Source organism: Amblyomma mixtum, chromosome 1, assembly GCF_055824585.1.
Source record: "Amblyomma mixtum isolate Tamu chromosome 1, ASM5582458v1, whole genome shotgun sequence".
Taxonomy (NCBI): Eukaryota; Metazoa; Arthropoda; class Arachnida; order Ixodida; family Ixodidae; genus Amblyomma; species Amblyomma mixtum.
The window spans coordinates 233,995,710-234,139,888 of NC_143012.1; the positions used below are offsets into that span (position 1 = coordinate 233,995,710).

The 144,179-nt window shown below is 48.0% G+C and overlaps 3 protein-coding genes and 1 long non-coding RNA gene across 7 annotated transcripts in view; 2 read left to right on the forward strand and 2 right to left on the reverse strand.

Annotated features, from left to right (window-relative positions):
- Positions 1 to 3,578: 3,578 nt before the first annotated feature.
- On the reverse strand, positions 3,579 to 30,701 carry LOC149371147 (uncharacterized). Of its 4 annotated transcripts, none has more exons than XR_016286538.1 (3): positions 29,445 to 30,701; positions 26,491 to 26,709; positions 3,579 to 3,782 (listed from the first exon to the last, which is right to left on the reverse strand). XR_016286538.1 is itself a non-coding variant. In XM_089564638.1 (3 exons), the coding sequence occupies exons 1-2, from the start codon at positions 14,652 to 14,654 to the stop codon at positions 4,564 to 4,566; spliced, it is 636 nt and encodes a 211-aa protein (XP_089420764.1). In that variant the 5' UTR covers positions 14,655 to 14,726; the 3' UTR covers positions 3,579 to 3,782; positions 4,492 to 4,563. The 4 variants fall into 4 exon arrangements, 1 of the variants encoding a protein (XP_089420764.1); XR_016286535.1 differs by lacking the exons at positions 26,491 to 26,709; positions 29,445 to 30,701 and adding exons at positions 4,492 to 4,797; positions 14,249 to 14,726; XM_089564638.1 differs by lacking the exons at positions 26,491 to 26,709; positions 29,445 to 30,701 and adding exons at positions 4,492 to 4,797; positions 14,253 to 14,726.
- Positions 30,702 to 39,025: 8,324 nt separating this feature from the next.
- On the forward strand, positions 39,026 to 71,848 carry LOC149371148 (solute carrier organic anion transporter family member 4A1-like). The gene is made up of 15 exons (XM_089564651.1): positions 39,026 to 39,077; positions 41,767 to 41,970; positions 43,654 to 43,861; positions 45,534 to 46,457; positions 49,329 to 49,453; positions 50,028 to 50,127; positions 50,946 to 51,067; positions 53,064 to 53,234; positions 55,577 to 55,666; positions 57,400 to 57,595; positions 58,085 to 58,232; positions 61,442 to 61,647; positions 63,950 to 64,014; positions 65,598 to 65,880; positions 71,647 to 71,848. The coding sequence occupies exons 2-15, from the start codon at positions 41,892 to 41,894 to the stop codon at positions 71,672 to 71,674; spliced, it is 2,745 nt and encodes a 914-aa protein (XP_089420777.1). The 5' UTR covers positions 39,026 to 39,077; positions 41,767 to 41,891; the 3' UTR covers positions 71,675 to 71,848.
- LOC149371149 (kelch repeat and BTB domain-containing protein 8-like) lies at positions 71,695 to 96,358 on the reverse strand. The gene is made up of 13 exons (XM_089579529.1): positions 96,308 to 96,358; positions 93,626 to 93,814; positions 92,660 to 92,812; positions 91,569 to 91,774; positions 90,212 to 90,412; positions 87,501 to 87,597; positions 85,077 to 85,277; positions 82,710 to 82,932; positions 80,811 to 80,927; positions 76,213 to 76,396; positions 74,793 to 74,990; positions 73,794 to 74,110; positions 71,695 to 71,900 (listed from the first exon to the last, which is right to left on the reverse strand). Exons 1-13 carry the CDS (start codon positions 96,356 to 96,358, stop codon positions 71,695 to 71,697), a joined length of 2,343 nt encoding a protein of 780 aa, XP_089435655.1.
- Positions 96,359 to 143,675: 47,317 nt separating this feature from the next.
- LOC149371150 (uncharacterized) overlaps positions 143,676 to 144,179 on the forward strand; it is a 1,685-nt gene continuing 1,181 nt past the window's right edge. The window contains exon 1 of the long non-coding RNA XR_016290372.1: positions 143,676 to 143,825. This is a non-coding gene — a long non-coding RNA (uncharacterized LOC149371150). The remainder of the gene's footprint in view (positions 143,826 to 144,179) is intronic.

Here is a 144,179-nt window from a genome sequence, read left to right on the forward strand (position 1 = left end):
AAACTCAGCACTGAGAATCTACGCCCAATTTCATTAACATCATGCCTAGGCAAACTCATGGAGCATGTCATCCTCAATAGGCTCCAAAACTATGCGGAGGACATGAACCTCCTACCTGAAACAATGTTAGGATTCAGGGCCCAACTATCTACCCAGGACATACTCTTGCAGCTTAACAAGGACATAATTGAAGCTGACGAGGGAACAGGAACGAAAGCAATATTGGGTTTAGACCTTGTTAAAGCTTTCGACAACGTCACCCACAAAGCCATTTTGACAAACTTGTCAGAAATCAACCCCGGAGAAAGGACGTACAACTACATCCGATCCTTCCTCACTAACAGAACAGCAGTGATAACGGTCGGAACAATAGAGTCTGCCCCAATCACACTAGGAAGTAAAGGAACGCCACAGGGCTCCGTCCTGTCCCCTTTCCTTTTTAACCTCTCCCTCATCAAAATTCCCCCCAAACTGGCACAAATACCAGACCTACATCACACGTTCTATGCAGATGACATCACACTTTGGGTAACCAAAGGATGCGAAGGCTACATAGAAGACACACTCCAAGCAGCAGTGGACATCATTGAGGCATGCGCATGGGAATCCGGCCTCACTTGTTCTGAGCAAAAATCTGAACTCTTCGTGATCCGTCGTAAACAAAGAGGTAGGCGTACCACGACATCCCCCCCGCAAATAAACGTCTATGTTAATGGACGATCTGTCAAAGAGGTACAGACCATGAGGATACTGGGGTTGTATTTACAAACAAATGGAAAGAATACTGACACACTCACATAAGCTAAAACGCACGGTAGAAGCGACGGCGCGATTAATCCGCCGCATAGCTAACCGCAGACAAGGGGTGAGGGAAAGAGATTTATGCCGACTAGTGCAGGCCTTTGCGCTAAGCAGGATACTCTATGCCACCCCTTATCTCAAATTTTCGAAAGCAGAAAAGGACAAATTGGATAGTATGATACGGCAGGCCTATAAGGCTGCGTTAGGACTCCCACTAAATGCCTCAACTGAAAGGCTTATGAGGTTAGGAATACATAACACCTATAATGAACTGAAAGAAGCCCATTTAATGGCTCAAACAGCGCGATTAGCCAATTCCAGAACTGGCAGGAGTATTCTTACCAGGCTCGGAATTAACTTTCAACCTACGAATAACGATGCTAAAGTAGATTTACCCCGCGACTATAGGACGGCCCTACTAATCAAACCACTCCCCAAAAACATGCACCCCTTACACCATGAGGGTAGAAGACAGGCAAGAGCCAAAGCCTTACATAACAAATACAGACAGTGCGCTGGAACACTTTATGTAGATGCGGCAGAATACAAAAATACCAATGCCTTTGCAATTGTGGTTGTGAACGAGAATGGTGACCACATCGTCTCGGCGACAATCAAAACGAAATCCTCTGAAACGGCAGAAGAGGCGGCTATAGCCCTCGCCCTAGCGCATACCCAAGGGAGCATCATCTTCAGCGATTCCAAAATGGGTATCAATAATTTCGCTAAAGGGCGAATTACAAACACCTCCCTTAGAATCCTTAACGCAACCAAATTCTCACCAAATTATTCCGAATTGATATGGGTCCCAGCCCATTCGGGGAATCCGGGGAACGAGGCAGCCCACAATAAAGCCCGAGGTTTCGTCGACCGGGCAGTGGATGAGTCTGGCTCCCTGAATTTCACGAAGGACTCCATGATCACATATCATGATCTCACCAATCATTTTAAACTAGAGAGAATTTTCCCCCCTCCAGACAAAAGACTTACTAAAGAACAAGAGGTTACGTGGCGTCGTCTACAGACGAGATCGATACGCACCCCATCACTCCTCGCGCACATTTATCCAGATCTTTACAACCCAAACTGCAAACACTGTGGCCAACGTGCTACCTACGATCACATCCTGTGGGACTGCAAAATAGAGCCACCTCCGGGTGATCTAGTTACAGCTCCTTCTCTCGAGCGGTGGGAGACCGTGCTGGCTAGCTCTGACCCCAGAACGCAAGTTTTGGCGGTGGAGTGGGCTGACAAAGTCGTCGAGGGCTATGTACTCTCGACCACTTAACGCGACCTCTTGCCAAGCTCTTCCCGGCGAATAAAATGTTTTACAATCAATCAATCTACTAACCATGCAACCAATTAAAGGGATCGTTTAGTGATGCTCCAAGTAAGTTTGACTGAGTTTAATTCCCTACTTAACCAATTAGTCAAACCTTTCTAGTCAGACCAGATAAATAAATAAAACACAGTAAGAAATTTGCCGAGCTTGGGAATCAAACCCCGGTCTCCGGAATGCGAGTCGAGCACGCTACCACTCCGCCATGCCAGCTCGATGGTTTGGAATGAACAAAGGTGCGTCTAGTGAATACGGTGTCTTCGTTCACTCCCATCTTCCTCCCTTCCCGTTACGGCGAGGTTTAGGTGTCCACCGAGATATGAGAGACAGATACATTTCCTTTCCTCAAAAACCAATTCACCGACGAGCAAGGCGTATTTGTCCGCGTTTCAGATTGACCCAAGTTGTCGTGACGTCACCGCGCGCAAAATTTGACGGGTGTCCACCGAAATATGTGAGACAGTTACTGCGCAACTTCCTTTCCTCAAATACAATTTTCGACTAGTGTCTACTGAGATATGTGAGACAGTTAATGAGTAATTTCCTTTCCTCAAATACAGTTTTCATTTTGTTCATTACGGCCCCCCCTTTCTTTCACTCACACTTCCTCCCTTCCTGTACGGTTCGGCTCAGGTGTCCACCAAGATGACAAACTACAGACCATTTCCTTTCCTCAAAAATCGTTGCGTTCGAAGGGCAACGCACCGCGCCGAACAGGTTGTGGCGTTCTTTGGACTCCGTGGCAGCGATGTATTGCTTTCGCCATTTCCCCGCTTAACCAAGTTGAGCCACAGCCATTGAGAAATTCTACAAAAAAAATCCTTCCTTACGACGAAACGTCAAAATATCTCGCAAATTGCACACGATCCGAACGTTTTTTTTTTTTTTTCGATTGAACTTCAAGCATCTCAGACAAAGCACGCAGGCTTTTGAGTCCAGCGTTGAGTAGAACGCTTGATCTCTCATGGAGAGAGCAGCAGACAGTCAATAGCGAGTACAATGTGATCAATGAAAATAGGAAGTTGGTTGGTTGGTTTATGGGGTTTAACGTCCTAAAACGACTAAGGCTATGAGAGACGCCGTAGTGGAGGGCTCCGGAAATTTCGACCACCTGGGAAGGTTCGGGAACCGTCAATAGAGCTGTACCACATTATTTCCCAATTTGTCTATCAGTCTTTATTTAGCATTCTTCCGCATAAAACAAAAGAAATCCGAGGACAATAAACTCTGCTAAGAGCAGCTTGACGAGGTTGCTGCCACTTATTTTGGCAGTGAAGAATTTTATGCCAGTGCTAAATACAGAGTGTTAGATATTTTAACACATATAATGTTCGTAACACAGTAGAGCAAGAGAAAATACGCGCATGCATGAAGATCCCGCATATAGGTTCGTGTGTTTAAAACCGTACTCAGCAGAAGCAAAGGAAAAAATTCAGAATTATAGTCCAACATTCATATTTATCTTTGAATACGTACAGGCATATACAATATTGCTAAACGGTAGCTCGCCAAATGATGACGCGCTGCGAGAAAAACTTTAATGCCAGTAGAGGTCGTTGTCGAAGCCGTAGAGTGTATACGTGGCCGCAGTCTTCTCTGCCGCCTCTTCCATACGATGAAACTTATCCGTCGCCGATTCAACCTGAAAGAAGGATCAGGAGAGCGCGATCATGTCTGGCACACCATGCAAGCAGCGCCAACTGCGAAAAGCCACTGATAACTTTTGCACGCTCATAGGGCAGTCACCTTTCTCCGGAGGAAAGCGTCTGCGCGGTCAAAAATACGACAAATGCGAAGGCATCCAAGCCATTTTGCGCGAGAAATATGGCAGTGCAATCTAAAACAATATGTCACAGAAATAATGGCTTTCCAAACAATGCGCAAGACTGATGCATCCAGCTGAACGCGCAACTGTCACAGCAAACAGATGCCGACAAATTGGCCTCAAGTAAGGAGTTATGCCTTCAGTTGCAACAGATCTGTAGCAGGAAGTTTCATGTATCAGATCTAGAGCTGGATGAGTGCCCGTTTCTGCAGATGCTGCAGCCTTATGATCTAGGTGATAGAAATTAACGCCGTTGCTGTGTCGTCCGGCTGCGAAGTTCGGAACGGCATTTAGTTTTTAGCTAGTAATCGCGAGAGAATAGGAAGGAACACAGCATGAGTGCCATTTCTTCTTTAGCCTGACCCCAAGGAAAACTGTGTGCTCTTCATATTCGATAGTTATCAGAGAACCAGCCAACACAAAACAAAGTGGACATTTCTGCTGACGTTTTTCTAATTAAGTGCTTCGCGACGCGATGTTTGCGCTGTTCGGATCTAGCGAAGCACTTTGGTTGGTCATAACTTACGTGTAGTGAAACCTGGCTATTTTAAGTCATCACGGCAACGTCGTTCTCGCAGAGACGCTGCGCGTCCATGAATCAGACGTTGTTCAATGCGACGCTCTTGGCGTAGCAGCCGGCACATATCTCGTGGCAGTAGAGGTGCCTCATCTGCGAGCAGTTCAAGCTGACAAGCCTGCACTGAAGCAGCGGTTGCTGGAAGTAGGCCTGCCGCCAGCCCAGGTCGTCGCCGAAATCGCAATGGGCGCAAGTAGCGCCCGTTCTCTCCGTTGCCAGCGCCATGGGATTCATCTGATCCGCCGTCAATTCCGCCTGAAAGACAAACGTGTAGAGAGAACCATGAGAACCAGTGAGCGTATTAACACATAATGCACGCTTAGCAAAGCACAGTAACCAAAACCATTTCTAGCGGGCTTCATTACTCAGTCACTGCCCAGCTTGTCTGTGGTAGCACCGAAAGACGCTAAAGATATCCAGCATATACCGGGTGTCCCAGCTAAATGTAACCAAACATTTAAAAAAGCCGAAGTGTCCTAGTCCAGTGAAACCAGCTGAGGGTTGTTCATAGTCGCGTGGCCTAGTCGAGTATTTTTTTCGCTCTTGAAAGTTAATTCATTAGTTAAGTTTAATTAGCTAACTTTTTAACTATTGACTTCAGGAAGAAAGTGTAAATGCAAAAGTTTTAGATCACCTCGAAAAACCGCTAGTGGTGCTATTTCCGTCAAGTTACGATTTATGTAGCTTCATTTATTGGCCTTAAAAGAAAGTTGTCACGTAACCAGCTGCTCGCTCACTTGTCTGCCCCAATGTGCACCCAAAGTCTCATCGAGGAGAGGACCAGAAAAAATGGATTTTATTCTTTAAGGCGCGTCTTGGGACGTTAAAGTGGCACAGTTGTCATGTGCAAGCTTTTGCTTATTGTGCGGCTTATGGTTAAAGGCCGGTAAAAAAAACTACTTTACGTAAATATTATTTTGCTGCAAATGTCTCCGTAAGCTGTTTCTCAAAGTGATCTACAACTTTTCTACTGACACTTTGTTCCTCAAGTCAATAATTAAAAAGTTAGTTAATTAAGCTTAACTAATTAGTCAACCTTGAAGAACGAAAAAAATACTGCAGACTAAGTCACGCGACTCTAAACAACCCTCATTTGGTTCCAGGCAGCTAGGACACCCCGTGTTTTTTAAAAGCTTGGTTACATTTAGCTGAGACACCTGGTATAACAAAGATTGCACGCCACAGCCCGAACAGTGTCAGTAAGCTTACTTAGGCTTGGTACCCGATGCGTAGAAGTTATGACGAGTTGAATGCGTGATCACCCGTGTAAGCAGCAGCAGACAGACCGGCTGGTAGCTACAGCGACAAGTTTAGCATTTAGTTTAGAAAACATATCACTCCAAGCGCCACCATATCCTCCCCTACGGGGTATGAAAACCTGCGGGTGGAGGATCTCAATCACTTAACAGAAACTTAATAGAATTTGATCTTGCCACAGCGAAGTTAAAAATTCGCCAGACACACCTAAGACTGCTTAAGTGTGGAAATGCGAGAGCATCACTGTTCCTGGGGGTGAATGACACCATCCGGAACGCTGTACGACGAACGGTTGCATCAGTTTTGATACGCAAGTCTGGCAAAGCCTACGATTGAAGCTGCATATGTCGTAGGTTCGAATCCCTGTTGCAAGCTACCCTCCAGTTTTACTACCACATGTCAGCTATATGTAACAGGAAATCGTGTGCCACCAACCGGAACGCTGTACGACGAACGTTTGCGTCGCAATTTTAGCAGAATGTCCGGTAAACTGGAGCCACATGGAGGTCGGTCAGCGGCAAGTAAATAGAGACGAACGATATACACGATTGACTGATGTGGCGGTGCTCGGCTTGCTGTGTGTGGTTATAAGGCCACTCGATGACGTCACCCTATTTTTATTGCGAAAGCAATACTAGTTGCACTTTCAGCCCGTCGCGTAGCGAGGCCGGTAGCTACCAAGCGCGGCCTAACTTCTGCTCCTGGCACGCGCGGCGCGCTTAGCGGTCTGACGTCACAGCTACAAGAGCGGGGCTCCAACTTGCGCCGTAGCGAGGCCGCAGCTTCCAAGCGCGGCCTAACTCCCGCTCCTGCCGTGCGCGGCGCACTTAGCGGTCGGTTCGGGTGTCCACCGAGTTGACAGAATTACTGCGCCATTTTCTTTCCTCAAAAAGCGGTGCGTTCAAAGGGCAAGGCATGGCGCAGTAATTGTCTGTCATCTCGGTGGGCACCCGAACCACAGGAAGGGAGAAACGCCACCACCCGTTCAGCGCGATGCCTTGCCCTTTGAACGCAACGCTTTTTGATGAAAGGAAATTCTCTGTCATCTCGGTGGACCCCCGAACCGCACCGTACAGGAAGGGAAGAAGTGGGAGTGAAAGAAGAGGGAAGCTTCCAGACAATCATCCGTTAGCGTCAGCCGCTCGTTTTGGCGACCGAGGCACGCATAAATCTCCCAGCACGTGGGGGCCCTCGTGTGGTGAGTTTAATGCCATGTAAAACAAATGGGCAAAACTTTCATAAACATAAGCTTTACTAAGAAAACTACCAAGACACCACCAGCCAAACCAGGCGCAGCCAGGGCTATTGCTTTCGCAATTTCATCAAGACATGTATGTATGTACAATTACAGACAACTTCTTATTTTTCACACATATTCCTCCTTCAGGAAACACATCGTCCTGAAGGAAGCTATGTAGTCGGACAAATAGATGGATATATCCTCGACTTGCTGCACCAATGCCTGGTTCTCAAAGACGAGGTCAATGCAAGTATTTCGCAGGGTTGTCAGAGCCGTGGGAGGCGTTACGAGCGAGAGGAATGAAATGTTCTCCCGCATAAGTGGTAATTCCTTTGGTTTTATATCTAAAGTCTCCACTCACCCTGCCACCACGACAATTGGCAGTTAATGGTTGATCGCAAGAGTTTGCTCACCGTTATCAGCGCTAACGCATACAGCCCTCATCCGTCATCACCGCATGTATACTTTTAAGCGCGATCTAGGCGTCCACTGACACAGGAAGCCAGTTATGCACACTTCCTTTCATTAAAATGATCGGAGTGTAAAACGTTGTCGACGCCAACGCCAATGAACACATGAACGCCGACGGCCTATGGCTTGAAGGCCGCGTTTCACTGACACAGGAAGCCAGTTATGCACCCTTCCTTTCCTTAAAATGATCGGAGTGTAAAACTTTGTAGACGCCAACGCCAATGAACACATGAACGCCGACGGCCTATGGCTTGAAGGCCGCGTTTCACTGACACAGGAAGCCAGTTATGCACACTTCCTTTCCTTAAAATGATCGGAGTGTAAAACTTTGTAGACGCCAACGCCAATGAACACATGAACGCCGACGGCCTATGCCTTGAAGGCCGCGTTTCACTGACACAGGAAGCCAGTTATGCACACTTCCTTTCCTTAAAATGATCGGAGTGTAAAACTTTGTAGACGCCAACGCCAATGAACACATGAACGCCGACGGCCTATGGCTTGAAGGCCGCGTTTCACTGACACAGGAAGCCAGTTATGCACACTTCCTTTCCTTAAAATGATCGGAGTGTAAAACTTTGTAGACGCCAACGCCAATGAACACATGAACGCCGACGGCCTATGGCTTGAAGGCCGCGTTTCACTGACACAGGAAGCCAGTTATGCACACTTCCTTTCCTTAAAATGATCGGAGTGTAAAACTTTGTAGACGCCAACGCCAATGAACACATGAACGCCGACGGCCTATGCCTTGAAGGCCGCGTTTCACTGACACAGGAAGCCAGTTATGCACCCTTCCTTTCCTTAAAATGATCGGAGTGTAAAACTTTGTAGACGCCAACGCCAATGAACACATGAACGCCGACGGCCTATGGCTTGAAGGCCGCGTTTCACTGACACAGGAAGCCAGTTATGCACACTTCCTTTCCTTAAAATGATCGGAGTGTAAAACTTTGTAGACGCCAACGCCAATGAACACATGAACGCCGACGGCCTATGGCTTGAAGGCCGCGTTTCACTGACACAGGAAGCCAGTTATGCACACTTCCTTTCCTTAAAATGATCGGAGTGTAAAACTTTGTAGACGCCAACGCCAATGAACACATGAACGCCGACGGCCTATGGCTTGAAGGCCGCGTTTCACTGACACAGGAAGCCAGTTATGCACACTTCCTTTCCTTAAAATGATCGGAGTGTAAAACTTTGTAGACGCCAACGCCAATGAACACATGAACGCCGACGGCCTATGGCTTGAAGGCCGCGTTTCACTGACACAGGAAGCCAGTTATGCACACTTCCTTTCCTTAAAATGATCGGAGTGTAAAACTTTGTAGACGCCAACGCCAATGAACACATGAACGCCGACGGCCTATGCCTTGAAGGCCGCGTTTCACTGACACAGGAAGCCAGTTATGCACACTTCCTTTCCTTAAAATGATCGGAGTGTAAAACTTTGTAGACGCCAACGCCAATGAACACATGAACGCCGACGGCCTATGGCTTGAAGGCCGCGTTTCACTGACACAGGAAGCCAGTTATGCACACTTCCTTTCCTTAAAATGATCGGAGTGTAAAACTTTGTAGACGCCAACGCCAATGAACACATGAACGCCGACGGCCTATGGCTTGAAGGCCGCGTTTCACTGACACAGGAAGCCAGTTATGCACACTTCCTTTCCTTAAAATGATCGGAGTGTAAAACTTTGTAGACGCCAACGCCAATGAACACATGAACGCCGACGGCCTATGCCTTGAAGGCCGCGTTTCACTGACACAGGAAGCCAGTTATGCACCCTTCCTTTCCTTAAAATGATCGGAGTGTAAAACTTTGTAGACGCCAACGCCAATGAACACATGAACGCCGACGGCCTATGGCTTGAAGGCCGCGTTTCACTGACACAGGAAGCCAGTTATGCACACTTCCTTTCCTTAAAATGATCGGAGTGTAAAACTTTGTAGACGCCAACGCCAATGAACACATGAACGCCGACGGCCTATGCCTTGAAGGCCGCGTTTCACTGACACAGGAAGCCAGTTATGCACACTTCCTTTCCTTAAAATGATCGGAGTGTAAAACTTTGTAGACGCCAACGCCAATGAACACATGAACGCCGACGGCCTATGGCTTGAAGGCCGCGTTTCATTGACACAGGAAGCCAGTTATGCACACTTCCTTTCCTTAAAATGATCGGAGTGTAAAACTTTGTAGACGCCAACGCCAATGAACACATGAACGCCGACGGCCTATGCCTTGAAGGCCGCGTTTCACTGACACAGGAAGCCAGTTATGCACACTTCCTTTCCTTAAAATGATCGGAGTGTAAAACTTTGTAGACGCCAACGCCAATGAACACATGAACGCCGATGGCCTATGGCTTGAAGGCCGCGTTTCACTGACACAGGAAGCCAGTTATGCACACTTCCTTTCCTTAAAATGATCGGAGTGTAAAACTTTGTAGACGCCAACGCCAATGAACACATGAACGCCGACGGCCTATGGCTTGAAGGCCGCGTTTCACTGACACAGGAAGCCAGTTATGCACACTTCCTTTCCTTAAAATGATCGGAGTGTAAAACTTTGTAGACGCCAACGCCAATGAACACATGAACGCCGACGGCCTATGGCTTGAAGGCCGCGTTTCACTGACACAGGAAGCCAGTTATGCACACTTCCTTTCCTTAAAATGATCGGAGTGTAAAACTTTGTAGACGCCAACGCCAATGAACACATGAACGCCGACGGCCTATGCCTTGAAGGCCGCGTTTCACTGACACAGGAAGCCAGTTATGCACACTTCCTTTCCTTAAAATGATCGGAGTGTAAAACTTTGTAGACGCCAACGCCAATGAACACATGAACGCCGACGGCCTATGGCTTGAAGGCCGCGTTTCACTGACACAGGAAGCCAGTTATGCACACTTCCTTTCCTTAAAATGATCGGAGTGTAAAACTTTGTAGACGCCAACGCCAATGAACACATGAACGCCGACGGCCTATGCCTTGAAGGCCGCGTTTCACTGACACAGGAAGCCAGTTATGCACCCTTCCTTTCCTTAAAATGATCGGAGTGTAAAACTTTGTAGACGCCAACGCCAATGAACACATGAACGCCGACGGCCTATGGCTTGAAGGCCGCGTTTCACTGACACAGGAAGCCAGTTATGCACACTTCCTTTCCTTAAAATGATCGGAGTGTAAAACTTTGTAGACGCCAACGCCAATGAACACATGAACGCCGACGGCCTATGCCTTGAAGGCCGCGTTTCACTGACACAGGAAGCCAGTTATGCACACTTCCTTTCCTTAAAATGATCGGAGTGTAAAACTTTGTAGACGCCAACGCCAATGAACACATGAACGCCGACGGCCTATGGCTTGAAGGCCGCGTTTCACTGACACAGGAAGCCAGTTATGCACACTTCCTTTCCTTAAAATGATCGGAGTGTAAAACTTTGTAGACGCCAACGCCAATGAACACATGAACGCCGACGGCCTATGCCTTGAAGGCCGCGTTTCACTGACACAGGAAGCCAGTTATGCACACTTCCTTTCCTTAAAATGATCGGAGTGTAAAACTTTGTAGACGCCAACGCCAATGAACACATGAACGCCGATGGCCTATGGCTTGAAGGCCGCGTTTCACTGACACAGGAAGCCAGTTATGCACACTTCCTTTCCTTAAAATGATCGGAGTGTAAAACTTTGTAGACGCCAACGCCAATGAACACATGAACGCCGACGGCCTATGCCTTGAAGGCCGCGTTTCACTGACACAGGAAGCCAGTTATGCACACTTCCTTTCCTTAAAATGATCGGAGTGTAAAACTTTGTAGACGCCAACGCCAATGAACACATGAACGCCGACGGCCTATGGCTTGAAGGCCGCGTTTCACTGACACAGGAAGCCAGTTATGCACACTTCCTTTCCTTAAAATGATCGGAGTGTAAAACTTTGTAGACGCCAACGCCAATGAACACATGAACGCCGACGGCCTATGCCTTGAAGGCCGCGTTTCACTGACACAGGAAGCCAGTTATGCACCCTTCCTTTCCTTAAAATGATCGGAGTGTAAAACTTTGTAGACGCCAACGCCAATGAACACATGAACGCCGACGGCCTATGGCTTGAAGGCCGCGTTTCACTGACACAGGAAGCCAGTTATGCACCCTTCCTTTCCTTAAAATGATCGGAGTGTAAAACTTTGTAGACGCCAACGCCAATGAACACATGAACGCCGACGGCCTATGGCTTGAAGGCCGCGTTTCACTGACACAGGAAGCCAGTTATGCACACTTCCTTTCCTTAAAATGATCGGAGTGTAAAACTTTGTAGACGCCAACGCCAATGAACACATGAACGCCGACGGCCTATGGCTTGAAGGCCGCGTTTCACTGACACAGGAAGCCAGTTATGCACCCTTCCTTTCCTTAAAATGATCGGAGTGTAAAACTTTGTAGACGCCAACGCCAATGAACACATGAACGCCGACGGCCTATGCCTTGAAGGCCGCGTTTCACTGACACAGGAAGCCAGTTATGCACACTTCCTTTCCTTAAAATGATCGGAGTGTAAAACTTTGCAGACGCCAACGCCAATGAACACATGAACGCCGACGACCTATGGCTTGAAGGCCGCGTTTCACTGACACAGGAAGCCAGTTATGCACACATCCTTTCCTCAAAATGATCGGAGTGTAAAACGTTGACGCCAACGCCAATGAACACATGAACGCCGACGACCTATGGCTTGAAGGCCGCGTTTCACTGACACAGGAAGCCAGTTATGCACACTTCCTTTCCTTAAAATGATCGGAGTGTAAAACTTTGTAGACGCCAACGCCAATGAACACATGAACGCCGACGGCCTATGGCTTGAAGGCCGCGTTTCACTGACACAGGAAGCCAGTTATGCACCCTTCCTTTCCTTAAAATGATCGGAGTGTAAAACTTTGTAGACGCCAACGCCAATGAACACATGAACGCCGACGGCCTATGGCTTGAAGGCCGCGTTTCACTGACACAGGAAGCCAGTTATGCACACTTCCTTTCCTTAAAATGATCGGAGTGTAAAACTTTGTAGACGCCAACGCCAATGAACACATGAACGCCGACGGCCTATGGCTTGAAGGCCGCGTTTCACTGACACAGGAAGCCAGTTATGCACACATCCTTTCCTCAAAATGATCGGAGTGTAAAACGTTGACGCCAACGCCAATGAACACATGAACGCCGACGACCTATGGCTTGAAGGCCGCGTTTCACTGACACAGAAAGCCAGTTATGCAGACTTCCTTTCCTGAGTGTAAAACGTTGTCGACGCCAACGCCAATGAACACATGAACGCCGACGGCCTATGGCTTGAAGGCCGCGTTTCACTGACACAGGAAGCCAGTTATACACACTTCCTTTCCTTAAAATGATCGGAGTGTAAAACGTTGTCGACGCCAACGCCAATGAACACATGAACGCCGACGACCTATGGCTTGAAGGCCGCGTTTCACTGACACAGAAAGCCAGTTATGCAGACTTCCTTTCCTTAAGTGGACGCCAACGCCAATCAACGCCGACGGCCTATGGCTTTAAGGCCGCGTTTCTGGCACAACGTTGTCAATACCTGCAGCCCACATCACTCTCGCTCATTACTCTACGTGCCTATAAGCGCGATTCGGGCGTCCACTGACCAAGCGAGCCAGTTATGCGCACTTCCTTAAAAATGATCGGAGTGCAAAAGGTTGTCAACGCCAATGAACACAATAAACGCCGATGGCCTATAGCTTCAGCGCCGCGTTTCTGACACAACATTGTCAAAGCCAACGCATGCAGCGCACATATGTCACTACTGCCATGTAGCTTGAAGCACAACTGAGTTGCCCACTGTTCCAAGAGGGCAGTTATGCGCCTTCCCTCTGCTTTCCAAGCTCTCACCCCATTGCCTTTGGAGCTCAAACCGCGACTAAGTTGTCCACTGCTGGTTACAACGGACAACGGCGACGCCGCGAGACGCAGAAACAGGCGCCAGAGCTGCGCTCTAAAAGAGCACGCCGTTTGGTTCTCACGAAAGAATAGGAATTAGTGACGCTGTAATTCTGAATCCGGCCGCGCCGCGATGGCTCAGCGGTGACGGCGCTCGGCTGCTGACCCTACAGACGCAGGTGCGATCGCGGCCGCGGCGCCCGAATTTCGATGGAGGCAAACTTCTAGAGGCCCGTGTAGTGTGCGATGTCAGTGCACGTTAAAAGAACCCCAGGTGGTCGAAATTTCCGGAGCCCTTCACTATACGGCGTTTCGCATAGCCTGAGTCGCTTTGGGAAGTTAAACCCCAATAAACCAATGAACCAATTCTGATTCCTTCAAAAAACGAAGAACAATTGTGTGCATGGATCGTGCTCAGAAAGCATCAGACAGCTACTACAAATGCATGCCATTGTACTCTTCATTTCTGTTATGACCCTGAATTTGAACTTCGCTGTTTACCGCTGTCAAGTAAGGTCAGGGCCGGCTTGCACGAACCAAATAAGACCGGCTTATTTCCAGTCTAATCTTATTCGCGGTCTAAAAGCTCTCTCGGTTTTGAAGAAAGGAAAGGCGCATAGCTGGTTCATTTTGTCAGTGGACACCTCATATGCGCTCGAACGCCGACTAAAAGATTGAGTTACCGAACTTTCAGTCGGAGTTCGTGGTGCATTTGAGGTGTCTTATTTGTTTCGTGCAAGCCGACCCAGATGACCATCGCTTACCTACAGTGAACGCAGGTACTGGATGGAATAGGAAACTGCGGTAGCGTCGCGTTGCCGGAAGCCCAGGAAGCGCAGCCCTCAGGTGTAGCTCGTTGTGACGCATTGGGAGGCGCAGCCGATGCAGATGACGTGGCAGCAGGGAAGAATCCTCATGTTCGGGCACACCCCGTCGCAGTACTCGCCCGCGTACAGGAGCTCCAGAAAGCGACTCTGCCGGGTGTTCAGGGCATCGCCGAACGCGTATAATGCGGCCTCCAATCTCCTCGCCGCAGATGCCAAAGACGCTGTCCTCCATGCGGCACCGCCCGAGTGCACCTGATTGTTGACGTAACTTGTTGTGCACAAACCTAACAGCGTTGCAAACTAAACGGGTTGGCAGCCGCTGCTCAGCGATGAGGTGTTCCATTGGAAGCACAACCGAGAGCAGCTCTGATTACGTGTCCAAACTCAGCCAACGCACGCTGGAATGATGGCACAAGCTGATCGCCACGTGCGAAAAGGAGAAAGAGGTAGCGATGATGATGATGATGTCCTCAGACTTAATGGCACATAAAGCGGCTGGGGCTCTAAAAATTTTCAAACTGTTTTTAAAGCACTCCGAGCAAGCTGTGATGGTAGTTCTTATTTTGGCCGAGAAAAAATTATATAGCTTTCTACTGTGAACTCAGTGTAGTATTCCCAACAAATACTGAAGCGCTGCGAACCAAAAAGGATGAGACATTCACCGGCGCGAGAAAGAAATTTATGCAAACAATGTTTTAGACCATTTTTATTACGCACTTGATTACACTTCATAAGCATTTTATACTATGAAAATGAGCACTGAAATCGCATTTGATAAATTTGTAATTTATTGCATTTCCTCTCTAACCGTGAGGGGACGCTACGGTCGCGTCAACAGCTGTTGTGGCTTTCATTTCACACACCACCCCCCTTGACACTTCGTAGCTGGTTTCTCACTGAGCTTGCCACGCTGAGTCTAGAGCTCCTTAGAGACAGAGAACGCTATCGCCACATGCTCTGAAGGCGTCTGGGAGTGCATGCATAAATGCGCGAAAAGGTGACACGTGTGTAAAATAAGGTGGATGAGCGCCTACGGTAGATGAGGACCGGCGAAAAGTCTCTGTCCACCTCAATGCAGCTTCTTTCGTTTTAAAAATAGCTATACTCAAGTTCAGTACTTCTTCAACGGTCACTTCTTTTGCCCCTCGAATTAGAGAGAGAGAATTATACCAATGAAAATGGACATTCGAACACTGTGAAGTATGTATGCATGTAGGGATTTCACTGTTCCAATTCCAAATATCATACTGCTTCCGTTAGACTGTGATCATCCGGCTATTTCGCCGTCTCTTTGCAATTCTAGGGTAAAATCCGGGGTGTAGCTCTCGCGAATTCGAAGTTTTTAGACCACGTCAACTGAAATACGATTACTAAAGATTATTACAGCGTCACTAAAGCCCAGTTTGTAAAGTGGATTTGAAGGTAATTATAGCTGAGGGCTAGCTCACTTCTGAACATTTTTGACACATTTCATCTGTAGTTCTGCCCAATGTTTCAATATTACGCAAAACAGCCACACCTAGAAAAGCTTGCATTTCAGCAATTCATCTGTCAAACAAACACGGTCGCTCCTCTCGTAGTTTTCCGTACTTATACAAGGTAATCTCGTTGATTCCTAGATCACCTCTGGGTGATACTTTGTAAGAGCCTGTATTGTAGTGTACGTGCCCTTAGTTGACCCCATTCCCAACCCCTCGTAGGAGCAGTGGGAGGCTATTCTGCTCAGCGATGATCCTGACCGTCAGCACTGGCTGGTGGGCATGACTTCTGCACCGCGCGTCACAGACGTCACTTATACAGTGACTCACAGTGGTATGGTGACGTCTAATGTACCGGTCACAGCCGACGCATACCTGTTAATTTCTAGTCCTGTAATACCGGAGGGCACACAGGACGAGCGAACAAGCCCGCCGCGGTCTCCGCAGGCATGGGTTATCGCCTAGCTCGTAAGGCAGCCAGTGAACCGACGTTTTCAACAGGCGCGTCATAGCCTTAAGGGTGGATCTTAAATGTACCCAAAATTGCTACTGAGTGTTGGTATTCGTTTTCGTTCTCTGCGAGGGAACTGAAAACAAAATTAAGCTAGGTTAATCTCCGCTTCGTGGCGCTTCATGGCATTCGTGGTGTGCTTAAGGTGTTCACCGACGAAGTGAACTAGCTATGCGCCTTTCCTTTTCTCAACAATTGAGAGAGGTGCAAGTCCATCGCGGCAAAATTTGTGATTCCAGCTAGAATTATCTGCAAAATAAAATGAGCGGTAACTGTCTCACTGATTGCTCGACACCTCAACTCCGCCGTGACGGATGAGAGGAAGGTGGGGGTGAAAGAAGAGAGAGAAGGGGCCATGCTGTAGGGCTGCGAAATAATTTCGACCACAACACCAACTACAAGAAATCCAAGAACTCGATCAGGAGATGGTGAGAGCAACTTTGCTAGCAATAATGAAACACCATGTCAAAGTCAGTGAAGACCTGGAGAAAATGGACGGAAAATACAACTACATTAAAGGGAAAGTAGCGACTACAACGAAGGAAGCACACAGCAAACGCATGAGAGAACACATGAGCAATAGGCCCATCCATTCCGACGAGCAGGAAGCAAGAATACAAAATGTCTAACGGCAAACACACAAGGCTAAACACGAAAGGAAGCTTGAAAATTTGGCAATCGAACTGTAGAGGAATAAAAGGAAAACTCAGTTAATCCACCTCATAAAGAACCAAGAAAAACCGCCGGACATCATTGCCATCCAAGAATACGGGGCAGGGCTAAAACAAGCATAACAGAATACGAGATGTATGACGGAGACGGTTCCGGCAAGGCCGTCACCTTAGTACATAAGTCAATTACGGCAATCTGCAAAATCAACATACCGGATACGGACGTACACCACACTGTACTAGAAATTGTACCAGAAAAACCAGCGGATGACAGCGCTTTCATCATAAACGTATACAGCCCCCCAAAACAAAAGAACCTCAGAATACACGAACTGTTCAAACAAGCCAGCGATATGGCAGGCCAGAACCCACTGTTGATCCTAGGAGACTTTAATGCGGCAAACCCCATTTGGGGGTACCAAAAACTCAATGCCAAAGGTAAAAGCATAGCAGAAAGCGCAGAAAAATACTGCATGGAGCTAGCTAACGAACCCATAACTACGACGAGGATAAGAAACAGCGTCTGCAAAGACACCACGCCTGACCTAGCCTTCTCAAAAAACAACGAGAATATCCAATGGGAAAATACAATGGAAACCTTAGGGAGCGACCACTTCATCCTTAACTTAGAAATAGCCGCAGGAGAAATGAAGAGATGCCTAGGGACTGCCAAAATCACAGACTGGGAAGCCTTCAGAAACCACAGCGACGAAATAATAAAACCGATAACCAACATAGAAGAGTGGTGCACGGAGCTTATGAAGGTCAGACAAAAATACACGAAGATGATCGTTCGCACGGAACAACACCCAGACGTAGACAGCCACCTTCTTCACCTATGGGAAGCACGAAGAAGCCTTATCAGGAGATGGAGGCAGCAAAAACACAACAGGAAACTCAAGCTGAAGATCGCAGAACTGACTAAGAAGGCATCAGAACACGCAGACAACATCGCCACGCAAAACTGGCAACAGTTCACGGAAACACTTAGAGGAACACTAGGCACGTCCCGAACTTGGAATATACTAAGAGCTTTGATAGACCCCTCAAAAACCAAGACGGAAAGCGGCAAGTCCATGAAAAGACTACTCCACACCTTCCCTGGAACGGAAGACCAACTAACACAAGCACTGAGGGAAAAATGCTACGGCACAATCATGCACCCAAAGCAAGACCAAGCATACACCGGCGAAAACAACCCCGCGATGGATAGGCCAATCACCGAGGAGGAAGTAAGGGCAACCATAGGGGAAGCAAAAAAGAATACGGCAGCTGGAAAGGACAAAATAAATAACGCTACCATTAGAAACATGGGAGACACGGCCATCGCCGAGCTTACGAAGTACCTAAACGCTATCTGGGAAAAAGGAATCGTGCCGGCGGAATGGAAACATGAAGAGGTAATTATGATACCCAAGCCGGGTAAAAGACTTCAAATTGAAAACCTAAGACCAATCTCCCTAACCTCCTGTCTAGGGAAGATATACAAGAGGGTGATTAATGAAAGGATCACAAACTACAGGGAGGACAAGAGATATTACCCTGATGCCATGTTTGGCTTCAGAAGGGGACTGTCCACGCAAGACGTACTCCTACAATTAAAGGAGGATGTCCTCACTGAAATACCAAGAAGCGGCGAACACATAGTGCTAGCACTCGACATAAAGGGAGCCTTCGATAACGTGGGACATGCGGCCATCATGGAAGGTCTCAATAACATAAACTGTGGAAGCAGAGCCTTCCGTTATGTCAAAGCCTTCCTCACGGAACGAACAGCTACGATAGGCATCGGAGATACAAGATCGGAGAGCTTCACGGTGCCAAACAAGGGTACCCCGCAAGGCTCAGTAATATCACCGCTACTATTCAACATAGCGATGATAGGACTCACGAAAGTACTGGACGAAATAGAAAACATCAGCTACGCAATGTATGCAGATGACATAACAATATGGACAACCACAGGCTCCCTAGCAGCTAAACATGAGCGGCTACAAAAAGCGATCGACCATACTGAACAATACGCCAGGGCCAGAGGATTATCGTGCTCAGCAGAAAAATCAGAATACGTAAGAATCAAAAAAGGTACACGAAAATAAGACTCCCAAATCATCCTGAAACTCGGAAACGAGACAATACCTGAGAAAACGGAAGTCAGGGTACTTGGAATGTGGCTGCAAAACACAGGCCGATGTAGCAAAACCATTGCCTCTATTAAGAATACAACAGAGCAAGTCGCCAGAATCGTTCGAAGAATCAGCAGTAGAAAGAAGGGTATGAGAGAACACGACACCCTAAGACTCATTGACAGCCTCGTCACGAGCAGGGTTACGTACAGCCTCCCCTACCACGAACTAAACAAGCAAGAGACTCTACAAATCGACACCATACTACGCAAAGCGTACAAAACGGCGCTCAAACTTCCAATGTCCACACCAACCGAAAAACTAATGGCCCTGGGAGTACCAAACACCTTCGACGAACTACGAGAAGCGCAACGTAGTGCGCAAGTAGATAGACTCACTCAAACCAGAACGGGAAGACACCTACTGGAGAAATTACGGCTACCTCAAGGCACACAAAGAGACAAGGAACAGATTAATAATGAAGACAGAAACAACATCCGGGTAAGACCAATACCACGACATATGGATCCGAATTTAAATCATGAAAGACGACAAGCCAGAGTCCGAGCACTCACCAGGGAACTAAGCGACAATCCCAACGTAGTCTACACGGACGCAGCAAAGTACCGATACCAACGAAAAACAATCGCCGTTGTAACAGACGAAGGAGGGCAAGAAATAACGAGCGCAACGATAAACAACCCAAACATAGAAGCAGCTGAAGAAGCCGCCATTGCTCTGGCAATATCGCACTGCAACGCAACAGGACACAACCTCACTATAGTGACGGACTCCAAACAAGCATGTAGAAACTACACAAGAGGCAGGATCGACAGCATCGCCAATCATATTCTACACACGACGAGAAGACACAAAAACACTAAACATAGTATAGCGTGGGTTCCGGGACATGAGGGGATGAGGGGCAACGTGGCAGCAGACGAGTTAGCTCGAGGATACGTCAACCGAGCAGACTCAGCACTTTGCACCACAGGCACCTTTGACCCAGTTACCCCCACGTACTCAGATATACTCGATCATTACAGGGGTCAGCGGAAACGCTACCCAGCCCCACACAAAAGGCTCACCAAAGAGGAGGCGGTAGACTGGCGCAGACTACAAACCGGTACCTACCCACACCTTCACAAACTACACAAGATTTTCCCTACACAATATGCAGACGAATGTCCGTGGTGTCAGGGTAAACCTACACTAGAACATATCACATGGACCTGCCCTAAGGCAGACTTAGAGCCAAGAATAAACCCGGGTGTGATGCAGTGGGAGCACTTGCTGGCCAGCGAGGACGAGGAAGCGCAACGATTCCTTGTGCGCCGAGCCAAAATGGCAGCAGTCAAGTGCGGCATCCTGGACCAAGGATCGACCACGGCGCCCAGTGACCCGTAAGGGTCACGAACACCAATTTATTGACAATAAAGTTTTTTCCATCCATCCACCCGGGGGCATTTCACATGCACTGACATCGCATAGCACATGGGAGGCTCTCCCGTTTCGCCTCCCTCGAAATGAGGCCGCCGAACCTGCCACGGTGGCTCAAATGGCATACTTATGAGCACTCATCAGCCTGCTCGAACTTAAAAACCTGATTGAAATCGGGTTCCTGATCCGGTGTGTGCGGGGGGGGGGGGGGGGGGGGGGGGGGGGGGGAAGAGAGAACACAGCCCGGTGAGAGAGCGCGCGGGCGGCTGCGTCTGCGTCGTCGTTTCCTGCCAATCCCTGATGAGCAGGGCCCATAGGTGGTAACGGTGTGCGGGGTCCATATCGCGTTGGCAATTTTGGTAGATTCGATAGGTTAGGAAGGGAGTGCAGCCTTGTTCGACGTTTGTGACATGTTGGCTGGAAGAGGTCGCACATGAAGGGCTTGTCTCCTCAGTTCTGGGATGCGAAACCTGTCTTTTATGGGAGTGGTGTGTTAGATATGGAGTCGAGTAAGAAGGCGGCGACCCGTTTCCGTTTGCAACAAGCACCTACTAGCAATATAGTCAGCGCCTTTACCCTCGCCCATGTAAAGGCCTCAAGAAAGCGAATGAGCGTCTCCTTCTCTGCCTTCTTTAGCCCTGCGCACTTTTTAGCCCTTTTAGCCCTGCGCCCGGCAGGGCTAAAACATTTTGCCCCTCCTTTCGTGGCAGCTGTCCGCACTGTAGAGCGGTGTCTTCGGACGCCTATCATATAGTGCGGGCGCGCCCCTCCAAACCGTCTATTCCACCCATCCACAACCGAACCCGGGAGGACTAGGAGCCGATCCTGCTCGGCTGCCACGACTTATACCCCTGTCACACGGGCACTTTCGATCCTCATTGAGTCAATGCTCATCGAACTCAATGCAGATCGACGGTTGTCACACGGCCACTTTCAAGCGCAATCGAGCTCGATCCTGCTTGACTCGATGCCGGCCCCTCAAGAGTGCTTGAGGTTCCAAGCACAATCGAAAGCACTCTCGCTCTCACGAAGCTATAGAAATAAACACTAGTTAACAAAACAAAACTACAACTGTTGTTGTTGTAATTGATTAAAATGCAAGACAGAACATTTTCAGGCACTATGCCTGCTTATATGCAAACATATTTATATATAATCTCGGCACCACGCTCCAAGCTTCGCCGTCAGTGTAAAAACAAAGATGGCGTCGTCCTGCTCGTCGACGCGCACACGGTGGAGCGAGCGCGAGACAGCCGCTGTCATCGACTGCTGGCTAGACCGCCTAGATAATTTGCGGCACCAGAAGAGAAACGCCGTAGTCTACGCAGAAATCGCGGAGGCGTTGCGGACCCTCGGGTTCCATCGCACAACAGCAGAGGCACAGAGGTACAGTCTGGCTACGGATTTGACTGCCGCTGCCCCCGACTGCACAGTGTTGCCGGACATACCTTGTTATGGCTGTTGGAGAAACATTTGGCGCCACCTAACACACATGAGCGAAACTTCTCAAGGAGCATTGAAAATGCCCGTGTAGCACCGGATGTTTCGAGTGTGCTCGAAAATCTCGATGCAGATCGAGTTCAATGAGCATCGAAAGTGTCCGTGTGACAGGGGTATTACAGGCCAAACAAGACTTAGCTGGGTGTGCCCTGGCGGTGGGCAGCGCTACTGGGGTCCTAAACTAGGAACCTTCACCTAGTGCTTGTAAGGATCGGCCCATTACGGGCTGATCCAAGCATAACTTCACGAAGTGGCATCCTCACTTGATAGGGGCGAGCAAATTGACATGGTATTTCTTGACTTCAGTAAAGCGTTTGACCGCGTCTCACACAGCAAACTAATCTTAAAGCTCCAGAACACTGGTCTTCCTCTACCGATTGTGAAATGGATTCAAGCCTACCTTAATAACCGAAAACAGTTCGTCCACGTCAATGGCTGCTCATCTGGAATTCTACCGGTTGGCTCTGGGGTCCCCCAGGGAAGTGTCCTTGGCCCCATTTTATTCCTCATATACATTAATGACATCGTTGCCTCAGTTGACACCGCATCCGTTAGTATAAGGCTGTTTGCAGATGACTGTGTCCTATTCAAAACTATCCGTTGTACCAATGACAAAATCGTTTGAACAATAACCTTAATGCTGTGAACCAGTGGTGTAATCTTTGGTCTATGGAACTAAACAGAGAAAAATCTGTCCTTCTTCGGGTAACCAACAAGAAATCTCCGGCTCAGTTTTTGTACAAAATCAAAGAATATCCATTAGTTCAGGTCAACGAGTGTAAATACTTAGGTGTTACGATAACTAACAACTTGAACTGGACCAGCCACATTAATAAAATCTGTACATCAGCCCTTAGGAAACTAGGGTTTCTTCGTTTCAAATTAAGGTCGGCCCCTTCCAATGTTAAGCTGCTTGCATACAATACCCTTATCAGATCTCAACTGGAATATGGCTGTACAGTATGGGACCCTCACTTGAAAAAAGACGTAAAATAAACTAGAAATGGTACAGAGAAAGGCAGTTCGTTTCATATTCAATTCATACCGCAGATTAGATTATCCATCGTCTCTAATGAGTGCTAACAACATTTTGACCTTAGAAAGCAGAAGAAAGATTTCCAGGCTGCGGTTTCTGTATCGGCTCTGCAATCACCAACTTGGTATCAACGCGCAATTGTTCATTCATCCACGTGAGGGTCGTCAAACTCGGCACACCCATCTTTACAACCTGGAACCAATCTTTGCGCGTACTAACAGGTTTAAGAACTCATTTTTTCCGCGCACTGTCTCACAATGGAATGCACTCCCAATAGAAGTTTTTTCCGCGCATGATGCAAATGTTTTCGAAGAACGAGTACGAAAAGCTCTGGGTTGATGTTACTCTTCGCTTTTTACTGATTCATTTCTTTTTCTTTCTTTTTCTGTGTTTGCACTGCATGCTGCGCGTTTGATTGCTTTGACTGCTTTGACCTGTTGATTGCTTATGATTGCTTGTGTTTTTTTTTTGTGATTGCTTGCTAATGGTGGCGCTGAATTGCGTTTACTTATGACCTGTATTGCCCTCCTGCTTGGTCTTCAATGACTGCAGTATGTTTTAAATAAATAAATAAAAAATAAATAACTCCTGTTCCTTCGTAGTAAATGTTTTCACCACCACCACCATTGCCTCTGCCTATTCCCAGTCGCCATACAAACCCCTCAACTTCTATACCTACCCCCACCCTTATGGAGTGCCTCGTTGGCCTCGGAGAAGTTGGAGGATCAACTGGCACTAGTGGAACATGCTTGTTCCATTCTCTGACACTCAAATTATGTCGCCAAATAAAGTGCAGTCTTTTCTCTCACGTGCTATATGCCGTTCTCGGGCTTGTGCTAGCGTTCGGTAAAGATTTACATCAACAGACACACAATTCCGAAACCCGGAGAAGGCAGTGCCATGACGTGAAAATAATTGACTAGCCAGCTTGAATTTTACACGTAGCGCTTCCCGTAGCTATGTAATAGATTACCATGGAATTAACTTATTTCGTTACAAAGCGACCTTTTACTCTGGAACTCGTTTTAACGCAGTACCTTTCAGGGTCCCTCTCAGCAGAGAAATCGCCGTAGTTCTTGGCGTTACCTTATCTGGCCTTGTCAGGCCAGGTAATTTTACCGACAGAGATCCGCGAACGCATTAGGATTAAACCTATCCCCAAGAACATGCAAGCGGACCGTCATTACAACAGGAAGAGGGCCAGGGCGAAGACGTTAAGTAAAAAGTATCTAGTGGACGATTGTGCCGTGTATGTTGACGCGGCACATTATATATTACAAGCAAACACGCGTTCGCTGTGAGCACGGTGAACATCTCACGCAGGGTAGCGGCTACGGTGGTCACGGACCGGGTGGAAGACGCCGAAGAGGCTGCAAAGGCACTAGGGATCGTTCAGGAAGGCACTAGCACAATTCTCAGTGATTCCAAAACGGCACTTCGCAACTTTGCGATGGGACGTATCTCCGCCACTGCATACAGAGTTCTTCGTGCGATGCCAAACTGTTGGAAGGAAGTGGATCCGGTGTGGGTCCCAGCCCACGCGGGTGTTCCAGGGAACGAGGCCGCTCACCAGTATACTCGAGGATTTGTCAGCCGAGCCGGTGAGGGGGTCTCCAACCCTGATGTTCCAAGAGGTGAGACGTTAATTACAAATCAGGGCATAACAAATTACATAGAGGTTAGACCTAGCCTGCCCCCTCCACACTTTTCGCTCATCTGCGAACAGGTTACCACGTGGAGGCGGCTGCAAACGCGGTCGCAGCAAAACCCGTGGACATATTCCAATAACTATCCCGATTTGGTAAATCCTATTGTCAGCGCTGCGGCGAGCCTGCCACCTTAGACCACATAACCTGGGACTGCATGGAGGAACCGCCTCAGGCAGATCTGGTCACATCTCCCACGCTTGAAAAATGGGAAGCTGTTCTCGCTAGCCCGGACCTGGACGTTAAGTCCAGGGCCCCGGCAAGAGCGCAGGAGGTCACCGACAGACTCAAACTGGCCTCCACCTGGAGCGTCTTAAGTACGCAAGAACATCACCAGCGTATATTGCTGAAAAATAGTTTTCTCTCTCTTCTCAATCAATCGATCCATCTTGATCCTGCATTCTTCCGCATAGAACAAAAGGAATGCGAGGACAAGAAAAAAAAAGCTGCTCTAAGAAGCCTGACGAGGTTGTTGCACCTTATTTTGGCAGTGGAGAGTTTTATTCACATGCTAAACATAGAGTGTTAGATATTTTAACATATCAAATGCTCTCAACACAGTAGAGGAAGAGAAAATGCGTGCATGCAGCAGCATCCCACGTATAGGTTCATGTGCTTAAAATCGTACTCGGCAGAAGCAAAGGAAAAAAATCCGAATTATGATCCAACATTGACCTTTTGTTTTAATACGTACAGGCATATACAGTAACGCTAAACACAAATATTTGATACATCGCTGCTGGGCTCAAAGAAAAAATGATCTATATTTCAGTTACCGAAGCCCGCCAAGAAAGATGCGCGGCGAGAAAAACTACTGCCAGTCGAGATCGTTGTCGAATCCGTAGAGATTATACGTGGTCCCAGTCTTCTCTGCCGCGTCTTCCATACGATGCAATAGATCGCCGATTCAACCTGAAAAAAGGACCAGTAGACCACGATCAAGCCTGGCACACCATGCAAGCAGCGCCAACTGCGAAAAGCCACTGATAGCTTTTTGCACGCTCATAGAACAGTCCCCTGTCTCCAGAAGAAAGGGTCTGCGCGGTCAGAAAATGCGACAAACACGAATGCATATCAGCCATTTTGCGCGAGAAATATGACAGTGCAATATAAAACAGTATGTCACAGGAAAGAAATAATGTCTTTCCAACCGACGCGCGAGACTGATGCATCCAGTTGAACGCGTAATTGTCACAGCAAACAGGTGCAAACAAATTGGCCTCAAATATGGAGTTATGCCTTCAGTTGCAACAAATTTGTAGCAGCATGTTTCATGCATCATATCTAGAGCTGCATGGGTGCCAGTGTCTACGGAAGCTGCAACCTTATGATCTAGCTGGTAGAAATTGACGCCGGCGCTGTTTCCACTGCGAAGTTAACACAGCATTTCAGGTGCGGAACGGCATTTAGTTTTTAGCTAGTATTTGCGAGAGAATGGGATCCTATCCCAAGGAACCTGATCCTAAGGAAAACAGTGTGCGCTTCATATTCGGTAGTTATCAGAGAAAGAGCCAACAGAAAACAAAGTGGACATTTCTGCTAACGCTTTTCTAATTAAGGGCTTCGAAGCGAGATGTTTCCGCTGTTCGGATCTAGCGAAGCACTTTGCTCATAGCTTAGGTATCATGAAGCCAGGTCCTGGCTTCTGTAAGTCATCAAAGCAGCGTCGTTCTGTCAAACGCTGCGCGTTCATGACTCGGACGTTGCTCACCGCGACGCTCTAGGCGTAGCAGCCGGCACAGATCCCGTGGCAGTAGAGGTGCCCCATCTGCGAGCAGTTCAAGCTGACAAGCCTGCACTGAAGCAGCGGTTGCTGGAAGTAGACCTGCCGCCAGCCCAGATAGTCTCCGAAATCGTACTGGGCGCAAGAAGCGCCCGTGCTGTCCGTTGCCAGCGCCATGAAAGTCATGCGATCCGCCGTCAATTCCTCCTGAAAGACCAACGTGTAGAGAGCACAGTGGTCATGTAGTGGCACATAATGCACGCTAAGCCAATTCACAGCAACTACAACCACTTCTAGAGGGCTTTATTGTTTATTCGATCCCCAGGTTGTCCGTGGTAGCACAGAAAGACGCTGAAGATATCCAGCTCAACGCTTCAGCCGAAGTGCGTAACGGAAAGGTTGCCCGCCACAGCCCAAACTGTCTCAGTAAACATACCCAGGCTTGGCACCCGGTGCGTAAAAATTATGACGAGTTGAATGCGTGAACACCGGTGTAACCAGCAGCAGACAGACGGGCTGCGAGCTATAGCGATTTGCTTAGCATTTAGTTCAGAAAGCCTATGACTAGAAGCACCGCCCAGTCCTCCCCTACGGGTGTGAAAACCGTCAGGCGCAGCATCTTAATCACTTACTCTATAGAAACTAGTGCAATCAGTTGATCTTGCCACAGCAAAATTAAAAATTCGGCAGATACACTTAAGATTACATACGTGTAGCAATGCGAAAGCATCACTCTTGGTGGACGCGAATGACACCACCCGGAACGCTGTACGACGAACGGTTGCATCACAAGTTTTGATACGGAAGTCTGGCGAAGCCTACAATTCAAGTTGCATATGTCTACGGTTCGAATTCTTGTCACAGGCTAGCCTCCAAATATACTAGCACATGTAAAATAAATGCAACGAGAAATCACACGACCCCAACCGGAACGCTTTACGACAAACGGTTGCGTCACAGTTTTGATATGAATGTCTGAGAACACATACTATTGAACGTTCATACGTCGTTGATTCGAACCCATGTGGCAAGCTAGCCTCCAGTTTTACTAGCACATGTAAGCTATATGCAACGGGAAATCCTGTGCCACCACGCGGAACGCTGTACGAAAAACGTTTGCGTCACAATTTTAGCAGAAAGTCGGGAACACTGGAGCCACATGGAGGTCGGCCACCGGCAAGTAAATATTGACGACCGACATACACGATTGACTGATGTGGCGATGCTCGGCTTGTTGTGTGGTTATACTGCCGCTGGATGACATCACCTCATCTTTCTTGCCATCGCTGGGATTTTCTGTACCATCTTAGACTACACACAAGCACACACACACAAACGTCGCCTGTTTTCTCATAGCGGGACAAGTCTAGGAAGGCTACCGAATTAAAAGAGAAGATAAATTTTAGTGCGGATCAAAAAAAATTGCAGACGATAACGTCAATTCCACATGCGGAATTTGACCGCAGCTCATCAGCTGTTTCAGCGTTTTGATAGACTGAGGCAAAGCATTCGAGCAAGACATGTATGCACAATTACAGGCAACTTATTTTTCCCACTTTTTACTTCTTCAAGAAACGCTCCACTAACAGTTCTTGACTCTCGAGAAGGAAGCTTTGTGGCCGGAGAAATAGATGGATATATGCTCGGCTTGCTGCACGAAAGCCTGGTTCTCAAAGATGAGGTCTATGCAAGTATTCCGCGAGGTAGTCACAGCCGTGGAAGGGGTTACGAGCGAGAAGAACGGGATGTTCTCCGATATAAACGCTAATTCCTCTTTGTCTCTATATCTGAAGTCCCCACCCACCCAGACAACCTGGCAGGTGGCAGTTAAAGGTTGATTGCAATAGTTCGCTCACCGTTGTCAGCGCTAACTCATGCATCCCACATATCTCTCATCACCCTACGTACCTATAAGCCCACTTCAGGCGTCCACTGCGCACATCCTTTCCCTAAAATGATCGGAGTGTAAAACGTTCTCAACGCCAACGCCAATGAACACAATGAACGCTCACGGCCTATGGCTTGAGCGCCGCGTTTCTGGCACAACGTTGTCAGTGCCTGCAAACCACATCTCCCTCCCATTACCCTATGCAGTACCTATAAGCGCGATACAAGCGTCCACTGACCAAAGGAGCCAGTTATGCGAACTTCCTTTCCTTAAAATGATCGGAGCGTAAAACGCTGTCAGCGCCAACGCATTTGAACACAATAAAAGCCAAAGCCAATGACTTCAGCGCCCCGTTTCTGGCACAACGTTGTCAATGCCAACGTATCCAGCGCAAATGTGTCCCTAGCGCCACGTAGCTTAAAGCACAATTGAGGCGTCCACTGTTCTAAGAGGGCAGTGATGCGCCTTTCCTCTGATTTCAAAGCTCCAGCTCGATTGATTTCGCAGCTTAAAGCGCGACTAAGGGGTCCAGTGCTGGTTACAACCGACAACGGCGACGCCGTGAAACATAGAAACGGGCGCCTCAGAGCTGCGCTCTAAAGAGGCATGCATAGTTTGCTTGATGCTCACGAAAGAATGTAATTCTGATTTTTTCAAAAAACGAAGACCAATTTTGTGTGTTTGGTTGGTTGATATTGGGGTTTAACGTCCCAAAGCGACTGAGGCTATGAGAGACGCTGTAGTGAAGGGCTCCGGAAATTTCTGCCACCTGGGGTTCTTTAACGTGCACTGACATCGCACAGCACTCGGGCCATTCAGAATTTTGCCTTCAAGAAATTCAGCCGCCGCAGCCGGGATGGCACCCGCGTCTTTCGGGTCAGCAGCCGAGCGCCGTAACCACTTAGCCACCGTGGCGGGGGATTTGGATCGTGTTCAGAAAGCACCAGGCACCTACTTCAAATACATGCCATTGTACTGCCTATTTCAGTTATGACCCTGAATTTGAACTTCACTGTTGACCATTGTCAACTTAGGTCAGATGACCATCGCTTACCTATAGTGAACGCAGGTACTGGATGGAGTAGGAAACTGCGGTAGCGTTGCGTTGCCGGGAACCCACCACGTGCAGCCCTCAAGAGTAGCTCGTTCGGACGCATTGGGCGTCGCAACCGATGCAGATGACGTGGCAGCAGGGAAGAATCCTCATGTTCGGGTACACCCCTATGCAGTAGCCCGCCTGCAGGAGCTCCAGAAAGTGACTCTGCCGGGTCTTCAGGGAGTCGCCGAACGAATATAGGGCGGCGTTCGTTCTCTTGGCCGCCGTTGCCAAAGACGCTGGCCTCCATACGGCAGCGCCCAAGTACACCGGATTGTTGATGTCGCCTGCTGTGCACAAAGCTCACACCGTCGCAGACTAAACGGGCTGACGCTGCTCAGCGATGAGGAGTTCCAAAGGAATCACGACCGAGAGCAGCTGTGATTACGTGTCCAAACTCGGCTCGCGCACGCTGGAATGATGGCGCGAGCTGATCGCCACGTGTGAACAACAACAACAACATAAAAGCACTGGCATCAGGCTGCGATGTCCCCCGCCGTGGGCATGTGCCATTAAGCCTGAGAAGATCATCATCATCATCATCAGTTTTAGAGCGCAGCTCTTTGGCGCCCGTTTCTGAGCTTCGTGGCGTCGCCGTCGCCGTCCACGTTGCCCACTGTAACCAGCAGTAAACACCCTTTAAGCTGCGAAACCAATGGAGGGGGAGCTTGGAAAGCAGAGGGTAAAATTGGTAAATTGGTTTTTGAGGAAAGGAAATGTGCAGTGCCTGTCTCACACATCTCGCTGGACAGCTGAACCAGAGGGAAGGTGCATAACTGCCCTCTTGGAACAGTGGACACCTCAATCGTACCTTAAGCTACGTGGTGGTAGTGACAGATGTGGGCTGCATGCATTGGCATTGACAACGTTGGGCCATTTTAAGGAAAGGCAGTGCGCATAACTGGCTCCCTCAGTCAGTGGACGCCTGAATCGCGCTTATTGGTACATACGTGGGATGATGAGAGAGATGTGGGCTGCATGCGTTAGCGCTGACGACGGTGAGCAAACTCTCGCGATCAACCATTAACTGTGACCTGCCAGGGTGGCAGTGTAGGGGGAGACTTTAATGTAGATATAAAGACAAGCAGGAATTTCTTACCGCTTATGCGGGAGAACATCCCGTTCCTCTCGTTCGTAACGCCTCCCATGGATGTGAAAACCTCGCGAAATACTTGCCCAGACTTCGTATTTGACAACCAGGCATTGTGGTGAAGCAAGTCGAGCATATATGCATCGGAGGTGGTGACGAAGCGCGGTAACGGCCGCTTATCTGTTTTTTCAGCCAACGTCCGCTTCGGCGGACGCGGTTGTTGCTGAGACGCGCGTCTTTTCTTTCCTTTTGCTGTTTCCTCAGATCTTTTAACTCTCCTCTATCTGCACGAGGCAGCGGCGGTGGCTCGGCTGGAGCCAGTTGGCAGGCCCGTGCACTTTCCTTTTCATTCTTCTCTCAGTCGCAACAACAACAACATATGTACATCTATTTCTCCAGCCACAAAGCTTCCTTCATAACAGTCACGAACTGCTAGTGGAGTGTTTCTTGAAGAAAGAAAATGTGTGAAAAATAAGTTCTGTAATTGTACATACATCTCTTGCTCGAATTCTTTGCCCCAATTTATCGAAAGGCTGAAACAGCTGATGAGCTGCGCTTAAATTTCGCATTAGGAGGTAACGTAATCGTCAGCAATTTTAATGGTTCGCTCCTTTCCCCGGAACATGGACCCCAACTTGCATGCGGCCCGTAGGGCAGCCCGGGCGAGGTATGTACAACAAAATCTAGCTACAAAATCCACAACGGTATACACAGACGCGGCTTCATATACAGGAAGCTCACATAACGGCACAGTGGCGATAGTTATTGATTCCAACCTAAAGGAATTAGCTACCGCCTCAGTCAGGGATTGCACGGTAACCGAAGGGGAGTAACTGGCCGCTGCTCTAGCGGCGGTAGCCGGTTATCGAAGCAACACGTCCCTTACCATCCTTACAGATTCGAGAGAAGCGTGCCGTAACTGCATGAACGGCCGCATAGGTCGCGCCGCGCTCCGGCTCCTCCAGAGAGCGACACCACCAAAAGTCACACATAGCATTTACTGGGTGCCAGGACACACCGACATAGCGGGGAACGAACGCGCCGACGAGGTAGCTAGAGGGTATACGAGCCATGCTTCCCCCCATCGGACGATCTACCCGACCGAGTCGGCCCTATCAAAAAAAAAACGTACTCAGACATTCTCAACTAGTACGGATCCGCTATCCGCCGCCTCATCCTGATCTAAATCAACTAGAGGCAGTGTATTGGCGAATATTGCAGACAGAACATTCCCAAACCTGCATATCCTTAGCAAGATTTACCCGACGCAATATCGGGACACTTGCCCGTGGTGTGGCAGCAAACCATCGTTGTACCACATCACGTGGGAATGCAGTAAGAACGACAGCTTTCGTAAAGAACCGAGTCCAGAACAGTAGGAGAGCCGGTTCCCCAGCGGCGATCTGGCTTGCCAACAAGGTCTGATCCAGCACGCCCAACGAGTAGCGAAGCTCAGCGGAGCCCTGGAATAGGGACACCGACCCTGTGAGAAGAAGCTAGATGGACCTCTTCTTTCTGGTCTGCTACTAGCGCAAGACCTTACTATATAGAGCAATAAAAGTATTTCCTACCTACCTTAAGGTGAAAGCCTTTAATGGCTCCCGCTCGCGGTGTGCGCCCATGCTCACGGTGTCCGTCCGGGCTAGAGATGTAAAATTTCAAGAAATTTTGAATGACATGAAAAAAAACATTCTTTTCAGGGTTTTTTTCATGAAAAATTGGAAATTTTGCAAAACGTGTCAAAAACAGATTTATTTGCAACAGCAGAACGATCAATAATAATGCTCCGAAGTTCAGTCGAATATGCAGTTATAGATGGCATATTGTGAAACGAACTTGTTCTATTGCACCGAGAAGATAAATAATGATTTGCACTTCAGGTGATATTTCTGGAAAGAACTTCTTGTTCTATTGCACCGAGAAAGAAAACATGAAAACTGATCTATAAGTCACTCCACATCGGACTCATAGTCACTGTCGCCGGATGCGGCACTACGCGCAGCAGCATGGACTGAAGCTGTGTCCACAGATAGGTTCGACTGCACATACACGAGCTTTCGTACGCGTTCCCCTGAAAGCCTGTTGCGAGTCCTTGTTCGCACGTTTCCGAAACGTGACCAGTTTCGTTCGCAGCTGGCGGTTGATGGTGGCATCTGCAGCAGTCGGCAAGCCAGAGGAGTTAGCGGCATGGTTGGTGCAAAGGCCTTGCCACCAGGTAGATGGGGCCACGTGCTTCGCTTAGTCCCATACCCCTGTCCTGGATCAAATTCCTGCGGATGTCCTGTACTCTGCTACGTTGTAAATCAAGAAGCTAGGCTTGTATTTGGCTAAAACCGCTTACGTGCACAGCAGCCTATGTTATTTATGCTGTGTGTGTCGCGCTGTAAAATTTTCAGCCATTTTGTTCTACTTCAGTCGTGAGTTCAAGTATTAGTGTGTTTTTAAATCAAGCCTGGATCTTACATGTGACCTGGCCTTCAACCCGCGTACTCGCAGCACGAACATTTTAAAAGCACTACCTGGCACCGGCGATGACGACTGCTCTCCAATCGTTCAACGGTGCACACTGTAATGGTTATCAAAGGAAAAACAAAAACCTAAACTGAATGCAAGCAATCATAAGACCTTGAAATTGCATTGTGAAATTTTCGATGTTTCTTTCCATTTTTGCTCGTCTGAAAAAAACGAAAAAACCGGTTTTTTTCCAAAATTGCAGTGTTTTTTTCAGGCCTTCACATCTCTAGTCCGGGCTCGCCGCGTCCGTTCATGATCGCGGCGTCCGTTCAGCGCGCGGTGTCCGTCCTTGCGCTGGAATCGTGCCAACTGTGGCCTCTCCTGCGCGCAACGGCACAACCTCCTGCGTAATTTCCTTTCCTCAAATTCATTTTCTTCACTACGGGCTCTCTTTCTGTTCCTTCTTTCACTCCCACTTCCTCCCTTCGTCTGCAAACGGATGACAGGTGTCCACCGAGAGATGCGAGACAGTTACTGCGTATTTTCCTTTCCTCAAATAGAATTTTCATTTTCTTCCCTACGGCCACTCTTTTGTCTTTCTTCTTTCACTCCCACTGCCTCCCTTCCTGTACTGTGTGGTTCGGGTGTGCACCGCGACGGTTGCTAGGCAACGGCTCTTGCAGACGCAACAACAACACAAAAGTGCGATTCAGGCGTCCACTGACCCAGGGATCCAGTTATGAGCGCTTCCTTTCCTTAAAATGATCGGAGCGTAAAACGTCAACGCCAACGCCAATGAACAAATGAACGCCGAACGGACAACTGTGCCGGTGACGCCAGGAAACGGGCGCCAAAAAGCTCGCTATAAAACACTGCAATCAAAATAGAGACCGCAGTCACTCATACACCGGGCTCCTCATCCTAGCTCTCCTGGCTCAGAAGCTCATAAACTGCTTCTGCAGTTCCGCGAAATCCTAATTCATTATTGCGACAGCCACCGTCTCTACCCAGTGCCTGCCAAGGGGCTGAGTAAGGCGGAGGAGCGAACTCTGCGGCGCCTGTAGACAGGAACTCTTCTCTGTCCTGCCATAGCAAAACACTTCGATCCGAACACAGATGGGCGCTGCCCGCACTGTGGAGAGATCTGCGATATCTTTCACATGGTGTGGGCATGTGCTCAGAATCCTCACCTTCCCCCTTCCCCCACCGCCACCCGAGAGGCATGGGAGACTGCCCTCCTCAACTGCTCCACACTGGAGTCTCAAAGGCCTCTAGTGAAGCGGGCGCGAGACGGGGCCTCGTCGTGCGGTGTCCCGGACTAAGGATACCGACTATGCAGCAGGGTTTTTTGACCCTCAAACTCTCTTTGAATATTAAAGTTTTTCACCACCACCAGTCGCCAAAGACAATAAAAACCGCACATGCGGAAAGCCCGCCACGCGCCAAGCGGTTCGGGAAAGTGGCGGTGGGTTGACCACAAGGCTTTCGCCAAGCGCATTCACTTTAGCATTTCCAAAGTGTCCTCGGTAATTTTTCTTTTATTTTGGCTGAGAAAAAAATATTCAGTCGCAGTAGTAGTCTTCTACTGTGAACGTGGTGCAGTATTCGCAACAAATAATGAAGCATTCCGAATCAAGAAAGGATGAGATATTCACTGGAGCGTGATCTTCTGTACTGCACATAGACAGAAATAGGACAATATTTGTAAGAATGATTGGTTTGGTTTATTGCTGTTTAACGTCCCAAAGCCACCTAGGCTATGAGGGACGCCGTAGTGAAGGGCTCCGGAAATTTCATCACCTCGGGTTCTTTAATACACAGGCCTCTAGAATTTCGCCTCCATCGAAATTCGGCCCGCCGCGACCGGATTTGTAAGAATGAGTAACAGCACAATTAAAAGCGGAAATTCCAGTGTCTTCTCAAGCGCAATCGGTTTTGGTTTGTTTCTAGATGTGTAGTGCAGCGTTTGGGATCCTGTTTCTCCTGGAAGGAGTTTTCTCGTTAATTTTAATAAACTCAGCATTGGCAGCACGCATATCTTTTATTATTATCCTCTGGGGCACTGTGCAGGATACACGAAGTTTGGCGAAACTAGGGACTTCTCCTATGTCTACTGAGTACCTCAGGTGAAACAACTTATGGCATCAAGAAATAAAATTCATCCGTCTGCACGCTTCCAGTTTCATCCGCTTATCAAGTCGGGTGTGTTGTGGGGCAAGTTGATTTGACATTCGGAGCATTGTAGCGCTGGCACACAAGGAACAGTACCCATGAAGCCAGTGATTGTAGGGCACATGCGAAATCAAGGCAAAAAGCAATAAAACCAGAAAAGACAGGGGATCGCGCAGGCACATATTGAACCCACACTACACAGAAGCAAAAAAACACATGAGTGACTGACCCATTCTGGTCGGCCAGGTATCAGGCACATTCTTGAGTGCACAAAAACCAAAGAGCGGCAGTGAAGGGGAGAGAGGGAAATACATGATAGCAATACTTGGTAAAAAAGAAATTTACGCGCGCCGGCAGTCCTCTGTGGATTGGTGATGACAGAGGTGACGATAAAAACAATAAAACGCCACTGTGGCTCAATGGTTATGGTGCTCGGCTGCTGACCTGAAAGACGCGGGTTCGATCTCGGTCGTGGTGGTTGAATTTCGATGAAGGCGAAATTCTAGAGGCCCGTGTACTGTGCGATGTCAGTGCGCGTTAAAGAACCCCAGGTGGTCGAAATTTCCGGAGCCCTTCACTACGGCGTCTCTCATAGCCTGAGTCGCTTTGGGACGTTAAACCCCGTAAACCAAACCAAAAACAATAAAACGCAAAAGGCAATGACGCGAAAGACATTAAAATCGCGGAAGGTGGTGCGAAGACGTACATCAAAAGAATGAAGTGAAAGGGTGGTTGGAATGGGGATAAAAATGACAAGCCAAAAGTAAACGATGAAAGCCAACCGAAAAAAAAAAAGCCTAAAAAGATACGATGCAAGCCGACAATGAACACGGCCAAAAACGGGGGATGATGGGCTCACCCTAAAGCAGGCCTAAAAGAACAATGATGGCTAAAACTAAGAGGGGGAAGAAAACTAGAATATAAGTATGGAAGTAGCGTTCTCAGAATTTCTAAAGAGAAGTGGCGAATGGGATGGGATGTGAAAAGGCGCCGCGTAAGGAACCAAGGCTCCAAGAAATTACAGTGACTGCGAAAGAAACGCAAACTCCTTTTCCAACAATGCTACTGATGGCGTACTGACGCATACGTTGTGTTGCTTGTTGATGCAACCTGCCTCAATTATTTCCCGAGTGATTTGGTTGCTGCTCTTTGTGATAATTTTTTTTTCCTTATACATGGAGGGTTCCGGCGACAAGGACTACCGTCAAGAACGTGGACGGCTAAGTTGCTAGAACTAGAGTTGCGGTCGAGTAGTCTCTTATTAATACGTCGACCAGTCTGGCCGATGTATTCTCCGCCTCAAGACAGAGGGATTGAGTACACAACTCCTGCGCTGCAACTTACGAAAGGATCACGATGCCTAACAGAGCATTCGCGAACTTTTTCACCGCAACCGTTCACTCTGCTGCAGAGTCTAGAGAGGTCGTGAGGGGCTGGAAGAAACAACGTCCACTCTAGTTTTCGCATATCAGAATGGTGGGCCTGTTGGTATGGCATGTAAAAGTAGAAAAACCAGGCAAAAAAGACACACACACAAGGAGAGAGCAACAAGGGACAACCAGCCTTCGTCCTGTATTGTTCTCTCTTTGTGTGTTCGTCTTTTTTGGCTGGTTTTGCCTGCTTTGGCTGCAGACGTACTAAAACATTCTCCCCATAGTCATCTTGTTCGCACGGTGATCGCTACTGACATCAAATAGGCATATGACAACGTCCTACACTCTTCTATTCTTGGCACCCTTCAAGATCTCGGTCTCCCGCATCGCTTTCTCCTTTCAATTCGCTCATTTTTAACAAACAGAACCTTCAGTGTACGTGTCCATGGGAAGCCTTTTGGTCACTTTACCTCCAACCGCGGTGTACCCCAGGACTCCGTCCTCGCCCCCACATTATTTAATGTAACTTTTATACCTCTTGTCCGAGCCCTAGAGAAAATTACTTCTGTACGCGTCCTTGCGTATGCCGACGACATAACCTTGTGGTCTTGTCATCCAGATGCGTCTGTGCAACAGTAGGCACTCCAGCAAGCGCTGGATGCCTTAACGTCACCACTACCCCCTTTGGGTCTGACTCTGTCGTGTAATAAATCTTGTTTCATTCGCATTGGAAACAGAAGTGGCTTACGGAACGCAGCACCTTTTACCTTCACGGTAGATAATTCTCCAATTCCTCAAGTAGACAGTGTGCGTGTTCTAAGTCTTCTTCTTCATACATCTGGGACTGGGACTCCGTGGCTAAACGTGACCCGTAAATCGGCTCACGCTACTCTCGGTCTGGTTCGAGGCATAGCTATGCGCTCTGGCGGAGCGCGTTTTGATACTGCCCGTCAGCTCATGCGCTCCATCCTTCAGCCGCGGATAGTGTACCAGGCGCAATTTCATCGCCTCACCCGCCGACAGTGGGACTCCCTTGAATCAATCAATCGGGAGGCTATGCGCGCCATAACTTATCTTCCTCGTATCACACCCATACCCATTCTGCAAGAGTACGCTCAACTTAATACATTGAGTGAACTTATCGACCAGCATGAGGCAAACAGAGCACGCAAGATGTCGCTTCAGCTTCATCGTTTACAGAGTCTTCCTCCATGGTCATACTGTCAACTAACAGACAATCTCCCCTCTGTTTCGACGCCGATATCAGCCGCCCATCTTCCTTCAGGGTGCATAATATACACCAATGCATCACACACAGCACTGCAGGGAGTTACTGCAGTTTACAGTCCCTCCCATCCTCATCTTAACTCCCGAGCTACATATAGCTCGGATACTTGCTCCCCCTTGCCTTGGAGCTTCAGGCGATACACAATGCCAATGCTTCCCTTTCACTCGTACCCCCTTTCGATATTGTTCACATTTACACCGACTCCCTTGCCGCCCTTAAGCAGCTTAAGGCTGTACAGCGCACATTCCAAGTTACACAATCCATTCACCAACTTTGCACAAAATACCCCTGTCCTGTGCGTATACACTGGATTCGCGGGCAAGCCCAGGATCCGCATAATATTCATGTGGATGCAATGACACACCTTGACACATCCGATATCCCGCCACCTTCACCTCTTCCCTCAGATCCGTTCCTGTCCCATGTTTCCGAGAAACAGGCTTTGCGTCAGCGAACACGCGCTCTAATTCCTCCGTGTTCGTACCCTCTCCCCCGGAGTCTCACTCGGGAGGAGGAGGTATCTGTGCGCCGGAGTCGGGCAGGAGCGGCTCTGACTCCTTCTGTGCGTCATCGGTGGCGTGACAAACGTTACGAAGTGACTGACAAGTGTCCCCATTGTGGTGCTGCGCCCGACCAGTGTGACGAAAAAGACTTGCTGTGGACTTGCCCGGCTACAGCTTCCGTGAGACGACGCTTCCTAAGAAAGGTTGGCCTGCGATGGGACGTTGCAGACGACTATCGCAAGTGGACTCAAGATAATCGCTTTATCGCGAACTTTTGCCGCTTTTTAAGCGAGGCTTGTTTGCACTCCTTTTTATAACTTTATTTCCCTTTTTCAATATGCCTAATGGCAAACAGCTCGAATAAAAAAAAAGACTATTTCTGCCGCCTCGGAGATGTAGAGGTGCTTGATGATCTCCCTAGACTGCTCCTGCACTTTCGACTACCGTGGCAACTGCATATTCCTTCCTCGGATCGTTTAAACGGTTGCTAAGAATAAAATATAACTTATTACACTATTGTATTCAGTAAACAAAGGCTTGCTAGTAAATAATCCTTTCTTCATCTTCTTGCACACAAAGCCGCAGTGCTGCCGCAGTGCGCCGCATGGAAACACGCGGCGCGCTCGCACAGCTCGTGCGAAGAAGAAGGCGAGCTTGCACCCGATCCGGACGCATTTTTGTTCTCTCCCCTCTTCAACAGCTGTTCACAAGGTAGGCATATGCCAAGTTCCTGGCACAACTGCGCTTACATATGAATGCACAACTAGGAGGCCTCAGGAACGCGTGTCGCGGCAAAACGCGCTCAGAACCTGTGCCGTAGAACCCGTGAGGTAGTCAATGTGGTAGGCAGCGTTCCCGTCGTTTTCGCCTGTCGGGGCGGCTTTACTGAGCAGCGACTCTCTTCCGCTGCTGAATAGCCTGCGCTAATATTTACAGAGGAAATTTAGGTCTCCACATTATCACGAACTTTCTCCCTCCGCTCCCTTTTTCTCTGCGCATTTTAGGCTTGTCTCTTAAAAACGCCCTCTCTTTTGCAGCGCTAAAGACGCTGCAGCTCTATTAGCGTGAGAGCGTTAAGAAGTGCGTTTCGCAGAAAATCCGGCATCGCCGTCAGTGTCACTGAACGGTGCGAAAAATCCACAATAATCCTCAGAGAAGCGGCCTATAGAAAACAGGTGTGCCACCTAGGTTAGGTGACCTTGCGGTGTCATCGGAACCTGCCCACCGGATTGTGAGCAGTGACCAATTTTGCATATATGGACATTAACCCGTGTACTGTGCGATGTCAGTGCACGTTAAAGAACCCCAGGTGGTCGAAATTTCCGGAGCCCTCCACTACGGCGTCTCTCATAGCCTTAGTCGCTTTGGGACGTTAAACCCCATAAACCAAACCAAACCAAACCATTAACACTATCACGTCATACCCTTAAGGTGGAGCTTAACTGTCCCCTTGAGTTTTTTTTTTTTTTTTTGCACTATGGCAGAGCCCACGTCTGGGCATAGCTGTGCTCCTGCCTTAGAAGAAAACACACATAGGCCACGTTACCATATAACCTAATGCAAAGTGGATCTCAAGGGGATTCCAAGGAGGCTTATTTTCGCGAGTTTTTCCTATTGCGTTCGAGCAGTCGCTATCGTCAGGAATGTATTCCCCGCACTTTAACGAAAGTGACTTGTCTACCTTCAGGAAGGTACAGCCATCATCAACACCAAGCGTTTATTAAGTAAGGAGCCTAGTGGCACCCTGGAACTCCAATTTTTTTTTCATTTCTCGTACGTTGTTCAAGGTGAGCTGTTTGTTTGAACGTCCCAGATGGCTCCTACGTCAGTAAACCTCCGAACCTGGGCCTAGTCAGAGGCTCAAATGTTAGTACATGGGCTGTATAGGGGAGTCTGCCAACAGCTGTAATCAAGGAGCTCTCCTGCTGAACGACGATGTTTACTGGATATGCCGACAAAAGGGCGCTGACGTTTAATTTAATGTGCCCGTGCAGTCACGTGGTCCAGGTAGAACTGTTAACACAAGACATCGTTAGCAATCGCGTACGAGGCAAGCCACTGAATGGTGTGCATTTACATGGCGCACATCACGGGGCCATCTACCGAAAAGGCGTCGTAACGGGAGCCGCTTGTGCAGGCTAGACACCGACTTTGTTTATCCAGGCAACAGTAAAGGCTGCTTTTGTTGCTGCACGTAAGACCCCTCAAAATATTAAATTCATGTGTGTACCCTCTGCCCGACCCACATGGTACTTTTGGCTCAGGACCTCCATTACATTCGCTTTGTGTGGAGGTGAATACTGGAGTTCTCGCTTACGACTCTCTACGAACGCAACAACTCTGAAGCATGTTTCCTATTAATCTGTCTTCATCACAACTCTCGCTGTATAAGTCGAAAGGAGGACGCTATCGGAGATATCGGAGAGGTTACAGGCTGGCCTACCTCCCATGGACGAACGCCTTTAAACCGAGAGAAGGTGATGACCCCGTTCGCAAAAGTGTGCCTCTATGCCGTACCTGCGAGAGATACACAGCCTCCCAAATAACTGTCTGTCCAAAAATGAGCCTTACGCGAGTTCAGGAAGAGCAGCCTGAGATTCACAAACCGAACCGGTGTCTGTATTTGTAACAGCCAACGGAACAAAGGCGCATCGCTTAATCGCTGCCCCGCTTCATTAATAGGGGTGTTGAGATTCTCCGCGATCTATGAATCTGAAAAAGCAGTACTTGCGCTGGATGGGACCACAGATGCTATCGCACTGTACTCGTAAGCGTAAGTTAAGCGTCGCCCAAGTTTTAACGCGACTGTGTTAAACGCCCCGTTACGCAGAAAATCCTGTGTCGGCGCTGTGAGCGATAAATAAGGTGCCATAGGGTGGCTTCGGCAGTCACCCGCGGAGACCTAAGTGGGCAAGCTACAACCCGTGACCTTATGCGGTCTTCACAACCTACCCACCGGATTTCGAGCAAACTAACCCCCCTGGAAAGTGGCAGCTAAATTCATGTTTGATCGCCAATGGTCGTTCGGGAAGAGCAAATTTGGTCGCACAGGACCCACAGGTGTGCAGCACCTGCCATCGCAAGGCAGTGGCACATCGCTTAGCTGCTGCACCACTGCGAAACGAGTGGTATGAGAACTCCCAGGTAAATATGACTGTAAATTTGAGAATCGCCAATTCCACATATATAGGCATTAACTCATTAATGCTGTCACTTCATATCCTTAATTAGGGAGGAGCTTAAGTGTCACATCCCAATTTTTTCTCCTCCATAAATTCACTTTACTCCGCAAAGCCGCCGCTTCACTTGACTGTTGAGGTGTCATTTCCAACAATAAGCGCTCACCGATAAAACCGCACTTGATATAAATGACCCAAATGCTCGCGACATGACTGCGCAGAGGACCCGGATCAAGGAGGCGGAGCCTGCGCAGAGGACCCGGATCAAGGAGGTGTAGTCTGTGCAGAGGACGCGGATCAAGGAGGCGGAGCCTGTGCAGAGGACGCAGATCAAGGAGGCGGAGCCATGCACAGCCATGACGACGAGCCTGCGGGGGCGGTGGCCGAAAAGTCCCGCAAAAAAAGCAAGAAACATCGGCACAAAGGTGCGCGTGCCATCTGTTTCAACGCTGCGTATTGTGTCATATGCGTGATACGACAATACTTTTTGAAATGGGTAGTGAGGGATGGCCGCTACCTCACCCTTTTAACTTTTTCTGCTATAGGTCCCACCACATCCTTGCTCTACAAATCAGTGGTTCCAAAAGACTTCAAACGGAACGGTCGCTCATTCATAAAACAATGGTAAAACACCTGCGTGTCTGTCACACTCATGAGTGCGTTTGGACACTGATGTAGCCCCGATGCGGCTGTTGATTTCTGATTAATACCAGTAAGATGGCTTTTTCACACAAATACATGGCGTCATTAACCGTCACTGTTGGGATGGGCATGTCGACACGTACGCGAGCAGTGTGTGGCGAGTTACTCAGCCAGGAATAAAAGTCAGTATATGTGGACCAGAATAGCATTCCCAGACATGGCGACTGTAAGTGTAATAAGGGCGCAGTTAAACGGGAACGGATGTGAAGTTACAATTTGCAAGTGTCAATACACTAGTGCTTTATAATATATTCTGCTTTAAAAGGCAACATAGCTTATTCGAGCTAAATATGACCAGAAAACGAAGTACAATTACTGCCATCACAGGTCGTTTTCCTAAGTGAACTGCTGCGCCCTGAAACAGATTTAGCGCGAACCACAAAGTCAATGGTACTTTGCATTCACCTCCTTACGGTGGTCACCGAGTTTTTTTTTTTTTTCAATCTGTATATTTCGTGAGGCATGCTTTAAATTTTTAAATCCATTCTTCTCACCAATAACTGCATTTTCGTTACCAGGCAATTACCAGCTTAACAAGAAAAATCTATACGATTGATATTGATCACAAGAAAAACTGGATGGCTTTCTCCTCAAAGACCGTTTATACTCATCAGTCTCAGACGACACGATTAATTTGTTGAGGCCGGCACTGAGCAGCGCCGTCAGCAACAGCACCTCGTGGGGCCGAGCCCGAGGTGCGCAAAAGTCCACCTGGGCTTGATCTCACACCTTGAGGGCGTCAGCCGATTCTTCTCAAATCTAAGTGAACGTGCTACCCACATTAAGCGCATGGAGGTGAATCAGAACTGTACTTAGGAAAACCGCGCAGTTAACTTCACATCCCGCTAATTCCAAGCACATAATTTGAGACAGCAGCAGCGTTAAGTGTCACTACAGTGACACTTAAGCTTCGTATAGTGGTGTAAGGCTCGTTCTCACGAAAATAATTTCGTTATCAACTTATGCAGGCCACTATAAGGTTCATGCCGGAGGTAGATATAAATGAAGACGGGCATTACACAATGGGAATAAAAGTAAAGCTTAAGATTTAGGTTTATGGGGGTTTAACGTCCCAAAGTGACTCGGGCTATGAGGGACGCCGTAGTGGAGGGTTCCGGAAATTTCGACCACCTGCCCTGACATCGCACAGAACACGGGCCTCTGGAATTTCGCCTCCATCAAAATTCGAGTAAAGTGCAAAGCAATGGTGGTGCGTAGCAGAAGCCCAAAACAACACAATAATTTCAAGCAAATGAAATATGTTTAAAATACCGCATCACTCACACTCCTCAAAAGAGTTGGTCTAAGCCACAAGAAAGAACAAACGAAGAAATAACTGAAGTGATAGAACAACCGCGTGGACTTTTAGAGTGATCACGAGTTGATTCTCTCTTCCTTGCGAACAGGGTCACACCAGGCGCCACCATCCCCTAAGCAGCAGCGCCCGCAGCATGGCCAGTCCGGGACCTCGTCACCAGCCAGAGTCGCGTCGCCACTGTCGTCCAGCGAAGAACCTGGCGGCGCGGCCTGTGCCGGCTGCGGCGAGCTGTCGCCATCGTCGCCATTGTTACCGCTTACGGAGGAAGTCGTCGTGCCCACCAAACCACTCGACAGGTGGGGGCTGAACAGACCAGCAGAGTTGCTGACGCCTATAGCGCCGTCCTTTTTAGGCGTTGCACCAAGATGTTATATCCAGATAGACGTTATTCAAGGATTTACTGCGGCGACACTCTGCTCTCTTCATATTGTTTGGCTTGGCGTCTGGGCTCTCGTGCATGACATCATTATTTTCCATGATTTGTGGATGTGATGGCCACCATCACCATGACAGTCGTTATTACCCAGTCATTATTCACGTAGGCGTAACGCTTCGCCGCCGCTTCTGTCCAGTGCATGGTTTGGTTTCGTTTAAGGGGTTTAACGTCCCAAAGCGACTCAGGCTACGAGAGACGCCGTAGTGAAGGGCTGCGGATATTTCGACCACCTAGGGTTCTTTAAGGTGCACTGACATCGCACAGTACACGGCCCTCCAGAATTTCGCCTCCATATAAATTCAACCGCCGTGGTCGGGATCGAACCTGCGGTTATGTCCAATGCTAAAAAAAACTATCTATGACCTAGCAGAGCCCGCAGAAATTGGCGTGCATTTCGAGGGGAAATATTACGACAGTGCAGCAAGGTGGCGCCCAGAAACAAGTTCTCTGAAACTCAGTGGTCGACGTTGAATAAGGCACAAACCGCGTCACTCTAGCGACATAGGTAACTGTGTTGTGTCAAGTTTGAGAAAGCAACGAATCCTTCTGAGACCGCACCAAAACACTGACAAGACATCAAGTCGATTAATCATCAGGAACGCGATGTCCAACCATTCTTTCAAAAAGCACTGTGAGCGCTATATCAAACTTCTATTGACAACACTGTCATCCTCGAAATGCACTCCCTTTGACAACACTCAAAGCAAACGCCTTTCTGGTACACAGATGCATTCAACAACCCTATTGAGAGATTTGCATAGCTCATTACTGCGCATTGGGCGCACCTTTGTAAGGTTCTGGTTAACATTGTTGAAGAAACCTTCGAAAAAACCGCTTAATGGTGACGGAACTGAAGTCCTAGCTAGCCAAAATAAAAATGTTTTTAATTGCGGCATCCCTCTTAGTGCATGTGTCGCTCTGGGAGGCTCAACAACAAATTTTAGCGTTATTAGTAACGTGTAAGTTTTTCCTAGGGCCCATTCCGCCACCGATCGCCAATAGTCCCGACGAACACGCGTAGATCTTCATGATGAGATGGGCAGTACATCCATATCGGCCGAGGAACGTAACGTCCCTGATGCAACGTTCGTCCTCATCGGGTCTAAGAAAGGCGTGGTATCATATGCGTGCACCCCTGGACCGCAAAATAGTAATATGGATTAAGTGAAAAGGACAGAGATTGAGCAAAAGCACCCAATGTTCTCACTTGCTATCGGTGATTTTCGCGACCTCCACAGTGTAGCGTAAGCGTGTTCAACTTTTCCATGACTCGAAGCTTCTGCAAAAGTCATCCCTCACGGTTGTAGGGAAACACGGTTGGTTCTTAACGGAGAAGCTGGGGTCAGTGCTGTGTCAACCTCTTGCGCACATTCATTTCAGCTGCTCGGCCGAATCAATATCGACGCGAATGGTTCACACGCAGAATCGCTGTAGTGAACACTTGGGAGGGTAAACTTTTCTGAGAGGATCTTAACAAGTTTGGCTTCTCTTCCTACAACGCATGACACACTACATCGTCCTGCTATTCACAGGGCCGACGAGGTGGTGATCGACGGCGGACAGCCCGCGCCTGCGGACAACGTGGGACGGGAGGCGGTGAACCAAGCGATCGAAACCAAGAGCGTCGCTTCTTCCGCTGATCCCGGGACTTCGGCGAAGAAGAAGCACAGCAAGAAGAAGCATCGAGAAGCCAAGGAGGGCTCCAAGGTGAAGGCGGCAGAGCCGCCTGATGAAAAGCTATCGCCGGATCAGGAGCCGACAGCGCCCTCGGTAGAGGAACGGGCGAAAACTACCCCGCCCGACCCTTCCGTTCCAGCCGCTGACGAAGGGCAGATAGAACGTGCGCCTCTGCCGGAAGAGACTGCTCCGAAGGACGCCCAGCCTGCGGGCCAGCCGCAACCACCGCCGAAGGCGCCTGATGACACCGCTGCCAAAGAAGATCAGCAGCACGGTGCCCTCAAGCCGGGCGAGGTGACGATCCCAGCAGACCGCCAGAGCATCCGGGGAATGAAGGACGAACACGACGACGAGCGCGACCAGCGGTGCGGTCTCCTGGGCGTGTACCCGCGGTTCCTGCAGAAGTACCGCACGCCCCGCACCGCCCTGACCGCGCTCTGCCTCGTGTCGTTCACCCGGAGCTTCTCCATGAACGGCGTGATGATGGTGGTGCTGCCGTCTCTCGAGCGGCGCTACCAGATCAAGAGCTACGAGAGCGGCATGATCCTGAGCAGCAACGACGTGGCCAGCTGCCTTGCCATGCTGCCCGTGGCCTTCCTGGCCACGCAGCGCCACAAGCCGCGCTTCGTCGGCTCCGGCATCGCCATCATGGGGCTGGGCAACATGGTCGTGGCGATGGTGCATTTCCTGTCTCCGCCGTACAGCCTGGCGGGCGCCGGCTCCGACACATGTCCGGAGATGGGCGCCAGCGATTCGTGCACGGAGTCTGGAAGCATCAGGTGAGTAATCGCGGGCGGCGCCACTTCTCGATATAAATAAGGCGTCTCACATAACAGTACTGATACTTTTAAAGAAACCTGAAAAAGACGAAATTGTTACTTGATGCCAGAATGAGTTCGAACGTTGCTTCCTGTTAGAGAAAGCAGTGGTATTCCTTCTTGTATTATCTCAAGCTTTTAAACGCCGCTCTATGAAGAAATCATTCAAAGTAAAAAATTTCAACTGAGTATTGACATTTTAGCAAAACTTGTATATGGAATAGATGGTGCATATTTCACTCGAAAAGAATTGAAAATTGACAAATGCTTTCTGAAGTACTGGTTGAAAAAAATGTAGCCACATTTAAAATGAGCAAGCACGTTTTTGGTGCGAAAGCACTAGTGGCTTCGCCACCTGGAAAATTCCGGTGAATAGTGAAGCGTGTGAAGGTAATCACAGGGGGAGGAAAGCGCGAGCAATTTCCGTCCGGTCCCGGATAATTGATGAAACCTCCGCTGAAGCTGTAACTGGTCCGCCTATCTCTACCAACGTAATTGAAGGAGGATTTGGTGCTAGCGTCTGTAGTAGAGATCTTACCTAGGGAAGGTTCTAAGAGAAAGATCTGTGACGATTCGTGAACGTGCACCAGTGCCAGCACGAACCCGGTCAGTGACTTTCCCTGAAAGCGGCTGACCGCGCCATCCTGGCGTCGTGTCGCCACGGAGAGTCGTGACCATATAACCAAGGACAAGGGTGCCGCTAGTGGAACACTCTCAAGGTTCTGTTATACTACACATAAATACCTTCGAAGGCCGAAGATTGGATAGCCGTCGCCATAGCTCAGTTGGTAGACCACCCGAAGCGAACTTCAGAGGTCGTGGGCTTGGATTCCACCTGCGGCATGAGGTAGTTTTTCTTCTGCTTTCTAATCAATCATTAATTAATTGATCCAGTAATCTTCCATTGATAAACACATTTTTAAAATTCCCTGTGCTCCTTGAATTCGGTGACTTTTTGCAACCATCTTGTACACACCAATAAATGTTACACACTCTGCACACAGTAACATCGTTTGCCTTGAGATTGGGCACATTCGTAGCATAGTTAATACATGCTTAAACTGAAAAATTTTGCACGCAGAAACGCAAGCTCCGTTTTGATTCGCCAGTTTCAAGAACCTCTGCGTCGGGTTACCCTTTGTCGGTGGTGACAGCTGTACAGTCTAAACCCACCTAAAGAAAGTGGTTTTGTTCAAGACGCGTGAAGACGAGGGAACCTCAAAGAGCCTTATGATCAAAAGTTCTCACTTATCTGCAGAAAGTATTGCACAACAAATGTCTCGAGCAGGTATAAGGCACCGGTGTTTTTTCTCAATTTCGTTGAAGCTTGCCAAACTACGCCCTAGTATCTCTTGCAAAAAAAATAAATAAAAAACGAGCGAGGAACAGCATGAGATAAGTTTAATTCTATGCCGGAACCAAAAGTTCCCTAAATTAGAACCAAAATTCTTTGCCTCCGGCACTTAATGCCAGCAGCAGCTTGAAAACTCCGTCAGTTTGGAAAAAGCGAGAGTTTCGGTTAATGTTCGCTGAAGCCCGATAAAAATTCCCTTCTCGCTAAAGCATGGCACTCACACTCCCTAAAGAATAAAAGATTACCTGCATAGAAAATTCATTTGCTAGGCCCCAAGTGAAGTGTGAATCAGGAGTTGTATATGAGCTAAAATTCAGGGTGGACTCCATATTAGTTGAGACCACCTAAGGTTCTTCATCGTGACGCAAAATCTCATTACACGGCTGTTAGCATTCTGCCTGATCTTATTAAACGTCGTAGGGTAAAGGCTCGGGATATATTTGGCATTGGCTCCATAAATCAACAGTAAACCATTATTTGTTACTAGGGCTAGTTTAGTAGTTTTTTTTTTTTCGCCCGCCGCGGTGGCTCAGTGGTTACGGCGCTCGACTGCTGGCCTCATAGCCTGAGTCGCTTGGGGACGTTAAACCCCAATAAACTAAATCAAACCAAATATTTTAGTTTATTTCCAGGATAATTAGAGAGTATTCATTGGCTTCTTGTCTGTGTGCTTGCTATCTGCCTGTTCAGAGGATTCTGCCGTGAATGAGGACACACACACGTTAAGGATAGCACAACGAGGGAGCTTCAGCCTGGCCTTCACCTTCTGCTATTCTTATTGGATACGTGCTCTCCATCAGTGGCAGAATAACAAATCGACTTTGTTTTAGCAGTCATGACATTTCTATTCTGGATTCCCGGTGATTACGAAGCACTGTGTTCTGACGCGGGTTTAATCCAGCCCGCGCCGTCGAATTTTGATGGAGGCGAAATTCCAGATGCCCGTGTACTGTGCGATGTGAGTGAACGTTAAACTCCAGGTGGTCGAAATTATCCAGAGCCTTTCACTACGAACCCGCCGCGGTGGCTCAGTGGTAAGGCGCTCGTCTACCGAGCTGGAGTACCTGAGTTCGAACCCGGCCGCGGCGGCCGCGTTTCGATGGAGGCGAAACGCAAGAGGCGCCCGTGTGCTGTGCGATGTCAGTGCACATTAAAGATCCCCAGGTGGTCGAAATTATTCCGGAGACCTCCACTACGGCACCTCTTTCTCTCTTTCTTCTTTCACTCCTACCTTCCTCCCTACCCTTACGGCGCGGTTCAGGTGTCCGCCGATATGTGAGACAGTTACTGTGCCATCTACTTTCCTCGAAAACCAAAACCAAACCAAACCCTTCACTACGACGCTCCTCATAGCCTGGACGTTGAACCCTTATAGGCCAAACTAAACCAAACAAGTGTTGAGTAAAGAGGAATCAGTGACTTCTTAAGTTCACATGAGTGTATATTTTCGGGATTTATGTATATTTCCACGATTACAGAAACTTCCGGTTCATGATGATGGCGGGCCAGCTGCTGAGTGGACTCGGTGCCACGCCCATCAACACGGTCACTATCGCCTACCTGGACGAGAACCTGCCCAAGAAGAAGTCCAGCCTGTACATTGGTGAGCACCTGCAACACAACTTTCTCCGGCGTCCTGCAGAAAATCCTGCAAGTACCCAGGGTAGAATGTTATCTCTGTCGCTTTTTTACTTGGAAAAAAATAAAGGTAAATAACCGTCTTTCGTCAAGAATACTGAAACAGGTGTGCTTGAAACATCGTTAGCAATGCATGCCTCCTCGTGCAGTCAGTTGCAAGCCTTCGGAAAAAGCGAAAGAGCAGCATGAGCAATTCCGATTACTTTCCACGCAGTAGGTCTTATGTGGGCAGTGCGTTATAATTTTGTAATAAAATTCCGGCTGGCTTTGGCTAGACATCTATGGCCTCTCTCTACAGCTATGACCCATGTCGTTTAAAGGGGAATGCAAATTCTGTTGTATAAAAAAAGTTTAACGCAAATTTTTCGAGGCCTGTAAGTTTGACGTCGGAAGGGTACTCCGGTCGGAGTACCCACTCAGAGGTCGGAAGGGGTACACCGACTGGAGAAGTTTGCCCGGCAACGTGGCGAGCGCTTCATGAAAGTAGCTGTCTCATAATGCGAGCGTTCCTTTACCGTGTGTATGGTCCTTTTGTGCAGGAATATTCAACAGCATGGCCATTGTGGGACCCTCGATCGGCTTCATTGTGGCCGGCTACACGCTCACCTATTACGTGGACATCGCCACTGACGTCTCTGCGTATGTATTTTCACTTGATGCCTCAACTTGTTCAGTATCGCTACTGTGCCCTCCATTGCGACAGTCTCCGGCTTTGACACTACGGCTGCGCATTCAGATCTGCTGTTGTGTAGATACATTGCTCTAGCACACATTATGCGCACAGCCTTCCCAATAATAGTTGTCGCTTGCACGTAGCCAGGTTGTTTGGCATCTCTAGTGAAATAACTGTGGCTGTTTTATTTTTCTTTCCTGAAAAGATTATGACTGGTTATCTCTATTAGGTAGAAAGAACACCATTTTGTCAGTAGGGGTTTCCTCAACGGCAATTTTTCTTTGACGCATAAAGAGAGACTTGTAGCTGATTAAAGATAATGACCGTAACATGGTGGATGTCACATATGTCAGCGTCGTTGCTTAAACGTTCAAAACCGATTGTGCGCAATGGCGCTGTGCCCCTCTCGTATTCTTGGTCGCCTATTTATAGAAAACACCTCGGTATGTCAACTAGAGAGTTGCAAATCCCCATACGGTAACCGAACAGCTTTAACTGAATGAGGGCCAGCGGCTTAGCCAGAAACTTTTAATGGTTCGGGTTGAGTGCTGCTCCTGACTCTCGAAAGGAAGGGACGGCAGACCGAAGAAGAATTTTAGGTAGTTTGTTAGACGCATGGCGAGCCAACTCTAAGCCGCTAATTATGTGAATTGCTTTGTTAAGTTCCCACTTGGTGAGACAGCATATTGTCAGGTCCAGCCTGAGCACCAGTCCTGGATTACTTTCCGAAACTGCAGTAGGATGACATAACATTCCTGAATGCTTATCTTTCCCTCCATTGCAGCCTCGGCTTGAGTTCCAAGAGCCCCGCGTGGATAGGTGCCTGGTGGATGGGCTTCCTGGTGTCAGCCATCATGGGACTCACACTGGGCCTACTCACCGCCTGCTTCCCGAAGCACCTGCCCGGTACGCGCGCCAGCCATAGATGTCGCCATTTTCACGAAGTACTGAGAAAGGGAACGTGAGACCCTGCAGGGGATTTCACTCAAGTGCGCAGTGCAGTACTAATGGCAATTTTTTATAGTTAAGCGCTTCCTGGAGGCATTAAAATGAAACATGTTGCTTGGCAGTCTCTCCTGATTCATTCCCGTACTGCTGCAGTTCACTAGTTTGGTTCGGATAGTGTCGCCTGTTTATTCTAGAAGTAAAATGATCGCCGATGTGAGGACGACCTGCCATTCGAGTAATGGGATAGCTACGCTGCTCGTTCAATAATGGTCCGTCCCTACCTCGCTTGTTCGCACAATCATATTTTACACCAAGGGAGACGCCTTTCAACAGTACGTATAGCCCGTAATGGATCTGACCTGACGTCCGCTTTTGTGTTGCAAGGATAAAGACACTGCAGTTTGTAATACCTTATAAAATGAAACACGGAACTCTTGCAAGTTTCTTTTAATAAGGGAAACTCACTAAAATAAAAATATATTTCGTTGGCGTGACGTTCGTGTATGGGTCAGATAACCTCTACTACCATAAAATGATTTAATGGGCAGTTCCCATATGAACGGGCGTCATGAAGTGAACCCTGTTCTCAGATACTTAGTGTAACATTGTTACATACGTATTTATATAATAAAAAGCCTTCACATTAGAAAATCTTGAAATACCCGTTGAGGAACTAGCTTAGTGTGTGAAGATGAGGTTTTTGATTGTCAGTAAAATTACTGAAAAACATCTGCGCAGGGGTGCGTTGAATTCCTCCGTCATTTCCTCTTTTTAGAAAGAGGACAGAGTGCCTGGCTATTGCAAACTTTTCGCCATGTGCCACAAAAGCCAAAGACAGCTTTTAGTGCGAAAGTACTGCTCCAGATGTACCAAGCCCGAGCAAGATTCTTCTCATCTTGTCTTGTCTTGCACTCAGAACTAACCTGAGCTTACCCGCGTTACTCGGGTAAGCTGAGACTCACGTTCCTCAAGTTACCCGGGTAAGCTCTAAGTTCGGAGAGTCGCGCAAGCTGCAGCCAATGGGAGGAAGCTCGGGTAACTTCGGAGGAGCGTCATGCCAGCGGTACCCAATGGGAGGAGGGTGCCTCGCCACCTAGGTCACGTAACCTTGTGGCATCATCAAAACTTGCCCTGGCAGGTGGTAGTTAAATTATTGGTCGCGAGAAATTGCCCAGGAAGAGCAACAGTGGTCGCACAGTCCTCTGGTGGTTGTGATAGAAAAGGCCACCTGCCACGTTAATCGCATAATCGCTGCGCCATTGCGCTGGTAGTTGTATAAGGAGTCGCCGCATTCTAGCAATGTTAAGTACAGAATGACCAACTCCTCATATATTGGCATTAATCCACTAAAGCTATCGCGTCATACCCAAGGCGGAGCATAAGTGTCGCCGCCAAATGAACAATTAGCGCCTGTTTTCGCACGTCTACTCGGTTTAACTACGCCAAACCAACTCCTTCTTTTTCGTCAAGGTGATGCCCTAGGGTTACGCATGGATCATATTCATGAAAAAAACTGACCCAGATTTCAGCTCTACTGCACATGGTTTCATTATATCATTTTCTAGAAACTGAAAAAGATGTTGCTCACTGCTCCAAAAGAAACCGCGTTTTTTATGGAGGCAAAATTCAAACATGCTAGTCTACCTTAATCTGCAGGGCTCGTCGAACGCCACCAAGCGTTTAATATCAATCCGCCAAACCTTCACTGCACTCCTACATGGGTGCGATGTCAGTGCACGTTAAAGAACCCCAGGTGGTCGAAATTTCCGGAGCCCTTCACTACGGCGTCCCTCATAGCCTCAGTCGCTTTGGGACGTTAAACCCCAATAAACAAACAAACAAACAAACAAACATTCCTTGTCATTAACGTAGCTACACTAACGCGAATGTCTTAGACAATGCGACGCGGAGGGAATGGTACCGCGGTAGACTTTACGTGCCCAATAACGCGCAGGCTATGCGGAGCTGTGCGCGGAGAAGAAAGCGGACGCGTCCATGTTTTCGGTGGTGAGCATGGTGGCCACGAGCGACTTCGGTCGCCGCCTCACCGACCTCCCCAAGGCCATCCGGCGGCTGCTATCCAACGTGCCATTCATGCTGCTCTGCTTCGCCATGTCCTTCAACCGTGAGTGCTGCTTTCCTCGGGAAACCCGACCGTCAGCCAGCAATGTGATAGTGCAGCTGCGTATGTGCGTGAAACAGGGCCCTGTCAAGCGCCCATCTAGTCTTGTCGTCGAACGGACTTCACGCAGCTCGCGTAATTGTCAAAAATGCGGTGCATGTTAAAGGTGCACTGAAGAGGAATCTGACTTGTCTTTTTGCCGCGGGAACTCGATCTACACGTTCCGAGCTTTCTTAGAAACTGTGATTTATTGCCCTGTGTGGCCGATTTCCCTAATTAAATCGAATTAACGTCCGGCTCCCGCCTTTTTTTTTTTTAATTCTTCCTCGTACGGTGGGCGGAGTCGACCAACGCGTGGAGTGCCTTTCACCCAGTCCCGTGGCGGCTTGCCGCTCTGCCATCGGCGGAGTAATATGTAGTAGTCCGTAGTAGCAAATAGTCCGCGCGTATTTTTATTTCTGCGGGCTTGTGTTGCGGCTATATTATCTGCGAATGGAACTATTTATTGATGGAAACCGCCACGGGACTGGGTGAAAGGCACTCCACGCGTTGGTCGACTCCGCCCACCGTACCAGGGAGAATTAAAAAAAAAGGCGGGAGCCGGACGTTAATTCGTTTTATTTAGGGAAATCGGCCACACGGGGCAATAAGTCGCTGTTTCTAAGAATGCTAGGAACGTGTAGATCGAGTTCCCGCGGAAAAAAGACAAGTTCAGAATCCTCTTCAGTGCACCTTTAACGGGGTAGCGTTAAAGGACGCGTTGGATGGAAAACCCCGCGTCGTCGTCGTTGTGAATGGAAAATCCTGATTGGTCGAGAGGGTAGTGACGTATAAAAGTTTCGCTGAAAAGAGAAACAATTGGAGCAGACTCTTAAGCTCCGCCTTAAAGGTATGACGCGATAGCGTAATGGGTTAAATCCCATATCCAGAAGGTCATTTTCTACAATCATAGATCCGTGGGAATCTTCATACCCCTACTGGCACAGTGATCCGGCGGTTAAGCGATACGCCACTTCCCTGCGGTGGCAGGGATACCCGGCGGTGGGCTTTGTGCGGCCCAGGTTGCTCTTCCCGAGCGACCATTCATTAATTTGTCACCTGCCACTGTAGGCAGCTTGCTCACTATCCGGTGTCCAGGTTGTTATCCAATGTCACGTGACCTATGTTGCCCGCCTGTCTTGTAGGTTGCTCTCTGGGGGCCACCTGTCATGCCATGCCCGTGATTTTTCACTCACAACGCCGACACCGACATCGCCGACACCGGATTTTCTGGTGCACGGGGCCTTTAACGCTATCGCCTTAGAAAGGTGGCCAAGCGAAATCGAATCGCTGGCCATTGGGTAGGGAGTGAGGCATGCTTGCTCTATACCGCTGAGGAATGTTCGATCAGTAGAATAAATGAGGGCCTTGGGCGAACACCTCACACTTCACAGTAGGCGACTTACATAACAGGGACACTTAGTTGATTAAGGGCACTAAATATTGTCACCAATTAATATGGACAATGGTGTGTTTAAACCAATATGGTATGGCAGCAACCATACTGACCTCTGCTAAAAGGTGTTCCAGGAGACCACCAAGAGACCGTGGGAACCACTGAAATTTCGAGTCATACTAAGGTGTCCACCAAGCTTTCTTTCGGATGAAATTCCTAAAGTTATGGTCACATGTCTATTTCCTGCGACACATTTTGAGGCTCAAAGGACAGGAATCGAATAATAGACTCTTAAGAGTGTCATCCGCTCCCGCTTCGAGATTACAGCAGCCCCATTAGACCACAAAATCGAGCGCACTAGACATAGCTGGCTTAAAAAAGGCAGTGTAGACTGATACTACATACGCGAAAGGAGTTCAAGCTGCTCGTTATTTTTTATAAAACATAAGTATCACTTCATCATTTGTGCCAGTATGCATGACTATAACTTCAGAAGAAAAGAAAAATGACGCCTGCTATTCATGAAGCTAGAAGCACGGCCTTTTCCTTCAGATGGTAGAATATTCAAACGCCATTGCAACACCATTTCAACTCCCCGAAAAATTAGAGTTTGGCGAAAGGTTGCTTAATCAGTGATTTCTATTTGTCTTATTGTTCGTTAAATGGTGCTATTAATTCTACTTTGAACATATTTCGTGCTGACCTACTCCTGGTATTTTAATAAAAGCGCTGCGATGCGTACAAGCGATTCCATACAACGAACGAATAAACACATAAATGCGCACCTTCTTGAATGCACTATTGAGTATACTGGGGTGAACTTTTTTCTGGCCTTGGTGTATGAATAAATGAGGCGTTTATGGCCCGAATATCTTTTAATTTCTACATGACCTTGATGGCGCGAATGCAGAGATGTTCGCCATCGGCATCACGTCAATGCTGACAAAGTTCTTCGAGTCGCAGTTCGGGCTGCCCTCAGCTAAGGTCGCCTACCTCACCGGTAAGCTCCTTAAAGTTGGTCATTTTCGTCTTACTAGCGTCGGCGCAGCTTTGAACTGCGCTGTATACTGCAGTTGTATCTTTCTGGGATCCCCTAATACATTTATGTACCAGTCATCTAAACCTCTGCTTGCATATGCTTACGCAGCCAAACATATTCCCGTCAATCTTCACATGCCGTCTATCGTACGGAATGGCAGATTTAACTCAAAATAAATATTAGTCAGAAGTTCCCCTGTCACACGTGAAGCCAGCAGCGACTGCGTCTTATAGCCGATACAAAAAAAAATGGTAGGGTTTTAACGCACTTAAACTCAGTAGACTTTCCAAAGAACGTGTTTAGCCTGGTTGGCCCATGGTTTTGGTTTGCTGGGTGTGTAGTATTAGTTTACGAGGATGACGATATGCAATGAACAGTGCTATAGTGTGTTGCAGTTTAACTATGTGGTACGATCGGCTGCGGTGGTAGGATAGTGCCCTCGTGCAGTGTTCAGTGAAGCTGATGTGTTCGCGCCACGGTGATTTCAAATCCAGTGGCGGAAATGTTCTTTGTTTATTTTTTATTATGATTTGGTCAAGGTCACCTTCGAAGTCAAGCTTTACACAAACTCGGTGAGCCGTTTTGACCTCGTGAAGTAGGGTCTCCGTACTAAAACTATGTCCACCACCCAACCCAGCGCCAACGTCGAGATTGGCGCGTGGGGCCGCCAAAAAACTAAAGGCGCCTTAAAGAACAGATAGTTTAATTTCTGCAAAAGAGCGCCCAATAAAGTTACTGCTGCGAACGCCCTACTGGTCTAGGGTTTCACTGTTCTTTTTCTCTTCATGTAATCCTCTGCATACGACAATACGACAGCTCCATAAAGTTACAGGCCAGCGTCGCTTTCCGCGTAGTAGTGAAAGTTGGTTGCAGAAGGTTGAGCATTAGTTGCATATTATGACAGGGGAATGTACAATGTTCCATCCAAGATATCCAAGCACTGATATTAAATCTAAGAAATTGGGAACTTTCATGTACTCACACCTGCTGAAGAATGATCAAACCTTACATAACTATTTTGTGAATAATTTAAAAAGTAGCGCTTCCGCCAGGTCACCCTCAACACGACCACTTCTTTTTGATTCTCATAAAATTTGCTCGCTTTGAATTGTGTACTGCGCCAGAAAGGCTGAAACTCAGTTCGCTCGTACGCCACTTTCTCCGGCGCCACCAGGGACTTCAAAAATGCTGCTTGACCTGTGGGCCTGCGGGTCAACGTGGGGTTAGAGGCTCATTATACAAGCGTTTCACCCCTAAGAAGTTCAGTACCAAGCCACAGGAAAGCTTGTACCCATTGTGTCAACAGTGGGTACCCGGGACACTTGAGTTCAACCCACGCACCTTCCTTGTGCTAGGCGGATACTCAAACCACTAGGCCGTATCTACGGGCCTCACCGTCTTCTCGGACGCTGTCCGTATATTATATCTACTGCCCAGAAAAGCGAATTGAGGTTCTTTTAAAGTAAGATGGCAAGTAAATAGTCATAGGAAGGCGAAGCGAAAGAGTGGGGACAGCAACTGTTTCTTTGTTCGTGTCTGCTTCTGCACTGTAAGATAAGACTGAGCAATATGGGACGCACAGGGCGAGACACCCGGGGCATAATATGACAAAAGATGACCTGCATAATATGACCTGCGGCGGTTTCCGAATATAACAAGCATCGTAAGATTCACTGAAGGCGTTCGATGTGCAGGACCCATCGTGCTCGTGGGCGGTGGCTTCGGGGCCATTATAGGAGGCGCCCTGGTGAGCCGCTGGAACCTGGACTATGCGGGCATCATGCGACTGTGCATGTACAACTGCTGCTTCTCCTGGTTCGGAGTGCTCACTTTCCTGATGAACTGCCACGAGAACACCTATGCCACCCCGCAAGGATTCATCGGTGCTCCGTGAGTGCTGGTATTTCGCTTGTTTAGGCAGGATGTCCAATACCGCTGATGATTACAGCGATCTATGTTGCATTCAAAAAATTACGCAGCAAGTGATGTGCTAAGAACTGGCCTCAGGTACTTCGCATATTTCGCAATATGAATCAAATTATTTTCGGGCAACCTGGTAAATATTCGCAAGATCGTTGTCTGAGATACGGATGAATGTTCTTCTTTGTCTTGAAGCAGCGAAAGGGTGAGCAGGATGTCTGTTTCTAGCAGAAACCACACGCACACAAGATTGCTAAATGCTTAACTCTATTCATATGGACTTCCCATGCTTATTGATTGAAATTAGGTGAATAGCATGAAGTAGTGGCGCAGTACGGACCGATAGGTATTTCATGACCAACCGAATGCTGCGGATATAGCTTTGACTATTCAATTTGCCTTGATTATCTTCGCTAAATACAGTCAAAAACGCAGAGTTCTTTTGTATTTTTCCTTTAGGAGGCCCACAGCGTTCGACTTCCGTTGCAATAGCGACTGCAACTGCACATCGTCCGTCCTGAACCCTATTTGTGGTGCTGACGGCGTGGTTTACCTATCTCCGTGCCTGGCGGGCTGCCGAAGAGAGCTCCAAGTCAAGGACCTCAAGGTGAAAGCACAAAAACTTCGCTGTTTTCCTCGAACTGAGGCACATCATTTCTTTTAAATCAGATTAGAGATATCAGTGTTAAGGATACAAAGTGTTTTCCAAAGTCTTTCTGCGTATACCATGCAGGCATACAGGCATGTACGCGTACCAAATGCAAAAAGTCATAGACGTACTTTATCTTGATTTTCAGCCTAGCATGACTCAACCCCATTGACTTTCACAACTTGTAGCAAGCGGAATCGTCATGACGAATGATGAGTCCTTATTCTCATGCCAGTAGACATGTCGTCTGCATAGAAATGAAACCAAGAGACTGCTAACAGCGTGGTGCACCTCGTGCAGTACGTAAGGAGGCACGTTTTTGAACAATTGAGCCATTCTTGTTTCCCTAGTTGTGGCGTGTTACCAAGCCCTCTACTAGCAGAAATGGAAACCGCTTGTGCAGCTGCGCGACAACAAGATTTTAGATTACTTAAGCCGTAAGCTAACTTAAGAGTGAAAAATAAATGTGACTGAACTGTGGCGTGTCTCCTTATCTAAACTGTGAGCCCTAGCAATGGCTTCGCCTTAGCTGGTCCAGTTTAGCTCGGGAATAGCAAAAAAGGTGAGCTGGCAAGGTATTTGCGGAGATATAGCCACTTCGCAGAGGCAACTCGGGAATAGCAAAAAAGGTGAGCTGGCAAGGTATTTGCGGAGATATAGCCACTTCGCAGAGGCAACAGGCAAATGAAGAACACTAAAGAGACTTTTTTACTAGGCGAAGTTGCTCCCATAAACCAAGAAAAAAATTTGTGTCAGACTTTTCATTTTTCTTTACACCGAGGTACTGATTGAGGAGCCCCGAGCATGTTTCTGCTGCCGATTACCTTCAGTGACCCGCGCTCGAGCTGCCACCAAAAGAGGGAGCACTCCTGCAAAAATTATTTCTCAGTCGGGTGTTACGATGCTGTAATTCTGCTGTCTGTATTAGTACGACATCGCAGACGAGTACTATGATAGCTCCTCTACTGTCAGCCAGGGCGGTCTGGTATTCGGCTCGATGACCAGCAAGCCCGTCTCCTACGATGTGTGGGAAGCGTGCTCCCAAAAAATGTCCTTGGACACACTAATTATGGCAGGCACTTACAAATGTCGACATTATATGCAATCTAAAGATTCAAGGATGGTAACATAAGTTACTTTGTCAAAGAGGTCTACTGGCTAAGTCCCCGCATTAACACACTGCGCTGACATAGACGTTCTCTAATATTCAGTTTACATTGCTGACCAAGCAGGAGAGTAGGTCACAAAACAAGCTCTGGAGCCTAAACTGCAAGCAAACGAGCTTAAAGCTGAGTGAGTTGTGTGCAGGGTTTGTGAAAATTTCCTAGGTCATAATATTGTTACGTGACGGCAAGCCGAACAACTAAACGTGATGACAGATGGCGATGATATGGTTTCAAAGCTGCGGGCCTAGCGCTAGCGCTCAGTTCCGTGCCACTACCCATTTTGTCGTCCTCTAGCCCGTGACACTACCCGGGGCCACCGAGCGATCGTCCCGATCGCGCGAACTAGAAGAACGGCAGTTCCGATAAAATACACGACTTGACAATGGGCGTGAGGGGAGGTATGAACACAGAACAGAAAATGCAGGACTTGCCGTCACGATGAAAAAGATGGGCAGATGATCGTATGAGCACTGATCCTGGAAGCTACAAAACACATGAGACAAAACAGGACGACGACACGTACTGGAAGCTTCCGGACCACAGGTCACCTTGAGCCGACGGCCGAGGTCCATGGGCGCACCAAACTACATGGTCAGGAGGCTGTGTGCGCACGTGTCTCGGATCAGTCTGATCAGTCTGGTTGCCTATGGCCTGGTCGGTAGTACCAGTTCGTCGTGTCTTGTGGTCGGGGCGGAGAATGAGACTAGGGGGAACGGTGGAGTCGGTTCTGGTCAGGCGGGCTGGGGCACAGCCGGGTGGTGCTGACCAGGAACACAAGGCCAACGACCATGGCAGACGCAGCACGCCGAAGCTCCAAGATTAACATGGCGATGAATACCCCGCACCTCCACCAAATGTTACGTGAGGGCAAGCCGGAGAACTAGACGTGATGGTAGATGGCGATGGAAGGATCCAATGGCGGCAGGACTAGCGCGAGCAGTCCGCGCGGCGCCGCTGCCCAGTATGTCTTCTACTCAGTGACAATATTGTTTTTGTTGTGAAGTGGGGCATATTCACAACACTTCCCAAGCTCAAGACATCTGAAGAGTGACAAGTAGTTTTTCCTCGCCTCTGAGGACCCTGGTAGTTTCTAGGCGCTGCAGGAGCCCGACCGTATACTGCTCAAAAGAAGACCCTTTGGCCTGAAAAGTTAGACTAACCCAGTACCTAATACCTATTCAATAAATGTGTTAGAGAATGTTGGCTCTGTTAAAAACAGTGGAGCGAAGCTGTTTTTATCTGAAGCTAAGGAGATCAAGAACACACTTGAAAAACTTTCGTGGCACCGCACCAAATATCATAGGAAGGAGACCGATAAAAGCGAGGTTTTCTGCCTCTTCTCTCTATGGTCAGACGGAAGCATACTGAACCAAAATTAAGTTTGTGCAATGAGTGGCTTATACATTATAAAAAGCAAGCACACCGAAAATATCTTTAAATCTAGTGCTCACAAAACCCAAGAAACATTTTAAGGCACTATCTCTGTCGACCGCCGCGGTGGCTTAGCGGTTATGACGCTCTCCTGCTGACCCGAAAGACGCGGTAGCGATCCCGGCCGCGGTGGTCACATTTCGAAGGATGCGAAATGCTAAAGGGCCGCGTACTGTGCGATGTGAGTGCACTTCAAAGAAACCCAGGTGGTTGAAATTCCCGAAGCCCTCCACTACGGCATCCCGCATACACTGAGTGACTTTGGACGTTAAACCCCATAAAACCATCAAACCAAACTGTCTCTGTTTGTTGCTGAAAAAGTGTTCTAGAACATGCCGCGAAAATAGGAAGTATATAGCGCAGCCTGTCCCCTTCAGAGACGGTGCCAACGACACTGCTGCAGCAGACTTCCCTTGGCGGTGCGCCATTTTGGCGCAGCTAGCCTGGGCATAGGTAGTGTGTTTCTAGCGCATAATTCGGCGTGGCGACCCAACGGCCTGCAGGCTGCACCATAACCGTTGCTCATGCCTACTAAAGACGTCAGCAGCTTTGCCACTCTCGCTATCGCAGATGTACAGCGACTGCTCGTGCGTGAATGGCACGCTGAGCGAGGTGGCGGGCGTGAGCAGCGAGCAGGTCCTACTGGAGGCCGTGCAGGCGACAAGGTCACGCTGTAGCGTCGACTGCGCACTGCTCTTCCCGTACTTGGTCGGCGTCTTTCTCTCCCTCAGCTCGGCCTTCCTCAACGCGGCACCCGCCACCGCTGCCTCCATCAGGTGGGCACTTTCTCCGGTGGCAACCGCGAAATTTTCGAAGCACATTTGTGCCCTCTAACGACGTGACCACCACCTACGACGTTTCAAGCGAAGTCTCCCTAATCAAGGAAAAGGGGTAGCCGAAGAAAAATGCGATTAATGAACAGAGACTTCACTAACACGAGCGTAATGATCTTCTAGCTGGAGGAATTCGGGGACTATACCTTAACCTGGCCCTTAGAGAAAGCGGGAAAAAAATCAAGGCAGCGTGTGCATCCGCAAACTTTTACAATGAGGATGAAGGATTATGTGAAGACATGTTTATTTTTATCCCCATTCAGCGAGTTCAGTAACTGCTATCGCGTTTTTAAAGAAAAGCCTCACGTACACCATTTGTTTCCTTTTGTTTCTCATGTTGAGCATTCAAGGACAAAAATTTTGGGAATTGTAAAATTATAAGATACTCTTATGGAAACAATGAAGGTGATGTGTCATTCTTTCATACGCATCAGTCATTCTTTTAAAGTGTTTCCATCGATCGCATCGAACTGTTAAGACTGCCATAGAAAACCAATCCGGAACGCTTTTGGCTCTAGTCCCGCCGCGGTGGCTTAGTGGTTATGGCGCTCGGCTGCTGATCCGAAAGACGCGGGTTCGATCCCGGCCGCGTCGATCGAATTTCTATGGAGGCGAAATTCAAGAGGCCCGTGTACTGTGCGACGTCAGTGCACGTTAAAGAACCCCAGGTGGTCGAAATTTCCCGCAGCCCTTCACTCCGGCATCCCTCATAGTCTAAGTCGCTTTGGGACGTTGAACCCCAGTAAACTAAACTATCTTTTGGCTATAGCAAAAACATTACTAGAAAGAAATAGAAGACTGCCATCTGGTGACCTGCGGATGTATTGAATGTTATAAGGAAACCTTATATTATATGAAAGAGTGGCGTTCATAGAAGGTTTCCCTCTCATAAATGCTTTTGTCTAGAACTGTTGGGTATGACTCGGCTGGATATTACCAGTTCACAGAAACTCTTGTTGGATTGAAATCTGTAGTTAACCAATCGGCCTAAATACTTTTGTTACCGTTATGCTGTGGCACATTACCATGCAAGTCACTTGGGAGTCTTGTGAGCTACCCTCAGTAAGAGGGTCAAATAAGCATGGCCAGGAGTGTCGTGTAGCGCTGCAAACGAAAGCTGAACTATCTTGGGGAGCCCAACCTTAACCTTTACCGCGGTTAACGTTTGCTTCTCGTCGCTCCCCACATTCACTCTAGGTTTTAGTTATCCTCATGGCTGCCTACCAAGCGTGGGCGTATTGCTTACTTTTCCTCTTGACCTGACGTTCAGCTTTATTGCTACAACTTTAAATTTGTTTCAATCTGATTACTGTTATTTAGCTGTGCGAAAGACACTACAACTTTTATCTAAGACAGTAGATTTTGTTCAGGATTTCCAGATTACAACTAACATGCCTTCACAAAAAGACGTCTGTGCATGCTAGAAACAACCAGGAACATAACATGCAGCTTCCACGACCACCTGTGGAAAGTGGGTTTATGTAGGCAAAAGGCGCACCTCTATAGTTAAATGCAATGGCGAAATGGTTTATACATACTTAAAATGGTTGATACATACATACATACATGCATACATACATACATACATACATACATACATACATACATACATACATACATACATACATACATACATACATACATACATACATACATACATACATACATACATACATACATACATACATACATACATACATACATACAAGCATGCATGCATGCATGCATGCATGTATGCATGCATGCATACATACATACATACATACATACATACATACATACATACATACATACATACATACATACATACATACATACATACATACATACATACATACATACATACATACATACATACATACACAAATACTTACATACATACATACATACATACATACATACATACATACATACATACATACATACATACATACATACATACATACATACATACATACATACATACATACATACATACATACATACATACATACATACATACATACATACATACATACTTAGTTGGTGATACATACTTAAGATTAATAGCGCAAAAAACGAGGACGTAAAGAGAGGAAACAACAGGGCCAGCGCTACTTTCCTTAAACTCCTGTAGTGGCCGGTAAACTAGCAGGTAAGTTTTAACTGCGCCGTTTACTTTTATTATGAACCGCAAGTTTGTGTGTGTGTCTTCATGCACTTCCGGTGAGAGCTTTGTCGTAAGGTGCGCATTCGCTCACCGCAGATGCGTCAAGCCAGCGGAGCGCTCCCTTGCGCTTGGAATCAAGACGGTCATCGCCCGCTTGGTGGGTAAGTGCCCTCCGCTGCACGAGCACTTTCACAACGGCAGCTGTCTGAGTGACATTCCCCCGGGAAAAAGCGGCGTCCGTCATTCGTCTCTTTAAAATTGACAGAAACTTCCTTTACTTGTGCGAAGAGGAAGACGTTGCGAGAAGAGAAGGAATACGAGGCGTAACTCCCTCTCCATCAACGTTGCTGCCTCGTCTCGTTTTCCGCCTGGAACAACTTCTGCCTAAAACATTGTGTTTTTTTGTCCTGAATGGGCGGGTTTTCCATTTTCATACGCAGCGTCCTTCGCAAGTTCCTGAACCGCGAAGTTTCACGGTCAGGCACCTGCAGTTTGCATAGTATGTATCCTAAGTACTCCGCACTTCCTGAGCCCGAGACAAATTTTTCTCGAATTCTGAAGTCTGTACTTAATCATTACTATACTAGTCTAGCAGCGCACAGTTTGCCAGACGTTTCCAAAGAAGACGATAACTAGGTACTGCCTGGAATGGGCACCTAGATGAAAGGTGAATATTTCGCACACAAAGCGTTACAACAGTGGCGGAAATGGTAGGAAGGAATTACTACTCCCGCGTGCACCGTACTAGGGTGGGGCGAATAAAATCTAGCTCGGAGGGACTGTGTCAGAAGGTACTATTACCGGCATAATAGATATATCAGCCACATCGCCAAGCCGCACTTGTTCCCGCTTTTTGGAAGCGACTCCCGTTCATATGTGGCGAAGCGAATTGGGAGCTGTCAGCTGAACTGTCAGCTTCGGTTGCATCGCAGATGAGAAGCAATAAAAGAATGCTTGCCGGACAGCGTCCCAGCAGTCGCACCGCGAGAATCGTAGGGAGGGTATGACGGAAAAAGAACTTACGAACAGCTAGTATTAGGGACTCGGTAAAGGAAGGCTTGCCTCGCGACAGCCTTTCGTACATCAACCAATTCCGGAAGATGCCAAAAACGTCACGGGGAAGGAGAAGAGTATGGGAAATTCAGAAAGGTGTTGGCAGTGTTACAGGTGTGCAGTACGCTCTCTTCATCTGCCCTATCTCCGGACAGCTGAGACGAACCGGCAGAGCAATAGTGGACTAAGCATTGGGGCTGCTGCGATTATTCCGAATGTAGGCTTATACCATGCTGAGTCTCTTGGTGGAAGATGGGACGCAAAAGAGTCATAAAATGTAGCGTAAGCCGGGTTCTCTACAACCAAAGCACTTTTCGACCATTGTGCCATGTTTTATAACTTGTCACTGACTAGCACATGCCAATGGCCTAAGCGTTTGCTGGGGAGTAAACTTCGCAGAAAAAATAAACGGGATACATTTCTCGTGGCATGAAAAGTTATACCTTGATCTCACTGCACAATCGCCTACTGCTACTAGAAGAGGATGGAACGTGCAGGTCCTTTGATACGTGCAGAACATCCTGCAAATCTGACCTATGTGATGTAGGCTACCGTAGGCTATTTTAGCCAACTGCTTATATTTCGTTGCGAATCCCCATGGTAGGCGTTGTAGTGGGGGAAACTGTAGTAGAACTGGCATATTGGACACGCGAGTGGAGCATGTTTCAAATGTATGCCTCGTCCGCAACAGGATCCATTCCGGCACCGGTGATCCTCGGAGGCATCGTGGACGAGACGTGTCTGATGTGGCACCGGGCCTGCGGCTCCAGTGGCAACTGCATCGTGTACCAGAACGAGGGCATGGCGCGAGGAATGTTCTACGCACTGGTCGTCATGCTTTCCGCGAGCATGGTCCTCTTCTACTTCTCGCTTATCGTGTACCGCCGCAACGCCCGCAAGCGCGCCGAAAGGAAGAGAAATGCCGCACTAGCTGGCAACGCGGGGCGCTCCGCAAAGGGCGCTTCTCCCAAGAGGTGACTCGACCCCCGTCGTCGGCAGAGCCCTGTTGTCGACGTCACCCACAAAACTTTTCAGCGCACATGCTTACGGCGTTTCTATGCTGTGGGACGCCTGTGTGAGGTGGCACGACCGAAAGGTCGTCGAGCGGGAGCTGCCGCGATCAGATTTAGCGCGTGCACTGATCTGGGGGTGCATTGCGCACCCCGCAATGCACCCCGCAATCTGGGGGTTCATTGCGCGTAAGCGCGACTTCGAGCGAGTAAATATTCAATGCTTCTGCTAAAGCCTCCAACGCCTCACGATTTATTGTTTGTTTTGAGGACACTAATAGAAATTCAAGATGCTGCTATACAGCCTAGTGGTGGCAGCATCTCTCTGGGTGGCGTGTCAGTCTTCTACTGCTGATGCGAAAACGAAGGCGCCGAGGTGAAGCAGTCTGCTCCAGCACCTGAGCCATTGCATAGGCGCGACAGGATTCGCCAATGTCAGCTGTGTGAAATCTCCAAAGTAAATAATAACTATAGCACAATGCAACTATCGGCATAATTAGTGTGTTCCGTAAGTGTCATTTGCTTCAAAGGTTTGAAGTGATAAGGCACCTCATGTAGCTACGGCCTTATCTCTTTGCTGCTCTGGATGAAACAGTTGTATTTCTCTTCTAGGCTTGAGCTGGACAATGCGGCTTCACGAATTCATTACCTATATCTACACGCAAGCCAAGTATTCAAGTTACCGCAGATGGCCAAAGCACGAGCTAATCTTAGTCCACATTATCACACGTAATAACTGCTCGAAATGTTAATTTCTTTCTCGCACTATAGTTGAATCAACTAAAATGTAGTTTGATGCCGTGATTAAGTGTTGTCATGTATTTAAATTTATGCGAACATTGCAACGCACCGCCTGAACAGCCTTTACTCGTGCATGTGAACCAGAATTGCATCCAGTGTATTTATAGCTACTGCTACTGCTTTAACTCCTTTTTCATCACATTTGGTTAAATTTGCATTGTAATGATTGCAGTATTGATAAATTCGTGCGCGATGCTTCTGGTACGCTATTTTATTTTAGTTCAGACAAGAGCGCTTGACGGGCTTGGGCGCGGCAAGCTTCTGCACATAGGGCTGACGAGAGACGCAAGAAACACAGACACTGTCTTGTGCTCCGGAGCACTTGTTTAATTAGGCATCGTCCATAACATGCCGAGATAGTTACTACGTTTCTCCTCAAGCCCCAACAGTGTTTTACATGCCCCTTGTAGTACCTGAATGCTATATGAAAGGTGCCCAGAAGTTGCAAGCACCCTGAAAGAAGTGGAAATAAAAGATGCATGAACGTGTCGCAAGTACTGATAAACTGGTGCCGTTATTACGTGATTATGTTGCCTGTCACCGTGTGATTACGAAAGCTGCAAAACCGCCATGCAGACTGGTGTGGGCGACAAAAAAAGTGTTGTCCAATCAAGGACGTTGGCGAGAAATGCGTTTTTGGTAATTAATCGTACTCTGGGATTATTAATAGGGTTTCTACCCCCACTGCAACAAAATCAACCACCATTGTCATCTTCATTATGGGCAAGCTTATCTCAACCCGAAAAAAATAATAAAAACGTCTTATCACACTCGTGGAAATGCACTTCAGTGGTATATGAGTTTGGTGCCTTTGTATTAGCTTGTGCGCTGTGTTGGTGTTCTTGTGACGAATGTGGCGCGTTGGCAGTGTTTAGGTCATGTGACACACGGAAAAAACTGCAATATAACCTCTGATACGCAGTTTTTATTGTAGTGCTTCAAAAGATGGCATGATAATGAGGTTTCAGGGGTTGTCAAGTTTTTTGGTTCTTTTTTTTTCTGTTTACAGGACCTGAACACACCAAACGCGTCACATAGTTTGGTTGATGAAACCAAAGCAGCATGAGGGAATATACTCAATAATACATTGCTTAGCGGTCATAGGCGAATACCACGTAGTGTGCCTAGTACGTAATGTTAAACGCATCATGAGTGTCTGATCATTTAATTTCAATAGAAACTAAGGGTAAGTCATCAAGCTACGGAAGGCGGAGCCGTTCACTGTCTCATGTCGGTTTTTGTTAATAATTTATTAGGTATCTTAAGAAAAACGGCTTGCGTCTCCAAAAAAATACCTGCATTCAAACAATGTATGTTTCCAGGCTATCTGGAGCAAATTCATTTCGGTGACCCACCTTGAAGTTTAATGCCTTTTCGAGCCCACCCAACTTCGTAAACTTCGTAATGAACAGCATCTTCCTAAAAGATGTACTTTCTTGAAATATTTACTTACCGACAACAGAACGTAACAGAACACACCACTAACCTCTTCACAGTGTGCTTGAATCCCTGCATTTTCGCTTGATCCATCGTTTGAGTTAGCACCGGCGACAAGCATCAAAGCACCGGTTATGATATACCTACGCATCAAGTGCAAAATACGTTCAAGCACATCTCAGAAATGCCTGAAGTAAGCAGGAACGTTAAATTTTAAAAAAACATCTCACAGGGTTCAGGAAACGGAGCCGCGACCATAGGTACATCCTGTTTCATTCTTTTTTTACTGTTTTCAAGAACTGCTTTCATTACCGTTAGTTTCACAGTACGATATGTACTAGCGACGATATATTATATATATTACCAAATGAGTTCAGAATTTCATTCTTTAAATCGGAGGACCTGAGTGACACTCCGTACAACACCTACATTAAAACACCCTTCGCTGATACAGAGAGGAGGGGGCATCTAGTGATATTCACCGCGACGTCACACCTAAAAGAATTTAGGTTAGTAGAGTTATAACAGCATCAACAATTCCTTGAGACGCGCTCTCAAACTCTAAGCTCACTGTGTCCATCAGTAAATATGTTGATTTAGTACTCCGTCCTTACAGCGCTCACAGTTTTTCGACTTTAATACCTATTTTACAATAACACATTGGACATCGAGAGTGGAACGGAACTTGGGGCCAGTTAGTTTCTAGTGAATTAATCTATTCTAATTAAAAGTTTTCTCCCTTTCTCTTGGTGGTAAATGCCGGAAATAATAACTGCGGGAGAAAGACACGACACACACACGCAGCGCTCTCTCTCTCTGATCGACAACGTCATTCGTGCGCTGTTATTTTTCCAGTCAAGAAGTCAGAGTGGTAACAGATTTCTGCTACCGACATCTTACTTCATGCCAATCTTACTTCATACACCTTCTCATTGGACGAGAGAGATTTCGAAACGTCTATTCTGTGAACTGCTGCAAACTAGTTCTGAGTACAGTTCTGCTCGGCTTGTGTCGAGTGCATACAATAATAGAACGATCAATATGGCGCTCATTGGAAAGACGCTGTGTGGAAGCCGTCGAATTGGGAGTTTGTGGGGCAAATTGAGGCGCCGTCCACTAGTACGGGCGGTCCCTACAGAAAAATCACGCTATATTTGGCGGAAAGCGCTTCTTTATAAAACTGAAATTCAGCGGATGCCGCCCTCTAGAAAGCCGGTTGTGGTTGGAACAAGAAACTGGAGAGGCTATGGCGATGGCTGAGTGGCCTAAGGCATCAATATACAGCTGCTCTGATTGAGCCCGTGCTAGTTAGAATGTTGCTTGGGGCTGAAGTTTTTTCCTGCTCGATACTATCTGGACAAAAAAATTCTGAATTCTACTCTTCGGAAATCAGTCTGCGGCTCCTGTTCGTCCACTAGTTCGACTTTATGTTATGCCTCAGGTTTGGCCGAAGGTTGGGTGCGTTTTCCGGTCGATACACACGTGAATTTCCAGAAAGTGAAATATTCCCGAATACGCGCAAAACTCTTCGAAACTTGAGAAGCAGAACTGCACCAACGTTCAAGGCCTACAGACTGTGTGATAACCTGGACTACTACAACGATCGCAAAGAGCGTGCTATCACGTGTCTGGTGCTGGTCATGTGATGACAGGTGCTAACACGTTAGCGGTCTCGTGCCCACGAATTCATGACCACTTCTATCCAGTCATGTAACCACAAGACAGGATGTTGACGGTCTATTCTGTGCCTATGAGTCATTCGAGAAGTGATCTATACATCAGCTTTCGCTGTAAAAACCCAATACTTTATCGCCAAGCTCCGAATCCTCATTGATGAATACGCCCAACCTATCTGCCAAAGCAGCGCACGAGGGCTGGTGCAAGAACGCAAAGTCAGCCGGGACCAAGCCGACGAAACACATCCAGCGTGGAAGAGCACCTGGACATCACGATTACTCACGACATCAAGAACTAAGGCTGCATACTTCAATTGTTGCGATTGCCACGCACTGAATAGCATATCGGCAAAAGATGCGTACATCCACGCACGGGTCGACGATACAGTGAACCGATTTTGCGACTATGAGCAATCCGATCTGGACTACCAGAATGAAATAAAAAATCAGTAAGAGGAGAAGCAGTTTAGGATGTACTCTGTTTATGAACAGCAGCTTACTAGTACCCCTGAAGAGCAAAGAATATAACAGCTTTATCTTGCCAGTGCACACTATAAGAGAAAAACACGGAGACGAAAACTGGAGACGAATGAAATTAAGTGAGGACAACGCAGCTAGCTATGGAAAGGAAACTGGCAGAAGAACCGTGAAGACATGGTAAGACAGTGGGGCGGCTCAAAGAACGAACGCATTAATGGCACCCTAGTTTACATCAAGAATAAATAACTACGGGCAAAACATGTAGTAAGAAGGCAAGTAAACCGATGGCTGTTAAAAGTAACGGAGTGGATTTCAAAAAGAGGCAAGTGTAGCAGGGGCCGGCATAGGAGAGTCAGCGAGGGGGCGTGTATAGAGAGTCTGCTAGGATGAGGAGCCGCAGATGGCACATAACAGAGTTAAGTGCACGGATATGGGAGAGGTCCTCGCCCTGCAGTGGACGTTTGTTTGAATTCTTAAAAATTCACTTCGATTGCATGACTCACACTTCGTGAGTAGCGTGAAACTAGAAGAGGGCATAAAAGATACTGGGGACATCGCACTCAATCTCTGCGAATAAGCGCAAATTATGCGAGGGTATTTCTCAAATTTTAACTATCAAAAACATAAGATTTACAATGCGGGCACCCAGTTCTGTCATCCTGCGAAACGGTCATGTGTGCCTTGAAATGAGGCTGAAAAATCCAAGACATTCTATTTCGGGTGTTCGATATTTAAAGCACTCTCTTTTCGGGCTTGCCCATTTTGATTTCCTTGGCGCCAGCGATATTTTTCGTTGCAAAGAAGAACAACTTCTATAAAAGCGATCTTAAGCGATCAGCGCCGTCAGTCTGTTTCACCTTGTCCTCTGTCCGTGTTCGTAAGCGCTGGTTTTTGTACGATGGATCACCACCAACTCGCCCAATCCTCAGTTCTTCTGCGATCTTATTGTTTAGAGCACATGGCTGGTCATATTTTAACGGGTCAAATTAAACAATAACACTTTTTGGCGTCATGTCTATTTTATTAGCACTATAATCGTCAGTGTATGTCCCAATAGCTTAGCGGATATGTAAATTGCTGCAGAAGTCGTAGTGCTCTTTTCGATTTGAATGAGCAAATATTAAACGTGCTCAATATTCCCATTTGTAACGCGTGGTGCACAGCCATCATCCAATACGTTGACCCAATCGCGAGATACAGACAGTAAATGGCAACGAGCACAAGCCTACCCACTGTGTTTTACGGCGCCTCAAAACCCTGCAGGCCTAGCCTTGGAAACCCTGAATGCACGCGGAAGCGAATGCCGCGTTTTTTCTTTATTCCTTTTTTTTTCTAGAGAACGCGCCGACCGAGCGGCCGGATGACATGAAGATGAATGAACGCATCAGGATGAGGATGATCGCCGGCGGCTGACTGGAATGCTGGCGACATCTGGCAGCGGCAGTGCCAGGGACCCAGCCAGGGGTCCGGGCAGCTGGCAAGCCCGGTAGAAGGACCGGTCAGTAGAATCCGCTGTGGACGCGGTCAGGACTTCCAGCGGGGCCCACTCCATGGACGTAGAGAGACCGCCCAGGACGTACAGGGTCTCCTCTGAGCGTGAGGAATGTTTTTATGAAACTGCTTTCGCTCCATCTGAACAAAACACTGCCCCGGAAGTGAACGCTACGGCCTGAAAGATACCATACTCTTGTTTCCATATGACGACTGAAACTTAAACGAGAATAGGTGAATAGCGAGAGGGAAACAAAGAATTGGCATACCATGAAGAAAGGCTAAATGCTGTTTGAGTGAACGCTTTTACACCGCTTATTTCATGTGACGATTTTCGCAAAGCATCACTCCTAGTAAGGTGAATCTGTTTTCTGCTCGAAAAGACATTGTTCTTTGACTTCTTCCAACCCTAATACCTCTCAAGTTTCGTAAGTACATCTTTAAGAACAACATCATTTGCATTAGCATGGGTGGCTACGACGGAATCGTGTTACTAGCATTGGCCTTCCTTTGTACCTTCTCGAGGATATTAACTATAAGCCGCTAGCAGCAAACCATCTCCACCGCTAATAAAAGTGTCGCTGCTGAATAAAAACCAAAGAATTTAAACCGTTAGGGAAGCACATACACAAGACACGAACAAAACTTTATCCTGGGGCCCTGGGGCCGTAATTAGTAACATTTTGTTTCTTTTTCAGTTCATGTGATCCTCTGCAATTGGTCGCTGCTCCCGGTGACGTAGGCAGTTGGGGATAATGGAATGACTAGATGACATCATTCCGGACGACATACGAATGCACTCATGATGTCACTGGTGGACCAATGTCGACAAATAACGCAGCACGACGACACGTCTCACATGTCTGAAGAGCTTTATGAGCTACTTTCGTCTCTAAAAGAAAACTGCGTGGTGGTTCCGTGACACATATGTGGCTCGTGATGCCTGTCAAAAAACCGGGCTGAATCCAGCGGCCTACTTACTTACTTAACTCTATCGTCTTCGTAACTATGCTGACGCCGAAGTCACGCGAGAATATGCCTCATGAGCTAAAAAATTAGCAACGTTTATACGTAGTTATGCTAAGTAAGCTGAGCGTTGACTCCATTTTCTTTTCTAACATGATCTCAAAAGTACAATAAAATCGCGAGCAAAGCAGACGACCTGTGTTTTCATCCGATGGTTTGGGACCCCCGTACAGAGGTTAAATGTGCACTGGCTTCAATTATCCACAACGCACAAAACGTTGAAGTAGATGACAGCTGTTATCCAAGTACTCGTTTCGCGCGCCCCTCAGGCTACTTTCTGCAACAGTATGTTGTCCCTTCTGTACTGTTACACGCTTTTCTATTTTATTCTTTCCAAATTGTTCATAGCTCCTATTTTGCGTTCACATCTAACGAACCACCATTTTAAACGTAAAGAGCATTGCAATATAGCAGATGACGGCACAACACACAAAAGGGCAAAAATGGGACCCGAAAGACATCTCCAGTACTGCACTTGCCAGAAGTAATGGGCTACAATGCTTGTTGCTTGTCCAAGCTGCGTAACACTAATGGCACCCTGCAAACTATAACATTACCAGGCATCCAAGACAAGCGCTTCTGACACCACATGGCGCATGGCTTCGAATATTCAAAAATAGCGTGTTGATGTCATCTGTGAGAATGGCCGAGTAGCTACAAAACTGAACGTGATATGCCGCTAGGCCTAGCGTACTGGCTGGCCGATGCCCCGAATTCCTCGTAATTAATCTGTATAATGGAAACACTTATCTTCCCCTTTCGTTTAGGGACTTCTTAGTCTTCGGGGTACCGTAAGGGCTCCACTATGCGAATGAGGAGTAAGCCACGTTGACGAATTACTCGTGGCAAAGACGGTAGATGGGTTTGACGTTCAGTTTCATCGGGATACTACCATGGAATGAGCTCTTATACGCTTCGGCGACTAAGCTGCGAGTGTTTCTAAGGCAGCCGTCAACGCAGTCTCACCTTCGGCACAGACGGCTGCTGCGAGGCCGTGTCTCGGCGCAGGGAGCGGGCACAACGACTTCCAGCGGCCGTCCGCCGAAGCCGGGTCCCAGAAGACCACGTCCGACCGGCTGCGGAAAGCGCGGACCTCCGACGGCGCTGCCTCGTCATGCTGGAGGGAGCCATTATCCGCAGCCGGCACTGCCTCGGCGATGGTGCCTCCTGCGGGGGCCGACGCACACTGAGAAAGGCCGCCCAAGTGCACCAACATCCCCGATCCGGTGGACACCAGGGAGCCCAGGCAGACGGGCCAAGGGAGCCGAGGGCCGCGGAACCATCTGGGAAAAGCACGTTGCGCGCTTACTCACTGGCACTGCTGCTTCCTTGCTTTTGACAGACTGCTTCCTATTTTCCAGGGCCTAATGAGCGCACTAGCCACGTGCAAAGGCAGCGAACCTTCACCTGCTGACTGCCTTAATGGTAAGTCTTGTATTACTATATTGTAAATTTAATGAACCTTGAAGATTTCAAATAACATTTTTTTCTTCCCACTGACATGCAAAATTTCTTTCTTGACAGCAGCACTTAGCCTGAAAGAAATGATACAGCGAAAACTGCCAACCAGGTACTGAACAAAACTTGATTCATGCATACGCTGGGTCACACACAGTTTTAACTTTACCGCATGTAGATAAACCACTGGTCTGCGTCGGCGAATAGGACGGTGTCGAGAACGAGGGAGGATTCCGTGAGGAGAAACAAAGGAAGACTATGCTAGAATTGTAGTCATCACTGAACAAATTAAATTGCGAGCAATGTAGATCCTTGGATCTTTATATCATAGATGTCCTGTGTTGTTCAGCAGCCATGTTTTAAGTTTTTCTCAGGTGGACCACTCCAAAATGAGTAATATCCAATAGATGAACCCTATCTTAAGCATGCTTATTGCCTACTTTCAAGTGTTCTCGTGCTCTCAAGCACTGGCAGCAGGGCGGACCGGCGGACTCTGAACACTCCCACCTGCGGGCGCGCACGTCGTAGCAGTCGACGTCACGGAGCAGCCACAGGCGGCCGTCGGTGCGCGCCACGCCGCCCGCCACGCAGAGCATCCTGTCCGAGGCGGCGACGGCAGCAGCCATGCGGCCGGGCCTCAGCGGCTCCCCGATCTCGCGCCAGCGGTCGGAGCCGGGCGCCCACCACTCCACGCTGTCCAGCACCCTGCGACATCGAACGGACAATTTTGTGTGTGCAAGCTTTCATCGCACTTAGTTGCAGGCTGCTCCGTACGAGGTTTCCAAGCCTGTATAGCGCGCCGCAGATCATTAACCTCAAGGGTAACCTCCTCCAGTACGTCACAGGATCGGCACTGGACCATGCAAATCACTCGGTATGAGCACGTGGCTTTTAATTTACAAAATATAGGCAAGGAGAGGCAAGTCAAGGAAATATAGGCGTCAGTTTATCCATTTATTCGTTTCACTAAGAAAATGCTCGGAAAAAACTTTTTAACGTTACGTAGTGCACAATAAACGCGTTAGCCACTGCTGTTTTTTAGCTAAGCTACCCTTCCGCCTGTAAAAAGAAAATTGTCATCATTAACGCCATCATCATTTCTTTTTTAAGGTGATCGTGAGTTCCTATTACTGACAGCGCTCTATTCCAGTGTTGAAAAACTACAAAACCTTTGTAGTGCCTTGCCTGTATGTCTTCGCCACTATTGCTGGTAGATACCTGAATGTCAATTGGGAAGGTCTTGACGAAAAGCGAATACATCACCCATGCTCCACCTATAATGAAGTTGATTCTTAGGCGCTAATCAGCCATCAGGCAGTGCAATTTGCGTTCAGGTAAAACAGACATTGGTCGTACACTACAAGTTTGGAAACACGAAAAAAGGGGGTAACATATGTGCATGCTCAATACACACCGTATGTGGCCAAGTTTTGCACTGCAGCCAACGCACGAGCGGAGTCGACAACATGGAAGGGGGCCTGCTGGTATGCATCAAACCGAACATAGTGTCGCAGCAGCATTCCCCAGCACGAAGCAGTTCCAGAGCTTCATTTCAGCGTTTTTCTGTTTGCCTAACTTCAATCCCCTTTTATGCTAGCCTGTTCCAGAAAAAAGGAATAACAGCGAGTAAGCGAACAGTAATTATATTTCCTTTTCTCTACGCCCCTCGTTACCCCAAGAGTAGTTTGATGTCGCAGCAACCGTTAGGTCGCTGAACCCGAGACCGAAACTGATGCATAAAAATTTTGAGTTAAAAACTCTTTAGTAGGCGCGAGATAAGAATCGCATGTGGCGATTCATGTTCATTAATGTTGTACAGATCATGCCAAAGGAAACAAAACAAGCAAAGATACATCTGATGTCTCCGCCGGATTAAAAACTGCAGAGGAGGGGCAAATAGCGCGAGAAAAGGCAGGGTCTGCTTCACCTTCCGCGCTTGTCGCGCCCTCCGACAGCGAAGAGTGTCCCGTCGATGGCGGCGCACCCGTGGTATGCCCTGGGCAGCTGCAGGTCCGGCAGCTGCGCCCACTGGCGCTGCCCCAGCTGGTAGCAGAGGCACGAAGCCAGGGGCCGGAGTCGGCCTCTCAGGGTGCGTCGGCTGTTCAGGCCGCCTGCGGAACGCCGACGGGGAGAATGCACCTGGCCCTCACGGCTGTTTCCCACACCCTTCTTGTGTAACAGCTAAACTACAAGCACTCATACTATAATCAAATTCTGTACCTGAATTACTAAAAAATAATATTGTACACCAGAACTGCGATTCCAATTATTTTTTTCATGGCAGAAGAGCAGCTAGCATCAACAGAACGACGATGGAAGTAATTTTCTTCATATACTCTGTTTGAAAAACTTGTGTCCCAGTCCACCTCAACATAGAGAATAAGGAATAACTACGAATTTTACCTCGTACCCTCTGAACCACGCGCAAAATTCAACACAACCAACCAGAAGCAGATAGCCCGAAGCCAGGGCTCCATATCTCAAATATACATGGTGTATCATGTAACTTCAAACTGGGAACCGCAACTGGGGGAAAGCAACCAGATATGTTCTGCCTTAATTTGTTAACTGACTAAGATTAATTATACAATTTTTTTAATTTTTCTTTTAGAGCGAAGTGCTCAACACAACAAATCAATCAATCTGCATTCGTCTGTTTGAAACTTCCCAGACGTCGATCGCACTCGGGAAAACATACCGAAAGGCAGCATTTCCTAGAGATATTTTGTTGATCCATTCCTTCCATTGTTTATCTGTGGCGCAGCTGCAGCCTATGACGTAAGAAAGCAAGCCACGCCCTTTCCTGCACATGGCATGAAACGTGGTCCTGGCCAAAATAAAAGCGGCAAAAGAATCAGTCGGAATAAGGACCGATACAAAATGCCACCTCAAAGGCTTTGTAGCGGCGACCGTATTCTGACTGCGCTGCGTCGTGTGGCACCTAAATGTCACCGTGAAGCTAGTTCCCTGGCATGAAGTACGTAGTATCACGCGAACGTCGCAGGCATGTTTCTAGCAGGGATGGCCTTATGGTATAGTGGCTCGTACCTTGCGTTGCGGAACATATAACCCAGGTTCGAATCCTGGTCATGGTAATGTATTTTCATTTTATGTGATGGCATTATAAGCCACATGGGACTATAATGCGTCGTCGATCATAAGATTTTCACATTTGCTAGAAAGAAGTGACGTCACCAGACCGGTGCACTTCCATTGGCCGGAGGGAAGTGAGGTCATCAGACCTAAAGTGATGTTACTTCCAGTATAGGCATCAGCAGCTGGTAATACTATCACATTGCCAACACTTTATGGAATTAAGTTTCCCTCTGATTTTTCACTTATTTTTTTTCCTGTCAAGCTCTTCAATTTGCCATGGTCCTGAAAACAATAAGCTAGATCACCTCATTACCGAAGACAAGGTATATGTGGCAGTTCGAGTGGTCAACAACACTGGCGATTCAATCCTGCGTAACCTGGGATCCCTCCGGATCAAACAGTTGACCACCGACATGAATGAGCTGCTGCAAGCTGGAACGCTGTCTCAGGAGCGGAAACAAGCAGAGAGAGTGGTCATCCCAAAGCACTGTAAGAAACCGGAACACGAGAGCCAGCGACCCATATCCTAACATCGTGCATAGTTAAGTTCTACGAGCGAGTGGGGCTCATCGTACTCTATGTATACCTCGAAGGAAGAAATGACCTGCTATCCAAGATGATGTTCGCCTTCCGCACCCATCTGCCGACTGAAGACGTCCTCTCCTCGTCAAGGAAGAATTCTTAACCAGAACACCGTTTTACGTAGAAAACTTTATCATGGGTTTCAATCCAAAGGGGGCTTTTAACAACGTGAGTCACGGCGCAGTGTTCGAGGGACTGAGCCTAAGCCGCGGCCAGAAAACCCATGACTATGTCCCTCATAGCCTGAGTCGCTTTGGGACGTTAAAACCCCCATAAAGCAAACCACAAGAGGGTTTACAGGAAAAAAATACGTTGAGACTAGTACGAGCTCTGGTCGTCAGCAGGGCCAAGTACAGTCTGCAGTATCCGAAAGTCACTGAGTCAGAAACCGATCAGGTAGAGGCCCTGCTTCGCAAAGCCTATAATGTGGCCAGCCCTCTAAAGCGGACCTCAACAAAAAAAGCTGGCGATCTTCGGCGCAACTAATAGCAACTTAGAACATCCCAAAACTTAGCTACATTGAACAGCTGCTACTAAAGATGACCGGCAAATCTTACTCAAGAGAATCGGCTACCGAGATTACCTATAGAACATCAAATGGGTCGCAAACCTCCCGGACGAAATTAGGGCGTCCTACACGGTCCTCCAGATTCCACGGCACATGCCCCTGGAACTATACTCCATCCCAGTAGTTACTCAACCACTACCAAACCTGCGATGAGTGCACAAGCACCGTTCTGACGCTGTGACATACAGTGCCAATATGAAATAAGCAACCGGGCATATGGGACAGCGTGCTTTGAAATGCGCATGCACCAAACGCTGTTTCATATTGTGCCTTAACGTACGCTCGTGTTACCTGCGCTATTTCCCAAGTTAACTGTGCGCGACTTTTGCGCGCTCTGAAACATCTTTTCCAAAATGGCAGCGCCCTTAGAAGAAGGAACCCTCGCCTCGGCATGAATTCGTCGTTGTTACTTCTGTTTTCAGTACTTTCACCGGTAATCAATGGGACACTAGGCTTTCGCTTCGTCTCATCTCTCCTATAACAAAACATAATAGCGATGAATTTGCTTTATTTCGTTTTCATTTAGAGTAACGATTCTGCTGCTTCTAGTCGTAAAAAGGAGCTTCGATTTGTTGACAAAAATGCTTCCCGTTCAAACTACCAGATGGTGTCACTAGGACAAGCTTATAGTTAAGTCTCCGTTTGCATGAGCTTATCTAAAAGTGCGAATGTGACAAATGCCGTAACGCCCCGCAAAATGCTTGCGTTAAGATTACGTAAGAGCGCATACGCTATTGGTAGATATACACTTCGATTTATGCTTTTTTTCTAGCCATATCTGTGCACGCCGCGAGCAGATAACACGCAGACGACTAGGCACGGATGAACACGTTTAACGTGCTCTTTGGATTGTCTGAGGAGATCTCTGCCTTTGGAAGTGCTGCAAGTTAGTTATGGGATGGAGTATACACCGACGCGGGAGGGAAGCGAGAGCCAGGAGTCTCGAAAAATGATTGGCGCGTAGAGCGAACGTGGTATACATGGACGCTGCTGGCTATGCTGCACGAACAGAGGCTGTTAATTACGGCAATGGACACTGCACACAAAGAAATCGACAGCGCCACTACCAACCTACAAACATATCGAGGCTGAAGAGAGAGCTGTTGCTCTAGCGGTAGCCTTCGGCAAAGCGCGTTGAGAGTCTATCATCGCGACTCGCAGCAAGCCTCCAGGAATCCAGGAGGCAGGAATCCTCGCAGAAAGCCTAGGTAAGACGGCCATGTGCTTCATTCATCAACATGGGGGCGCAAGCCCCGCAATCAAACATCGGATATATTGGGGCACCAGGACACGCGGGGTTCTCTGGGAACCACGCGGCTGACGCCATCGCTCGAAGCCACACTTACCGAACGGGGGCTAAAGCGCGGCTACTGCAGCCTGTACCCCAACGGTACGGCGTAGTACTTGAGCACATAAGGAGCATTGGCAGACGATTCCTGAGGAGTGGAACAGGTGTCCGCCAGATCTCTTAACCAGAGCTGATTCTTTTGACTCTATGTTTTCTTCACTGCATTTAATTTGAGAGCCATTTATTTCTACGTTTACTTTTTGTATTTTGCATTTGAGCCTTGTATTTATTGCTGTATTTTGTGTTACAACTTGTATTTAACATTTGTCAATTTTGCTAAACCTGTTCTTTTTTTCATATATTATGTATTCGCCCCTCCTGCTTGGGCCTACTGTAGGCCTGCAGTATGTTCTAAATAAATAAATAAATAAATAAATACCCTCCGCCTCACCCCCCCCCCCCCCCCCCCCCAAGGCACAACAAAGAGGAGGCGGCACGTTCGCGCCAGCTTTAGACTGGCACCTCTCCGTCCCTATACATACTGAGCAAAATTTTTCCCACCGCGCATGAGGATAGAAGTCCACATTGCGGGGATAGGGGTATACTATTACACACCACGTGGGCATGCAACGTAACCCGGCATTGCCTTCGCACAGAAATCCCAGAAAGGAGCACTGAGGGTCTGCATTGACCACCACGGTCCTAGTAGACCAGCTGTGATGTCCGTTCTCTCTTAAAAATATATAAAAGATAAGGTTGTCTATCTTTCTATTTACGCTATATTGATCTGTGAGAAAAATCCGCTACAGTATGCTAATAACATTAGCACATTACCAAACTTGTGCAATCTCACTGCGTTATGTAAACCTGTCAAGCTTTCAAGTGCCCTTCCCGCCAAATTCCCGGACGGGATTGGCAACATATGTAAATAAGAAATAATAAGTAGCCTGTTCCTCGGATTACGTGCGCATGAATCAACGCCGGCGCTCACCGACAACATAGACTTTGTCGTCCACGATGGCACCTGAGTGGTGGTGGCGCGGTTCAGGTAACATGGCGACTCGATGCCACCGGTCGTCCGTCTCTTCGTAGGCCAGCACGGCGCAGCCTGAAATGCAGAAAGGCGGCAGTGCTTAACGCATGGGCCTTACTCTCTTTCATGTTTTTTTTTACCTTTTTTTAGAGAACCAATAAAAGGGTAAAAGGGCCGTACCTCAGGAAATAGGCGTTGACTAAGTAAAGCAGTTCATTTCTCTAGTTTCGTACCTCTCACGTAGTTGTTAAGTTTCTCGTTCAAGAACAGCATAGCCCTACCCCCCCCCCCCCCCCCCAACTGGCCTTTTCCTATCCTTGGCTTTTCTACAAAAGTAGTGTCAAGCTAAGCTGTAAGAATCACAGTTCATTAAACTCCGCAGTACTAGGGGTGGAACTAACTCCAGCGAGGTCACTTATACCTTCCTCAGTACAATGTAAGGAATGCATATCGTTTGAAAAAATAAACTCACAGGGTTTAAACCTTCGACCTCACCACATGATTCCAAGCAGCATCATGTTTTCTGGTCTTTCTCTTCGGCTCACAGCACAGTCAACCTTATCATTGATCACTTTTATATCATCTAAGGAAACCCTTACTAAAACGTTTCAGTACGAGCTACGCTATGGAATTATGCTATGGGAAACATAAGGTATTCGTGGGCTTTCCATTAGTTTTCCACGTTGCTTCGTTATACTTTGCGTGTCGTTTCCCCACAATATTAAGTCTTTACCAGAAATAACTGGGCTTCTCATACAGTCTCTGACGCTACATGGGGAACACTTATCAAAGGGTGGGCAGCGATGTCGTAGGCTCACGTCACGCAATTTATCCTCACAGGCGACGAGGACTGGCGACAGCGCAAGCCCGTCTTTTCAAGCAGTCACGGCAGCCTGGTTACTTTTGGCAAAGGCTGTACGTGATGTTGTATGGCTTAGACACGTTTTTGAACCTTCCGTAAAGTCCTGACAAATTGCATTCGCTTCGTATCATCTCATAAGCCGCACAGGAAACATTAGTATTCGATTGGAGTGGTCAAACTGAGCCATGTCATTAAAGAAATAATGATTCCATTTCGATAACTTACGTTTCATTGTAGCAATCTAACGCGACGCATTGATGTGTTCATTCCAAACTAAAAAACCGTCGTGGCGTTTATTAGTTTCTTCAAGTGGTCCTTCACTGTCAGGCCTCTTTGCTTCTACTTTCTACAATATGGCGTTCATGTCAAGCCTTTTTGCTTTGCGCCTGTGCCATTCTCTAGTACCAGTACGGAGCTGCAAATTAGCTTCACTGGCTACTGCACGAAAGCGCAATGCTGTCGCCCAACCGATCACCACTCGTATTTAATTGCCATTCTCTCGGGTTGTTCACTGCGTTTCGTCGTCTTCATCAACTTCCAACTGTGTGCAATGGATCTAGAACAAAGCGCTATCGCAGCGCCCTCTTAAGGTGCGTTAAGCGGTCGTAAAATTGTATAGGGCGCTACCACTAAGCTCTCCAAACACCGATTTCGCCGGTCTATTCCTAAAGCCCGACCTTGAAACCTCAGCTTCGAACCGAAAGTGAAATGAAACGCGACGTGCTAGCGCACATACTTCGCATTTGGCCAAGATAGCTAAATCGGCTGTATTTTTTTTTTGCCGTGGGCCAGGCTGCATACCACACCATTAGAATGTTTCGCCAAGTTCACTCTCTGTTATGACGTCATGTTAGCCGCGGTTCCTTGAAAATGTTCGCCGGAGTTTGCCGAGAACGGTGTAGCTGAGAGCATTTCGTGTTTTAAAGCCCTGGAATAGAGAGAGCACATGCATGCTTCAACCATTGGAAGGAATTCTTCGTTTTTCCGGTTCCTACCAGTGAGGACCTGGTGGGGCAGGTGCGGGTCGATGCCGCCCACCAGGAGCACCCCGGGGCTGCCCCGCCGAATGCGCGAGTCCTCGGGCAACACCTTGGCGGCGTACTCGTCCCACTCGGCGACCCGGGTGCGCTCGTTCAGCGGCCGGCTGTGCAGCATCTCGTGCAACAACGGGTCGCCCAGCCACTGCTCGGCCGCCTCCTCACCGTCCGCCGTCGGGATCTGAGCCCCAGGCAGCGTTGCAGTCAGCTCTCTTTGTCCGCTTCTGGCTAAGCATCGCTAATGGCGTCAGTTCGAATGTGCTATCGGCAGCAAAAGTTTACGGGACGTGGGCATGCGGAAAAAAATTTATTCCGCCGCAGTTGTCCCAAGCCAGTCGCTGCAAAGTATGAAGATGTCAAGAAACATACGTGTTCCTTCCTCTGGTAATAATACCAGGTGATTTGGTCGTGAGGTAGAGCTGTAATCAATGTTCTTTCGAAAACTCGCGTCCCGCAGACTTTTGCTGCCATAGTACACCTAAGGCCTCCAATTTGAAGTAAGAGTGTCAGAAACAACATTCGCCGCTGACTAACCAACAGTTGCCCAATTTTTTTTTTCTATTTTAGTCTCATCGAACAATTCGAGAAGATCGCCATGACTCCTGCCGGAAGTAGAGTGAAATCCCACACGCAAATCAGCAAGTTGTGGGTAACTTTTGTGGGTATGTCTCTTCGTTGGTCACCTAGTTCACGCTGTTTTAGTTATGCTCATTGCATTTTCCAAGCTTGCGCAAATTTTACCTGTTTTTATTCACATTTCATGAACATAAACAGGGTGCTTCACCTGAGTGTTAAATTTTTAAATACAGACTTTTTAGTTATAAAAGAGCTTTTTTCAGCATAGCATTGTCAGCAGCGGAGTACAGGCGGCCAAATCTTCAGCTGGCGTGCGCGACGGCCGCGTTTTCCGTGCTCCTGCAGCTTATGACGGAGCAAACTTGCGAAAATATCAAACTTAAACGCAGGCTTACTAAGCCTGTGCTCAATAGTGACCTTCCCGAAATTTTTCTTCGTCTCAGAATGCAGGAGCGCAGGAAAAGCGGCCGTCGCGCACGCCAGCTAAAGATTTGGCTGGCTGTACATCCGAATACAGCTAAGATGTGATCGCTTCCAGGCTAGATAACTAATATTGAATAGTTAACTTTTTAACTATTACTGTTAGGCCTCTTAATCATTTGCAGGCGTGTAGTTCTCCGCAAGTAATATCCATATCAGTTTTTAAAATTTTGAAACCCTGGGAGCTGTGGCTGAACACATTTTGGCGATTTCGACGAGTTCCGTGCACTGGAGAGGTTGCTTTGCCTGCAAGCTTCTCGAAAGCGCACGCATTTTGGGGCAATGTAGCCAAAATTAGTGGGGCCACAGTGCCGAGGGATTCGATATTATTAACTGATACGGATATTACCTCTGATGGTCTACATGGCTATCACTAATTGTTAACAATTCAACACTAGTTAACCAGACTGCTAATTTGCAAGTCCTAGCTGCACTCTGCCGCATTACACAGCTGACAGTGCTATGCTTGAAAAAGCGCTCTTCTTACTAAAAAGCCTATCTTTGATAATTGCAGAAAGTCTTAGGTGAAACATCCTGTATATCGCAACGAAGGCGGCGGCGCTAAACGACTATCAGAACCTCGCCAAGCTTCCCAAAACCATGAGCTCCTCGTTTTGCGTAGATGCCAGCACACATCTGCGGAAGCGGCCACCGTCAGCAGCTGCAGCGGGGAGAGTTTTATTGCGAAAGCAATACTACTTGCACTTTCACGCCTTTGCCGTGCCGCGGCGGTGACCACCATTGACCTTCATTTCACCTTGATTGCATTAGATTGGATGAGATTGGATTAGATTAGATTGGATTGGACTGCATTGGACTGAACTGGACTGGACTGGATTGGATTAGTTTAGATTAGATTAGATTACATTAGATTAGATTACATTAGATTAGATTACATTAGATTACATTCGATTATATTGGATTGGATTGGATTGGATTGAATAGGAGTGGATTGGAGTTGATTGAATTGGATTGGATTGGAATGGATTGGATTGGATTGGTTTGGATTGGATTGGATTGTATAACCGATGCATCACCACAAGTCTAACCACAAGCACCACCACCAGCTACGCTACCAGCTGAACCATGGCGTAGGTACGGATATTGCTTTCGCAATTACCGGGCTTAACCAAGCTAAGCCACAGCGAATTTTTTTTGTCACTCGATCCATCCTGTCTTCTCTTTGCGCATGCGCAGCGTGGCTATACCGACGGAGACATGATTACGCGCGTCGTCTTCTTCCCACGGGGGTCTTCCTAAGGCACTAACCTCCAAGGCGCGAAGACACGCTCCGTCTCCGGCAGACGGCGACACAGACAAGGCGTCCTCCTCTTCGTTGGCCGTGCACGCAGATGGCGAGTTTTCCCGCTGCTTTCCCGAACGACGCCGCACCGGCGCCCGCGGCGGAGACAGCGACGATGCCCGGCTGCTGCTTGCTACAGTGGTTGCATCGCCCATGCCCCTTTCGGGCTGTGGTAGAGGGCGAAACAAAAAAATAAGCGAGTGAAATGAGCGGACGCAGTCAGTACTACAGGGTGGCATTCTTCCTTTGAGTCATGCGCTCTTTTAAGGCGAAAGCCTTTAATGCCTCATCTTTGTCAACAGAAGGTTGTCAGCAGCGGTGTCACACTTTTTCTAGTCAGACCAGAGAAAAATGTCTTCGTGCACGATGGGACTCGAACCACCATCATTCCGTTCCACAGCCGACCGTGCTAATGGCTACGCTACTTGCTGCCAACGCACACGCAGTCCTCCTTGTCTAGGACGCTGGAGAGTGTTTGCAGAAAGGCGTCGAATCAGACGGGTGCCTCCCGAACGCCCTCCAGTGTCTCCAGCATTTAAAATTCACAAACAATTGTGTGCTTAACATCTTAACCACACATCAGTGACAAAAGCAGCAACACCGCGCTGAATGCTTTCGGCTCACCGCACTTTAGGTCAACAAAGTGTCCCCCTGAATTTTTTGAAGGTGCTGTGTATTTTCTGTTATTTATAAACAATCTCGGTCCTTTCTATATGCACTGATTACTGCATGAATTGCGGCTCTGTGCTTTGCTTCCCCTGCAATGGCGCTAATACGTCGTATGCCAGGCAATGTGGAAAGAATGAACGGGTGCTGAAAAGGCGATTTCAAATTTGCTGTATTTATGGTGCATTCAGCCTTGCTTACAGATTCCTGCCAATTAAAAAAAGTGGACCCATACTGCATACCTCCTGAATAGCCACGGATGAGTATTCAACACTTTCAAGAACGGAATCGAAGCTCCTCCAAATGGATTCGGAGGCCGAATTAAATGCAGGACATTCAAACGCAAATGGTATTTCTAACAAACATTTTTTCAAAAATTTCGGCATATGTGGTAAGCCTTGTTATTAAGGCTGAACAAAAGTAAAAGCGGCATAACACATTAGCCACCATCCTAACTCCTTAGGCAAAAGTCGCACATTAAAGCTGATGGTAAGGCTAGTTGCTTGCGCACAGTTATGAGGCACGACGGTAGTGAAAGTAAGGACAGCACACAGGAGCACGTTTACACGGAACGCTGGCCTGACTAAAGGGAAATTTCACTGGCGCAGAAACATCGGCGAAGCTATTGGGACAAGAGGGGGTGGGGGAGAGGGAATTATAGAAACGTAAAGAAAAAAAACAGAAAAACTGCACATGCTTTTTTTGAGGCATCAATATACTTTTGATGCTACTGTTTTCCGGTTCTCGATTTTTATGCAATTTTCAGTGATATCTGCGGCAGTCCCCTAGGCCGACACATTCGCGAGCATTTTTCAAGCAACCTTTCATTAGTAGTCGTGTTATCTGAGGATAGCGGTGTTTGGTGGCTCCATCAAAAACGAACACAAGCGGAGCGAACAGAGTAGTAATTTATGGTCCATCGCTGATTTCGAACACATAAAAAATATTCGCAACAGTTTAGGCCACAACAAAGTTTTTAGAATCTAAGAAAATATGTGCCGGATTTCAACCTAAAGTCAGTTCGACTTCAGAGAATCTCTCTCCTGGAGTGGTTAAGAGAGCTCACATAAGGGTAAACATAGCAACTAAAGCTGCCGTAGCGTAATTAGGCGTTTTTTTTTGTGAACTATATAAAATACTTGGCGATTTTTTCAAAAAAATAATCAAGCAAAGCATTGAGTCTTTCACTGCCTCAAGAAATGCATAGTTAAGACTAACGCAAGTTTACGTGACCCATCTATCTACACGCTTTCTATGACACCGAAGCCTCATTAGGTGTCTAAAAATAGTGGAGAAAATGAACCCAAGAATTGGTTCCATTAACTCTAATCTGCTGTTTAAAATGACCCTTTTGCACATATCCATCGCTACATGGGCAAAGATATGTGATGTCAGTGCACGTTAACAAACTGCTGGTGGGTGATATTCATCCGACGCCCTTCACTATGGCGTCCCTCATAGTCTACACAGACAGATTCAAAACCTAAAACCTAAATAATATAACATAGCATAGCATAACATAACATAGTACAGCATAGCTTGACGTAATATAGTATATCATAAAAAACGTAACATACACGCTAAACGCTCATCCGTTTGTCGGCTTCCCCTCTGTTCCCTTCGTTTTGTTCCGAAGCTGTAAGGAATGAAAACTCTACCAGCCCATTGAACAACGAGTCAATTCAATTATTGAAAGACAAATGCCCCCCCCCCGTCATACTCACAGACTGCTCCGGCTTTTCTTTCAGCAAAAAGCGGCGTTGTGGATGCGTGTACTGCTTGAACTTGCTTTCCTGGCCGACCTGCTTGGCTGATATGTAGCTGCACAAGATGAGTGCAAAACAGACGGTTATCACGACGTATGCGAAGAACATGAGACAATTCTTTGATACGAACACGAGCGGACGCTGCGTTGACGCGCTGAGCCATCGCTATAGGGTGCCTTACGAATATTGTGACTTTCTTTCACCTACCGTTGAATAGCTGTTACCCGCCGTTTTCGCAGCATAACAGACTGGTGTTTGTCAACTCGGGCTGGTCTTTAATTTATTGAAACATTCACTTCAGTAGGAAAAGAGACTCGTGAACCTGAAGTCAGGAATGCACCAACGAGCCCTCTTTCACTCCCATGGAGAATTTTTTTCCAAAGCGACTCAGAAGCCAGGCTCGTTAAAACACACGTAATGTAGGTTGACGCGTGACTGGGCTCAGGGGGCGGGTAGTGTTCAAGATGGTGACGACCATGCGTTGTGGCCTCAGTAACCGAAGTTCGATTCTTGGTTATGGTCATATTTTTTTAAGTTCCCGTTCTAGTAAAATTAAAGTTGTCGTAAATTTACTAGCAAGCTTTTCTTATTATAATAGTCCAGTGTAAATGTTCGCAGTAAAATTGTAATAGTCTGAGTTAGTATGCTCAACACAAACATTGGAAGATGCAGTTGACCACGACTTGTAAACTCACGTGCCTACAAAACACTTTTTAATTTTTGGTGAACCGCTTTCTAGGGCTATTTACATGAACAGTGTCAGCCGGTCATAGCGCTATACTCTTAAAATAACCCGAAAGCTTTCTTTCAAACTTTTATATTTATATACGATGAACAAAACCGAAACGTACTAATCAAGCTTATCTCGCCTACACAGTTGTCACGAAGTTATTTCACGTATTCCAATGCACTACAATGTGCGACATCGTTTCCATGGCAACGCAAATAGTTGTTCTCATTAGAGCTAGGCGCTTCCCAAATTGATCGAAGCTCTCAGACATAACGGCACTGTCTGAGCTTTAAAAGTCATGTTGCCGAGAAGCGAAGGTATGCGTTTTACTGTATATCTGTCACGCTAAATGTGGATCAGATCAGCGTGGACCAATCGGGAGCACGAGCTGCAGCTTCTGCGATGGTCGCGATCGTCTACGGCTTTTGAACAGCAATCTCTACTGTTAGCTTCCATTTTTAAATAAAGCGCGTCTAACAGTGATGGGCATTCGTATCGCGATGAACATCGTTTGCGCGATTCTCAGTCGTCGCAACAGAGTTGTTTTTCTTAGCAAGTTTATGCAAATTAACTTCTTCCTTCGCTGCATATACCTGCATCCTAGCGAAGAACTGCCATTGCTTCTTTACCAACTCTAAAGAGGATGCATGGTTTCCTTCTCATTCGTTTGATGCAGCCCTTATGGCTTCTCTAAACATCAAAGGGTTTTGAAGTGTGAGGACGAGGGTTCTGCTTATCTTAAAATTTGTTTTTTTTTTTTCGGGAGGGCATAACTGCTCCATGATACGGCTGAAAGGCAGACCAAGCAGCCTGATAAATTCTTGCAAGGACATTACCAACGTGCCTCCGATCGAACCCTGTGACCACGATACCGTAAGATAAACAGAAATTTCTCTGCTCTACTGATCCACCCAAAATGCAGGACACGTACTATCGCGCTCAATATGAGTTGCAACGCGAGGTCATCGACCGGGGCTCGTTCCGTGGTGTGCCTCCTCCAAAAAGTCGCTCGGGATTCTGGGAGAAACTGCTGTTCCAGGAAACAACAGCACCCCCGCTCAGGAAAAAGTTTCTCCCAGAATTCCGAGCGACTGTTTGGAGGAGGCACACCACGGAACGAGCCCCGCTCGATGACCGCGCGTTGCAACTCATATTGAGCGCGATAGTACAGTGCAGCATTGGCGGCGACTTTCAAGTGATTTGAGTGGCCACCGCCTTCCCGGTGGCCACCTCTTTGGTTGGTGCAGTCGGTGCGTTTGAAAAGTGACAGGCCTTCCGTTTCTAATGCCCCCCATTGATATCAAGGTTTCAGGCCGTAATTGACCGCAGCTGGGAAGCCTTGACGAAATCTCAGTCCTCAGTGCCCTACTGGGCGTTTACATGAGCCCGACAAAAGTCGGGTTAAGTAGGCTGTCGTGCCGAGGACCGGTAGTCAGGCTCATGTATACGCTAGGGGGTCGAGCTAAGAGACCGTCGAGTCGAGCTGGGCCAGCCCGACTGCAGGGGGTGGGTTGACTCTGCCCGACCAGGTTGGAAGGAGCATGTATACCCTGCCGCATCGGCTTAGCGCCTCCTCTCCTGCCACCTCACCCATTGGAAATCAAAGCGAGCCGCTGCCGGCCTCGAAGAGAGCGCGCACGTGTACGGGCGAACCAACCGACCGGAAAGAGCAGCTACGTCGAGAAAGGGAACTTTCCGTCGGGGCGTTCCTCCTCCTCTGGCATGCGTGTGGTTTGCTTGCTCGACGCTAGGGGTGGCGACGATCTCTGCCCGACAGAAAACCGGTTCATGTAAACGCGGTGGGGTCGGGCTGGTCAGCCCGACATCTGGCGCGCCCCGACCTGACCCGCAACGTTGGGCTCCATATAAACAAGGCTCTAGTCAACTGCAGCAGTGCCGCACCGCATTAGGAATGAAGCGGTAGGCAGCCGGCGCTCACCAGACGGCGTTGTTAAGCATCTCCCGCACTTCCGGTTTGGCGGTCACTTCCGGCAGCAGCGGCGGGTGGAAGCAAGCCACGGCTTCCTCCATGGGCATGGCGGAGAAACGGATGCACCTGAGCAGCTCGACGACGTGCTGCTCGCGTGACGGCCACTGGGCGCCCAGCCACTTCAGCGCCACCTGGAACAGCTCTGTCTCGCTGCGCCACGCGAGAGAAGTGGCGCGGCGTGCCCGGTATGTTCAGTTAGTTCCAGTTAAAATATAATTACCGTAATCCGGGATAAGCCTACTGAACCAAAACCACCTGTTTCCCTGACAGCCTTGACACAAGCAAACCGCGGCGAACGTATCGAAAAAATATCCTAATCTCACCTCCAACCGCGACAGCAATTAACTATGTTATCTTAACAGAACATCGAGTAGCTTCTCTGGCCATTATACGCCACGCCCAAGGCTATTTCTATTGTTTAAGTTCGCATATAATTCGGACGGGAAAACGACCGTTGAGGGAGCGAACTTCAAATTACTTAGCGTTCTGTCTCGTCGTTTTCTGCCGGTGTTCGCTTGCGCTACTGCTGTGGCTTTTAATTTGCAACAAATCTTACAGTACCGCCCAAAATACATTTAATAGCAGATTTATGAAATTTCGAAGCTAAATTTCAACAGAGGAAACACAGACTGCAAAAGCTACCCCTGCAGGCATAACAGTGTACACATTCGATTGAATTATCGATAATTTTACTCCTGATGTACTGCATCTACTTTAGTAAGTGTTCAGAGGTCTGTGTTTGTAAGGCATTCATAGATTACCAAACTTTTCTAATTTATTACAAAATAATCAACTTTTCCATTACATTTGCCGGTTGTTTAAATTCTTCCAAAGTAGCCACCACTAGCCAAAAAACAATGGAAACGCGATACATCTGCTGGGCATTTTTAATGACACAACAGTACAGGGTAAAGGTGCATTAAAAGTACGCGAGCGTTTTCGCATTTTGCTTTCATTGAAAAACAGCCACCGCGGCGAGAATACCACCCATGACTTCAGGCTCAGCAGCAGGAAAACACATAATAAATTACCTGGTAGGGTTCACATTATGATACGAAGCTTGTTCATTACCCGCAGATTCCGCATCAGCTTTCATGTTCGCTTGCCCGTCGGCGCGCTTTCCCTCTCCCCATGCCGCCCTCTTTTGCCCTCCTCTCAGCATGCAAGCTCCGCCCTACTGACACAGCACCTCGGCATTTACGACTGCAGTTTTAAAGCAACGCCTTGCTGCGGCAAATGTGCTGAGGCGGACGTTGCGGCAAGTGTACTGAGGCGGATGATGCGGAAGACACGGAAGTATGCTCACCTGCGTGCAGCTATGGAGTCGGCAGCGAGGATCTCGCACACCTGCTCGGCGCTGAGCGCGAGGAACTCGGGGCAAACGGCCACCAAGTGGAATTTGCCGAGGATGGTCTTGTAGGCGCGCTGCCAGGCTGGCTTGGTGCCCAGTTTCTTGGCCGACACGTACACGAACAGGGCGTGCAGGGGGTCGTCGGGGGAGCTAGTCAGCACCTGCGACCACATTTAATCCCGCAGTCTGTCAACCAACGTTATAGCAGCAAAGTAGAAGCGACGAGCACGAGGCGATGGATCTCAGCCGGGTGGTGCTGTTTAGCCTTCACAAGCCAATCAGACGCGTTCGAAAGCTGTCTCCTCGTGCCCATAGGTTACACTCCACTGCCGCCAAATGAAGTGGAAACCCTTCTTCAACACCGTTTTCACTTTTATATCCCGCCAGGTGGTACCTTTTCCACCTCGCGGGATATAACAGTGAAAACGATGCATCAAAGTTGGCGCTCTGAATGCTGCCACTTACAGCTGAGCCAGTAGAAAAGTTGCTTAATATAAAGTGGCTGGCTTGTTGGTTACAGATCTTGACAACACTAGCGCTGTCGAAACACGGACAAGAAAGACTGCCACAAACCGAGCGCCTGTGTTTGTGCCAGTCTTTCTTGCCCGTGTTCCGACCGCGCTGTTGTTGTCAAGCAGTAGAGAAGGATTTATCATTGCAGATTACCCCTTCAAAACACTGTAGCAAACCAATGCTTTTCAGGTGAGACATCGAGTTGGCGCTCTCATGAAATGCTGAAAGGAGACGCTTCAAATATCGCAGTAAGTTTCCTCGCCCTAGACGAAGGCGGAAAGTGTCTCGTGTTTCTGCTGGAGGCGACACGTAAAGGCACCCGTGTGCTGTGCTATGCAACTGCGCGTTAATGATCCCCAAGCCCTTCACAACGGCATCTATTTTTTTCGTCTTTCACTCCCACGGTGTAGTTTAGGTGTCCATTACTATCTAGAGTCGACGTTTACCCTTCTAGGTCAAATAGCGGGCACAGATCCTGAGCACGATAATCGAACTGTAATCGGGCATGAAAGAGTAGCTAGCAGTATGCGTACCTGGGCGCAGCGTTCTTTTATGCGCTTCATGTCCAGGTGCTTGGACGCCTGGAAGACGTCGACGATATTTTGGCAGGTCAGCTGCAGTCTGCCCGTGTACATGTATTCAAGGAGGACGCTGAAGGACTCGTGGGTGATGCCGTTCAGCTGCACCTGCAGAAGTTTCACACGCAAGGCGGCTTACAAGAGGACACGAAGAAGACTAAGCGAATCTTTGTTCCTAGTAAAAATCACTGCTATGGCATTTTCTGGCTATTTTGATATTTGCACAGCAGCAGGAAAAGGGACATATAAATTGAGTTTTAAAAAATGTAACATTTCTTTCAGGCCATTCGTTTCAAACTAATCAGGACAAGACCGAAAATTAAACCGGGATCAAAGCAGATTTTCCTCAGGGTTCTGTCGCGGAAGGTTGCTCTATGCGTCACAGTTTGCTTCTGAAACAAGTTTTCTAAAATATTTATTTGCTTCAATGTTGTTTTTTGTGAGACTTTCTCAGATGGTACATAGCAACAGTGTATGCACCACAATTTTATTATGAAGTGAAATCGTAAATGGTTTCACCTCGCTTCGAAGAACCTTTTGTACAAGGGTGCTACTGATTACTTTCCAAAGTATTAACGACAAAACTAAAAGTCCATAATGCGACAGATATTCAGATTCCTTCCAGGTTGTTAAAGTCATTTAAACTGGGACATCATCCTGGCTTTGCATCCGTGAAAAGGCTGAGTATCTTGGCGAGAATTTACACCCATTGGTAGAACAAAGATTTCTGAGGATTCCTGGATTTGAACCGGGTACGTCTTGAGCAGGCAGATGGGTTACCACTTTCCTGTCTCTGCAGCTCCCACAATGCATCAGCAGTTCTAGGAATTTCTCGTAACTTTATGAGCACAGTATGCTGGTTCAGTAAGAAGTGCAGATGCTGAGACTGTATCCCGACCATGCGCGGGTCTCTTCGCTTGCCTTGAGCATTTCGGGCTTGGTGTTGATGAGCAGCTTGTGGAAGTAGGGCGAGTGGCAGGTGAGCACCAGCTTGTGCGCCGGGAACACCTCGGCCTCCACCTGCACCTCGACGTCCGTCAGCTGGTGCTTCAGCCACAGGGCCTCGCAGAACAGCGACAGCTGCGACGCCTGCTGCTCGCGGCTCTTGCCCTGCGGACGCCGAGGAGGCGGTCACCGCACGACTCGAACACTACACACAGTTTAGATCAAGCGGACGGAGTGTGGCTGGCCAGTGATCATTTTACTCTGAGCATCGTCAATCCTAAAGGGTGTCACAAAAGGTGTTACTAAAACGCATAAATGAACTTTATAAAATATTTTGGCCAATAAATTTTTTTCAGGTAATTGATAATATTCGCAAAGTGGATGCAAATGATATGCGCGTAACATGTACCGTGATAGGAAAATTGCTGGCGACGATGCAGTGTCGTCTCATCTGCATGAACTGCACACCGAAGAATGCAGGCGTTATGAAACGAATTGTTGCACGGTATGGTCCTTTGGACATGGTGGTGGTGGAAAACGTTTATTTGCTCTAGTTTACAGTAATATTTTTTTGCGGCTTCAGATGGAGTCTTCCATCTTCTCTTCAGGGTCGGTTCCCCTAGTCCAGGGATCCGCTGAGGGTAGCTGCCCTGCGTGCACGCCTTACTAGTCCTTCTTGGACTTTCAGGATGTCGCTGGATAGCATTCTCTCCCACTGTTCCGCACTCGGGTTTTCTATTATGGCTAGCTCGTCTATTTTCTGGCAAGCCCATGTGGTATGGTATAGGGTTGGTTTGTCTCCACAACACGGGCACTCGCTCTTGTACTGCGTGGGGTAGATTTTACTGAGCATGTGGGAGTGTTCCCCTTTGTAACTGTCGCCATTCTACGGCATCTTCTCTATTGAATTGTTTGTGTGGGGGCGATTATTTTCGCCTGATCCCTCTGTAGGAGTTAAGAATCTCTGTATAGTTTTGGGCTACCGGCTCGGATTCCTCAATGGACAATCGGATTACCTGAAACCGTCTCAGGCAGGAACACAAGACGGTTCGCGTTTGGCCAGTGACTGTCAGAAGGCTGGGCGCAATCCGGAGACGTCCAAAGTATCTCTTTCTCAATGGAAGCGGCTGTTTGTGTGGTCAAGCACTTCCGGCAGATCTCAATCGAATCACAGTCGCTCGTTCAGATCGCACTTGAGGCTAATCAGATTGAACACCATCACGTTCGCTAAGTCCTCATCGGCTGCTACATAAAATCAAGCTAGCTGGTTAACTCTGTTGTTCTGCCGCACGGCATCGCCGGTCATGATGGCTTGAAACCTTGCTGTGCTACAGGCCTCTGAGTCGGAGTTTGGCATTGTCACAATGCGAATGGTGGCGACGCCGATCACGTGTGGCTTTTCTCCTCGCCCGTGTCCGCGCCTCGTGCGAAAGCACTTGTGTCTGATTGTGGGCACTAATTAACTGTATTTGTTTACTAGTTACTACTAGTTAGTCATCATTACCGTCAGCCTGACTACGCCCACTGCAGTACAAAGGACTTTGACACGTCTCTCCTATTAACCCTGTCCTTTGCCAGCTGCGGCCACCGTTACTATTACTATTAGTACTAGTATTAGTAGTAGTTAGTAACTAGTACTAATGTCTCAAGGCATTTCGGGTGAAGGCCCTTAGTTTTAAGGCCTTTAGGGGGAAAGCTATTAGGGTGAAGACTTTAGGGTAAACGCGGTCGACATAAAGGCCTTGAAACTAAGGGCCTTCACTCTAGTACGCATGCAGTGTTTGGGACCCTTCCACTTGGTCAAGCATATTACTTTAAAGGATACTGTCACGTGCCGCGCGCTTTGTGACATGTGATTGACTTTTAGAAAATATGTCGCAATATTTAAAAATATATATTACGGATAGCCTCTGCGCAACAAACATGTCTTCGCTTATCGCTAATTTAAATTATCCTCTATTCTAGAACAGGCATCAATAAAGCAAGATCTAGAAAAAATAATGTATCCGTGTGTGCCGGCAGTTTTTTAAATGCACGTGAATACACTTGTAGGACAAGTATACATATTCAAGTACAGCTCTCTGGAAGACAGTGCACGAGTGTAGCTGTTTGCCAGAGGAAACCGTTTCTGGACTTCCAGTTATCAGCCCAGAATAGCAAAATTTAATTTTCAAATAATTTTATTGCTCTTTGCTTCAAATTTTCTAACGCTTATCTCAGCTATTGCGTAATCCTGTGATTAGCGGGTGCGGATATCTGACTCATGTATGTCATTTGTGCCCTAATAATCTTTCTTGACTCACTCAACATGAACAAAAGGCTACTGTAGATAGGAAGTGAACAAATAAATATGCCTATGCAAACTGCATCGCATTGGCCCGGGCACAGCACACATCGTCTTGTGGGTGTCATATTGAGCACATGGATGAGCGCTGAATCGCACTGTTCAGCGACGTCTTAATTTGATCGCACTTAAAATTCTAGTAGGACACCCCTTTGCAGCAGGTGCCTGCGTGACTGGCGCATCAAACTTTGAAGCTCGCAGAGTTCATACAAAACATGAAACGTAGACACCGTCTCGCTGCCCTGCATAATCCTGGCAGCGCGTCAGCCTGAAGCACATTTCGTACGGCCTATATGCCCTCAATGGCTACTCACCACATGTTCTGAAAGGCGATGAGTCTTCAGCCGGCAGTCAGCACTGTTCATGGTAAACTACAACCGCGCAGCTCTGAATGCATTGCAATGACCATGTTATGCAGTGATTCCCGTGACTCATAAAACTCGCATGCCAATGATATCGTCTACGTCCCCGCAGGTGCTCCGTGCCTGCTCTACTCATGTACGGCCTTCTGAATAAACATACTCTGACGACTCCAGATCTAGGATGCCAAATCTGATAAAAACTGTTCAACGTGCGGATGTTACTATTATTATTTGGCTAGAGAACTTTTTCTGCGACTAGTTTCCACGACTCCCGAAGATACGCCTATCGTAGACCCTAGACGAATGCCACGTCGACGTCGTCTGGCAACGGCTTTACTCACGTCGTCAAACAGAGGATCCATGTCTCCAGCCGAAGTCGGTCACGGCCACGAGAGTGACCGGGGTCTGCTCCGAGTCAGTGGACGCCGCTGGCAATATGGCGGAGAGTAACGGTTGGTTGGTTGGTTCCCTCAAATAACGGTGGCCTATTCGGGGTCCGAAGCTCTCTTCTTTGTCCACGCGTGCAAATTGCGGCCAGTGAGCTTTTGTATCTTCCTCTTCTTCCGCAGACAATGCTGCGCTGCTGCAACTCAAGAGCACTTCTTCGCCGTCTTGCGACACTATCGGCTCTCAGAATTATTCCATAAAGATTTTTCGTTACGACAAGAAAAATAACGTGTGGAACGCTCTCAGTAAGTTAGCGCCTATTCGCACAATATTCTTTTTAAGAAATCTACGAAGCGAAACGCAAGATGAAAAAAATGAATGACGAGATATGTAACTGGGAGCCATCGCGGTGGCTGAGTGGTAAGGCGCTCGTCTACCGAGCCGGAGTACCCGGGTTCGAACCCGACCGCGGCGGCCGCGTTTCGATGGAGGCGAAACGCAAGAAGCGCCCGTGTGCTGCGCGATGTCAGTGCACGTTAAAGATCCCCAGGCGGTCGAAATTATTCCGAAGACCTCCACTACGGCACCTCTTTCTCTCTTCCTTCTTTCACTCCCATCTTCCTCCCTTCCATTACGGCGCGGTTCAGGTGTCCGCCGAGATATGTGAGACAAATACTGCGCCATTTCCTTTCCTCAAACACCAAATTATTTATTTAGCCATCGAAATTCATCCCCGCGTTGTCGCGATGGCGTATCGTATGTAATAGATAATTTACGTATACACACGTATGAAAAATTACCCCGAATATTCGCTGCCTGGTGGTGGTGGTGAAAAACATTTATGCAGATGATGGAAACTGTATACGCCTGAACGGTTGAAAAACTAAGTCTAGTGCATACTTTTCATTCTTCATTAAAAAAAAAAGTAGAGCCGCAATAAATATGCATAATGATAAGAAAGAATATATTATATATACAGTCAAATACTTGTTTGAATACAGTATCGAATATCCTCTTTGGCACACTTGTACCAAAATGTCACTGTGAAATCGAGCCCTACTTATACAAGTTGAAAAAATAACGACCTTACGTAAGAGCAGGTTAAATGTACTTCCTTTCCGACGCACGCTCTCAATAGGCCCATCAGTCATGTACCGTGACGTGCATCTTTATCGTAGCGACCGACTTTTAAAATTCTCCTGTCAACCACCGGCTCGTTTGCGGTGAAACTCAGCACGGGGCTTGCATATTGCGGTAACATTTGTCGCGTATTGTTTGACAACCGTACTTAACTGGTTTGGCCGCGCATCATGCAAGCCCGGATCCGTCTGCGCCGAGACTGGGGGACCGAACGCCGCCAGTGCCATGTCTCCGCGAAACGGTGGCAGCGCCATATGTCGTCTGCAGAGGCGCAGGCGATTCCACGTTTGCATGATGCGTGGCCGGACCAGGTAAGTACAATTGTCACACTTACTACGAGGCAAAATTTGCCTGCAATATGGAAATTCCGTGTACAGTTTCACTGCAAACGAGCCCGTTCATACGGCGGGAGGATTTTCGAGCGCAGCTATTAGGCTCCCGTTCCTGGCTTCAACTTCGTAGTCGTCGGCGTAGTATTAGTAGTAGTAGTAGTAGTGGTAGTAGTAGTAGTGGTAGTAGTAGTAGTAGTAGTAGTAGTAGTAGTAGTAGTAGTAGTAGTAGTAGTAGTAGTAGTAGTAGTAGTAGTAGTAGTAGTAGTAGTGGTAGTAGTAGCCGTAGTAGTAGTAGTAGTAGTAGTAGTAGTAGTAGTAGTAGTAGTAGTAGTAGTAGTAGTAGTAGTAAACTTCATTAACCGTTCTGGGTTACTAGGGCGCTGTTCTCAGGTCCGAGATCACGTTGACGAAGGCCACTTGCCAGGCTCGGTGAATGAGCTGACGCTTTAACGGCAAGGCCGCCGCGGTGGCTCAGTGGTTATGGTGCTCGGCTGCTGACCCGAGAGACGCGGGTTCGATCCCGGCCGCGGCGGCTAGAATTTCTTTGGAGGAGGAATTCTAGAGGCCTGTGCACTGTGCGATGTCAGTGCACGTTAAAGAACCCCAGGTGGTCGAAATTTCCGGAGCCCTCCACTCTCATAGCCTCTCATACCCTTAGTCGCTTTGGGACTTTAAACCCCATAAAGCAAACCTTTAACGGCAGCTCTGAGTGAGCCAACTTCGTCTCCCACTGCTCGTAGCTAATTTGTGTGTTGTTAAAAAAGTTTGAGTTGCGTTGGGCAGTCCATCGGTTGTCCAAGTAGCAGAGTGAAACGCCACCTGGAAGATGACTTCCATGGGAAGATACCGCAAGGTGCCTCACAGCGTATCACGCCACCTGCCACTAAGCGCCGGTGTTTTCGGCGCAACACGCCGCCTGACAAGTCACAGTTCGCCCTGTCACCTGTTACCTGACGGTCAAGAGGTGGCAGGTAGTAGCAAAGCGAAACGACACCTGGAAGGTGGCTGCCATTAGAATATTCCGGAGGGTAGCTACCGACCACCGTAGCCGTCTGCCAATTTTTTTTTTTTGATTTCCTACAATAAAGGTGCACGTCACTGTGCAGTGAAAGTATTGTCACACATTGCGCGCACATCGCCCCTCCTGAAGGCACAATCCCACACATGAATTTCAGAGCTGCGTGCTCACTGCAGCCTTGTGGCCTGCGGTGTATGCTTTTAATTTCATTCGTTTAATGCACTGCTTTTGACCTCCACCTGAACACTTGCACTTTTTGAGACGGCAGCAAACGTTGGATTTCTCTTTTGCTCTACAAGAGGGACAATCTGAACACATGAGATTGATGCGGTTCGATATGCTGTGTTGCACCATCGTTATTTTTGTTGATTTCTATCTAAAAGGTATCTCGAAAAAATGATCCTGGCTCACAAGCATTTAGCGTTATTTGTTCATTTCTAAAAAGGAACAATGCAAAGAAGTAAGAAGTGCTTTTCTTTTTCTAGGAGTGACCAAACTAGTGAAAAAAACAACTGGATATTAGAAGCAAGCTTGCTTTTCTTGTGTACGAGTTCCAGCTAAACATGTGCTTTCTGCCACACCTCGACGCGCTTTTTAGTCTACCACGGCAAGGTCAGGAAACTCGACAAGCTACTGCGTTAGAGCTCTTTGTTCGGCGCCTGATAAATTTATCCTTTCGTCTTTGTAACGAACAAAAAAATCTGTATAAAGAAATCTGAAATTGAAAGAAAAATCTTTTGCTGGCATTAATAGCGACAAGTTTGGTTCACTTACCACATTTCCTGCTGACTGATGGCAGGCGTTCTGTGGAAGGCGTTTACTCAATACTTCTCTTAGGCGCTGCGGTCAGAAAGAAATGATTTTCTCTGATGGCTGCCGCCTTTGTGTGCCCCTCTGGTGGTCCCACGTGCCCATTCAGTGCGTCAGTACTGAGACTTCAGTCAGACTCTCGGTCAAGTCAAGGTACAGGCGATCGAAGCGGCTTTTACAACTTCTTTTCAAAAGCGCGCTCGACGCAAAAATGAATTTCATTGTCATAGCCAGCGAGGCAGACATGACCTGTTCGATAACATTAAGCAAACAGGAAGTTGATGTATGTGGGTAGCGCGGCCACGTGAAAGGAAGCAACCTTTCACTGCTGGCTGAGAGGGTCGCCATGGTACCGAGGGATGCTGAAAACAAACTGTGGGCCACGTTTCTAACTCAGTTTACTGCTGCGGCACCTGCGAGAACGTTAGCCGAAGATGTGAGTATAGGGGGCATGCTCTATTAGAAGTCGGCTTTTCACTTCCAAAAGCAGGACAGGCAGCCAGATTCGTATAAGCTTTCTCCTAACCGCAATGAAAACATGCGCACAGCACATTCCATGGGAAATACGGTGCATCGGTTTTGAGTATGCCATTCTTTTACCAGGCACGGCAGACTTGAGAAATGAGTACAGGACATTCGTTATTTTAGCTAGGACATTACTACTACTTCCCTAGATAGAAAAAAAAGCTCTGGAATTCCCATTCGTTGCGGAACGCCAATATAGTCACCATATATAAGGATCCTTCGCTTGTTTGGTATCGTATCAGGAGCCGTATTTGTTAGCGATTCCTTTGTCCCGCTAAAGCGCTGACCGCTATAACGTATGGCTTCTACGCTGCTAAGTAATACGAGGCAGTCTGTGCTGTCAGCCTGGTAGCAAAACAGGCGCTCACGAATATCAATGAAGCAAAAACAACTTCAAGAATTTTCAAACAAAACTACAATAAGCATTAGCCTGTATTTACAGCTGATTTTTTTAGTTGTAATAGACCTGAGGTGGTAAAAATTAATCCGGAGCTCCCCACTAGGGCGTCCATCATAGCCAATGCGCCGCTTCGGGGTGCTAAGCCCCGCACACTACATATCACCACCACTGCAAACTCACTTTCTGTCAGTTCAGGACACAGCAGTCAACTATCATGCGGATTGACACTTTTGATTGAGCACCTGCCTGTACGAAACCAGGTTTCGGTCCCCTCCGAAATCCGAATATGGTATAACAGGACAGTAAAATTCCAATTATATTTAGTTTTCATTCTTTTCTGCTTTTAGTAGTGGACTTGATCGACGGCGCGCCTTCTCTATACAAACAGGACGTCCTTCTCGGTGTGATAGCTAGCTATGGAAGCGTTGACCAGTCACGGAACGTTCATACATGAGGGAAACGGGGATCTAGGCCGGGAATATTATAACAGGATCTTCGCTATCTTTCTCTAACGCCGATTAATGCTAAAGTTAACTGCCTTTCTTTCTTTCCTTCTGTCTCGCTTTAGTCAAAATGAAGATTTACGCGCAATGCGTTGCAAGCATTTTGCTCAGGTATCGTTTCAGTTTTTCTCTTTTTCTTCGTTTCCATCTTCTTGCTCCGAGGACAATTGGCAGATTGCGCGACTTCGTCGCCGTCTCCGGAGTGCCGGGCTGCGATGTGCTGTGCGGACTCCGGGGAGGGGGCTTCCGCAAGACGGTGTGGGCGATAGTCCTGGTCACGCTGTTTTCCCTCGCTCTCCATGAGTGCATCCAGGTATGTGCCCGCAAGTATGCGGTAGAAAAAGCTTGTGTACTCGTACCTGCATACCATTCGCGTTCAGGGCAGAACAAAGAGCTTTATTCTTACAAACAGCCAGCAAAACTGCCTTCCAGAAGACATCCACACACCAGAAGAGCCGCCGCGGTGGCTCAGTGGTTATGGTGCTCGGTTGCTGACCCGAAAGACGCGGGTTCGATCCCGGCCGCGGCGGTTGAATTTCTTTGGAGGAGAAATTCTAGAGGCCCGTGTACTGTGCGATGTCAGTGCACGTTAAAGAACCCCAGGTGGTCGAAATTTCCGGAGCCCTCCACTACGGCGTCTCTCATAGCCTTAGTCGCTTTGGGACGTTAAACCCCATAAACCAAACCAAACACCAGAAGCCCATGAAATGAGCAACCCCACCCACCCTCCAGCCTCCAGAACCTTGCCCCAATCAGGAGCCCATTAGAGGAACTCACTCCGATATCCACCCCCACTCTCCAGATGGTGTCCACCGATCTCCAATCTCCATCAGAAGCGCACAAAGAAGCAGAATGAAAAAGTGACGCTGTAATCAAATTCAAAGACGTGATGAGAAGGCGCGCAATGTAAAACGAAATACAAAAGCGCCCTGCGTTCGCTGCTTAGCCGCATCAGTTCGTATGATCCTCCGTCAGTTTTTTGTTCTCTTTTTTTATGCTCAGACTCGTACAACACGATAAAGGGCCAACCATAGCTTCATGAACATGTTTCTACTTGTGATGCACTCAGAAACAACAGCACTATTTATTTATTTTATTTATTTATTTACCCACAGCGCCAAGCGGCATTACAGTGGGGGAGGGTATACATAAAAAACAAACATAACATAAGCCTTGTCAGCCACGGAAACAATTCCAATTTCCATCAAAACAAAGAAAAACAAAAACAGATAAAAATTTCACAGAACCACGAAACTGAAATGGTTATTATAAGGTAGAAAAGATAACATCACTAGACATATTACAAGCAATGTCTGAAAACAATTTATTCCAATCGCGTATTGTTGTGGGAAAAAAACACAATCGAAATACATCAGTTTTTGAAGCAAACTCCTGTACTTTGAAACTGTGGTCTACGCGGTCAGATATATAATGAGGTGCCAGTATATACTTCGCTCTTTCAATGCCAACAGAGCAATGATAAATCGCGTGAAAAAACTTGAGTCGCAACATACGTCGACAGATTTCCAAATGCTCCCATTGCAGTCTTTCTTTCAAAGTCTCGGCAGGGAGTCAGGAAGAGTCAAGGAGAGTCAGGGAAACATTTATTAGATGGAGGTGGTTCCATAGTCTCTCTTTATCACGCCGTTCATTGCTACACCCAATTGGCACCAATTTTCTCTTAAAACTTACAATCCTCCGCTCCCCGGGATGGAGTAACGACAGCTCATCGTAACATTGGATGTATCATACAAGTTGCTTTATCTGTGCAGGTCTTCCTGGAGTACGGACGGTTTCCCGTAGCTATAAATTACAACTTCGAGGAAGAAACAGATATGCACTTCCCTGGCGTCACATTGTGCAACATGAACCCGATGAAGAGGTCGGCGCTCTGCCGGGCCAGCTTCTCCCCTTCGCATGACATGCCGAAGCAGCTTCGAGAGAGGCTATGCGCAGAAAACCCTGTCTTCTACGAGGTAGGCAAACATGACCAAATTCATTGTGTGGGTCAAAAGTGACACTAGCTGAGTCAAAGTTTCACCTAATGACCCAGCACAAACTTTCACTCAGCACAAGCAAACTTTCAGTGTCAGCGCATCGATCCACAGAGTTAGAAATGCAATTAGCCGGCAAGATACAGGGATTACTTTCAGACAGATTCAAAAACGTTGTTAGAGCTCTTGTAGAGAACAAATATACCGACCGACCGATACTATTATACCGACCAATACTATTATATTCAGAATTTCCTATTCTATATAGTAAAATAAATTAATAGAAACAGTTGCGGTTTTGGTGACACTCATTTACTCATAAAGTAAGCCCTGCCTCTCTGTTCGCTTGATTATTTGCATCCGTTGAAATAGTTGTTCTGCCATTCTTCTGTCAAGACAAAAATAAGCAAGGCCCTCCATCAAGCTGTTTCTGTTCTCCATCAAAAGGTAATGAAGATAATGTTGCTTATGATGAGACGTTCTAGTATCATCGCTGTCAAGGAATGCTGTAGAAGCTTTGCTCTCGCCGTTCGAACTTTTTAAAACTTTGTGGGGAAGTTGAATATTAACCTCCTAGCCCGTTCCCGCGTGAACATCGAAACACAACGCTGAGTAAGATGCCATTATACTAGTTAACCACTAGCTAGACACTAGCTAAGCTGAAAGCAAAGCTGGAACCAGCTGTCTGTCGCAAGAACACGAGCTGCTGGGATTGTGCCTTTCTTTTGGCATGGAGTACTCAGATGACTCACATTTGTAAGAAACTCAGAAGTGTTGCATGCTTGTTGTTTAATTTGCGAACTATGATGCCATTTTCTATTAGAAAATTAGTCGCCCAGGCTCTGGGGTATAGTGTCTTAAGATACGATATATGTTGTTTTTTTAACTGCTCTTTCACATGGAAATGTCGTGTTAATAGGATTTTGAAAAACATTGCTACAAGCGTTCTCTACTTGCCGCAGGAAAATTTGCCCAAGAGTGTCTTTACCGCAGCCGGTTTGCCTTCTTTTGACAATCTTTCCAAACAAATTGTAGTACTGAAATATTTTTGGAATAGCGCATACAGACACATAAATACGAAACCGGTACTGTTGAGACATGTTCCTCGCTATCATAAACCGAGAGTGCGCACTCACTACGGCAAAGCAACTAGAAAATATTACGTGCCAGCTATCTTTAACGAATTGCCGGATGATTTATTTTCTTTAACCACCCGCAAAAAACTGCGTATTGCTGTTCAAGCGCTAGAGAATCTTTAATATGTACTAATATTTTATCAGTGCTTTTTCATTCTTTCCGTGCCAAAATTTTTTTCTTCTTCATATTTACGTCTTTTAATTTTCTTTTGCCTCTGATGGAGCTCTGATGTAGCGCGAAGTTTGCCGTGGCTGCCGGTTGTCGCCGCACAAGCCTACTTGTGGCTTCGGCGCTTCCGTTCTTTTTTTGCATGTTCAGATTATACTGAATAAAGATTATTATTATTATTATTGTTATTATTATTATTATTATTATTATTATTATTATTATTATTATTATTATTATTATTATTATTATTATTATTATTATTATTATTATTATTATTATTATTATTATTATTATTATTATTATTATTATTATTATTATTATTAACTGTCAGATCAGCGATAAGAAGATGGCAGAGATTACCTTCGCCGCTCAATTCACGGGTGGAAACTTTGCTGTGGAATCTTTAAACAAAGGAATTACGAATACAAAAAAAGGTGCAGAATTAAAAACCCATATTTACCTTGAAACACTCGTTCACAGCCTAATGCGGAGGACAAGAGTTTGCAAGAGAGTCTGGTCACGTGGATGGCGCAGCTCAACAGTGTGAGGCACGAGCAAATAGATGCGCTCTCTACCAGTTTTGGTGACATGATTGTGAGTTGCTCATACGGGCACAAGAACTGCAACAATCGCAGGTAAGCCCTTGCAGTTTTTCGCCGCTGTATGAATCAGCACGCGCGCTTGCCTGTGATTGCCTGATCCTAGGTCTGAAACAAGCAATTAAATTTTTAACCTTTTTTTTTCCTCTGCTAGACGCTACTACGTTTTTCGTGCCATCGTCTCCTGTCTTTCTGGCTTCTCGTTAATCGTCTCTTGAGTTCACGTCCTCTGGCTTTAATTTGTTTAGTGCAGGTTCCTATTAAAAGCGGCCAGAATGAACAGTTACGTGCCCTGTGGACCCTACCTGGATTATCCCTCTCTTAAAAGTCTGAACGTCAACTTAAGTCCTGTTTTGAAAAGCCTTGTGTCCGCTAGCAATTAACGGTGAAACAAAAAGTGGTATGACGTTAAGAACAATTTCTAGACATTCGAAATCTAGTAACTTAGTAGCCTGTTCTGAAAAGAACAGCTGTGCTGCAGTCGAAAGTTGTTATGAATTAACTTAAAGGACACTCAGGTAAACTCCATGCTGTTACTGTTCTCTGCAAAAATTTATTTTAGAGCTCTTTCTGGCTGCATCACCGTTCTCTCGACTCTAAAAGACGCAGATTTTCTTTTCCCAGGACGAAAATGACTTCATATACATAAATTTTCCGCAATAGAATTCAGTCACAAAAAGAAGTGCAGTCCACTAAACAAAGTGAATTTAATAATTCAGCAAGAAACAAACTATACCAAAATGCGAAATGCACCACAATCCAAATCTAATTTTGGCTGCAAAAAATAATTTCTTGAACCTGAGTGACCGAATGTCTTCTCCACATATGAAAAGATAACAGGTAAGGGCAAAAACACCGACTTTTCGGGGCCACTACAGGTGCCTTGTTTGCAATTACACAAAAACTGGTGGGCTGTTGCTTAGGAATAAATTTCCCTCGCCAAACGGGTTTCCATCCAACTCTGGAAAAGATCTTCTCTGCGTAGCACCACGCAATCTATGGAAAACAAATTGAACAATGAAATCCTAAATTAGCCTAATAATGAGTTTTATTCTTCTACACTTCAAAAACTTCCACGTTGAGCAATAGCCTTCTATGTCTGTATCATACTCTAAAATATTAGGCAAGGTATACGGCGTGCGCAAGCAAACATTTACTGGGTGTATTCTTTTAATTTAATTTGGAGGACTCACATAAGCTAACAAGCCAACCTCCAAATATGCGTGCAGTATTCCATATTTTGTATTTGTACATAATGCATATAGCCGCCGTACCATTATCATTTCTTACTACCCCTTTCTTTCTCTCTCCCTGTTCTTTTATTCCCGCTAGCCGCAGCTCAGGTCCTTCAAGTTTCGGTGGCAGATGCCGCGGCTAGCATCTTCTTTTCCTATATTATTATTTCTATTATTAATAACCACTAACAACAACAACAAAGGGAACCGCATGGTCCATCTGCTGGAGGAGGAGGAGGAGGATATAGAAGAGGAAAGGCAGGGAGGTTAACCGAAATAATAATCGGTTTGCTACCCTACACGGGGGGAAGGGGGTGAGGGGATAAAAAAAAAAGAAAGAGAAAGGAGAGTAACAGAAAATTGAAGTCACTATAAAACGTCACTGTTCGTTAAAGTCACAGCCTATCGTGCAGGCCAGAAGTTCTCAAGAAGCGGAGCAGGGCCTTGCAGGCCTTCTCCGCCGACGACCGCCGCGGCCAGGGGCCGAGAATCTTCATTTCCGTGAAAGGGCGTGTATCTAGGCGCTCCAGCGCACGGCTGAGAGACTGCCTTTCGGTGGTGTAGGCAGGGCAGTCACAAAGAATGTGGGTTATGGTCTCGTCATGCCCGCAGATGGAACATGCAGGACTATCAGCCATACCGATTAAGAATGAGTAGTGATTGGTGAACGCTACACCAAGCCAGAGGCGACACAGCAAAGTTTCTTCTCGTCGTGGTAGGCCTGATGGTAGCCGGAGCTTCAGGTCTGGGTCCAAGGATTGTAAACGGGAATTGCAAAATTGGCCGGAATTCCACGCGGCAAGCGTGATGTCCCGCGCAAGTGCGCGAAGCCTGCTCGCTTCATCCGATCTCGAAATGGGGATCGATACAAAATCGCCGTCGTCGTGCGCAGTTCGCGCGACCTCATCCGCGCGGTGATTACCTGCTATGCCGCTGTGCCCCGGTAGCCATTGGTAGATAATGTCATGCCCTTTGTTGATGGCAGAGTGATGTAGCTGTCGAATTTCTGCGACCAGTTGTTCATGGGCTCCACGGCGAAGAGCAGCTTGTAAGCCTTGGAGGGCAGCTTTCGAATCGGTGAAAATAGACCACCGCTGAGGGCGCTGCTGACTGATGCATTCAATGGCGACACGAAGAGCGGTGAGTTCTGCACCCGTCGAAGAAGTGCGGTGACCTGTCCTAACTCTAATTTTTATAGTGCTTGCGGGTATGACGACGGAGCCAGAAGAAGATATAGGGTTCACTGAGCCGTCGGTGTAAACGTGCACCCGGTTTGCATGGTGCTCATGTAAATATTCAAGGGTGACTTGTTGTAGTTCTGTCGGCGATAAGTCTATCTTCTTCCTGATGCCAGGTATCGAAAGAAGCACACGGGGATTATGCAGGCTCCAAAGTGGCGAGGACGGTCTAGAGGCAGGTGTAAACTGGGACGGCAGAATGGCGGGATGTGCGTCAATGACGTCTGTAAACGATGTGCGCGGCCTGGTAATAGGAAGACTGGCAAGATGGTGAGAGGGAACCCGGGAAATGTGCCGGAAATGTGCCCTCAGTGCGTCAACTGTTAAGTAGGTAGGGATTGGATGCTCCTGGGCGATAAGTACAGATGCGGCCGTAGAGGCACATTTTGGCAATCCTAGGCAAGTCCGGAGAGCTTGAGCTTGAGCGCTCTGCAGACTTCGTATGTTTGTTTTTCGAATATTTCCAAGTACAGGGAGGCTGTAGCGAAGAAATCCCATGAATAAGGCGTTGTAGAGCTGCATCATCGACCGCACCGACGCTCCACACGACTTTCCCCCAAGAAAGGCGAGAACGTGAGAAATCGCTGTCAGTCTCTTTTTCATGTATGAGATATGAGGGGTCCATGATAGATTTCGGTCGATGATTACTCCCAGAAACCGATGGCTCTTTACGTAGGGTATTGCTGTGCCGTTTATGCATACGGTATAAGGAGATATGTTCTTTCGTGTAAAGGCAACCAGCGAGCACTTTTCGGTTGAAATCTGTAGGCCTTGCTGGCGAAGGTAGGCAGCAAGAATACTTGACGCCTTTTGAAGTCTCGCTCGAACTTGTGGGCGCGTAACTCCAGATGCCCAGATACAGATGTCATCCGCATATATTGAGAGTTGCGCCGACTGTGGTAGTATATCGACAAGCCCGACAAGTGTAAGGTTGAACAGCGTTGGGCTGAGCACTCCACCCTGCGGGACTCCACGGGAAGTGAAATGAGAAGATGTCGGGCCTTCCTCTGTCTGCACGAAGAGAGATCTGTTGGATAAATAACTACGTATCCAGCAGAATCCATCTGCTGGAGTCAACAACAAGCGGCTGGGTTGCAAGGCAGCGCTAATATACTTTTTCCCGGGAGAAATGTGTCTAATAAACGTTGGTCGCCTACTTTACGTGCTATATATTTCAAATACTGACCCCGGCTGGGATCAGCGAAGTACATGGGTGACACAAAACTAACTTTTTGTTGTGTCTCTTTATCTTTTTACACCCTGGATCGACGTGTAGGTTCTTCAGCAAAATTTTCATGAACCGTTATGGAAACTGCCTTTGCTTCCACTGCAACTCGAGCAGAAATGATGACGCATTTTACTCCTACGAGAGCACGCTGAGCCCCGAAAACGGTGAGCAAGGCATGCAATAACTCGCTTTCAGACGTGGTTACTGAAAGCTATCTGTCTGGTTTGTAGCTTATGGGGGTTTAACGTCCCAAAGCGACTATCTCTTGCTTGCGGTCTGCCCAAGAAACTATATGCCTCACTGCTGGCGCAGAAATGTTTTGTGAAACCAACGTGTTTTCTTCTTAATCTTGCTCATCTCCTCACTTAGACTATATTTAAACAATAGCTTATGGAACTTAGCGTAGTTATGCGCGTCATAACTACAGTGAATACACCGTAACACTTGGGCCGGTGCCGCTGGACGAAACACGTACAGTTGCCCCAGAGTTGCGCCGCAAATTTTAGCGGGCCTTGTGGCGTTGTTGGAGGCCTCGCGGGCGCTCCGGAACTAGCGGCGCGCGCCAAAACATTACGGCTAATCGATTTCAGTTCATGTGTGGTAGTGCTAAGTGATGCTTGACGAGCGCTGCGACATTCTTGTGTTATCGCCAAACCAGGCTGGACATTGCCTTGGCGTCCATTAATTTTGAGCAATATGTAAATTTGTAGTCAATTATTAAGTCGATAGCATATGGTTTGTCGTCTCACAAAAAAATTCCCACTTCTCTGTCACGAAACGCCACGTCAAGAGAGGTCCCTGACCTTGTGACGTCATCACAACATGCCCACCGGATTGTGAGCGAACTGCCCACCGTTCCTAATTCCATGCAACTGCCATGTGCACAATGTGGCGCTGCGCGTGAGCCATACGAGAGCTCGGGAAGAGCGACATGCATCTCACAAGCGCCACCGGGGCAGTGGTGCTTCGCATAATCGCTGCGCCATCTCTGAATGCGATTGAGACGTTCATGACATCATCGACATCATGTGACCATCAGTGAACCAATCATAGAGCACCGCCAAATTTGAAAATTTTTCACCAAAAATTTTTAAGGTTGCCCGCCTCCAAAATTTGCAGAGGACCTCCAAAATTTTAAAAATAGCCCACCCCAGAAAATTCTGTTTTGTCATCATGTTTTATTATCTATTTTGATAATCGAAATATTAATAACAAATTCTATTATCATGTTCTGCACGAGTCTGTTATCATCCCTGAATACCGCACCTCCAGCCACACGAACCATGAAAAGACCACTTATCCTCCATCTGCTGGCACATATGCACATCTGTCTTCATTTGCTGTACGCACTGCGAAAGACTGGAATGACTTGCCCGGCGATGTCGTGCTCCATACTGACCCATCGCTATTCCAATGATCAGCCGAAGCAATGCTATGCCTCCAACCCACTCCCTCCTGTAATACCCCTTCGATGCGGCCTTTGATGTATTAATAAGTTAATAAATAAACAAACAAATGGCTTGTCTTATAACATCGGAGCAAGTGCAGCATTTTTATTAAGCGGTCTGGCAGTCTTTCGACACTCGACGTAATAAGCAGGTTAGAATCTGGTGCCGCCTATACCTGTTTAGCCTCAGGCAAGACAACCACGTCTGCTTCTCCTGCGCAGGTCTGGTACTGGTGCTCGACGTGCAAGCCAGCGAGTACCTTCCGACGTCTGCCGAGATGGGCTTCTTCGTGATGGTGCACGGACATGAGTACCAGGCCGACCCCTGCGACGACGGAGACTTTGTCGAGCCCGGCTACGCCACCTACATTGGCATACACTTGGTAGGTCGGCATTTTAAAAGCCTCGGGCTCGAGGAGGGACTTCTATATTCGTCTTTGTCCCGTGTTTTTGGAGTGTTAGATGCGTGTGAAACCTGATCGGCAATCATAATGTCATCCAAATAGGCCTATGCGATGATAAACGCCTGTATCCTTACGTACGGCCCTGCCGGAATACACCAACTGTCCCGTGGTACATAGGGGCTTGGGAGCGTAATACTCTAATGCAGCAAATAAAGTTTGCGTATATTTTGAGTTGGAAGAAGTTTACGTCATTTGGGCAACAATACAACGCGCAGCGACACCATTTTAAAAGTGTGCATTGCAGGAAAATCAAACTAACGAGCTTTCTTTCCGATTCACATTTTTCACCTTCAACATTTCGACGCGCAATGCTGATTCAGAAAGTTATAAATCTTGCCTGGCCTTCGATGTTGACAGCCTTCAATATCGGAACACAATCATGTGCCCTAATACCAATAATTAAGAAAGTTTATTTATTTTCTTAACTTTATTAATAATGAATTGAAATTTCTCCCGTACAAGTTCGCGTAAGGTGGCCGCAAGAGGCACAGGATCTTGTTAACTGTAGAGGTTTGGGACAGCCCTTTGTGCTTCAGTGGATGTAATGAGGCTGATAATGATGATAATGAACATAACAAACACTTTGTTGCACAGTCCAGCTGTACAGACGACACCGACGTCTCCCTCACTGTTTTTAAAATAAAAAATTGCAAAGGTTCAAAAGAATCACCCTGTAGAAATGATTCCTTAAACATATGTTCCGTCTTTGTCAACCTATATCTGCTTTTTTCCAGACTAAACGCATGGGCCTTCCGGAGCCGTACGAACACCCATGCCGGAGCGAATGGCCGCCGCATCTGGAAAACTTCGTTGCCAACGGAACCACGTATACGAAGGAGGTTAAGCAAGTCATCCTTCACATGTTGCTTTCTTGTTCAGTGTCATGGAGTGCGATATTCACGCCGTGAACAAGCGGACTTTAGAAAGTGCACATAGATGCGATCCACGAGACTAGTAGGACGAGGAAGGAGCTTTATTTAAATCGCACTGAGAACAGCGTCCTGTATTTTTTGTTCTCAGTAAAAACTGATTCTATGGCTCTATTTAGGTGCACTGACGTGTCTCCTACATCACAAGAGGCATTTATGATAAGAAAAATGCATTTAAAATTTTTCTTTCCATTCGATTCAAAGTCGCGACGTGAGCACTCGAATGGCTTCAGTGATCCCCGTACGGCGTAGCCTAGACTCTGGGATCCGCGTAATAAAGGCGGCGCTGACGCATAGCAGTGTACTTGCGAAATGGCCCGGTGGTGGCGACACCTGTATTTGGTTTCTTTGGCATTTCCTGGCTTTGAAGAGCTCCATTCCCAGTCAAAATAGCGTAGTTGTCTTTGAACGCGCTGGACCGTCGCTACAGGCCAGCTTTAGTCTGCCCTCAGTGATGTTTTAAAGTAGGACAAATCAATCGACTGAGAACAAATTGAAGCTGCCCAACGTCGATAGACTACGGCATGCTATCGACAAACAGACCACTCTCAGCGAAAACGTAGCTTTTATAAGCTATAGAAAATAAAACAAAGAAGAAATACACGTGTCGCAATCACCGGCCATTTCCGCTGGTGAGCTGCGGACATCGACACCGAATTTTGAGCACGAATCACTGAGGCTATGCTACACCACCATTCGCTTCAAAACAGCGGCAACCAGTCCTTCTCGGTGTAGACGTCACGAGGTTGAATCGAGTGGCACGGAAATTTGAAATTCAATTTTGTCAGCCGAAAATTCGTCTTTTGATGTCATATTAACGTTAATAGGCACAGATTGAGCCTGGCCATCAAATTTTATTGAGAATAATATTTCAATAAATTTACATCAGCGTCCTTTTAGAAAAAACGAATTAGCTTAAGCACATAGTCATTGATGTGCGAGACGATCGCGAAACAGTAATCATCAAAGGTAATAGCAAGACATTTCACGAGGCAGAGTGAGTGAGTGAGTGAGTGAGTGAGTGAGTGAGTGAGTGAGTGAGTGAGTGAGTGAGTGAGTGAGTGAGTGAGTGAGTGAGTGAGTGAGTGAGTGAGTGAGTGAGTGAGTGAGTGAGTGAGTGGGTGGGTGGGTGAGTGAGTGGGTGGGTGAGTGAGTGAGTGAGTGAGTGAGTGAGTGGGTGAGTGAGTGAGTGAGTGGGTGAGTGAGTGGGTGGGTGAGTGAGTGAGTGAGTGAGTGAGTGAGTGAGTGAGTGAGTGAGTGAGTGAGTGAGTGAGTGAGTGAGTGAGTGAGTGAGTGAGTGAGTGGGTGAGTGAGTGAGTGAGTGAGTGAGTGAGTGAGTGAGTGAGTGAGTGAGTGAGTGAGTGAGTGAGTGAGTGAGTGAGTGAGTGAGTGAGTGAGTGAGCGAGCAGTAGTGAAGTTGAATTTACATTAAGTAGATGGGGCGCTGAGCTAATTACAGTGTAAAGAAACAAAACAGGTTGAACAAGCGTCACTTTAATGGATTCTGTAAAGCCCACGAATTGGCCCAGCATGATTATTTGTTTCTTGAATGTTAAGGAAAGCTAAAGTTAGCTGAGATTGTGGTAGAGCAAACACAGACATGAGCAAAATACAATAGTTGAGGACAATTAATCAACGCATGGCTACTTTTTTTTTTTTTGAAGTAGCAATATGAGAGTGCCGAATCATGTTTCCGAATATATGCTTGCTCTTATTTACAGGACTGCCTCAGGGTCTGTTTGCAAAACATGATTCGGGAACGTTGCAAGTGCGAATCAAGTGCGATTACCAGCGCTTACCAGTTGCCTACGGACTACGCATACCCCATTTGTGAATGTAAGCATTGACTCATTTCTTTCACGAAAGCTGAAATTGAATGGCTCCTTACCTATCACAAGCACAGAATGCACTGTAGCACATTCAAATCAAGCTAAATATTCCGCACTGTTTCCCCGAAATCAGCTAACTATTCGTCCGAAACGCCTCCCCATCGCAACGTTTCAAAAGACTGCAAGATAGCTACCACATTATTCGCTCGAATTTCCACTCCTGCGTCGGACTTCCCTGCCGAAAATTTATCAGCCGGCTCAAAATCCTCACTGCACCAGAACCTACTTACTAGGTCTGGGAACTGCCGGACTTCCATCCTATTCCTCTTAGTATCGCGTATTTTTCGAACCTTCTTCGTGGGAAGAAAGTGGCAGCCAGTGTGGTTTTCCCGTGAAAAATTCATCCCCTATGAGGTGGCTTCCCTAACGTATGCGCCTCTGGCAGTTACCATGATCGGCTCCAGGTGTCTTACTGGTAACGGTCCAACATGATGGGCGTCCAGGCAAGAGCGGGTTTACGGCCGATTTCGCAAGTGCACTCAGTTATCTCGGCGCGGGTCCCATGGAAGACGAAAATCCTAGGAGGGAGCGTAAAATGGCAGTTTTGAAGTCTATAAGCAAATAATTGGAGGGGACTCTTAATCTCCGTCTTAAAAGTATGACGCGATAGCGTAAATGGATTAACGCTCATATACGAGGAATTGGTCAATCTCAACTTTACAATCATATATCCCAGGGAGTCCTCGTACCTCTCTTTACGTAATGGTGCAGCGGTTAAGGGATGCGCCACTGCACTGAGATGGCATGCGCCTCCAGCGGTGGGTCTCGTGCGACCCAAGAATTGCTCTCCCCGAACAATCACTCGCGATCAACCAATAATTTAACTGCCGGCTGCCAGAGTGGTTAGTTTGCTCGCAATGCGAGGGGTAGGCTGTGATGTAGCCAGAAAGTCACGTGACCTAGGTAGCCAACCTAGGTTGCCTCTCCGAGGTTGGCCGCCTGGGCTAGCTTACGCCACCTTATTTAACGCTCAAAACGCCGACGACGCTGAAGACGCCGATGACACCGGATTTTGTGCAGAACTGGAGCCTTAACGCTATCTCCTTAAAGTAAGCAGACCCCCAAGATGACCCCCAAAAGATGACCCCCAAAAACAGTGTTGTTCGGGTGGGCCTAAATGAGAGGAAAAGGAAGTAGTAGTAATCGGCGGGGCTGCATTACTGTCGTCGTCGGCGCAGTCGGACTAACAGGTCACCTGATGCGTGGCCTGTGTACGGGTGGCGTGTTGAAAGGTAGGTAGGAATGGACAACCGGGTGGTAGCTGCCACGGAAAGATCCCTGAGTTTGGCTACCAGCGTAACACGCCACCTGGAGGTAGTCGCCATAGAATTTGAATAGAGCAACAAGCGTGGAAACCCCTGTGTGGAAGCCTTGCACTTTGCCATGCGCAGGCGTATGTCTCCAACAAGAGCCAAGAGCATGCTAGCAAGCAATCGTGGCCGGAGAGGCAGGTGACACAGATCTCAAAAGCACGCACCGTGATGCAAGCTGCGGCTATCGCATAGTGTGAGAAATAAGAACCCTGTGACGATAGGCTTCGTCACTGTATACCTACAACGGATGTAGAAGGCACACAGAATGGTGCGGTTAAAGACTGCTGCCGCCGCTTCGCACAGACGGAGAGAGTCGCGGACCAAATATTTCGGCGGAATGTCAAGTCGATTGAGATGGATACCGACGCGCCAATCTAATTGACGATCAAAAGCAGTCTTTGTATCGCGCTTACACAAGCTTGAAGCAAACCACACATAAACGCGGATCACATTTTGCCGCGTCTAAATTTTGTGAACTGGTTGCAAATAACTAATACTCGAGCATTTCTGTCATCAGAACAATATTTATTCGACCGGTCTTTGAGCAGAGGTCTTCTGTTCCGGAAACGTCCACTAGATTCGCGCTGTTTTGAAGTCTGAGAAGTCCGAAAGTCCGAGCGCATATAGTCGGTGCATAATTGCAGAATGTATAAATACAAAAGGGCTGTAATACTTACGAAGAATTTGAAATTTGCTTCCTCGTTTTAATAACTACGCGTTAAATTTGGGGCTTGCTCCGCCTTATGTTTGTTCTCAAAACGCTTGTCCTTCTATTCGCCAGCTGACTATGATAGTGAGGACTGTGTGGCTCACACGCGAGCCATCATGGACCTCTCCTCGACAGAGCTATCGTGCAAATGCCACCCCACGTGCACGTAAGTCTCATTCCTGTGTTGCATTCCTTTCATTGTTGTGACGATGTTCTTACGATTGGATTGACGTCTTTTATTGCGAAAGCAATACTAGTTGCACTTTCAGCCCATCGCGTAGCGAGGCCGGTAGCTACCAAATTAGCATATTGGATTGGATTGGATTGGATTGTATAATCGATGCATCACCACAAGTCTAACCCTAAGCACCACCACCAGCTACACTACCAGCTGAACCATGGCGTAGCTACGGATATTGCTTTCGCAATTACCGGGCTTAACCAAGCTAAGCCAGAGCCAATTTTTTCAGTATGCATGCAGAAAAACTCTCCCAAATGCTCAAACTCACTGCAGCTCCTGAAACAATAATTGTGTTTAGCAATTAATAATTGTATTTCAAGGAACAGAAACAGTTTTTTTCTGCATACATTTTTGCACATGAAGTTTTGTTCATACAATGCTATTGTAGCGCGGGCTGAAGTTTTTTCACTATAGTAGACTCCTCGCTAACAACAGACGGTCGAACGCATTGTGTCTGCAATCGACAGAAAGGGGCTCACAAAGGGGCACGCCTTTCCATGAATTTTAGAAATTCCTTTCCTTTCCACAAATTCCACAACCAAGCAAGAACAAACCCATGAAACAGAGACGGAGAGAGAGAGAAAGTGAAACAACTTTATTTTTATATAACGTCGAGATTTAGGCCAGGTGGGCATGGTGTGGCCCCCAGGTGGAAGCCACGAATCTTACAGCCAACAAACCCACAGAGTTTCCTTCTGGTCTGTAAAGGATGAAACTAAGAGTTTCAGTTTATCGAAGTGTTGCGGTACGCGCGCCACTCACGTCTCGAACTGTTCGTTAACGGTGCTTGACAGGAATTGAACGGGAAGTGTATTCTCGCCTTAGATGCACCACCTAGCGCAATTCTTTTTGCATGAGAGAACTGCTATAGAAAATAGGAAGATGTAGTACTGTACAATTTACGCAGTAATTACGAGCCGAATAATTGTGCAATGTTACGCAGGTCGCGATCAGTAGCTAATCGAGTATTATTCCAATAGGCCTGAACAACGTGTCACCCTGGCAGGATCTCTGAACCTTAAAAGCGGCTCTCTGTGGGTGTCACGGTACTTCAATGAAAAATATGTAATTAGTTAAGAATGAAACGCCATGCCGTACGTATGCAAAAGCAGACACTGAGCGCATGAAAGTTTGAAGCTTTCGGACTAAACTGCGAACTAAAATTGGTGCTGAGGCTGGTTGTGTAGCTCATTCTGTATTGGAAGTTCTTAAATCTAACTGACTTGCCCTTTAAAAAATTATTTAGTCCTTTTATCCTTAATTACCGTTTATTCAATAAATATAAGCCACCCATCAAAGAAAACTGCCATTCTGATACACAACGGATGTGTTGAGTCAAATTTCTGGACGAAATATTTGCGACGATGTAAACTAGACACCTTACCCACACAATTTCGACCGGTCTCTTAATGGACAAAGTTTTTTAACAAAGGGAAACAATAACAATTACGTTATGACGCACAAATGTGTAGTCATACAAGCAAAGCAAAGTAGGCTTTTTAAATGATTCTTTCCTTTAATTCCCGTGAGTAGGCGAATTAGTTTTTACGAAGAGAGAGAGAGAGAAAAAAAACTTTATTTACACAGGAATTCGGGGCACGCCCCAGGGTCCCCGCACGACCCCACTGCACTCATGTGTTTATGTTCCGAAGGTCCATAACACTGGCAGCGCGGCCGGTGGCGATGGTCTGCACGGCCGGGTCCTCCGAGCGCAGCAGGGCCTCCCAGTCCTCCCAGGTCTTGAGGTTCTCTAGGTCCTGCGGAGGAGGGTCCGCCGGGCAGAGGGAAATGATGTGGAGGGAAGAGGCGAAGGGTTCTGGGCATAGAGCGCATGCCGGAGTGGGGAAGGAGGGATGATAGTGGGCTAGGTTAAGGGGTGAAGGGAGAGTGTGTGTCTGTAGTCTGCGCCAGAGTGTTGCGTGTTTGTTATCTAGAGAGGGGTGGGGCGGGGGGTAGAGCTGGCGTGGGGCTCTGTATGCCTGGGTCAGCTCACTGAATGAGTGCATGCGCTCCTTCGTGAATCCCCGATCAGAGGCCACGTGAGCCCGGTTTAAAGAACCTCGGGATAAAAGGTTGGCGGCCTCGTTTCCGGGATTCCCGGAGTGCGCAGGCACCCATATCAGCTCCACATGGCGGGGCGGGGGTGCATCGGGCGAATCCAGTATGTCAAAAGCAGGGACATTTACTCGGCCTCGAGCAAAATTTTGTATCGCAGTTTGAGAGTCACTTAAAATATACGAAATAATACCCTTGTAGTCTGAACTTAAAAACAGAAATACCATTTCTGATATTTTCGAGTTCACTGCAGTTTTCCTCTAGGAACACTCATCTCTTTCGAACCTTTCTAGCTTCCTTTAAAAATGCACGCGAATAAAAAAAAACAGTTCAGAAGTGCATGTTGTACTAACATTAATTAATACTCATTATTTTACTCAGATTGGGCAAGTCGTTCAGCAGTTAACTTTCTAGCCCCTCGTCCCCTTTTAAGTTACGCTAGCGCAGGATGCGCAAAATCGCTCATGCTTGGCTGCTCATGTCTGTGGCCATTTTTGTTAGGTCATTATGACGGAACGACGCGGCCGGCAAGTAAAAAGGGAATAACTAAAATTTTAGCTTTCAGTCAGAGGTGAGTTGATATGTGATACAAATCTTGAAACACGCAGTGTTCGTGCTTCAGTTACATTACTTGCCGATTAATTACCGCAAATGTGCAAACAATAATTAATCCACCATTAAAGCAGGAAGTGCTTAGACAGCCGCTGTTATTGAGCGCCCGAAATCGGAAGAGGGGATGTCAACCGCTAGAGGCCGCGCCACAGCAGTAGGAAAGGTGGCAGGGGCCTCACCTCGTGGCATTCATTTGAAAACTGGCCGCTTGCAGGCAGTCTTTCTTGCCTCTGTACCATATTATAGTTCACTACACTCACGGGATTCTTAAACGCGCATTCACACCATGCGATACACCGTCGTTTTTGTATTTAACCTTCATCGAGATGTGGCCGCCACGGCCATATTCGGTGCTGCAGCATCGTGCTGAAGTGCCGAATGTGCTAACCACTAAATCCCCGCGGCGGGTCTCCGATGCAGGGATACATGATTCCTGAAGAATACGGTGAATGCCGCTCATTTCTTCCACTAAATGTACATTCTTCTTCCTCATAATTGCTGAAGGGTCAAAAATTTTCCTAAAGCCAAAAATTGTGGCAGCGCGAAAGCGTTTCTATTGAAACTGTTTACAGAATAGTTCTGCGCGAAAAAAGATCTGACAACGTTTTGTTTAGTTTCTCCAACTTCTTTTCTGCCCGACAGAGACAGAGATTACTACAAAGAGATATCAAGAAACACACTGGCAAACGTAAGTTTTTGTGTTTTATTTTATTCTTTTCTGTTGACAGAAAATGAAGCATGAACGATAAGCTTGCAAAGGACCTTTTCCCTGCTTAATTTTCAGTTAAATGTGTCTTTCTTTAAGCTTTTTAACGAATTGGATAACACGACTATTGGTTAACAAAATAGCATCGGTCTAAAATAGCGGGTCTTCCGTCATAACAACCACCGTACTATTTTCCCTCGGAGCACAACGGGCAGTTTATTGTGGTTAGTTCTCGCGACCAAAGCAAAGCCTGCGACTCTCCCAGCTTTCCTGTGCACTCTGAAACTAACTCCATAAGCTGGCTGCCAGCATCGAACACTGCGGAACTGAATACAATATTGAGGTAACTATAGAGTCTCGCAAGATTATGCGCGAACATGGTGAACATCATGACCGACCCTTCCTCCCCATTGCAACATTTCACCTATAAAATGCTTCCTGCACTCACACCAACTATTTCCGACGTTCGTAGAAAAGGAACGTACTGAACATTCGAAATTACAAAGGCGTTTTTCATCATTTTGAGTTTTCAGCCCGACGCGGCTCATGGTGGAAGCTGTCGAAACTAGGACTGTTTGGCTATGATTCCTGAGCTCGTAAACCTCTGAAATGAAACAAATATTTCAATTTTAAAGGCCTTAAAGCCACATTAAGCCAAGAAAGAGAAAAACTCTGAAGTGTTCATAGCACTCATGAGGGCGATAAAACAGCAAACTGAAACAATGTAGAATTTTTAGTAATAGATGCCTTTGTACGAAAACTCTTTGCGCCCAGAGTTGTTCCTGAAATCCCATTAAGCACTGTGCTGCCAAGCCCTGAGAGACGTTGGGTTGTATTTTTCAAAATCACAGTGTTCTCAGACGACAGACTTTAGCGGTGAAGGTAGGTGACAAGTGAATCGATTCTAGAAGATGGCGAGCAGCTGCATCTAATAAACCTCAGTCAGGGTGTGAATAAGAAGCGGAGAGCTACCAAGCACTGAGGTATATGAATACTCCTGAAGGACTAGAGAGAAAAGCCAGCCGTCTTGTTCCCAAATCTCCTATCTATTTTGTTCCCTTCTTCTTTAAGGTTCTGTCGTATTTGTTATTGTGAAGGTGCCGCGCCATGAACTAGTCACAGTGGCGGCCGCAGTAATTTCGTGTCGTGCCTTCTTTCCCTTTATAGGTTTAGCTGAATCTCGAATAGCATTGACGAATTGTACTACAGTTGACGTTGATGTGCGCTGTGACTTCGATGTGATTTGAAATTTGATGAGCGTGAACCAGTGCGTAAGTCTAAAATATTGCAGACGTCTTTTTTAGATGGATTTTTAATCGACTAACTTGAAGGTACTAAAACTGCACAACAACATTAAAGGGTTTTGTAGTTATTCTTTCCTGTGTCTCTTTCCAGTTCATGGCCAATCATTCTGACCTGCGCACGAGGTAAGAAAGCAGTTTTTTTTTTTCTTTTTGGCACTCATTTTCTAAAGCTTCGTTCACGTTAATTACTCATATACTGCTCACCTAGTAATGATTGTAACGTGCGAGTGTGGATGAAATCAACAGAGACGGATAAACTTTGGCGCATGCCCTCTGGTTGCGTCGCTCATTTCCGCATCATCGGCTTGTGTTTCAGCAGCTTTTTCTAATCTTCTTGTTTATCGCTGTTTTGATCCCTACTACTTTGTTATATCATCTGGTGCTTCTCATTACAGGCTTCTGAGCAAAGTGACCGTGTACTTTCACACCTTTACCTCCGAGAACGCCTTCTCCATTCCAATGTACGACGTACGTACCTTTACGTGTCATTTAGAAAATCACACTGTCCACGGCATTCGAATAACCTTTGCTAATGCAGCTAGCACAGCTGTTGAAGTCGTTTCATGTTTTCGACTGCCTTGAAGTGGAGAGCATCTCGCTGGTCTCAGGCGGAGGTGTTTTTTACGGCCCTTCTTTGAGAGAATGTGCATCCGACAAACTGTTGGTGGTTGCCGCTGCTAATAGCTCGCCTTATTTCGCAGGGAAACAGCGTGCTCAACAACTTCGGTCGCATAAATGGCATCTACCTCGGTGTTTCGTTCATCGTGCTGCTGCGGCTTCTCGACACCGTGGTTAGGGGCATTCACCTCCACAGAGACGGAACCTTCACTTGCTGCGACGAGCCCATTGAAGACCCGTAAAGTAAAGAAAGAAAAAAAAACGGAATGCCAGAGGTCGGCCGGGCAGCGAGTCTATGAGCAGGAGCCCAATTTCACGACCACGAAAAGATGATGCTGCCATAAACTACATCTTCAACGTCCAGCTGGACAACCTGCGCTAGGTTCCTACGTGCTTACAACTTTGCAGCAAAAAGTGCATGCGGTAAATCGGAAATGTTTGTCATTAAAGAACTGTTTACGAAACGCAGACAGTAGTGATCATTTGATTGTTTCCTTATTCTTTTGTTTCGATCATGCAACTTTATTTTTTAAAATAAAGGAAACTTGAACATTGTTAAAGTATTTGACGTAACAGCACAAAAGAAAACTGTGAAGTGTCAAAAAAGCACAGCAACGGGACCAGCACTCGTTAAGAAACAGCCGATATCAAAAACACGGCCACCGCGGTAGAGCAGCACAGAAATAAAAGAACGCGACACCCAAGCAGCACTAAAATGCATCCCTATAAGAGGAAGCAGTAAAAAGCTACGTGATGAATGCGTAAGCGCTAAACAAGAATAGATCAGTGACAACAAAAGCACTGATGCTTAACTCTAAAATGTCAAGTGTCGAGAATTCCCGACACACTAATTGCACGCAGTGTACACATTACTGCATAAGCCTTGAAAACAACGTTTGATGTCAGTATGCTCTCAGTGGCCCCGACTTCTGATCACATTGCCTGGCGTCACTGTGAGCAAGCTGCGTGAAGAAATAGGAGGCGAGAATGTACGACCTCCAGTCAGCGTTCAGCAACACCTCATCTGTCATTTTTTGTCGAATACTGCGTGAATAATATGATTTGTTGGATAAAACATTGTCTACTGTCCCCTGACCTTCGCCTTAGTTCTAAACCTCGGTGGTGGTCTTTCACAGATAATAGGATCATGTGCAGAAGTGAACGAAATGCTGATTGCTGTTAATTGACGACATAGCGCCAGCTTTATGAGTACAGTACGGTCCATTATTCAAGGGAACATGCGATCGCGTGGCCTCCGCGCTTTACGAAGCCCTGCCGCCTCGATGCGGTGAGACTAGGCGGCATCAGGCGCATGTGCGGAATGACCAGCCGCTGTGCTTACTGCGCATGCGTCTTGAGCCGGCAGTTCCCTCAGGTTCTCGGCGGCAGCGCTCCGCGAAGCGCGGAGGCCACGCGATCAAATGTTCCATTTAACAGTGGACCGTACTGTACATATTGCGTCGCAGCAGAATAATCATGACTTTATGGATTTCATATATTCCCTTTTGGTGTTGCTTTTGATGCTGCTGCCGGCAGAGCTCTTTGATATTACAAGTTGCGAAACGTCTCACAGCGTCCATGCATCAAAAAGCGGCCGTCTGGTTGCCGGCTTACAACGATAATGATTTGCCTTCTTGACCACCTGCTTCACCCGTCGATCAGAAATTAGAACTCTTATTGAAAAAAAAACTTTCAAAACTGTCTTTTCTGATAGACGATGTTTTATTTTTTATGAATTTACTGAGATTTACTTTACGCAAAAGTTCTTAATTAATACAAACTCCTCGCATTTTTTTTTTTTTGCTTCGTCGCTCTAAAGAAACAACCATGGAGTTGGCGATGACTATTCTTTTTCATTGCACCAAACGGCGAAGCAAAAGAATCTGCATGACTTGGTACAATATCGCGTGCACTTCGAAGTGGGTGCCGTAAGCACAGCAGGATGCCAACAGCGAACGTTGAGCTTACACTCTTATACGATCACTGTCGGTGTTTTCCCTAAGAAAAGCGCCCTAATCGCTCATGCGGCAGATGCTTAGGCGATGATGTTTTCTTCGTTTCAGAAACTGATATATGGCATCACCTTGCCAATGTCTTCGAACTGCTCATTGGCACTAACCGCCCAACTGTTATTTCAATGTTAATTAGTGAGTTTTAGTTATTACCCGTCCAAATCAGAAATTAATTGATAACCAGCTATGCCTGCCGCGGAAAAAGAGCATGTTCCTGAAAAAAAAATAGCAGACTGTGTAAGGGATCGTAAGTGTACGCGGGGTCATCGGAACGCGGCTCGGGGCGCTCAAAGCGAAGCGTCTCCGATTTGGAACGCGGCCGCTCGCGAACGCGCCAAGAAGTACGGGTGTCCACCCCGCCCCGCGATACCGATTCGCGCACGTGCTGGCACGAATGTCTATTTGTGTTTGTTTTTATTTTGTGGTGGAGAGAGTTCTCTACCTTACGGAAGCTGGAGGGCTGGCCATGCCCTGGATGAACCAATGATGTTAAGACCGCAACATGATTGGGAGCTACGGAATGTGGGCCGGGCCTTTAGGTCTTTAAAACCGGACCCCGGAGCCGGAAGCGGGGTTCTGGGCTAAGGTGAGATGCTACGCATCTTCGGCTACGCCGAGTAGGGGCCTCCCCTAGTATTAGCCAGTTCCGCCTTTTGGTTGTTTGCCTCTTTGCCGTTGTATCTAACTTGTATATTCTGTTAATATTTGTATATAAATCTTCAGTTATTCCCTTTTTATCCCTGCATCTCAACTGACCACAAGACCGTCTCTGACGGGGCACCCCTGGTGCGAAGAAATAAGCTTCAGTCTTCGAGTTACCAACCGTCTCTGGCGGGGCACCTCTGGTGCAAAGAAGAAGAAGAAGAACCTGATCTTTACTGACTGTTTATGTTGTGTCATGGAAGTCGAACGACCCCGCAGCCGAGTAGTAACCAGAACTCGGGTTGTTTGTTGTCCTCTGGCCGTCGCACCGCGCGTACCGCTAATCAACGATTACCCGCACAAACAGATCGCAATGGGCTTATATCAAGATGCAGAAAGAAGGAAAGGGGCGGCGCCCTAACACCGACACGTGGCAGTGATTTAGCTATTTGCTTATCGGAACAGAAATGCTACAGTATAGAATGGCTAAGAGCAGAATATCATGCAGTACCACTAGTTACGGTAGGAACTTATGGTCTTTTACCCGGAAGGCATTTACAATGAAGGCCTTTACCCTAATGTCCTTTACCACAAAGTCATTTGACCTAAAAGACTTTACCGAGAAGGTTTTATCCTGAATGCCTTCACCCATGTGAGGGCCTGCCCCGTGGCGGGCTGCCCACAACCTGGTGGGCAGGTGGGTCGCCTGCAGCAAAGCAGCCTTCAGACACGCACAGCTGTCCAAGTCTTTAACTAGCCTGCACGGCATCATCGTTCTTCGTGCCCCTGTGCCTTAGGGCGGATCAAACTTCAGGAAAGGCCAAGATTAGGCAAGGGCTCGGTCAGCCTCTGCTTAGACTTTTATCTTTTTGCAGGTTAGCTTCCTTGTAACGAGCAGAGGCACGGAAAAGGCGACCGTCGCGCATGTTAGTTAAAGATTTGGGCGGCTGTACGTACGCCCGCAATCGGAAAATTTGCCTAGCACTGCCACTGCACTAAAAATTTTGATTTTGGACTAAATTGGACTAAATATGAATTCCTGAAAGTGTTCGCTGGAACATTCGGCATTATGTGTTGTATTAGTATATACCAGGATTTTCAGGGAAGGTGGTAACTAATTTTAAAAAATAGGATTTTTGAGGTAAAGAGAAGCTTCTTGCGGCATAGTAATACCTGTGTTGGCGGACGTCCAAAAACATGCGAATCGTGTTAACTAGTAAAGGGATTAACTAAATTCTAATAGTTAACTTTTAACTATTACCGATAGGCACCAGATTAAAAACTGTAATTTGCAGCCGACCGTTAGTAAAAACCATTTCAGTTTTTTTAATTTCGAAAAGGCGATTACCCTCGGCGCTGTGGCTCGACAAAATTTGGCTATTTCGAAAAGTTACGTGCACTGGAGCGGTTGCTTTGCCTGCATGCTTTTTGAAAGCGCATGTATTTTGGCATGTTGTTCCAATAACAGCGCTATTCCGTTTCGATATAGTGTTAATGACACAATACGCGAAAAAACACACGCCGTGTTTACATGTCGCAACGCAGGAACATACAAAACGCTCTATTACGAAGGCCATGTCTGCTTAATCGGGTTCAGCGCAAATGGATGAACTTGAAGGGGCCCTAAAGAAATGCTCGCTCGCTTTAGGTCAGCTGAAATGAGCACGCGGCAACTTATTTTAATGGAGAAAATAAATATCAAGTATCAACGAGCCGATCGCTCTGGGTGACTCCCTGAAGTATTTGAGAGTTTTGTGCGATGCACCTTTGAACTGGCGAGCTCATGAACCCGTAGACCGCGAAGGGGAGCACGCCTTGGGTTCACTGCGTCGTGTCAGCCATAGAAGGTCTGGACTGCGACGGGACACACTTATTCTATAAGTTCTATGTCCGTCCCATGCTCGAGTTTTTATGTGGTATTTCTTCAGTGTGCACTGCCTACAAGTTTCGTCCTCTTCTACTTCTCGAGAGCAAGGCTTTGTGGTTTTTTCTTACTTTGTCTGGTTTTGCGGCAAATAATCTTTCTACTATGAGGCTGGTGTTCTTCCTATGGAAATCCGGTTTTAACTTTTCATGGTTCTTACCTACATAAAATTACATAATCATTTTTTTTTTTCAATCGTTCGCAAACAACTTTATTTTGGTCACCAGTTAATTGAAGGAAACGAGCGCGCACACGCTTCGGCCCGAGCTTTTCTTCCCCGGAATCCTTCTACGTCCTCCCTTCCTGATTCTGGCTCCCCCTCTCCGCTAACGACATATTCAGAAATATTGCAACATTTGCGCCTTGAAAGGCAGACACTCCCGAGGCCCGCTAAGGGTCTCAGTAAATCAGAGGAATGTCACCTTCGCAGGCTACAAACTATGTCTTTCAATAACCCAGCTACGCTTCACGCCATTGAGCCCGAGTCCTTTTCGGCGCAGTGCAAATTTTGTGGCCAGAAGGCAAACTTGTACCACATGGTATGGGCTTGTCAGAAAAATGACAGCATTGAAATCATAAATCAGCCAACGCGGAAGGGCTGGGAGGCGGCCCTGTCCAGCTCGGACCTCGAGGAACAACGAGACCTCGTCGGCTTTCACCAACGGCGTCCCGGACTAGGGACCCGATCAGCCTTCCCTTCAACTAAGGCACTGTGGCTTTCAATAAACGTTTTCATAATCATCATCATCTCTAGATTTATCTTTCGGTCAAAGTGGCCGCCCTTCGGAAAACCTCAGGTAGACTAAGTTCAAACGTTTCTTTTGTAAGTTGCAGGTAGATGTGCGTTGCTTTGTCCCTCCAAGCATCCTCTCATCTCAGTTTTACTTGTTTTTCGACAGCATATTGATACAGCTCAGAAGTGGACGAAGAAGAAATGCTTCGCCATCTCGCTTGTGACGAGAAAGAAGAAGTGGTTCGTCTTCTGGCTGGTGACCGCTCGGCAGACTGGAGCAGTTCTTGTGTCTCTGTGTGCTGTGTAATATTCGTGACAAATCTGGTGGAGGTGCGGGGTACGCTTCCAGACCCGCGTAGGCTACCGACCAATACGGATCTCACCCCAGTTCACCAGCGCCGCGGCCGCCGCCTCCGTGGAGCGTCCCCTGAATTTGGACTTCTTCCGGCTGCAACCAGGGCGACGCAACCCCGGCCTTCGGAGGCACCAGCTGCCATGGCAACTGAGACCACGCTCCCGGCGCACATCCTCTGTCATCAGCCACGAACACCCCCGTCGTTTCATGGCGACGTGTTCGAGGACGCCGAGGATTGGCTCGAGATATTCGAACGGGTTGCCCGTTACAACGGCTGGAGTGACAACCGTAAGCTCCACAATGTCTATTTTGCACTTGAAGAGTCGGCTCGGACATGGTTCGAAAATCATGAAGCTTCGTTTACGTCCTGGGAAGCTTTCTGCCGCAATCTTAAAGCCACTTTTCCGAATGCAGACCGTCGAGAGCGAGCAGAAGCTGCGTTACACTCGCGCAACCAGCGCCACAACGAGAGTGTACGCATGTACTACGAGGACATGACTCGCCTTTTTAAGCGCGCGGATCCCAACATGACAGAAGACAAGAAGCTTCGCCACCTCATGCGGGGTGTCAAGCAAGAGCTCTTCGCAGGACTCGTGCGCAGCCCACCAAGCACTGTGGCAGAGTTCCTCACCGAGGCGGCAACTATGGAGAAGACGCTGGAACAGCGAGCCCGCCAGTACAATCGCGACGTCAACACCTTCGGGCCTGATCCCATCTCCATGCCTCCCGGTATCGACGCGGCCTTTCTACGCGAGCTGGTCCGATCCGTCGTCAGAGAGGAACTGCAGGCCTTCCGTACGCCGTCCGAGACGCCATCTTTCACGCCACTGAGCGAAGTCATCCGGGACGAGGTGCGCCTGGCAGCACAACAGCACCAGATTTCCGAGGTTCCTCGCCAGCCTGATGCAAGGCCCACGTATGCGTCCGTCCTGCGCCAGGCCCCTGGGTACGACGTCACTGCCGCGACTCCAGCAGTGCTCTCGTCGAGCTCACCTCGTGGTGACGCTCCGCCAGCCTATCAGCGGCCGCGAAAGAGTGAAGTGTGGCGTGCCCCGGATCGTCGGCCCCTCTGCTATCACTGTGGCGAGGCGGGTCACCTCTACAGGGCGTGCCCATACCGCCGCGTGGGCCTGCGTGGTTTCGCGCCGGACGACCCGTGCTCTCAGAACGGGGAACGACCGCAGGAGATAGCATTCCATCTGTCGTCGCGCCAGAACCACATCACGTCAGGCCACCAGGAGGCTCGATCACCGTCGCTGCGACGCTACCGTTCTCCAAGCCCCCGTCAAGCCGCAGGCTACTCCGGACGCCGTTCTCCCAGTCCACGCCGGGAAAACTGATTCCAGCGGCCTCTGGAGGCAAGGCCGCTGATGCCGGGACTTGTGAAGATCCTCCTGCGCCACTACCACGCGACGATGTTTCTCCGGGAGCGAGTAGCGACAGCATCCGACGCGCTACCTCCGATTTGTGCGTCAAAATTGACGGAATCGACGTGACCGCTTTGCTGGATACTGGTGCCGACTATTCTGTCATGTGCCTGGCCCTTGCCGTACAACTGAAGAAAGTATTGACGGGGTGGTCGGGGCCTAGCATTCGCACTGCTGGGGGTCACCTGATTATCCCTGCCGGCAGGTGCACAGCTCGTGTCGATATCCGTGGTTTTGTGTACGTCGGCGAGTTTGTAGTCCTCCGTGAGTGTTCGAGGGACTTGATCCTCGGTCTTGACTTTCTCCACACGAACGGTGCTGTCATTGACCTCCACGAATCACGGGTCACGTTCTCGACGAAACGGGCCGTGGCACGCACTGCCACAGACGATTCACGCTTCACTGCTCTGCGACTTGTTGACGACGACGTAATGGTGCCACCCCGGTCCAGTGTGCTAGTTCTCGTGAGGAATGATTTATTCCACGACTACGAAGGTGTCGCTGATAGCCACGTACCCCTGCTGCTCGAGAAAGGAGTAGCCATCGCTCGCGGGCTCGTCCAACTACAAGACGGTTGTGCTAGTGTGCTCCTTACAAATTTTGCCAACGAGTTGCAGCACCTCGCCAAGGGCACGGCTGTCGCCTTCCTGCATGACGTCGCTGTGGTGCCTCAAGTGTGCGCCCTGGAGACAAGCCCTGAAGACCAGGCCCCACCATGCCCTGTCCTTCCGTCCGTCAGAATCAATCCCGATTTGGCGCCTGAGCAGAAGGCTCTTCTCTCGGCGCTTCTAACCGACTTCGCGGGTTGTTTTGCCACAAGCTCCAGGGTCAGTCGTACGCCTGTCGCAAAGCATCGCATTATCACCGACGAGACTACACCACCCGTATGCCAGCGCCCATACCGCGTTTCTTCGACGGAACACGAAGCCATTAAAAGGCAAGTGGACGAAATGCTCGCCGACGATGTCATTCAACCGTCGACAAGTCCATGGGCGTCACCGGTAGTCCTCGTGAAAAAGAAAGACAACACCCTGAGATTTTGTGTCGATTACCGCAAACTGAACAACGTGACGAAAAAGGACGTTTACCCGCTCCCCAGGATTGATGATGCACTCGACAGACTACGTGATGCCAGGTTCTTTTCCTCCTTGGATCTCAAAAGCGGCTACTGGCAGATAGAGGTGGACGAGCGAGACCGCGAGAAAACTGCTTTTGTGACGCCTGATGGTCTATACGAATTTAAGGTGCTCCCGTTTGGACTATGCTCAGCCCCGGCCACTTTCCAACGCATGATGGACACTGTCTTGTCTGGGCTCAAGTGGCAGACGTGCCTCGTATACCTGGACGATGTCGTCATTTTCTCGCCCACCTTCGAGCAACACTTGGAGCGGCTGCGCACAGTGCTCCGGGCGCTCCAATGTGCGCAACTTACGATCAAGCCCGAGAAATGCTATTTCGGTTTTGAGGAGCTTCGTTTCCTCGGCCATGTTGTCAGCGCGCGTGGTGTTCTCCCAGATCCCGACAAGACCGCTGCTGTCTCCAGTTTCCCGCGTCCCACTGACAAAAAGACCCTTCGACGTTTTTTGGGACTGTGCTCTTACTATCGACGATTCGTCCAAGATTTTTCCAAAATAGCTGAACCCTTAACAGCGCTGACCAGAGACGACACACCCTTCTTGTGGGGAAGCGACCAAGAGGATGCTTTCGTGGAGCTCCGCCACCGCCTGCAACGTCCACCGATACTCGCCCATTTCGATGACGCCGCAGCAACTGACATACACACTGATGCTAGCAACGTAGGCCTTGGGGCGGTCCTGGTACAGTGGCAGGATGGCGCCGAACGAGTCATCGCATACGCAAGCCGTACACTTTCGCGCTCGGAATGCAACTATTCAACGACTGAGAAAGAATGTCTTGCGGTAGTCTGGGCCATCAGTAAGTTCCGCCCATACCTATACGGAAGACCATTTCGCGTTGTCAGTGATCACCACTCGTTATGCTGGCTGGCCAGCCTCAAAGATCCATCTGGGCGGTTGGCGAGGTGGAGCCTCCGTTTGCAGGAGTACGACGTAACGGTCGTGTACAAGTCGGGGCGGAAGCACCAAGATGCGGATTGTTTATCACGCGCGCCAGTGGACCTTGCTTCCCCGGAAATCACTGAAGACTTCTCTTTCCTTCGTGCTGTTAGCGCAACCGATATGGCGCAGCTTCAAAGGGAAGACCCAGAGTTAGCGCCGCTCATCGCGTACCTGGAAGGCTGCGACGGTCCCCGCATTCCTCGTGTTTTTCTTCGTGGACTCAAATCCTTCACTCTGCAGAACGGCGTCCTCTACAAGCGCAACTTTGAGAGCAACACTGCAACATTTCTGCTCGTAGTCCCGTCCGAGTTGCGACCTGATATCTTGAGCGCTTGCCACGACGAACCATCTGCCGGCCACCTGGGGGTCAGTCGTACCTTAGCGAGGATTCGGCAGAGGTACTACTGGCCAAGATTACTTCCATCAGTGCGGACATACGTCAAAACCTGTCGCGACTGCCAGCGCCGTAAGTCTCTTCCCTTCAAACCCGCAGGATTTCTTCATCCCATAGCGCCTCCGAAGACGCCTTTCCAACAAGTGGGAATGGACCTACTCGGCCCTTTCCCGAAGTCATCCACTGGAAAACGTTGGATTGCTGTCGCGACGGATTATTTGACGCGGTACGCTGAGACAACGGCGCTTGCAAACGGAACTGCTGTCGAAGTGGCTACGTTTTTTGTACACAACATCGTGCTGCGTCATGGAGCTCCTGCGGTTATAATTACTGACCGTGGAGCTGCTTTCACAGCCCGCTTGACTCAGGCAGTCCTAGATCTGACCCACACCAGCCATAGGCGTACAACAGCGTACCACCCACAGACAAATGGTTTGGTAGAGCGCCTTAACAGAACCCTGGCCGACATGCTCTCCATGTATGTGGATGTGGAGCATAAAACATGGGACCAAATTCTCCCATACGTAACGTTCGCTTACAATACGGCCCTGCAAGAGACAACGCAGCTTGTCTTCGGTCGTCCAGTTGTTACTTCTTTGGATGCCATGTTGCCCGTCGACCCTCAGTGTGACCTAGAGCCAGATCTTGACGTCGCCACTTTCGTTCAGCGGGCTGAAGAAGCACGTCAACTGGCCAGGCAGCGAATACACCGTCAACAGCACGCCGACGCTGACCGCTACAATCTCGGACGGCGATTTGTTACGTACGAACCAGGCGACCATGTGTGGGTTTGGACACCAGTTCGTCGCCGTGGGTTGTCCGAAAAATTACTGCGCCGATACTTCGGACCTTACCGAGTTCTCCGCCGCATTAGCGACGTGACGTACGAAGTTTCACCGGCAACCCCAGGCCGCCCTTCGCGCAGACCACCGCATCCGGATGTTGTGCACGTCGTTCGTATGAAGCCGTACCACGACCGTCCTGCTGATTGTACTTGACGCTGAGTGCCGCCGGTTGTGTGTCGTGATAGCTGTCTCACTTTCCGTGTCTAACCCATTTTCCCCTCTGTGAAAGCGGCCCGCATCGAGGCGATGCTGCAGGGGAGGGAGCAATGATACAGCTCAGAAGTGGACGAAGAAGAAGTGCTTCGCCATCTCGCTTGTGACGAGAAAGAAGAAGTGGTTCGTCTTCTGGCTGGTGACCGCTCGGCAGACTGGAGCAGTTATTGTGTCTCTGTGTGCTGTGTAATATTCGTGACAATATTCCACAACTATGCTAAATCACCTCCTCTGCCTTCCTTGCCTAGCATCTTATCGGACTACTTAGAACAATAGCATCGTTCAGTATTATTGCTACTTAGGCTGCACAGTGTGAGGAAAAGGCTGGCGTAGGCATTTATTCATCCCATATTGACTGTGCTTTCTCCCTTAGGCTGCTTGATTACACTCCGGTATTCATCGCGAATTTTCTAGCCGTGTTTGTAGCCAACAAAAAGCTTAGTACTCAGCAATGTAACGTCAATATTGTATCTGAGGCCCTTTCATTTCGTACAGCCGTGACGTCAAAGCGGAAAGATTTGCGTCCTCTGTTTTGGACTTCGGCCTTCTCATGTTCGTCAGGACAAGTTTGTGAGGGCCCCCGACTACAGCAGACATAAATGAGACGGTGTACTTCCTCGTATCTTTGAGCGGGCCTCTTCTGCACTTACTCCCGGGACCGCCGCGATGGCTCAGTGGCTATGGGGCACGGCCGCTGACCCGAAAGGCGCGGGTTCGATCCCAGCCACGGCGATGGAATTTCAATGGAGGCGAAATTCTAGAGGCCCATGTACTGTGCGATGCCACTGCTCATTAAAGAAACCCAGGTGGTCGAAATTTCCGGAGCCCTTCACTACGGCGTCCCTCATAGCCTGAGTCGCTTTGGGATGTCAAACCCTCATAAACCAAACCAAACTGCACTAACTTCCTCATCTTACGTTGTGGGCGGGTGCCTGTTTCAAGCAGTTTTTATTGGTAAAGCACTCGATGTGATCAGTACTCAAGTCTAATGACTGCCGTCATTTGAATTTCAGGTGCAATTCAGGTCAATGCTTTTCTCGTCAATGCGAGGTGACTCTGGGCAATTTTCGATGCGGGATTCCTCCCTACTGTGATATTTCTTGGTGCTCTCCCTCAGCCTAGTGTTCTTTCTACAAGCAGCCTTTGAAATTTCTTTCCGAAATTCAGGATTGTCCCTGACAATTCCAACTTTACTCTCGTTTAACGCCACATAGCTGGGCTACAACCACGACACAGCTCACTCCGCTGTCCACAAATTCATTTCTTGAAGGAGATACTGCTAGAGGCGCTTACTGCGCTGTCTTTTATTTACCTCTCCCCGTCCTTTCCTACGCCGCTCTAAGCTCAGGCTATTTTCGCTTTTTTTTTTTTCATTTCAGTCGCTGCTCCTTTATATTTTTCTCCTCTTTTTCCTTGTTTAAATTGTACCTGGTAATATCAGGCTTTCATTTCTTTATTGTTCAGCCAGTCCCCCTCATGGTCACGTGCCACTCTCCAATTATTTACTTAGCAACATCTATAAAATGTTACTCTGCTGACATCTGCCATTTAATACTGGGACTCAAAGTTTGAAGCCATTTTAATCTCCAAAAGCAAAGACCATAGAGCCGCTCCACAGAGCTCTGTTGCCACGTAACAACAGTAAGGACTGCGACTAACACAAGTGTGCTAGCCCATACGGACAGCTACTGCTCAGGCTACAGTGTAGTTGCGTAGACGATCTACAGAAGCCAAACATGTCCTTTGAGCGGCGGGGAGGCTATGCTGACCAGCGATAACCTGGAGGACCAACGGGCCCTATCCAACAGGTCCGCAGGCAGTTAAAGCCATTGGAGACCTGCAATAAGGACCCCCCCCCCCCCCCCATAAGCTCGAACAACTGCCATTCTGTTTAATATAGTTCTTCCTCCTCCTCCTTGCCATCTTATAGTGGATATGGTATCCAGCACTTTTACAAACCAAAGTACAGTGCTGTGGAGGTTCGCAGGCGGCGCAGTGAACGCAGTTTTGGTAAGAAAAATGCTGCATGTTTTTCTAAAGTATGCATTAGCAGTGCTTGATGCTTTTCAAACAGTTCGTTGAACGGGAAGTTGCACCGCGCTGAAATTAGTTCAACTGGAACTAATTTTCACTGGACATATGGTGGCTTCGGCGAAGAATTTCACAAAACTTTATTCATCTAAAAAGCTCATCAAGTGATGGTGCTTCAAGTGGTATTTCACTCTACACAAGTTACCAGGCAATTTCTCTGTTCTAAATAATAAACGTTTGAAGAAAGAACTGAACTGTACCTGAACCTCATCTTTCTTTTCTTGTCAGCGCACCGCCGCGATCTCCTTTTATGGGCATAAATTCACTGCGCGAGAGCGCTCGCGTGACGTTGGATGGGAAGAAGAAGAACCACACGCGCTGCTGGGTGCATGCTGCACGAGCTCCGCTGATTCCATACCGAGCAGCAGCAGCGCAGTCTTTGCGATAAGCGGACTGTTCTTGTTCATCGCCCTTTTCCCTAGCGTTCTTCTGGCATCTAGGACCTTCGGAGACCCCAGCTAAACGGCTGCGAGGTGATGAGTGGCAAGGCGAGCGGGGGCGACGGCGCCAAGGCGGGCGCGAGCGAGGACCAGCCCAGGACCGACAAGGCTTCGAAGGGTCGCCGTACTGCACCCGGTATGACGCAGAGCAAGGTCTCTGTCGCCTCTTCCAAGGGAAGCGGCGGATCTCATCAGAGCAAAGCCTCTTCCTCGTCTTCCAAGTCCAGCGGCCGGTCCCAGCAAAGCAAGATCTCGCGCAGGAGTACCGGCAGCGAGTCCAAGGCAGCGTCGTCCACCACAGCCAAGGCCAAAGCCAGCGCCCGGAAGGCGACCGCGGCGAAAGTCCAGGGCTCGTCGACCCCAGACCGGGCATCGAAGGCGCGCGGCACGATGCTCCGCTCGGACGCGGACAAGACGGCGGGCGCAGACGCCGAGACCAAGGACCTGGCCAACTCGAAAACAAAGCGGCCGTCCGGCTTGAAGGCTGTGAATCCCGACGACAAGGCTGCTGAGGACGTCGAGGCAGGAGCACAGTCCAAGGTCTCTCGCAAAAGTGCCGCCGGGAGACCTGTGAGCGGGAAGCCAGAGGCGTCTGATGAGATGGCTGCGAATATGTCGATGAAACCTGCGGCCCCTGAGGACGGCGGACCCAATAAGACCGACGGGAAGTCTTCGGGGAAGGGCGTGGCTGGCCGGAGCCGGCTTTCAGCTCTGAGGAGTCTGCTGAAGCGCAAGTCGCTAGCGGTCCTGAGAGTCGCGAATGTGGCTAGGTTCGCGACCCGCCGAGCTCCTAAGCCTCCCCGCGGAAGGCGCAACTCAACCATGCAGCCGGTGGGTGATAACCAGCCTACGACTGCACCGGACGTCAGGGAAGCTATTTCCAAGCTTATTCCGCACGGTAAGAAGCCTCGAGTGCCGACGACTTCTACAGCAGCCAAGCGCGGATGAGCTAGAGAAATTTCTTGGCCTCCAACTGTTCTCATAGAGGGCTAGGTTTTCAACAATAATGCTAGATTTTCAGAACGCTGGCTACTATTCACGCAGTACACAAGAAGCAGTGTTCTATGTATTCAAACAGCCATGTAAACAAACCCTTACGTAAGCAAACTGAACCGTATCTTAAGGCTAGCCGGTATTCACTCTCTCATGCGATCCCATCGTGTTTCTGGGCAAACCTTCCAGATGGGCATCTCGTTCAAAGAATACAAGAGACCTGCTTCATACCAGCTTCATTTCACAAGAAATCCAATAACGTCTCCGCTCGTTCTACATAGCTAGCGCTCCGTTCTCTGGCTAGGAAACTAGTCGTCAGTTATATCCTGATAAAACCTAATCAAAGTACAAATACAATAAACTTAGCCTCTGACTCAACATCGATACTTTTTTAGTGTTACGGTGTGGTTTAACTTTGCATGCTATGGTTTTGGTTGTCATGAATCAATTCCAAAGACTCAATATTCAAGCGCTCGCCTTCAGTTTCTATTATAAAGTGTTAAGTAATGCCTGAGCCAATAAGTATTCGTTGGCGTAAATGTTCGATCAAGTTCATTGACCACTTGTAAGTGTGTGCGTAAGTAGTAAGTGGAAGACCAATGTTAATAAATCTCATTTTGCCAGAGTCGTCACCAACAAAGAGATGTCCATAAAATCTCCTGCCCCATTTTGCCACAGCCGTAGAAAAGGTAAAAATCTTCCTTGTCCTGATGCAGAGCCGAGCGGCCACAGCGACCTGGACTCCCAACAACAGCGCTGGCTGGCCCTGTGCGGCGCGCTGTCTCTCACGGTGCTGATGCTGATCTTCTTCAGCGTTGCCACCTACTTCCTCACCACGGGCACGACTACCGTCATCGTGGCGTGCGACACGCCCGAGTGCATCGCCGCCAAGGCTTACGTCGAAGGCCTGCTCGGCGACCCCAAGGACAGGTGCGCTTGTCTGAGGATGCTTACGACGACCTTTACGCCCGGCCAGCATAAACATGCTCAGCTCAGCGCACGAGAATATATGTGCGCGCCCAGTTTCGACTGCGAAAAATTCTGGCGGCGCTGGGGTCCTCTTCGCGCATCACTTCGCAAACACTGAAGCTTTTCTTTTCTTTCGCTGTCTGATTATGTTTTATCCCTCACCCCATCTCAGCACACTCATTCCAAGTGTATTTTTATTATTTATTTCATTTGCAGTTTATTTTTATTTCCCTCATTTCCCGCGTACAGTACCTTCCTATAACCAAGTCAAACGAACATGCCTCGATGGCCTAGGGATAGCGCGTCTGACTCGTGACCCAAGGGTCGTAGGTTCGATTCCATCTAGTTACTGAAATTTTCTTTCCAGAGCACTTATCCAGTCAGCATTCTTGCATGTCATAATGACGCTTTTGTAATGTTGCGACCTTATAATCACCATTTCTCTAATGTTGTAATCAGTTAATTCCGCACATCCACATGTGACGTCGCGACCCTCCCGAACAGTCCGCACTTTCTCGACACGCCAACTTCGACGGCGGGCTCTGCGCTGAGTGGGATCCCATCGCGTTGCAAGCTGCCGGACATTTTACCCTACCGTGAGACGCAGAAGAGACAATGTGGTCAAAATTTCCGGAGCGCTCCACTACGGCGTCTCTCATAGCCTTAGTCGCTTTGGGACGTTAAACCCCATAAACCAACCAACCAGACAATACGGTTTCCGTCGTCTGCCTGCCCTTACCCTATGGCAACTCTAGCTCATTCGAAGGCCCACCTTGATATACTCAGCCAGCAGCAAAATTCATTTGCCCTGAATAATCTCCCTCAGCGTAGCGCTGTTAACTACTGCTATCTCGCAGCCATGCAAAAGTCATGGCACCTGAACTTGCAGAGGCCGGGCTTTGACACCGCTTGACGAACGAAGCCCTTCACCCACCGCTCTCAACTCACGTGCAGGTGCACAGACTACTACAGCTACGTCTGCGCCCGGTTGATCCAGGAGCGCTCGAGCGTGAGCGAGGTTGCCTTTGCGAGGCTGCACGACGGGCTTCTCCGCGAGAGGGGCACCAGCGGAGACAAGCTCGGCGGTCACGTGGCGGCCACAGTCTACTCCGGCTGCCACGACTTCCTCGACTGGGAAGAGTCGCTGGCCGGCGAGCTGCGGGAGACTGGCCAGTCTATCATGACCGCACCGCTACGCAATGCCGCCAACTTCTCAGAGATTGTCCAGGTTAGTGTCTACGCATAGCAGCAATGGCCATTTGTCTGCCCCTAAGAGTTTGCCTGCAAGCAATGTTTATGTTTAGTAGCACTACTGCCCGCAATCACGTATTTCGCGAGGTGTGTCCGAATCGGCGCAGTGCCCTTGAAGCGCGGAGATTAGCAGGTGGCGACGCGCGTCACGCAGCTGTGTGTTCAAGGACATACTTTGCATGATATTTTAGCACAGGAGGACCACTTCATTGAGTCAAATTTTCCTCGGTAAATGCGGTATTAGCATGTCCAGTATTCTTGGCCAAAATTTTGAATATTGGAATATTATAAGGCGCTGCTATACAAATACTGAAGGTAAGGCTTCATTCTGCCGATGCGTAGCAAAATGTTTCTTTTAAAGTTTTTCATCCCTGGCATCGAGCTGTTAAAGCTGCCATAGGAAACCAATGGGGAATGTTTCTGACGGTATCAAAAAGGGGTTCGATCCCGGCCGCGGCGGTAGAATTTCAATGGAGGCGAAATTCAAGAGGCCCGTGTATTGTGCGATGTCATTGCACATTAAAGAGTCCTAGTTGGTGGAAATTTCCGGAACACTTCAGAAACAGCGTCCCTGAGTCGCACTGGGACGTTAAACTCCTATAAACGAAGCCAAACCAATCGTCAAAAACGTTAATACCAAAAAAAAACAAGCCTCCCGACGGGAGAGCTGCGGATATATCGATGGTCATAGTGAAATCTTACAACGTATGAAAAAATTGTATTCGTAAACTCTTTCCTTTTGAAAAATGCTTTTGTCCAGAATTGTTGGGTATGTAGGCTAACAGGCTGATGATAACTCAAATGAAATCACTCGTAAGCAGGCCTCAACAGGGCAGGCATGTACGAGAATATTTTTTTCTTATTTTCGCTTTAAATGCATTTCTTTCCCCTTACGCATCGCTAAGGGTGAATTTTACAATAAACTGATCATTTACATTACTATGCAGCTAAGGAGCTTAACCAAAGAATACAATCCACGCGATGCAACTGTGTTTCCACCATCACATTAAACGATGTGCTTAAAAACCTAAAAATTCGCACGGTATTATCCTCGAAAGCGCAAAATACACCTCTAAGCGGTATACTGGCTGTACTGAGTAATTACTCCGGCTTGCATGCACATATATCCGTGGTACTCACGCGGTACGGGCGATATGTTCCTTCTTAGGCTTCTCACTACTACCTACCTACCCATGTACATGGTCTGTTCTGAAAGTAGTAGGACTCATTTTTTAAACAAAATTTATTCAAGAGAATAGTACAAACGATTACAATTTTTCAAGGTAAGCACCCTTCCGCACCTACACGCTGCTGCCAATGAGTTTTACAGTTTTCGTACGCCTCCAGGAACGCCTGGACCGGAATGCTGTTTAGCTTCCTCGTCACGGCCTGTTGAACCACCTCTACCGATACGTGATGTTCCCCCTTGAGCGTCGATTTTACTCTCGGGAATAGAAAAAAGTCTGGCGGGGCCAAGTCAAGGCTGTAGGGGGGCTGAGGCAGCGTTGCCGTCATGTGCTGGGCAAAAAATCATTCACATGATGAAGATCCTACCGGTTGGCCTTTTCCTCCTCTGACAACACTCCCGGCACCAACTTCGCGCACGCTTTCCTCATGGATAAGTTTTCTGTCACGATCTCAAAAACATGGGTTTGAGGAATGCTCAAGTCATCAGCAATCATTCTGATACTTATTCTACGGTCACTGTTAAGTAAATGTCTCACTCGCTACACATTTTCGTTGGTCTTGCTGGTCGAAGGGCGTCTGGAGTGGTAGTCTTCCTCCACTCTTTCCTTACCTTCTCGGAACAGCTTGTGCCACTCAAAAAACACCTGATCTACCCATGGAAGCGTCACCGTAGGCCTCCTTAATCATGTTGTGAGTCTCTTTGCTCATTTTACCGAGATTTACTCAAAATTTGATCGCGTATCGCTGATCCAGTAAACGCTCGATGATTCTGCGTGACGAGACGTTTCGACAGGGGTTCACAGCACAAGCGACCCCCTCTCTTCAACAGCCGAGAGCCGACGGCCGATTTTCCCCAGCATTCCCAATATCCCCCTTCAACGATCCTGCACGCGCAGACCACCTCTCGTCCGCCCGTTCGCCCAGGAAAAAACCAGTCCTATTACTTTCAGAACAGACCCTGTATAACAGGAATATCCGTAAATCGTTCAGCCGTGATGAAGTCGCATACTGGAAGTAAGGTCACAAATGGCTGATTGTTCTTTTTGTTGTTGTTCTCCCAGCTCCTGGTGCGGATCTCGTTCCAGAGGGGTCTGCATACCGTGCTCGTGATCGGACTCGTACGCATCGCGGAAGGCGCAGACGTCTCGTTGAACCTGTCCCCGGGCAACTCCCTGCTACGCAAGTTCCGCATGGCAAGCTACGACCAACTGGAGCAGAACTTGAAAGCCGCGTTCTCGTGGGCGCCTCAGGTAAGCTCCTTGGCGTTTCCTTGCTGAAGCGTTACTGGCTGGGTTCATAGGATACTGCCTGAAAGAGTAATATGACGCTATCTGGGCCGGACTTTGCAAAAACTAAATACGGGGCTTCACGCCGGATCGCGCACTATCAGCTGGAGAATATCGCCCAAAAGTAGCGATTCAGTCCATCTTACGAAATCCGTGCAAATTTATTCCTGTAGAAACGTTCTCAACCGACTTCTGTTCTTCTTTTAATGAAAATGTGTATTGAATTTTGTGGGCGAATACATTTTTCTGTTCTATGCAGTGTAGTGGCATGCGCCTTTTCACAACGGCAATGCGACGTTGTCGGGCACCGTTTAATGTAGTTCATAAACGTAAACGCTGATCATTGCACCCTTTCTTATGGCAGGTCAACACGAGCGCAGCCTTGAAGGAGCTGGTCATAGTCGACAAGCGCGTCGAAGAGGCTCTCGCCGCCAGTGATGAGAAAACCGAGGAAGTAAGTGGACCACTGCGCAGCTTCGTCGGCGGCCTCGTCGGAGGCGTGGACGCCGGCGTGTGGGCGACCGCCGTCAAAGACGCCAACCCCGGCGGCGCCACCACCAGCGCCGAGATCAACTGCTTCGCCAAGGCCTTCACCGGCGTCCGAGGCGCATTCCGCCAGTTGACCGCAGTTGGCGTTCGCAGAGCGGCTTCTTACTTGGCGGCGAATCTCGAGGCCGAAGTCGCCTTCCTCGAAGACGCCAGGCAAAACCTTAAGGAAGACGCCGCGGCGAAGCGCCGTTTTTGCCTCGAGCTGGCGCGACGAAGCGTGGCCCTTACGTGGCACCCGCTGACCGCCAGGATCCTGAACAGCGCTCCGCACGAGGCCTCGGTGAGGGACATGTTCGCCGCTCTCCGGGACGTCCTCAACAGCAACAGCATCGCTTTCACCTGGCTCGACCCGGAGGCGCGCGTGGCGGCGCTGAACAGACTCAACGGCACGGCGCTGGTCTTGGTCGACGCGGCAGAGCCCGACAACGCCGCGAGCTACGAGAAGTTCATGCCTGTGATAGCCGAGGCCAAGGACTTCGTCAGTGGCTACGTCAGCGCCTTGAAGGAGACCCAGTGGCTGCAGACGGTGTCGCCACCAACACGTCTGCAAGCCCTCTACGCGAGCATGGAGCTGACCGCTTCCGTCGAGTACAAGCCTTGGCTGCGTTCCATCGTGGTGCCTCCGATGCTGCTGGCGGAGCCGTACTTCTACAGCAAAGCAGTGCCGATGCACTTCAACTACGGCACCGTTGGCTCCCTGCTTGCTTCCAGGATCGCTGAGGTCCTTGGCGCGGACAACCCGCTGACCTCTGGCACCAACAAAACAGGTGCGTCCAGTTAGTTTGGTTTACTGGATTTCATGTTTCTGTGGTCTGCGGGTGTTCAACATCCCAAGCGACTCGGGCTATGAGGGACGCCGTAGTGAAGGGCTCCGGAAATTTCGACCACCCGGGGTTCTTTAACACGCAGTGACATCACACAGTACACGAGCCTCTAGAATTTAAATAAATTGGTAAATTGGTAAATTAGTTTTTTGGGAAAGGAAATGGCTCAGTATCTCCCTCACATGTCTCGGTCGTATTGCGAGACGGTGACCGCTTCAATAATCTCACTTAGGTTATTGAAGCGGTCACCGTCTCGCAATACGACTGATATATGTGAGGCAGATACTGCGCGATTTCCTTTCCCCAAAAAAACCAATTTACCGATCTGCACCCAGATTTCCACGCTGAACGTCGTGCAGAGAGCCAAATCGTTAGGCAAATGCTTTCTTAATGATACTTTTGTGGTCACCACGGAACATGGTACACTCGGAACTGGGGGCACTATACGCACTCAGCACACACATGTTGGAGAAGAAACAGCCGTTGCTCTAGCCACTGCGGGATCCTCAGCAGAAACCATTGTCAGTGAATCAAAATTGGTGATACGTAACTACATGTTAGGAAGAGCCCCACAAGCAGCACGTATTCTGCAAAATTATCAGCCCACACGGCATAATTCGCCTAATCTGGACGCCTGCTCCTGCCTTCCTTGCTGGTAATGAGGTGGCTCATAACCTAGCTCGAGAACTGTCCCGCCGAACTGGGCCGTGCAGCCCGCCCGCCCTATACTCCGGCAAAGACAGTTGTTTACTAACAGAGAAATCCTGCAGCACTAAAGGCTTGCAAGACTCAGATTCCCCTCAGCAGATAAAACGCTCTCTAAACAACAAGCCAAATCCTGGCGTAAACTTAAAATTAACACCTATCCAAATCACCAATTGTGTAGCTTCTATTCGAGAGGACTCTACTCAGACAAATGCAAAAAGTGTGATAGTAAAGCCGATCTAAACCATATGATCTGTAACTGCCCCCAGTCCTTACCTGCGAGTCACTTTATTGCCAGCTCTGGTCATTGGGCGGCTCTAATGTTCATCCCTGACCCGGGGACACAGATCAAGCTCCTCCAGCTCGCTGAAGACGCCGCCCCTGCTTAAGGGATAGCGGCCGTCGTTTAAGCGGGGAGCGACTTCGGGTCGCCCCTCTATGTCCGCTGGAAATAGTTTCACCACCACCACCACATATCTCGGTGGACACCTGAACCGCGCCTTAAGGGAAGGGAGGAAAGTGGGAATAAAAGAATGTCCCAAAGCAACTCAGGCTCTGAGGGACGCCGTAGTGAAGGGCTCCGGAAATTTCGACCACCTGGGGTTCTTTAACGTGCACTGACATCTCACAGTACACGGGCCTATAGAATTTCGCCTTCATCGAAGAAAGAGGTGCCGTAGTGGTCTCCGGAGTAATTTCGACCACCTGGGGATCTTTAGCGTGCACTGACTGACATCGCACAGCACACAGGTGCCTCTTGCGTTCCGCTTCTATCAAAACGCGACCGCCTTCATCGAAATTTGACCTCCGCGACTGGGATCTAACCCGCGTCTTTCGGGTCAGCAGTCGAGCGCCATAACCACTGAGGCACCGCGGCGGCTGTCTCATGTTTTTCGATTTTCTTCACACATTTTTTTTTCTTCCCCCATGCATACATTAGGTATTCAGAGATATTCATTTATATTTGCATTCTGAGTTGAGCCAGCATTGTCACGTGAGGTTCCGCAGACTCGTGGGTGCGCATGCGAACAGACAAACCGCCTGGACCCTGCAGCTCCAAAGAAAAAGTTCTCCACTAATTTCTTACCCTTATCTGTTTCCTCGATGAGCGGCCTTTCATTTCTGTAATACATTCATAGCAAGTTTACTACCCAAACACTACGTTCCCGAGGCCGCAGTGATTCTGCTCCTAGACCGCTAACATCAGGCATCGTTCTCACCAGAAAAAAAAAAAAACAGCCGAGCTGTCAGTCCTGGCGTGATGATTATCGCCCAGAACTCTGCAGTTTTGTTGATCCATTGCGGTGAATCCTTTGCGGTGAATCTTGGACGCGTCGTCACGCTATCCCTGGTGTTTTTGAATCGTACTGATGCAGGTCCCAAAGGCAAGCCACCGGCCAACGGATCTGGCTGGAGCACGCAGTCGGTGGAAAGATACAGGAAGAGCGTAGCGTGCCTGCGGGAGCTGCATACAAGGCTTGGCTCTGCCGACGGCGCCTCGGGACCACAGCGCGGACACCTGAACGTCCTGCTCGCCTGGGCGCAGGCAGGTGTGCTCTGTTCTAACGAATCGCAAGTCACTGCGCTGTTTGCCGATCCAGGTGACATAATGCACCTTGCCGACTGGCATAGTACTTTACTGATATCTGCGGTTTTTGTGCTGGCCTTCGTAAAGTCGCTCATCAGGATAACGTCACTGTCAAGACGACTGTCAAGCCACGGTGGATCATTGTTGATGGCTGTGGTTAACCGGCGATGTTCTTAATTGATGCACGTCATGAAAGCTTCAGCGTATTCCCTTATATTGCACGAACACTATCGTTAGAGCGTTCTTGTCTTATTAATGACCATGGGCCAAAACTCAAAAGCAGAGTTGACGTGCACAATGGTGAAGGACTATAGAT

What these genes read in the sequence shown, in the direction of transcription:
- LOC149371147 (XM_089564638.1), bottom strand. Translation starts at nt 14,654, where the DNA reads ATGGAACACCTCATCGCTGAGCAGCGGCTGCCAACCCGTTTAGTTTGC. An exon ending in ATCCAGTACCTGCGTTCACT is followed by an intron (nt 4,798 to 14,252) that starts GTAGGTAAGCGA and finishes TTTGTCTTTCAG; the next exon opens with GCGGAATTGACGGCGGATCA.
- LOC149371148 (XM_089564651.1), top strand. Translation starts at nt 41,892, where the DNA reads ATGCACAGCCATGACGACGAGCCTGCGGGGGCGGTGGCCGAAAAGTCC. An exon ending in CTTCGCCATGTCCTTCAACC is followed by an intron (nt 53,235 to 55,576) that starts GTGAGTGCTGCT and finishes GCGCGAATGCAG; the next exon opens with AGATGTTCGCCATCGGCATC. An exon ending in TAAGGTCGCCTACCTCACCG is followed by an intron (nt 55,667 to 57,399) that starts GTAAGCTCCTTA and finishes TTCGATGTGCAG; the next exon opens with GACCCATCGTGCTCGTGGGC.
- LOC149371149 (XM_089579529.1), bottom strand. Translation starts at nt 96,358, where the DNA reads ATGAACAGTGCTGACTGCCGGCTGAAGACTCATCGCCTTTCAGAACAT. An exon ending in CGACAAAGTCTATGTTGTCG is followed by an intron (nt 76,397 to 80,810) that starts GTGAGCGCCGGC and finishes GGCGTTCCGCAG; the next exon opens with GCGGCCTGAACAGCCGACGC. An exon ending in TACGACGTGCGCGCCCGCAG is followed by an intron (nt 74,111 to 74,792) that starts GTGGGAGTGTTC and finishes TGCTTTTCCCAG; the next exon opens with ATGGTTCCGCGGCCCTCGGC.